The 143848-nt window shown below is 35.9% G+C and overlaps 12 protein-coding genes across 18 annotated transcripts in view; 8 read left to right on the top strand and 4 right to left on the bottom strand.

Moving 5' to 3' along the window:
• Positions 1–2097: 2097 nt before the first annotated feature.
• On the top strand, positions 2098–17709 carry LOC128866474 (synaptosomal-associated protein 25). The gene is made up of 8 exons (XM_054107250.1): positions 2098–2291; positions 6034–6133; positions 7055–7096; positions 8599–8647; positions 12407–12524; positions 12585–12713; positions 14405–14549; positions 17413–17709. Exons 2-8 carry the CDS (start codon positions 6035–6037, stop codon positions 17473–17475), a joined length of 645 nt encoding a protein of 214 aa, XP_053963225.1. The 5' UTR covers positions 2098–2291; position 6034; the 3' UTR covers positions 17476–17709.
• Positions 17710–19822: 2113 nt separating this feature from the next.
• On the top strand, positions 19823–32519 carry LOC128866471 (uncharacterized). The gene is made up of 10 exons (XM_054107236.1): positions 19823–20015; positions 20087–20213; positions 20277–20465; positions 20526–20664; positions 20730–20799; positions 23260–23453; positions 23521–23649; positions 28075–28229; positions 30518–30627; positions 32353–32519. The coding sequence occupies exons 1-10, from the start codon at positions 19877–19879 to the stop codon at positions 32406–32408; spliced, it is 1308 nt and encodes a 435-aa protein (XP_053963211.1). The 5' UTR covers positions 19823–19876; the 3' UTR covers positions 32409–32519.
• A 4126-nt stretch (positions 32520–36645) lies between these two features.
• On the bottom strand, positions 36646–47069 carry LOC128866460 (eukaryotic translation initiation factor 4B). The gene is made up of 5 exons (XM_054107227.1): positions 46961–47069; positions 41950–43086; positions 41831–41891; positions 38521–38632; positions 36646–36773 (listed from the first exon to the last, which is right to left on the bottom strand). Exons 1-5 carry the CDS (start codon positions 46971–46973, stop codon positions 36720–36722), a joined length of 1377 nt encoding a protein of 458 aa, XP_053963202.1. The 5' UTR covers positions 46974–47069; the 3' UTR covers positions 36646–36719.
• A 1917-nt stretch (positions 47070–48986) lies between these two features.
• LOC128866490 (pinin) lies at positions 48987–50218 on the top strand. 2 transcript variants are annotated; one of them, XM_054107291.1, is made up of 3 exons: positions 48987–49199; positions 49256–50028; positions 50086–50218. In XM_054107291.1, the coding sequence occupies exons 1-3, from the start codon at positions 49078–49080 to the stop codon at positions 50178–50180; spliced, it is 990 nt and encodes a 329-aa protein (XP_053963266.1). In that variant the 5' UTR covers positions 48987–49077; the 3' UTR covers positions 50181–50218. The 2 variants fall into 2 exon arrangements, with proteins under 2 accessions (XP_053963266.1, XP_053963275.1); XM_054107300.1 differs by having other exon boundaries at positions 49265–50028.
• A 3581-nt stretch (positions 50219–53799) lies between these two features.
• LOC128866503 (inositol polyphosphate-5-phosphatase A) lies at positions 53800–66074 on the top strand. The gene is made up of 10 exons (XM_054107311.1): positions 53800–54802; positions 56133–56310; positions 57136–57366; positions 57417–57584; positions 57645–57817; positions 57887–57974; positions 59717–59872; positions 61311–61556; positions 65582–65618; positions 65771–66074. Exons 2-10 carry the CDS (start codon positions 56209–56211, stop codon positions 66040–66042), a joined length of 1473 nt encoding a protein of 490 aa, XP_053963286.1. The 5' UTR covers positions 53800–54802; positions 56133–56208; the 3' UTR covers positions 66043–66074.
• Positions 66075–67402: 1328 nt separating this feature from the next.
• Positions 67403–71967, bottom strand: LOC128866515 (transmembrane emp24 domain-containing protein bai). Its single transcript, XM_054107323.1, has 5 exons — positions 71715–71967; positions 71529–71649; positions 71402–71472; positions 67693–67819; positions 67403–67633 (listed from the first exon to the last, which is right to left on the bottom strand). The coding sequence occupies exons 1-5, from the start codon at positions 71883–71885 to the stop codon at positions 67512–67514; spliced, it is 612 nt and encodes a 203-aa protein (XP_053963298.1). The 5' UTR covers positions 71886–71967; the 3' UTR covers positions 67403–67511.
• Positions 71968–76007: 4040 nt separating this feature from the next.
• Positions 76008–77745, top strand: LOC128866522 (survival of motor neuron-related-splicing factor 30). The gene is made up of 3 exons (XM_054107335.1): positions 76008–76191; positions 76244–76659; positions 77405–77745. Exons 1-3 carry the CDS (start codon positions 76150–76152, stop codon positions 77673–77675), a joined length of 729 nt encoding a protein of 242 aa, XP_053963310.1. The 5' UTR covers positions 76008–76149; the 3' UTR covers positions 77676–77745.
• A 6399-nt stretch (positions 77746–84144) lies between these two features.
• Positions 84145–103950, top strand: LOC128866530 (proton-associated sugar transporter A). Its single transcript, XM_054107345.1, has 8 exons — positions 84145–84849; positions 90485–90747; positions 95927–96199; positions 96256–96357; positions 96412–96623; positions 97529–97989; positions 101328–101502; positions 103645–103950. Exons 1-8 carry the CDS (start codon positions 84662–84664, stop codon positions 103873–103875), a joined length of 1905 nt encoding a protein of 634 aa, XP_053963320.1. The 5' UTR covers positions 84145–84661; the 3' UTR covers positions 103876–103950.
• Positions 103951–108294: 4344 nt separating this feature from the next.
• On the bottom strand, positions 108295–112059 carry LOC128866557 (calreticulin). The gene is made up of 4 exons (XM_054107388.1): positions 111861–112059; positions 111702–111806; positions 109209–109681; positions 108295–109148 (listed from the first exon to the last, which is right to left on the bottom strand). The coding sequence occupies exons 1-4, from the start codon at positions 111952–111954 to the stop codon at positions 108612–108614; spliced, it is 1209 nt and encodes a 402-aa protein (XP_053963363.1). The 5' UTR covers positions 111955–112059; the 3' UTR covers positions 108295–108611.
• A 1990-nt stretch (positions 112060–114049) lies between these two features.
• Positions 114050–120279, top strand: LOC128866572 (spermidine synthase). 4 transcript variants are annotated; one of them, XM_054107441.1, is made up of 2 exons: positions 114050–114247; positions 119442–120279. In XM_054107441.1, exons 1-2 carry the CDS (start codon positions 114111–114113, stop codon positions 120178–120180), a joined length of 876 nt encoding a protein of 291 aa, XP_053963416.1. In that variant the 5' UTR covers positions 114050–114110; the 3' UTR covers positions 120181–120279. The 4 variants fall into 4 exon arrangements, with proteins under 4 accessions (XP_053963416.1, XP_053963388.1, XP_053963396.1 ...); XM_054107413.1 differs by lacking the exon at positions 114050–114247 and adding an exon at positions 116305–116549; XM_054107421.1 differs by lacking the exon at positions 114050–114247 and adding an exon at positions 118970–119348.
• Positions 120280–122169: 1890 nt separating this feature from the next.
• The window catches only part of LOC128866539 (calcium/calmodulin-dependent protein kinase kinase 2), a 32840-nt gene continuing 11161 nt past the window's right edge, over positions 122170–143848 (top strand). The window contains exons 1-5 of one of the 3 annotated variants that reach the window (XM_054107367.1): positions 122170–122308; positions 123973–124071; positions 136258–136582; positions 142154–142508; positions 143784–143848. The exon at positions 143784–143848 is cut by the window's right edge and continues 123 nt beyond it. In XM_054107367.1, coding sequence (XP_053963342.1) covers positions 136328–136582; positions 142154–142508; positions 143784–143848 — 675 coding nt within the window. In that variant the 5' untranslated portion in view covers positions 122170–122308; positions 123973–124071; positions 136258–136327. Of the gene's footprint in view, positions 122309–123972; positions 124072–134462; positions 134546–136257; positions 136583–142153; positions 142509–143783 lie in introns of those variants that run through there. The other 2 variants (XM_054107358.1, XM_054107375.1) reach the window with 2 other exon arrangements.
• On the bottom strand, positions 132508–134480 carry LOC128866564 (uncharacterized). The gene is made up of 2 exons (XM_054107401.1): positions 134391–134480; positions 132508–134324 (listed from the first exon to the last, which is right to left on the bottom strand). The coding sequence occupies exon 2, from the start codon at positions 134115–134117 to the stop codon at positions 133005–133007; it is 1113 nt and encodes a 370-aa protein (XP_053963376.1). The 5' UTR covers positions 134118–134324; positions 134391–134480; the 3' UTR covers positions 132508–133004.

Here is a 143848-nt window from a genome sequence, read left to right on the forward strand (position 1 = left end):
TTCTAATGATTTCCCACAACGACCGGTCCTTGCAGTTAACCAAAATGAAGTAAGGGCGGCTTTTAAACACTTCATAAAACGATTTTATTAAAAACTGATTTAACTGGATATCGAAAACTTACCTCAAAAGTGGACCAATTCATTCGAAAATGAGAGAATATATATCCTCGGGAAATGATTTTTTTGTTTCAAAAGAAGATTTGTTTTTCGGTATTTTTCGTTTTAATAATAAACTTCTTACTAAATATATTCTTCTTTTAAGCTTTACGCGTTTTTGTCTTTTCTTAAATTTAACCCTCTCATGCTCGATGTTGCATATACGCAACATTGTGTTTCCGATTCTCTAACTCCCATTATTTTCTAGTTATTGTTTTGAATTTTCTTTTAAATTAGAGCTTACTGTGTTGAGAAAGCAAACATCAAGTTGTTTGGCAGTCAGCTGTACACGCTTTCAGTCCGTAGCAATATTTGTGAGCGAGAAGTTGAAAAATTGATTTTGCGAAAAAACGGTGTTGTAAAAAAGTGGAAAAAATTATTAAAATAATTATTTCATCCTGAAAGCAACATTACTACATAAATATAGAAAGGTAAGAGAGTATTTAGAAAAAAACCCTACATCAAAATATTATTTAGTTTGTCTGTAATAATTTTGTTATTTTCTTGTTGCGTATATGCAACATCAGTCTATTGTGGTAACTTTCGAAAAATATAATTTATTTCAGTATACACTTTCTAAGATGCGCCCAAAAGGTCTGACTCAAGCTGAGATTGAAAGATTTGCCAACTTTGATTGGGATGATTCGGCTGACGATGAAATTGAAGAAGAAGAAGATCAAAATATGGAGGAAATTATAGAGGAAACATTGAAAAATTTAGATAACAGAGCTGAAAATGTGGAAGTTGGTTTGATTGACCAAATTATTGGAAGCAAAGATGTTGAAGATTTGAATGAAAAAATGAAATCGTTGCACAGGAGGTAATGGAAAAAATTGAAAAAAGATTTCAATAGTTTGAAGTGGAGTAGTGCTGAGTTTATGGAATGTGAGACCACCTGGAGAAGTAAATTATGCAGCAATGCTGTGAAAAAAGAATATTTTAGTACTTTCTTTACGGATGAACTGTGGCTGAAAATATGTGAGAAAACGAATTTATATGCCATGCAATCAAAAGGAATACAATTGAAATACATAAATTCGAGTTTAGTAAACAGTTGGTTGTTGTACCGCAGAGACATTGCACATACAGACGGTAAATCAAAGTATATTCCGCTTATAAATTTTCAATTGGATGTTGCTGCCGAACTTTTGAACGCAAGTCAAACTACAGCTGTCGCCAAAAAGAGAGTTCGTCCGTCATCACTCCTTTTGACAATGAATTCACCAGCTGCTTCTACAGGATCTGAATCAAATCCCTATATTGAAAACCCACCAAAATCACTACGACTTGATGGTTATAATCATTGGCCGGAATGGGGAACAAGAGGCAGATGTAAAGTATGCACCACTGGGTTTCCAAGCTGTAAATGCAGCAAATGTAATGTGCACTTATGTTCCAATCCGCAAAAAAACTGTTTCGTGTCTTATCATACATAAAATATAAATTAACGGCATTTGTAAAAGAAATAAACTTGTTTTTAAATATTATATATACCACCATTGCCCAATGTTGCATATACGCAACATCCTGTAGCTCTTGAACCAGGACACCTAGGACCTTGAAATTTTGAACAGTTAATATTGATGTTAACCCTATCTTATATATCTACTCAACAAAATTTTAGCCCCGCCCATTCTAATTCGGGCATGAGAGGGTTAATAAAAAATTGTCAGTTTTTGACTCACATGCATCGTCGGCTACTAAACTTAGTAATAATTCCATTTTACTGCAGAGCGTGTTCTTAAATGCGCCAAATTTATTTGCAAAACGTCAGCAAATCTATCAATTGCAGGAATTGTCACATTGGCAGTGCTGCCAACACTGCAATTACTGCGTATTATAATGCGTTTCTGAATATACCCCCGGTTAGATTAAAATAAGTATAACCCATGATATTACTTTTGTCAGTAAGGTAATACTATGCTGTTGGTCAGTACGGTATCGTTAAAGTTCATTTGTATGCAAACGTTTATGTATGTGTGCATATTTTAGTAAGGGTTGATTTTATTTGTTTAGACAAGTCCATAATTTCTGTAAACGGAGTCTGTGACGTATAACAAATGCAAGTGATATAAATTTAACTAATAATAATATTAAAATCGTATATTCAATTGTTTTGGCACCAAATATTTAAGGTAATGAAGAGTTTGATAAATAAAATAAAATGAGTTTGAAAATGTATTACTTTATTGATTTTTCAAAGTACAACTAATGCTTCGGTGAAAACAATAATTATGTTTATTGTACATACAAGGCAATAGTGAGGATAATTTGGGATGTTTTAGTAGTATTAAGAACATTTATTATTATCTATTTCCCATTTTATGTTTCATTTGAGTGCCAGAAAAATTAAGTATTTCGTAAGAAAATTCTAAATTAAACGTCTCGTAATCTGCCTATGTATGTATAGACATTAATTTTTTTTATTCATTTGTATGTCTACCAAAATTAACCGTATACAAGAGGGTAAAAACTTTTTAAATTGGCTTTAGGTACAGCTTGAGCCATTTTTCCAAAAACTTTTAAATGATCACAGCTGTAATTTGAAAAAAACAAGTTTAAAAATCTTTTTAGAAATCGCCGCAATATTTTTTTATCCGTCTCAATAATGGAATGAATTTCTTTAGTATCGACTATTTTACATAATTAAAGAATTTTTCTTGGTTGTTTTTTGATATATCAACATTTTACGTGGAGTTAACTGTTCGCCGGCGTAAAAGATTAAATCGATTTATCTTTTAACTCTGAATATTTTTTTGTCTGACTTATACTATACTTATATTTTAACATCTCATACGAGCATCCGGCGTTGCTATACTTAGATAAATAAAGTAGAAACAACCAATTAGAGAAATATTATACAAAATTATTTTTATTATTATTATATTTATGCAGGCGGATGAACACCATTTTTAGCCTTCTCATTTTCTTCTTCTCATTGTCGGGAGCAAGCTATTGGCCACGGGAAAAAGATAGATTTTCCAAGTTCATTCAAAGCACATGTGAAGATAGTCCTTGGGATTTATTTATTGTAATTGCAAATGCAAACCGCGTTGGAAACTATTTATTATCGCCTGACGTCAAAATAAGTATTCAAAGAGAGAGAGGTTTTCGGTAAAAACAATCAGTCGTGATGTAATATTGTTTTAAGATATGCTCATTTCGGTCGGTAACGGAATTTTATTATTTCTTGCAAGAGACTTTGTTTCTTGTGGAATTTGCTCTCTTACATTTCATCTAAAGTGTACCAAATTAAGCCCAAGTTATCTAAAACTGGTGATGCTGGTGTCGTTGCTGCTGCTACTCAACCATCTGACATACGCTCTCCTGTTGTGTGCTCTTTAGACAATGATAAATCACTTTTTCTTTGCGCTACTCTTTGGCTGCTGATAATGCTCCTTCTCTTGTTAATACTTTGGCTGCTGTTTTATTTTCTCTTTTGCCTCGACTGATTTTACGTCGTCTTCGAACGCAGAACGCTTAAAATGAGCTTTTTCTTGACATAAATAAACTCGGAGCGCTGCTATTATCTGCCGAGGAGTGACCTGTATTGGAAAAAACGTTTTCTATCAATTTATGTTTCGTACATGTGCACTTCCGCTACGGCGGCCGCTATTAATATGATAATTATAGTTTTATGGATTTATATACTGAGAACCTTAAAGAAAACGCGGTTCAGCACTGCGAACTGGAAAATCGATTATGCTCCCTTCAATTCAGAATATTCCTCTTTACCCAATTCCCTAAAAAAAAAATTAGTATTTGTCCTATTTTGTTAAAATTTAGCATCTAGGCTCTTATCTCTTCGCTACACCTGCTAATATAGAACGAATTGATATTAAAAACCTCATGAATTTCATCAGCAGTACAAAAGCGGCTAACATCATCGTAAATTAGCCATCGTTCGGTCGTCTTCACTAAATACACATCCCTTACCCCCTCCTCCTCTTTCCTTTCTTCCCAGTGTTTTTATCTCCTTTACAAGGGTATCCCAAAGGACGAATTTTTGATTTTTGTCCAAGTGGGCAACCCTTACAACCTACCCTATTTTGCTGAATTTTATTTCCTTCTCTGGTTAAATATGTCGCAATTATGTATCAGTACAGGGCACGAAGTCAGTACATGTTTGGCGGTTTAATCTTCCCTCCTGCAGAAACTGAAAGTTCTATAGGAGTGCGACTTAGTGAGATAATAATTCACAATCCTCTGTTAAAATTCCTGTGATGATACTAAAATTATTCTTATTCAATACCATACAATCTTAAATTGAGTTAAAATTACCTACATAGATTGTTCCGGTAGATTTCCCCAAAATAATCTTCTTTATCTTTCCTTTACTTCCTAAATAAAAGGGGATAAGTTACCCTTTCCTGAGTCACAAAATGGCTTTGTGCCTATAAGCGAAGAGGCTGCCCCTTTTTGGGCTAAATTATCTGACATTTCGTTCTTTGTAATTCCTACGTGCACTAGAACCCATAGGCTACGCACCTGGTTATTCTGGCCTAAGATATTCAGTTTATCAAGGCATACAGCACCAGTTTTAGTGTAACTTGGAAAGAGTTGAGAGCCCTGATTACTGCCCAAATAATACATTTAATTTTTTGATGCGGAACAGAGCTCATATGGAGAAATCTACAGTTTTACGCTGCTCCCGAACGGTAGATGGTTTATTTATGAGGAGCTTTTTCATGACAGAAATACAATCGCTATTTAGAAAAAAAGGTTTATATCATTTGGTGTTTCATGCCTACAGTGGGTTTCCTTGTCCTCCATAACGGTAGCCACGCACCAATCAATTTGGCTACGGCGGTCTATGCCTAGGTATGGAAGAAATTTTTCGGGGTCCCCTGTGAACTAAAAGTACAAAGAATCGTTATGAAATTTTTCACAAAGAAATTCTTCGGTTGAATTATTTTTAAACTTTTGGGTCAAGAGTGAAGTTTCTTGACAAAATTGTTGGTAAAAGTAAATTGCAGATTGAAGACTCTGAAGATTGAAGGCTCGTGTTCCTCAAGTGTTGAAAGTCTCACAGATTTTTTTCAAGACTCCAGATGGCCAATCAAAAGTCATTATATCTCTGCAAGAAATCTAATAAGTTTCCGTTATTCAATAAATAAATATACTATATTCAAGTGAAACCCACAACTTTCAACTTGTAAGGTGTAGCAAAGAGGATTCGGTCCTAAAAGTCCTTAAAGATAGTTTTTTGTGTAAGTGTATAGGTATTACGGTAAACTCCTTGTGCTCGGGCTCACGGCGTAACACATGCACTCTCGCACGTTGTGTCGGACCAAGACTTGATATTTATTTATTTTTTCTATATCCACTTTCTATGCATTAATGGTATTAATTATATAAAATAGGTTATAATTGAATAACGGCAATTAAAAAAAATTTTAGAACTTAAATTTTATTTGTTAGAAATAGCTTTTATGACTTTATAAACAAAAATTAAATTAGTGTGTCGATTATAAAAAAATACTAATATAGGATCCAATAAAAGCAAGTATCAGGAGTAATAAAAAATAAAAATAGTAATCATGAATAGTGTTTTGTCAATGCAAACAAAACCTACTATAACTGCATGCTCGACGCAAATCAGACCGATAATAGTAATAAAAAAGTGCACGCCCACTCGGCACCAGACTCGCACCATACTAAACGACTTTAATAACAAAGTAAGAAGCTACTAAACAATGCAGGAAATTTATGAAAAAAAAAAAACATTAAATTATTGATTGTTATAGAATATGAAGGTTAATTACAATTAAAACTTTTAAAAGGAATGAGATTTATGGACTTAAAAAATATATATTTAAATGTGTAAGACAAAAAATCTTGATTTAAAATTTTGAATTTGTTCTTTTTTAATTTCAGTATGCCTTCTGTCGATACCCCAAATGAAGGGCTCGCTCCCCAGGTGCCTAAGACGGAATTGGAAGAATTACAAATAAAAGCGAATAGTGTAGCAGATGATGTAAGTCACCCCTTTTCATTTCTTAAATTCTGTATTTTGTATTTGTGTATTTGTATAATTGTGAATTTTATATTTTATTGCCAATACATTTGAGGTGCGCATATCTACTTTTTTCCAGTACAGCCCGAAAGCTAATCGGGCGCAGAATTAGGTCTGTTCATGAAGCAAATAGTTTGTAACAATTGTTAAAAATTATCACGTTTTGGTGTTCATGTACCCGAAAATCTTGCAAAGTAGCGGAGAGTGAGAGAGCAAAATTACACTTCATTTTGAGGAGAAGTTGCAAGTTTTTACTGGATAAATTTTTACTTGTAAGAATTGGCAATTGAGAAAAACCGCTGATCGCAAAGTAAAAAAAACAGAAATTAAAATTTGAGAATTCAAATTGCTAATGGAATGTTTTTCATCTCAATGAAATGGAATAAATTATTGTGGACAAAATGAAGTCATGTGATTCCGAAGCACGCTATTTTGCATTTTATTTGCTTTATTTTTTTAAATTTAATACGAGTAGTTCAAGTGAAAAAATGTTTAATTTTTGTGATTAATCAGCTGTTCGTAAAACTTGCAAATTGTTGCTGGTTTTGCGTTCACGCTCTTTTTTTGATATATTTCTCTTTGAGAGAAAATTCACGGAAATAAGTTAATGACAAGTTACTGGATAATTTTAACATGAACAGTCCTATTAGGTGAAACATCTATCAAAAAATTCAGGTCAGAGGTACGCCTCAGATGTGGAATAATTTTTTTGAAAATTCAATAATCCTTGCTTTGCCGATCATATAAAAACCGATGATAAAAACCCAAATATACTGCAGATAACTACAATTTGAAATAAAATAGTTATACTAATATTTGTGCAATTAGTTAGTATTTAGACATTATCTTTTTTAAAGTGTAATATATTTTTTACTATTTCAGTCACTTGAAAGCACACGTAGGATGCTTGCTCTCTGTGAAGAGGTAAGTACAATGCATCCTTATATACATAATTGTTTTTAATATTGAAGAAAACTACTGCTTCCATATAAATTTTTTATAGTATGTCTGTTTATAACTATTGACAAAAACTAAATAAAACTTTTTAATAAATGTGCAATTTCCAATGTTAACTAAAGAGCATTGGTTTTTTTTGTTGTTGTTGCGATAATCGAAGTAAATGATCCTGGACTTGTTAGTGGGCAAATTTATTGAAAATGTCAAGTGAAAAGAAGTTTTAATTTCCTTTTCACAGCTACAGCAACGCTTGTTGTCTCGTTCTCCATAAATAATCGGAACCCATTTATGTGTTCACTGGCGTTCGGTAGGGTTGCATTCTGCCCCCAATCCTTTTCCTGTCGGTGATTGAAGACGTTCTTAAAGCTTATTTCGCTAACGAAACTATTTAAAGTACACAGGGGTCATTTGTCTGTTGTTGTATAGGATGTGAGATCTAAAATAGATGACTTAGTCAATGCGAGAACAATTGCAAAAAACGGACCTTTAAGGCCCGTCATAGTAGGAAAGACAAAGCATTTAACCTGAATTACTCTTCATCAGATTCTTTAAGAGTGGATGCGCAGGTTTTTGAAAGCGTGAATAGATTTTTTGGGATGTACATATGATCGCCGCAGATGGAGGAAGTGAGACTGATGTTAAAAGTAGAGTTAACAAGGCCAAAGTGTCGTTCGGCACTCTAGCACCGCTCCGGTAAAATAACAACATAACTGCGCACAACAAACTACTAATTTTCAATGAATGCGTATAACGTGGGGGGCCACTGAAATGAGACGTCAAACGTTCATTAATCAATACCTGCGACGCATAATGCGAATTTTCCGGCCTCAAATTACTATATATTTTTTAACAACTTAGGAAAGCAAATCAATCCGATGCAGCGTCTGAAATATCCAGAAATAAATGACAATGGACTAGTTATACCCCGAGGAAGAGTGACGGCAACATCGTCCAACAGGCGCTGCGGTGGAACCCTTTCCAGCAGGCAGGACAAAATGTAGGCATATCATGGTGCCGTCGAACGGAGGTCTGGAATGAACTTAGAGCCCTTGCACAAAATCGTATTCGCTGGCGAAGAAAAGTTGCTAACGCCCTCTGTTCCAACTAGGAGTTAGAGGATCTTATATGTACAATATATATGGTATATATTCCCAGAAAAAAACCCGTTGCACACATAACGCTCCCTCAAAGGAATTTGAAAGTTAAATTTAGGTGGAATTGTTTGCTAAATGATATAAATTATTTCTATTCAGTATATTACCGACACTTTCCTTGTCGTCCTTTCATAAAATGCAAATATTTCGGTTTCTATACGGATTCGCTATAACAATAATTGACTATATTTACTTTGGCATCGGATTAATCATACGAAATAATAATTACATTCATTATACATTATTCAAATGTTATTTATATATTTTTTGCTACATTAATGTATCACAATTTTCTTTGTTTTTGCTGCTGACCAGAGCAAAGAGGCGGGCATTCGTACTCTGGTAGCCTTGGACGATCAGGGAGGTAAGCTCAATTATTTCCATTTTTTTAATTAAATCTGACTTTTTTGATTCAAACATAATTCCTTCTTCGTCGCTTTTCAATATTTTATTGAAATCTTTGATAAACTGAATGCCCCGGTCGGCAATATAATTCATTACGAATAAGACCCGTCAAAGCGTCCAACCTTCTTCATATTCGAATATTATTTCCCAAGCCGATGAGTTAAATTGCACAAACGATGCGATGAACTAAACGCATCAATAATAATTTAGAAACTGGTTCATGGAATTTTAGTCTCTAAACCAATTGCTTCTTTAGAAATAGTTTAACAGTTTGTTAAGAATACCTGTTAAAATTTTTAAATTTACTTGAGCATATTTAATAATACTCTTAATAAAACTTAAATCTTGAAAAGAGACAGTTACGTCATTCGTATATTTACACCAGAATTGGATATAAATTACTTTAACATCATCATTGATTTGAAACTTTGAGAACTGCCCTTAGCAAATATTGAATATTTGGGGACTATGAACGGAGACTAATTTGCGCTGTGTTAGCCGTTTTGTGCTGCCGTTGAAGTCCATCAGATTTTTGATATCAAGACCTGCTATGTCAGCAGGCGCAGAAAAAAAGTGAGAACCAAGATGCTTAAATCTTAGTCCCGCGAGAGCGCGGCAGCTAAGGAGCAGATGCTTAGATGATTCCATCTCATACTCCATACAGCTGACGCAAAAAGTACTCGAAGTACCGAGTCTCACGGCATGTATGCCCCGCGAAAAGTGCCCCGTAAGGATGTCCACAAAATTTGAGAGCTGAGATTTTGTCATCCTCAGAATATCCCTCGAACGCCTCCGATCCAAACGTGGCCAGAAGAATTTCGCGACCTTGCACGTTCGTGTACTTGCCCAGCGCTCGCTGAGTTGGTGCAAAGTCCATCCTTCCAGGAGTAGAGCGCAGGTTGTCAAGGGGTTCCCAATTCTCTCCTTTTCCGGGCACCCTACCTCACAGGTCCCTTGTCTGGTAAGCTCGTCGGCTTCGCAGTTTCCAGCAATGTCACTGTGACCAGATCAAATATTGTGACAACGATTGCATTTAAAACCAAAAGCAGCGCGCAAAATAATTTCATATATTTTTGACGGAAAGGCAGCTACATTAGTTTGCGATTAACTTTTTTTCAACAGAGTTGCAGCTCCCACGCTAGTGGCTATATTACTCGCGCAGTTGTATCAAAGGGCATACCTTGAGTTCGGTTCACAAGATTCCACGTAACCAATTCTTCATAAACAATATTACCTATGTATGCTTTCTCCAATTAAGTGTGCTATTTTTGGTGCGCCGAGGAACTTTATTGTAGCATTTTAAGGATTGCGCTATGGCCTTTTTTTTTCTTTTTTTTTTTTTTTTGACAACTAGGAAGTGCAGCACTCAGGCATTAATTAATCTTCGAAGAAATCTGAGTAGATATTGTGGTGCCAAGGAGCCAAGATGGTCGCTTCTTAACACATCAGTGCCAAAGACCTCAAACCTGATTCGAACGAAGGCGGGGGAGACGCACAGGAAGTGGTCCGCCGTCTCATCCTCCTCTTCACAAGCTGGGCAGAGTACATTGTCTGAGATGCCCAACCTTTCCATGTGTTTTGCCCACAGAAAGTGGGCCGTCATCAGTCCAACCAGCCGCCTGCACTCCCCTCTGCTTAATGACAGGAGGATTTGCGACAGTCGGTCGGACATGACTGATGTTACCAGTTTAGTCCATCTGCAGCCTCTCTCAGCCTGCCAAGCTCGCTTGTAGGTTGTAGTTACCCATCTGCTAACCGTGACTTTGATGCCCGCAAAAGGAAGTGGTTTCGTAAATGGCTGTGGTTTTGCCAGTCGCGCTGTCACAAAAGCGTGACAGAGGATGTGTTAAAGAATCTCCACATACACCTCGTTCCTGCAGCGACAAAACATCATTACAGGAACGACAGAAGTCATTAGAAGAAAACCTAATACGTTTTCCACGTTATCCCATTAGAAGACCGCTTTAGATAGATAAGGGACCTGTTCATACCTTCTAGGTCAGAACTATCTAGTTACCTCACAAGTATTCTCCGCGGTTCATCTACTAAAATAAGATGTGGTAAAATCTTTCCATCACAATGAGCTAGAAATGGACTAATTTTGTTTAATTGTATAAAAAATTAAATCATATCCTTAACGGAAATAAATCTGATATCTACTTACACAATTTTTCTGATGTCCAATAAAGTATCAAGACTATCAACGAAGTTTTTAAAAAAAATGATTATTAGACTCTGATTTTTTAGCTGGAATAGTTTTGCGAATATTTTTTCAAATGCCGTAAATACTCAATAATTTGTCTACACATTTGTGGTCCTCGCAAATTGGTATTCGTGATTGTTGTTAAAATATTTTTATTTATTAACAAAGTGCTAAATTAAAAAAGGAAACAAAAAAAAAGTTTTAGAGATAAAAAATATCACATACTATCTTCGATTCCAATAAAAAATAGCCAAAAACAAAATTTATGAGAAGTTCTCAAAGAGAAAAATCTGCGAAAAGGTGCAAGAACGATAAGTTTGCAAATTTTAGAAACTTTCATGGCCCGCAATTCAAAGAATGTTAAAAAAGGAGAATAAAAAAGTTATAATTTCGAATGTAATAAACCAGGATTGAATGGAAACCCTTTAAAGGGTTCCAATAATGGCCTTTAATTCAGCATCCGGAAACTTTAGTATTGAACTTAAGTTTTTGGAACCATTCATACTGTCCATTATTTGGTGGTCACTCAGAATTATTTTAGCAGGTCATTGCACAAGTATGTTCTTTACTATATAGAATCTTCAGCTTTCGCAAGTGTAAATTCGCCATCATCGTTAACACACAAAGAAGAACTTCTGAAATTTCAAAAATAGACTAAACCAGACATAAATAAACCAGTTTCAACCTATAACAGGCCTCTTCTATTCGCCATTTCCCCGCTCGCTATCTCAATACTCGATTAACTTGACGAAAAATTTACATGCGAAAGCAACAACAAAGTCATCGAGTAAGATTCGCCGCTAGCGAGTATGGCTATAGCTCATTAGACTGGTATAACTCACTGTCGTACAAACACATGTAATTTAAGGCAGCTCTATTCCAGCGTTGCCAATATATGTGCATTTATACCAATTGCTTCATCTATTCGCCAAAGAAGAGGCCTAATATTCAAAGAAGAGGCCTAATATTGGGAATGAAAATGAAAAAGACTTTATGCTAACGTTAGCCAAAACGTTGCTCTGATACTAACAAATCGACAAGGAATTAATTTTTACCACACAAAATCATGACAATTGAAAACATTAATATACAATTTGTTGAATGACTACCATTGAGGGCAAAAAAGTTGGCTAATAGCTGTTGCTTATTGACAATCAAACTTCCGAGTGCGTTTATGGCATGAAAAAGCTAGTCAGAAAACTGTTTTTCCTCCCATTTAGAGGATATCGATATCGACATGCAAACCACAAATTTTTGGCCGATTTCACCCATTTTAAATTGCAGATTTAGATACCTACAAGTTTTCAGCAATATACACTTTTTGCTCGAGATACCCGTTACGTGGGCGAGGGAACGAACAAAAGACTACCATTGTGTGTATAAGCTATAATACTGCTATGTATAAGTGCGCGCCACTTAACTGAGCATCCGTTTCGACTGATTGACTAGTTAAACTATTATAAGATGGTTGCTGAGAACTTAGAATCTAAAGACAACCTAATAAACTATTTTCAGAGCAATTGGACAGGATTGAAGAAGGAATGGATCAAATTAATGCCGACATGAGGGAAGCTGAAAAAAATTTAAGTGGAATGGAAAAATGTTGCGGAATTTGCGTGCTTCCTTGCAATAAGTACAAGCTTTATATATCGTTATTTATTTTATCTTAAAATCGTTTAATTCAAAAATGTAGAAGCCAATCCTTTAAAGAGGATGATGGAACTTGGAAAGGTAATGACGACGGTAAGGTTGTAAATAATCAGCCACAGAGGGTTATGGACGACAGAAATGGTATGATGGCACAGGCAGGGTACATAGGAAGGTAAGTAATGGACATGTGACTTATGGCTGGCACTAGTTGCTATTTGTCAGAGCAGATAATTAAGTATAAAGATATAGGCCTACAAAAGATTTCACATACAGTAGGTTCTGTTTTTATGCGGTAGATACGTTCCGCAAGAAACAGCATAAAAAAAAAAACAGAATAAAAAAAGCTACTAGTTCTATAGTAAAACTATGGATACGTTTCAAAAGTGCTAAAACCGCATAAATCTGAAATAATGTAATAAAATCGCATAAACAAAATATTGTATTTTTGAAAATTATATTTTTATTTAAGAAACGTCAGAATCGAAAAATAAATTTAAGTCAGAAATAGAATCAGACAATATCCACATGTTGCGCGTTCGTTTAGGATTTGGCGTAAAATCACTTTCGTCACTTGAGGAAATGTACACGTCTGATCTAGATAGTTATGCAGGCGGTTCCATACTTGTAGGGTTAGCATTTCTGATGTAATCTGTGATGAGTTTTTGCTTAGCTGGTTTAGAATCTTGTTTATATGTACAATTCCCGATAGGTCGACATGCATTTTGTAATTTAAAAAAAAACCGCACTATTTCAAAACCGCATAAAAACATAACCTACTGTATTTATCAAATTCATTAGTTGCGGGTAGGAAATAGCAGCTGATTTTTTTACTGGTATATTGCAAGAGGTTTATTAATTGGCTCTCAATAAAAAATAAGATCGGGAGTATACCTAATTGATTTCTTAGAGAATTTGAAAAAGTAATTAGAAAAATAGACATGTATTTTCAGAATCCATAAATGTAAATATCACGAAGTAAATTGTATTTGACGCCAAACTTAATGATGACACTCAAGCGTAGGACGGTCAGCTATCAGTTGGAGTTACAAGTTCTGACGATAATGAAGGCCGTGGAAGAGTGTGCTTTCTGTCCGCTCATTGCACACGAATTCACATACTCATTCAATCAGTCGTTGTTCAGACGGCAACGATTTGTTTCGTATATCACAAACACAATCTCAGCTTTTCTCAGCTTACATGAGCCAATCAGCTGATTCCTGTAAAACCACCGAGAGCCGGCTAACGGTCTGATGTTGATCACGCCTCTGCATTCTGTACATTGTGCTCCCCTATGACGTGGCAGTCGAAGTTACTCTCACAATTTTGCTTCGGATGACCAAATAGTAAACTAGCATCCTAGAATATATACGCGTCTGTACTACTTTCACACCGCTTTCTAACAAAAAACCTGCTCATGCTCCGGTAAAGATTTTCGTCAAATCCGCTTGACACTTAATGTTTTGAATGGTTGTTGTTGTTGTAGTAGTATAAACATTTCTCTTACAAGTACGGGGAATGCTGCTGGAGTGACGATCCTTGGCCGAATATAAAGCCGGGTCATTCCATTAACGTAGAATCGACTGAGAACGTGTGTTAAACGGTATCTGCTTCCACAGCACTTTTCAATAAAAGAAAAGCTTGATAGTGCAAATCTAGTTACAGCTTATAATCATGTTTGCAACATTGCTTCATTTTCAAAGTTGGCGGTCAAAAGTTTAAGTGGACCTTCGTGATGAGGGCGTTCACGCGAAAGATGAAAATTATCAACGTGTCTTTACTTTGCATACTAGTCATATAAAATAATTCTCCATAGTTAGACGAATATTAAATACTTGTTTCTTACGATATTGAATTATTTTCAAGGATAACGAATGATGCTCGTGAGGATGAAATGGAGGAAAATGTGGGTCAAGTAAACACGATGATTGGAAATCTCCGAAACATGGCGTTGGATATGGGATCCGAATTAGAGAACCAAAACAGACAAATCGACCGAATAAATAGAAAGGTATGTAAAAACAATTGCATTGTATGTATAGTATGTACAAGGTAGCGCAAAATTAATCATCAAATTGGAAAAGAGTGTAAGCGCCAATTAAGTATATACCTTCTGCTCAAATATGAACGAGACGTTATCAATAAAACGGTCCGCGGATGACATATGGCAAAAATAAATTTTTTGTTTTTTGGTAGGACTGTTATAAGCTTACATGGCAAATTTCAGCGTGATATGTCACATAGTTTGTTTTCTGTGCTGCTGTAAACAAGTCAAGCTCGAGTGTGTTCTTCGAATTTAACGATGGAAATTCAAGTTGAACAAAGAATTTGTTTTAAATTTTGTTATTCCAACAAAATTTCAACTTCAGACGTCTTAAAAATGTTGCAGACAACCTATGGGGACTCTGCTCTATCGCGTGCACGTGTTTTCCAGCGGTACAAATCGTTCCAAGAGGGCCGTACATCGGTTGAAAACTTGCTTCATGAACGTCGTCCAGCAACATCAGTAAACGACAAAAACATCGGAAAAGTAAAGGAAATTGTGCTTGAAAATCGCACAAATCGCAAAATCGGTTAACGCTGAATATTATTTAGACGTTTTAAAGCGTTTGCGCGAGAACATTCGTCTTAAAAGGAAGGAATTGTGGGACAACAAGACATGGTTCTTGCATCACGATAAAAATAAATATAAAAAATAAAAATAATTTTAATATCGTTCCGCCTGATATGGCTCCATGTGACTTTTTCCTGTTTCCCAAGCTCAAGTTGCCGCTTCGTGGAAAACATTTTGAGACAATTGAAGTCATAAAAGAGAATTCGAAGAACACACTCGAGCTTGACTTGTTTACAGTAGCACAGAAACAAACTATGTGACATATCACGCTGAAATTTGCCATGTAAGCTTATAACAGTCCTACCAAAAAACAAAAAAATTATTTTTGCCATGTGTCATCCGCGGACCGTTTTATTGATAACGTCTCGTTCATATTATATTTGAGCAGAAGGTATATATATTTATTTATTTTAAGAAAAAACAAATGTTTCTCCTGAATTTTGAATTAATGAATCACCACTTCCAAATTTTTTCTTCAGTCTCGACAATGCAACAATAAACCCTGATGTTTTTCTGGTAGCGAAGGAAACAAGTTCAGTTAGTTTTTCAACTTGGAAGTAGAGACAGAAATGAGGGATCTGAAAACTGCATCCGAAAAACTAACAATTTTTTGTATAGTGATTAGGACATTGTAGAGTATGATTGAACTGTAAACTGGCTAACAGTCGTGAAATTATTAGATTGGGGGAATAAGTTCGTATCGTTTTTGCCGAAGACTTTTATTTAAACAAAAAACAAGAATTATATCAATAAATAAATCAATTGTATATTCGCCGTTGCTGTTTACAACCTCTTCCCACTTCTCGACCAATTTGTTGAAGCCGTTCCGTCAAAACTCGCCTGGTCTGGTGTCAAAAAAATTGTTGACCCACTTTTTAAGGACCTCTATATTATCGAAGGTAACGCCCTTCATATGGTTTGATGGGGAGCGGAAAAGATGGTAATCGGTCGGTGCAAGGTCCGGAAAACACGGTAGATGTTGAACGACCTTCCATTCGAGCTCTTGGAGTGCGGCTTTGCCGACTTGTGCAACATGAGGTCTGGCGTTGGCGTGAAGGAGTATAGTTTGACCATGTCGATCAGGTATTTTCAGTCGAATAGTCTTATTCACGCGGTGTAGTTGTAGAGATCCTTGCTGGCCGTGCCATTCTTTTCGCGCATTTCCCAGTGCACCATGTCCTTCCAGTCCCACCAAACACATAATGATCTTCTTTGGATGAAGATCCGGCTTGACTCTCGGCTTTTGCGTATACCCTGGAGCCACCCACTCTTTTCTTTGCTTCTCATTGATGTATAGGCACCATTTCTCATCTCCCGTGACGATTCGGTACAAAAAGCGATGTTTATGATCGCGTGTTGCTCGATGACGGGCGAGATGTTGAGAAGCAATTCGAAGGCGACTTTCTTCGTTTTTTTCGTTGAGCTCGTAAGGCAGCCAGGCTCCGAATTTTTTGGTAAATCCCATTGAATGAAGGTGATTGAGAATCTCTTTATGATCTCAGTTCATTATATCAGCAAATTCACGATTGGTTGGGGACCGCTCTCCTTCAAAAGTGATTTGAGATGTTCTTCTTCGAATTCAGAAGGCTTTCCACTGCGGGACATGTCATCGACATCAAAGTCGCCATTTTGATCTTTGAAAACCATTTCCGTGCTGTACACTCGCCTATGACACCTTCTCCATACCGTCGCAAATGTTGCGGGCTGTTTCGGCAGCTTTTTGACCTCGATGCAAAGCAAAGAAGAGCAGTTGTCGAAAATGTTGATTTTTTCCTCCTGGGTATTCCATTTCTACACCACAAAACTAATAATAAGTGAAATAACTTAAAAATACAATTAACATAGTTTTGTAAAGCAGAAACAGTTATATCGAATGATTACTTACACTTTGTCAAACAGCAAACAAATCGTTGTAAAATTAAAGAAAATATAAAAAACGCTACAAACTTATTCCCCAACATATACTATAAATATTTACTTCAAACATAGCGTGGGAAAACAGCTTGTAGGGAAACAAGGAACTAATTATTGTACCTCAAATAGCGCAAAGAGCATTTTTAAGTCTTAAGTTTTAATCTTTTATTAAAACTCACATTATACCGCGCTATGCTAAGTATGCTTAACCAGTCCTTGCAGAACGCTCCAATCCTAAGTCAAATATTTTATTGAAAACGCTGCTCTTACTTTCTTTAGTTCAAACGAAATAATAAGCCTCATTTACAATGTTAATTTAATCGTATTATTATTATTATTTTTACAGGGAGAATCTAACGAAGCGAGAATAGCAGTGGCGAATCAACGTGCTCATCAATTACTTAAATAAATACTTTCCCATCTCCTATTTTTCTATATACATATAATACATATCATAAGTATCATTTGTATGTGTAGCCATTATGTCGCTTTAAAAGTGTAAAAAAAAATACCGTAGAAGGATATTAATATATTAAAAAATATATCCTTTGGTCATCTGAAAAATTTAAGTACTTTAAATATTATAAAAGAAAACATTTACTTATACGCATCAATACATAAGTGATTTAACAAGTTTTTCGTGTAATATTTACGCTTTAAATTATTAAATAAATATAATTGTTGAAGTTTATTCCTATATATCGTATTTTGCCTCACTTTTTTGTCCCAAATTTTCACAAGCCAGTGGTTTTCTAGAATTACTTAGAATATATGGAGGACATTGTTTTTCGCCACAAGTATTTTACTCAAAACTTGAAAAGAACATACATAATGGAACTACAGTCGAATAGCAAGAACAATTCTCAGCATCTCAAGTGGCCATTTCGCGGCTGGCTAGAGGAAGTAATATTTATGGCTCCTCGTACGGTGGAGTGTCCAGGTAGAAAGAAAACAATCTAGCTGGTAGATGACGATAACTATGCATTCTGGTAGTACTCTCAGCTACACAAAAAACTCTACTGTTCAGAAAAATTGAATTCAAGTATGTTAATACTTACTGTGTTTGCTCATGGCTGTGTTGTTGCTATGGTCTCGGAAACATATTTTCTTACAACGTGTAAGTATAAATTGATTAAAGGAAAACAAACCGAAAAAGTTAAAAGCATACTTAGAATAGACATATTAGTACAGGGTCCGGCACTCGAATTGCAAGCAATTAAAAACGCCATATATTTAGTTTGGAAAATTACTTTTATTCGATTCAAAGTAAAAAATGTGTGAAAATAATACACAATTAAGACTCAATTTACTTTTGCTCGATATGACCACCTTTTGCTTTGACTATGGCCTTGAGACGGTCCAGAAACGAATCGCAAGCTGCTCAAATGTGACTTGCAGGTATTTTGGCGCACTCGCGGACAATGGCTCCTTTTAGCGCCTCGAGACTGGTGAATCCTTTAGTTCGGACCTTGCTTTCCAAAATGGCTCAAAGAGAATAATCCATCGGATTCGCGTCTGGTGAATTTGAGGGCCATTATGTGGACGTTATGAAGTTTGGAACGTTGTGTTTTAGTCATTCTTGATTCACTTGAGCTTTGTGAGACGGTTCCGAGTCCGTACATGGTCTGCCACTAAAATAGTTGTCTGCCCACGGCTTCAAAGCAACCTTCAGAATACTTTCCCGATAATATTTCGCATTTACCTTGACGCCAAGCTCGATGAAAACGGATGGAGAGCGCCCATCTGCGGTTACAGCGGCCCAAACCATTACCTGTGGCGTGTGCTGCCTCCTGGTGGCCAACCGATGACTCAAATTTTCGTATGAACGGGGGTCAAATAAACCTTATCATTTTGGGAGTTAACGAATTGCTCAATGTGAAAATTTTTCTCGTCAGAAAACACAATGTTCGGAAACTGACCGCTTCCGGCCAAGCAAAGCAACTAAGTCTGACTTGCTGCTGCTTTAGTGTGAGATCATACGCCTTTTGGATCTTGTAAGGTTTGACTTTGAGATCACTTTTCAGTATGCGGCGCTTGCTACGGTTAGATATTTTCAGTTCTTTCGCCATTTGATTGGCACATCGTCGGGGATTTCGCTCAAGTCGCTTCTTCACTTTTTGAACCATTTCACGTGACGTTTCGCGATGCTACTAGTATCATTGTAACGAGTATTGGTCTGATAAACAAAAACTTGATTCACTTTAAGGTGCCCGCACTCACGAACAATCGCTGGTTGTGATTTTCCAGTTTGAAGCCTATTACTGATTTTCTTTTTTCGCGTTTACGCTCGGCAAAATGCTTTCGCGCGCTTATAAACAATATTCTGGCCTGTCATTTAGCCAACTAACAGACAGCTAATGTACGGGCATCAACTGCGCGAGCGGTCTGAAGTTGGTTACACTTCGAGTACCGGACGCTGTACGTCTACTGAGTTTCTTTTAAGTAGAGTAATTTTTCCTCGAGTTATCTCGCGTACGGACGGGCAGAAATGTCTAAATCGACTCTTCTCATCATTCTGAGCGTTTTGGTATACAAATATAATATTATTATATATGACTATTTCTATCTTGATTCCTTTATGCTACTAATATAACCGTTATGGGAACAAAATTATAATACCCTTGGTTACATTTGCGCGGGTATAAAATATGTTAGCTTCACTTCTGGAAAATGATTACAACTCGTACTCTTATTTCTTCAGCACCCAATATGAATTATCTATGAAATCGTCACTCATGTGTGCAAAGAATGTTGAAATTATCAGAGCAAGACAATTTTAGAGATACGTTAGTAATGTAACTAACAAAAAAATGTGCTTTGACAAACTGAGCCGGATTCTTATAGTGGTAGAGTATTTTAGATGTTTTATATCAAAGAAGTGTGAAGTCATGCGATATTCACTTTTAACTTATTTTTTAAGCCTTGTGTTTCTTGTAATTCGCTCAACACGTAAGGATGAAAATAAAATTATTGAAATTTTGACTTAAAAGAAAAACATTTCTAATTAAATGCTTTGTCAGAAATCGAAAGGCCACTGATTTTTAACCAGAAGTGTTGTAAAAGAATGACAATCAGAAGTGTTGCAGAACTGAATACTAAGAATATTTTGCAGAATAATAGTGCGATTGAAATCATGGAATATCACAGGTAATGTGGGACATTAACTTTATTCTAATTGTTTTTCTAGAATCTAGATGATTGAATTTTCAGGCGGATGGTTAACGAGTTTCTGGCATTTAAATATGTTGTTAGAAAAACTTTACATTTATATAAATACCGAACGGCTAATGAGTACATAACATCAAAGCAAATAAGCGACGAAAGAAATAAAACTAAATCTTCAGTTCAGCAATTAATCGATGACGTAGAATTGGAAAAATACAAATCTTGGTTAAAAAGGTAGTAGCAAGAGCGAAAAATCATAGCAATAAAATTCTCATATAAGCTTTCTTTAATAAGCAATTATAAGAACGACGAGCGCAGCGGGACATATCGACGTTTCTTGGATGAATTGGAATCCTTTTTTGATGAAAACCAACAAGAGTTAGACACTGTAAAAGTTACGGGTTATGCTCTTTCCCAGAATCCTTACAATTTCGTGAGTGGACATGAAAATCAATGTTGTATATAGTGGTTAATTTTATTATTGTATTCGACAATTAGAATAATACAGTTTATTCAGCTTCAAAGCTTGCCCCAAGGAATATCTTCATAAAACCGTTCGACAAAAAAGGTAAAATTTATTTTTCACAAACTTAGAAAAACATTAAAACACAGCCTATTTAAATGAGCAACATCAACTTGTTGCAAATCATGTTGAAAATTCCTTATAAGTGGGATTTGTTACTTTGAAGAAAAAATTAGGCATCAAAGAATTTTCAAAAAGACAAACTTTGTTATAAACAAAGCAAAATTACTCAAATTTTGCGGTGCCACACATTCTTTGGGGTAAATGGGTGTATCTCGATAATGGCTTAATAAAACACGCTCACATTTAGTTCACGTGTTGCTCTCCTCCTCGTTAAAAACCGACAGTTCAAATTAAATTTTACTTAAATGTGTACAGGTATAAAAAGTTCGCCGCGTCTCAAATTTAGCACTTCTTTACTTGTTTTCTGTCAGATTATATCCATCGATTGATTCCATATTCAATATTTTTTTCACAAGGGTTACTCCTTTCAGAAGGGCACAAAAGACCATGAGGTCGAAGTGCAAACCTTGAAGAAAATCTACTCCTTTCAGAAAATTTTAATCTTAGATTTAATTCCTTGAAGTAGGTGTATCCGTTAATAGTTTGAGCTTTTGTGCATTTCCAGCTTTCTTAAAAATGTAGAGCAAAATCCATTTTACCAGTTAATATAACTTTCGGCACTTTTGGACGCCCTTTATTTTCTTGCCCGTGAGAGCGCTTATTTGCTTGCTGGTTAAACTTCATTTTAAGTGTTCCAAAATAGTTATTTACTTGATTTTTAAGACGGAAGACGGACGATCTGCGGTATATGCCCATTGGGTTAGGACTGTATATACATACTCTATTTATATATACTATAGTATTATTATATGTTATTAAGTATAAATTTGCGCTTGCACTCTCCTCCTTCTCTTATTTGTGGCGTGCGTCTTGCTGTTTTTCCACAAATGGAGGGATCTACATTTTTATGTCGACTATGAACGGCAGATATTTTTATGAGGAGCTTTTCATGGCAAAAATATACTCGAAAGTTTGCCATTGCCTGGTGTTTCGTACCCGGGATTTCGAACCTATGCACTTTCGTATGGTAGTCCCCACCAGACGAGAGACGTGCGAGGAGAACAAAATAACGCACAATGGACGTCATTAAAATTTTGTTTCTTACAAAGGTTGGCTATTTGCCAACTGTGCCATATTGCTGGAACAATCATATACAATATTATTACCCCTATCTTAGAAGACTCAGTTCTACTAAAATGTACATCGGTCTTTTGTCTGCGTGAGTTTTTTTTTTCTAGTACGGCTATATTGTCTTTGAAGTTCAAAACGGTTGAGAAAGAGGGTAGTGTGGCAATAACAAAGTCCACTATTTTTTTCTTACCAGCAAACAGGGTTTAATTTTTGGTTTTGTAGGTCTAACAATGCAAAATTTAGATATTTTGAGAACATTAGAAAAACATTTACTAATACAGTCTGTGTCAGAAGCAAAGAGCCGGTTTTTTTCTTGTAACTTCAAAATATATTTCGTTTTGCTTTTGCTGCGTAATAGTCACACTCAAGGGCTATGACGCCAGTTAGGTTAGTGTCGTTCGAAACTTTCCCGTAAACGCAATCAAACAAAAATGAGTGGTAAATACGCGAAGCATTTTGAGGCGGTATTTTTATGCACGCATTCGAAAGGGCCGAAATTATCTTACGCCGCGGCTGCAAAAGTGATTAAAAAATTAAAAACATTTGTTGTGATGTGGAATCAGCAATATAAGGTGTACAAAAATGTTTATGATTTTTCGGAGCACGGCTTGAAGCGAGCACGGCAAAAAAGCGGGATAAAGTGATTGTCCAACTTTTTAAGCGGGACCCTTCTCCTGTGATCAGTTCTTGCTAAAAAGGGAATAGATGTGAGTATCAACACCATCCAACGTCGACTGAAGGAGGCGAACATATCCTACCGTCCCACATCATTAAAACCACTGCGCTCAGAAAAACACATTGAGAAACAAGAAAATGGCGTCACAGTATTGAACTGGCCTTCCCATTCCCCCAGACGCCAACCCCATTGAAAATGTGTGGGGAGCTATGAAAACGCATCTTGCCGGAAGGCCAATCCATGATTTAAAGCAACTCGTGCGTCAAGTTCGCAAAAGCTAGTCCTGTTTGTCGACGAGCTACGTAGAAAAGCTGGTTCAAAGTATGAAGAAGATGCCAGGCTATACTTGACAACGAAGAAGACTACTTGTATGTAAAAAATTGTAAATACATATCTTTTATACTTCATGAATAATCGCGGTTCCTTTTTTCTGGTACAGACTGTACGACCTTGATACCTTTTTATACATTTGGAGGGTATATCATTAGTTGAAACATTTGTTGATGCTCTCTATTAATGATTCTAAAATATTTGTGTTTTGATTTAGAAAGGTTTTTCCATAAAATCTCACCACCTAACAGACTTGCTGCAAACTTTGTGCACGATTTTTCCACCTGTCTGATATTTCTTTCTAGATTACGAAAGGAAATACAAAAAACTTGGAACGGTTTCACGTGGATCAATCCCTGCGTTCAAACCGACTCAAATCTTTGCGGAAGCTTCAAAAAGTGATATTGGTATCAAAGACATTACGGATATCGCACTAACAACATTATCCTTTCTTTCCTTTGGAGTTTTCATTTTACAAGTCTTAGCTTGCATAACTATTGTAATAGGGGAATATTGTTTTACATTAATCCATAAAACTTTAACTAAATTTATTAAACTTTACGCAGGGAAAACATGACACAAGCAATATAATCTTTACGCACTCAGCGACTCAAAGCACCATGATTGATGGAGATGAAATTGAAGAGATCCGTAGAATCAAGCGGTCATCTAAAAACATACCTGGCTCTAAAACAGTAAGAAAATTTGATATTTCAGAATAATAAAAATATTATCAGGGTAAGAAAAAAGTTCTGACTGTTTTTTCAACTGGTATAACAAGATAAAGCCCTCATTGTTGTCCAGTATGGGCTATGTTCAGAAACGCATTATAATGCGCAGTACTTGCAGCGCTGGCAGCACTGTCAATGTGACAATTCATGCAACTGATAGATTTGTTGAAAAATTGCAAATAGATTTGTTGCATTTATGAACGCGCTGTGCAGTAAAATGGAATTGTTACTAAGTTTGGTCATGGACGATGTATGTGAGGAAAAAACCGATAGTCTTTTATTAAATTTAAGAAAAAAAAAAACCGTGTAAAGCTTAAAAGAAGTACATATCTTGTCAAAAGTTTAATATCAAAACGGAAAATCCCCAAAAATAAGTCTTTTTTTTGGAAACAATAAAATCGTTTCCCGAGGATATATTTTATTCTCATTCTATCTAATATATTTTTAAATCTTTATTAACTTTTTTTACTTCATCTACGACCTTAGCTCAGAGCACGCTCTTTTTCCTCCTTCCCGACGTGAACTCGTTCTCCATGCTCAGTCGGACTCTGAGCAGTAATTTTATCTCCGATGTACTAAAGTAATCACTAAAACCAAGAAAAGTATAATAAAATAAAGTTTAAATATCGTATTTGTCATCAATTTTTGTATTAAAAGCTAAAATAAATAATTAAATACCCACTTTTCATCAGACATTGTACTAGCGTATTTATGTGTGAAAATTTTTGCTGCAAATAATGCACGACTTTTGATACAAAAATGACGTTTAAGAACGCGTTGCATTTGCAGTACTGCCATATTTGCATTTTTCAACGCACTGCTCACTCTGAAATGGTATGTTGCGCATTATAATGCATTGTTGAACATACCCATGTTTGATTCCAAAAATTTATTTACTTATTTATATTTGTTATATCCACATTTACTTAAATAGGAAGGGGATGAAGAAAAAGATAAGGCATTTTGTATGTTAAATATAATAAGGTGTCAAACAACATTACTAATACAAAAAATTATAATGCAAATATATGGAAAAACTTACATATTCCATATATGAACTCCTTTACATATTTTTATACAAGCGATAATCCTTTTAAAATAAGACTGTCTGTTCTACGAGTATTGTAACTGATGCTTCGGCGTAGGTAGGTGGTTGAAGTACCATTTTGGCATTCCCCAAGTAACACTAAAGCACCGTTTTGATACCATTTAGAGACCTCTAACAGGCAAATACCTACAGCCGGCCAGAGCTTTTGATGTAATGAAAAAGATTGGTGGGATTTAGGTTGGCGCATTGTCCCAGGCTGTCGAAGAAAGGAGCACCCAGTGACCTTAAACGTCTAGCTGCCAAACCCGGGCATTTACAGATAAAGTGCCCTAGAGTCTCCTTCTCCGAAAGGTCTACGCAGCTTCTGAAATGGAGGTTAGCTTTTCCGCATATGTGCCGATCGTCCAAGGATCGGTAAACACACCTACGAGTTTGGAAATTGAATGGCCTGGAGTTCCCAGGACTTTCTGGGTCATGCGTCTTTTCTACTGGAATCAAGGGTTTTCGAAATAGCCAATGAAGAAATGGAGTTCCATCTCTTCTGAGCTTTACTGAGAAATAAGTTGTGCAATTTCCCTTCAAGAACAGTCAGGGGGATGCCGATGGCCAAGTAGCAGGTCTCTGCAACCAATTCAGTCGACTCCTTCCTGGCAAGCTCATCACCAATTTCATTTCCCTCATTATTCCAATGTCCTGGAACCTAGATCAGAGAAATGTTACCTGCCACCCAAGAGATTTGATCTACTCCTTACTTCGGCGTATAGTGAGTGGCTGAAAACGTTTAACAAATGTTACGGCGATGAGAAATTGTTCTAATATGGCATTGCAGTCCCTCCTCGAATGAATATTTCTATACAAGCCGTAGTGTCAAAAGAGCTGCAACGGAGCTGACTAGCAATATTTCCGTTGATAAAAAGAATAGAAAATGATCCAGGCTTGGAAAAATTCTGGACGCTTAAGTCTAAGTTTGCTAAGAACTGCTCTGACGATCTTCAGTTTCTGGTTGCATACAATGCAATTATGCTGCACTATGTCCCGCGCATTAAAGAATCATTGGAAATGATGTCGGCGAAGAAGTGGCAAGAATTGGACTGGTTAGCGACTTTATGAGACCGGAAAAATTCCACTGCTTTAACTGGTTATCTTTTAGATTTGCAACTATTGGCCTAGTAAAACAGAGCAGTGTAAGCACTAGGGAAAAACAGACGACCTCAGGCGAATTCTGTTTTTTTGATAGTGAGGAAATTAAGTCTTTAGTTATATCAGACATTTCGTTGCTCAGTGGATACCTAGCATATGTCTTGCACTAAATGCACTTGGTAGGTCTATAAGGGCATTTTAGCTTTCATTCGAGAGGCTGAAAATCTTTTGAGCAATTAGGATTAAGGACGTATTGAAGGTGTAGAAGGAGCTTTTGAGATCGTAGGATGTTTTCGTTTTCTGTTACACCCTATTTCTATCTACAGTGAAATTCCTTATAACCGGACACTCACCGTCGCAGTGTTTTTGTCCGGCTATAGGAAATGTCCGCTTATAAGGGATGAAGTCACAAAATATATACAACACATATAAATTGTATTGTACATAGTTTATTTAGAAATTTTTGGAAGTAAAGAATATTTGCATACTTTAGTATTGCATATAAATACATATATGTACATATATCGATTAAGTACATTGTACAAGTCTTTACATTTCCATATTAGTGTTTTTAAACTAAGCTTCTATACAAAGTATTAAAATTTTGGATTAAACCTTGATCAAGGGGTTGGCTAACTGCCGTTGTATTTGGCGGCAAGAAAATAATTTTTATGTTGGTTAAGTTTAATTCCTTTGAGTGAGAAGCCGCTTTATCTAAAAACAAGATAATTTTTCGATTCTGGGCTTTCATTCTTCGATTGAACTGCTGCAGCCATTCACTCATTACTTCTCGAGTCATCCATGCTTTTTTATTAGACTTCCAATCCACTAGCAGTTTTGCGATTGGAACATGTTTAAAAGATCGAGGACGGGCTGCTTTACCTATAACCAAAAGCAGCTCCTTATCTCCAGCCATGTTAGCACAGAACAAAATTGTAAGTCTTTCCTTTGATAGTGTACCGCCCACGCATTTTTCGGATTTAAGAGCGAGGGTTTTGTCAGATAAGGCACGAAAAAAAAGCCCACTTTCGTCTGCGTTCTAAATGTCTTGGGGCTTGTAACCGGTCAACAGAGATGGCAGTTTTGTCCTAAACTGTTCGACACCATCCTGGTTTACATCTGCAGCTTCACCAGATGCGCATTTGAAAGCAACATTATTCTTTATTCGCCATTTGTTTAACCATCCATCTGAAGCATTAAAATTAGGTACACCCAGTTTGCCTGCAATTTCCATTGCCTTTGCTTCCAAAATGGGACCAGAAATCGGAATGTTTTGACTTCTAGCTTTAGCGAACCATTTAAAACACATCTTGTCTATTTCAGAGCCGCCTTCTTTAAGAAAGCTTCGCTTTTGATGAACATTAACTCCAGACTCCCATTTAGAACGAATTTTTTCTTTATTTTTATTGATTTCAGCAGCTAGTGTTTTGCCAATATTGAACCTTTCAAAGCAAAAGAAACGTGTACCTACCATTAAATTTTTGGGCTCACTGTACTTAACCTTTTTGCAATTCCACGTACTGATAATTTATCTTTTTCGAAAACATTAATAATTTCCATTTTTTTCTTTAATAGAAAGTACCTTCTTTTTCGGCGCCATATTATTACGAACTTTGAGCGCAACCATTCGCATGCAACTGACTTAACAAACTGAATGGAAAACTACTCTTAGTTTAAAACACAGGACTTGAATGCATACATGTTAAAAGGAGAATCACCTATTTCATTTTTATAATGAACAACAAAGCTTGCTGTGATATTTTTGAATTTTGTCCGTTTATGAGAAATTTCTTTTATGAAAATGGTTTGAAATACTTTGTCCGCGTCCGGTTATTAGAGTGTCCGTTTATTAGGATGATATTTGTATGAAAAAATGAATGAAAAACCTGTGTACCCAAAATTTGTCCGGTTATTGGAGCTGTCCGGTTATAAGGACTGTCCGTAATGGGGAATTTCACTGTATTTATCTGTATTTTATGTTATTCTGTTGGCTTCTTATTATCAACTTCGGCCCTACATTTGCAAAACTAAAAACATGCCTTGTAAATTTGCTTGAGCTATATATGTTATTTTGGTGATCGTAGGGATCAAACCGCCCGGCTGATAAATATAATATAATAGTACAAAATATAAATTTAGCCACATGATGTATCATGTTATATATAGTAGATATTTGTATTTTTTTGTTTTTTGAATTACAGCTGAATATTCTTGTTCGAAAGTCTTTGTGTGCGCATAAATTATTTTTCAATACAACTGGAATGAGTAAATCCTGTTATTACTACCGAATTTGCGAAAGCAGTGAACTTGCAAGAAAACAATCGTTGGATAATATATTTTGGATTCTAATTTGGAGGTAAGTTGTATATGAATGATATTGAATAAAAGGTGCATAGGTACACATAAAACAGAAAAATCGTTAAATTTCGAGAAGTTGTATAAGCGGCTTTTAGATCACAACCTGTTGCTTAGTGCTTTTGAAAGTAATTAAAATATTGTCGTCAGAGAGACATATCCTGACTTGAAGCCTACTACATACTAAATATACAATATATTACATGAATTATAAAATCCGTGGTCGTTCTAATGACAAAGTACAATACAAAAACTGTTGACAGGTTGTGGTGGCATGATGGAATCATTTATAAATACATGGCAAGTAAAACTGTGCAAATACAATTTTAATTAATGGTTGTATTTTTATAATTAATAAATTGTAGCAACTGTTCTTGCATACAAGCGACGGGAAAAGAAACTGTTACCAAAAAAAATTTAAATATGTAGAAAAATAAGGTAAAACTGATCAGCTTCAGTAGCGAAGGCTTTATTTATTCTTTAAAATATTTAATTTTTTAATATGCAATGGGATCCTTTTGTATCGATTGTATTCTCAAGATTACTTATTTTTGAAACCCCTAACATCGACGGGTGTGAAAGATTATGCCAGAAGGTTGATTACAGTCTTTTGCGAGGCCAAACTAAATCCTACAGTCGGTTGCGTGCCAATGATTTTTTTCGATTTCTTGATATCTGTACTCACTTAAGTTAAAGATATTGTATCAACCAAACTCGGTCAATCTGTAAATGGTATCGCACATGATCATTCAGTTTACTCATACAGTCGAGGCCTGCATAGCTTCTTGGCTATCCGAGCAGAAATACTTCATCTACCGCAAAATGGTTCCGTCACAGAAAAGATTCTAGCTCCATAGCTGGGTACACAATAATAACATCGGATGGGAATCTATCCCAAATACCAGATTGACACTCTGGTCAGTGAGGGAAGACGAACTGAAACCACAGGTTGGGTATCAACACCTACCCCTGGTCTATTTGGTGACAGAATATTAATAAGAGTTGACCTACCATCCCATTTTGCACTGTAACGAGATGACCCTCAAGCAAGAACATCGCATTCCTGGATGAGAAGCAGAGTGTAGTGATTCCAATACTAAAGGGTTTTCCAACAGCAGGTGTTATCTATCGCTATCGAGAGATGATTAACGATTTTTTATGGCCTGAATTGGATGGTATTGATCTGAACAACGTTTATTTTCAACAACACGGCGCTACGTGCCACACAAGCAACGAAACCATTGATCTTTTACGGGAAAAGTTTCCGGACCGTGTTATCTCTCGAAGAGGTGATCACAATTGGCCACCGAGATCTTGTGATTTAACACCTTGTGACTTTTTTCTTTGGGGCCACGTGAAAGAGAAGGTCTATGCCAACAGCCCAGGGTCGATTCAAGGCCTCAAAGATGGAATTCAAGAGGTTATCGAGGACATAGGGCAACCACTTTGCAATTCGGTTATGGAAAATTTCATAAAAAGGATATTGCCCTGTAATCGTGGTCGTGCTGGTCATTTGCCTCATGTTATTTTCCACTATTAACGGCATACCTTCCTCTTTATAATGAAATGAATTGCTAAATTTTACAGGATCTGTTTCTACATTTAATGTTAAGCATTTTTGCTCACGTTTTACAAAAAATAGTACTCGGCAAAGGGATTATTGTCCGTACATTTTCAAACTCAACTAAAAATTTTATCTAAATTGGTTCATTCAAACAAATTTATGTTTCCTCGATAGTTCTATCGAATTCTTTCTGCATCTGAATGGCAATTTTTTGGATTATCAACTTTTAAATAAGAATATAATAATACACTTATATTTTGTTAGCATATAAATATTTGTTGGTAAACGCTGGTGCTTTCCCCTAATTATTTGTTCGGTTTCAAAATTAAGAGCGTTTCTTTGCAATATTTTTTTAATCCATCAAAATTTAGAGAAAATTTCCATACCATATATCCGCTAAAAAGGTATTTTTCTTATTACAAAGCATTTGACAAATCCGTTGTGAGCTAAGCCCAGTTTTTATCAGCTCAACGTATAACTGGCTAAAAGAGGACATAATTTTTGTGCATCTTATTAAAAAGACGTGTACAAAATAATATATATAAATGGGTGACAGAAATTCGATGTCGTTCGCATAACTCATGAAATTTTTATCAGTCTTTGAATAAGGTATAAAGAAAGTCCCATTCAAGGATTTCAAAAAGCTATTTTCATACTGATAATGAAGCTCGTATATTCATATGTTTCTGTTTATATCTCATTTTATATTAAATTTTATTTTACAGTTCGGGAAGTAGCTGGATAAAAAGCTATAAACGAATGACATCGCGTGATGATGCTGGTGAACATATAATGGATTTGGAGATTTTAAGGGCTGTTATAATTGGCATATTAGGTAAGCATAAGTAAAGAATTGTACTTTTACATTTTACTACCTATGTTATTGGAGGCATCGTTTTCACCAAAAAGAAAATTTTACCTACAAAATTAGTTTGCGAAAACTATATTTCATCAAAGTAGAGAATGTAATGACGAGTACATTTACATACTGAAAACCAAATATTCCAAAACAACCTTCCATTATTTGCTCCAACATGTATGTAGACAAAGGTTATGAAAGTTTTTCTTGCAAATTGTGCGTCCTGAACACACCAAGTGGCAAGAATCTTGAAGTTTGACTATATTTTTACTGTCAAAATATAATGCCTAACTTGCAGTACTAGAGGCATCTGTGGGTTGGTGTGTGACTACCAGTAGGATTCGAAACCTCGAGCACGAAACACCCAATGATAGAAAAATGGAGCCATTGACAAACAGATATAAAATACCTGCTTTCAAGGCACCCTCACCAATTGAGGCGGGACTTATATATGCTACCGATGCTTTAGCATTTGATTTTATTGCTAGCAGTTTTTTTTATATTTAAAATAAAAGTATTTAGAAAACAGACGATTTCTTTTAAAATATTGAATGCGGTGTTCAAAAATAGTACGTATTTGTAATACGACTAATACAAATTTAACGTTACCACTGATTTTTTTTACCGGAAAAAACTATTATTTTGAGTATTTATTTGACAAAAAAAAAGAGGTTGTCTGTAAAGTCGGTTTACTGACGATAGTTTAACGTGACAACGTCATAAGAAAATACTGATGTAATGGTTGCAATTTTCAAAACAAAATTTTAATTTTATTTGTTTGATAGATATTTTGTATGGATATAGAGAAGGAGGTAAATGGAATCGCAATGGAATAGGCCAAGTTACATTTACACAAACGTGAAAAATTACGAAACATTTATCAAATTCATGCAAGATATGTTCAATTTCGATTGTGCATCAGACGTTAATAAGTCAACAACACTAAGAGGCACCATCATCGATTTGCCTTTTTCAAGACACTTTACACTCGAAACACTCCCTTTCATTTCCTAGTTCTTCTATCATCGTCCTATTCTCAACAGAGAAATGGTTCATTACCATGCACACAAGAAGAAGGCATATACAAATACAAATATGTGAATTTATATACATATGCGCATATACATGTACATACCTACATATTTATGTATGCTCACTCAAGTAGGAGAGCGCCAGATGTCGAACGTTGCCGAACGCGGGGCCTATTGTGCTCTTTGTCGTTCGTTCCGCGTTCTCGCTTGCAGTTCAAGCAAGGTAACGACCAATGAGCAAGGTAACGTCGATTGAGCAAGCTAACCGACGATTGAGCAAGGTAACGACACATTTTTTCGTGCGTGCAGCCGGCTAAATCGAATTATAAGACGTTATCACGTCAAAAAAAAAAATAAAATCCAATAAATTTGACCTACAACGCCATCTAATTAAAAAAGACCTAGAAATAAATTCCTAGTACTAAAAATCTTATATACGCATTTTCTAAGAACATTTTTTAAAGGCTCAACCTTATTAAGCAATAAGTAGAGTGCTAGGATTAATTTATAGTACGTATCTTTCTCATTTGACTGATTAAACTCGAAAAAAGTCCCTAACCTAGTATTAGTGACACCTCCAACTATCGTTTGAAGCCAACGAGTTTGATTTTGTCGCATAGTATTATATTTCGTTTTTACTTGTTTAAACTAATAAGTTTCTTTTTTCCAGGAAAGGATTCTTGTAAAAACTATTTCCAGAATGCGTGCTTGCGAGAAAGCAGATAGAACCAAATATTTCGAAAAGGAGAGTTTCTTGCAGAAGCTTAACTGTTATCTATTTTGGACTACTCATCACAGTATAACATACAAATGTATTTAAAAAAAAACCCATGTATTGTTTATGAATTAATAAATACACTCTTTGGAAATATTTCCTATGCTTACTCATGTAAAAGGTTCTCCAATTGCTAATTGCTACTTAAGACATTGCAAAGACGTTTTAATCTATACTAATATTATAAAGAGGAAAACTTTGAATGAACCCTAGAATGTGTTTGTACAATATGGATATCAAATTGAAGCTGTTGGTGAATGCTTTATTTATCTTGGCACCGCCGTTAAGGGCTAAGTAAGCAATTGAGTAGTCGAGCCCTCTCTCGCATGACCAAACTAACACTTTACAAGACGCTCATCATACCCGTGTTGCTTTATGGCGCAGAGGCATGGGTAGTGTCACAAAGCGATGCAGCCGCTCTTGGGGTGTTCGAGAGAAAAGTTCTTCGTAAGATCTTCGGTCCTGTGCGCGTTGGCGAAGACTACCGTTCAAGAATGAACCACGAGCTGTATGAGCTCTACGCCGACATTGACGTAGTTCAACGCATCGCCATCCAACGCCTGCGTTGGCTAGGGCATGTCGTGCGTATGGATGAAGAAGCTCCAGCAAAGAAGGTGTTCGAGGGCGAAGTCCAAGGGAGCCGACGAAGAGGAAGACCATTGCTCCGGTGGAAAGACCAGGTGGAGGAAACCCTATGCTCGCTTGGTATACAGAATTGGAGAAGGCGCGCGCGGAGCAGAGGCGCCTGGAGAGAGCTAGTGAGGTCGGCCGTAACTCGGTAACGGGTTGTTATGGCCACCTAAGAAGAAGAAGAATGCTTTAGTACAGAGTATTTTTCATGCCGCTCCGTGACTGGGGTCTCGAGATATAGGTCAAAACGTGGACCCGGGTAACCTTTGGTTGAGTATGTACAATATGGGTATCAAATGAAAGCTGTTGATAAGTGCTTTAATACGGGGTAATTTTCAACTTATTGATGACTAGGGTCTCGATATATATACCAAAACGTGGACCCGCCGTGTCTTTGCACCGAATTAAGGTACTTGACCACCTTATAAGTTTCAAAAAATTAAATTTTTTTTTTACATTTTTTCAATCCTTATACTTTTAAAAATCATCACCTGAAACTGTTTTTTTAAATTCGAATTCTAACAAAGTGAAATCAGTGAAAATGTGCAGGCGCATCCTGCACTCATTACTTGCTGACTCAGCGGAAAGAAAATAGCAAGTTTTAACTTTAAACGCGTTTTTCCAGAAATTACTTTTTTTCGAATGGCGGACACTTTATCTCCGAAACTGCTTAGCCGATTTTAATGATTTTGGTCTTGTTTTATTTGTTAAGATGTTTTGTATGCCAATTTACCACATTTTGCAAAAAAAAAGTTAATAAAGTATTGCTTTTTAAGCATAACATTGTGAAAAACAGGGGTGTTTTCTTAACTTTTTTTCAAACATCCGCCATTTTTTTATTATTTTTTTTTTTGTCAGTTTGTGGTAAATTCTCACGCAAGGAACCTTCCTTTTGAAAATTTTGTTTCTCTCTTTTGTTTTAGAATTACCATTTCTAAGATTAACTGTCCGCCGCAAGACATGATTTTCTTCAGGCCTCGACTTTGGCGCCTCCTGGATATATGTTAAAAAAAGAAATTTTAATAAATCAATTTTTTTTTGTATTATATAAGCTCTAAATAAAAATTAAAAAAAAAATTTATTTTAATATATTATACAGAACATGAAAAAAAAATTATTGAATATGTTGTACTTTTTAGCTTTCCAAGGTGGTCAAGTACCTTAAACCAAACTTACGCACATTGTTAAGTAAGTATTGAAAATGGGTTTCGTAAAGTTTGGTTGTAATTCGGAGCACTGGCAACGGGTACAGCGTTCTTTTGAACCAGCCATAATGTCGCTTACTTTTTTAACGCTTGGGGCGGAACTGAACTGTCAAATTGACAGTGTGAGTTACAATGTGTTAATATTTCTTTCTGATTTGGATGCCATAAGGAAAAAACGTAAGTGCAACATGTAAAAATTGTTTGTGAATTTTTTTGGAGTGGATTTTGGAACAGTGAATAATTTCTTACGAAATTTGAGAATTTAATGTGAAATCCGAATGAAATTATGTGTTCGTGGGAAAAAAAAATTTTTTTCGTTTTTTTTTTTTTTTGAAAAATATAAATGGATAATGGTTAAAAAAGCTCCAATGCTTAATAAAACATATAAATTGAAGCGAAAAATTCATGGATGGTCAGGAAAAAAGACGCTTGTTTCTTAGTTATTCATATGCGTTGATTTGAAATTTAAAAACAATCTTCTTTTTTCCTGATTTTCAATTTATATTTTATATTTACTCAAAAACAAATAGAAAAACAAAAAATATTGTTTATGCCAAAGCGCTTGAATAAAGAATAAAGAAATAAATAATATGAAAACCATATATTTTCTGTTCTAAACCATATCTATTCTATTTTAGTGTGCCCAGCGAAAGGGGCCGGGTTTGCTAGTATTTTATAAAGCTCATAGGCGGGCTAAATGGCATGGGTCTTGGGGTGATAATCGACAATTTCTATTACTCTAAAATGTCCTCGATTATAATTTAAATATGTTTTTCAATAAGAAATGTTGAAAGCATAACCACCATAAATAATTGCACGGAAAGAATTATGTAAAATACAAAATAACATACAATTTGTCAGTCAAAATCATCAAGCGCATATTTGGAGGTGCGCTACGAACTGTAGTCCAATAGATTCACATCTGGACCTCCAGATGGCCAATCTTTTGCGGATATGAACCCAGGAATATTGTTTTTAGCCACTGCTGGCTGGTTTTTGCATTATGAGCTGGAGCGGAATCTTGCTGGAAGATCTAAAGCTCTCCATTGAAGAGAGTACTGCTTAACTGCTTCACCACGCCTTCTAAGACATTCTTCTGGTACACTTTTGCCCTGGTCTGAACCACCTTTTCGCAGAAATAAAGAGATGTAATGACTTTACAAGGTACTCCCCACCAAAACGTTACAAATGCTAGATGGCGGCCACGCTGAACCCTTGGAACAAAATTTTTTGCGTCTTTAGAAGTTTTAGCATGAGTTTTTCAACAGTGAAAATTTTCTCATCTGTGAAAAGAATATGTATTTTCACGACCGCATGTTGACAGTTGAGCGACCGAAGACTTTGATGTGCAGATCATCTATAATTAGTCTTGACATGGATCTGGTCGATACATTCATTTCCCCCCCCGACATGATTTTCTGTTTTCTAAGGGGATTTCTGCGAATTCTTTCTCGAACGGCTTTTATGGTTGCACTGCTTCGAACCACGCAAGGATGACCACTTGTCTTTCTGTCTGTGACTTCAGACGTTTGGGGAAAACGATTGATCGCGCAGTAAACGAGCATCCTCGAAATATTAAGTTTTTTCAACAATTCGTAAATCCCACTTCCACTTTTACCACATTTTTGTAATGCAATCACTGCAGTTTTTCTGCGGTTTTTCTTAGCTCCCCATTCCAAAGTTAACGAGCGAAATTTGCCACGAAACTGAGTATAATTTATGAGTAGATAATGCATACGAACAACAAAAGCAAAATTAAAGGAACTTTTTTCTCCGAATTTGTCACAGAATTTATGGCAAGACTAAGTATATTATATGGTATACCTATAATAATACAAAATTTATATGTTTATATATAATTCGTACTTACACCTTCTACTGGTGTTTAGGAAAGCTTATCCTCGTATTTGTCGTGTGTGTCTTGATATTTTTCCACAAGTGGGGGGATCTACAGTTTTATGCCGCCTCTAACCGTCAGTTAGTTTTTATAAGCAGCTTTGTTACGGCATAAATACACTCAGAGGTGTGCCATTTCCTGCCAAAGAGCGACCGCTGTTAGAAAAAAGTTTTTCTATCATTTGGGGTTACGAGCCCGGGGTTTCGAACACGGTAAGCATGCACCAACCCATTGGGGTACGGCGGTCTGAAGCACCTTAAGGACGTAATATCATCCGTGTCAGCACCACTCTTTTTTAATGACTATATTTTTATATTTTTGGTATATAGTGTCCGTCAGCTTTGTATTTTAAATTTTTGTTACTCTGTTGTTTCATTTTATTCTAATTCCTCCACATTTGCATTTAAAGCAGCTGACCGAAGAAATGTCCTAGCTATTATAATAAAAGGAAGAGGATAAAGAAGTCCATACATAAATGCATTTTATTACTTTAAATTATAAAACATTTCAGATATATTATGTTTTAACGCTTAATCTGATGCTTCATCATCAAGGCCAGAATATTTGTTTGAAGTTTGTAAAACCTGCAATAAAGCAAAACAAAAGGAAATTAATATTTAATACAAGTAACCAATAATATTATTATACAAATAATTGGATTTTCAGAGCAGAGAAGTAAAAATTTTGTAAATAAAATAAACATTGAAATATTGTGCCAGCAAACATTTTGCTGCTGCAATATTCTCCTTCGTTTCTTAGTACACTTGAATGGAGTCACTTACCAAAAAACTAAAAAAAGAGCGAAAAAGAAAACAAAAACAAGTCAACTATTTTTATACTTTTGCTTGGGCTGGAATTATCCAAACTATCCAAGTAGTTTAATGGAATTTCAGACAAAGCAATTATGTTAAGAATTAAATCATTTTTGATTTCAAATTGTTGACCAATCCCATAAACCTTTCGAGTGAGCCGTCCCTATATATTTTCAATAATATTGAGGCCTTGCCAACGCTTAGCGAAAAGAAGAGGCCTTGTGTTGGTGGTATACGAAAAGCATCAACTCACACACCCCGCATTTACTTCGTTGTCGTCTGAACAACGACTGATTGGACGAGCGTAAGAATACGTGTGAAAGGAACGGACAGAATTTTACTGCCGCAACCACGGCAGCAGAAGTTACTCTCACAATTTTGCTTCTGATGCTTCCGTAATCTATCATTCTTGTTTACGAGTTATCTCGAATGAGATAGTTACACTGCGAATCAAAACTATGTACGACCTCTTAAAAGCAATAGCAACATTCGGAACGATTACGAGCGAACACACTTCGCTGACGTCGTCAGTTCGATTTATCGCGATCGTTCGTTGGTAGCGACTTATCTTCATGATCGATCGCTTGCAAACACTGTTTGCATTGGCTACTTCAAAGAAGCGAAAATGTATAACAACTGAATTGTCAACCACTAGGTGTTAAGAATCGGGATGAAATTTATTACTGCAAGAAATATGAGCTTAGCAAGCAACTTTTATTATCACAGCATTGAAGAACCACTTTGATAATGAATAGCAAAAAAATACGTACATAAGTATAGTATCTATGTATATAACTAAAAATTATAATAAGAAACATAAAAAAGTGTTTGGATTTACGCTTATTTTTATATTGCGAGAGGATAAAGTTTCAGTTCCAAATCAGTTGCATGATGAAAACTGTGACTACACTGAGACAGTCAGTTTAGTCGAATATAATTTCTGTTTGCCGGGGACTAGCGCTTCAGTGGAACGGGTATTTTCAAGCATCAACAAATCGTGGACAAAAGAGGCACAAATAAAAGTCGAAAACAGTACTTTTTGTGAAACGGAGTTTGACGTATTCCAGTGTAGAGTTGTATGACTTTTCTGTAAATAAGTCCAGAAATACTCCGCCAAATTACTACAAACGGCAATTATTTCATCAAAAATTATATTATCATGTTCTTTTTTCATTCCGATATTCCGTGGGTTTTTCTAAGGAAGCCGCCCAGCTCATGGCGACCGAACATTTTGAGGATAACGTTCTGTCTTTACCACCGTAATATTACGGTACCGTTTTTTAAGAAAATCATAGTTTAATTCTTTATTACAAACTTTTCCACTTATATAGTTATATTTTATTGTATAAACTGCTTAAATCATTGTGTGGAATATTGTTTTTGTCGCGTTACTATAAATATCTAGATACTCTGTACATTTTTAATTCGTATACAATTTTTTGACATTTCGAAATATGAAAAATATACTTTTTTATTACATGGTAATATATTTTATGGTCGACTTTTAGATACTACTTACCGGTGTAACATTTTCATATTTTGGAAATGTGCGCTCGTTTTTTGTGAATCGTTTAGCCCTATTTTCATCTTTTGGTTTTCCATCACTTGGAGGAAGGTTGTTTTTATCCGGACTACAATGATAAGAAAGTTTCACAATTATATAACATACTGAATCAATATCTTTCCCTTCCCGTCAACCAGGAAAACAGTTACTAATAGAAATAAAAATATATCTAAAATCGAAAATGACTATTAAATTAAAGGCGCCAATGGAAAAAATTCTCTGGCTGAACCCTCCTGCCCCCCTGGTAAATGAGTATCTACATTCTTGCTCCTCTCACCCCTGCTTCTGTTCTAACGACTATGTATCCAAACTTAGGGTTGATATGGGGCCCATGGATGTGGGGAGCAAGGCAGTGTGAGGCTTAGAAAGGACCGTATGCGAAGTAGGTATGTGTTCCTTCATCATTTTTATGATGCACGAAAAGATGCAGAACCTTGCTGCGGACATGGTCAAGAGGTGCCTGGCGGGTAGGCACAAAACGCTACCCCCGAAATAAAAACCCTTATGGGGAGTACGTGTCGGAAAACGTACGGCCGCGAACTTGTGACAAAAAAATAGAACTTACTTTTTATATTAGATATATGATTTGTTCAGCTGTTCTACGTAAAGAAAAACAATAGGGAACATTTTAACGCACAAACAGACAGGCCTGTTTGGTTCTTTTTTAAGAAAAGGTAAAAATATTCGGAACAGAGGGTATAACAGGATAAAATGTACAAGAAGAATATTTTCTATAAAATTCTACTATGTCTCTTTATATACCAAATTTCAAAATTCATTTTAAAAACCAGAAGTAAGTCAAAACGCAAAATGTGTACGTGTAACTTGCATATATTGATTTTTTTTTCGTTTGCGTGCAAGGAATAAATTGATAAAATTGTATAGCACCACCGAATTCTGGCGAACCTGCTACAAGAAATCAAAGTGAAAAATTATTCATGCCTAATATGATTACCGACGGATTTGTTGCGGTGGGAGTAAACTCGATAGTACGATTTCCGCAAATTCTAGGAAAAAGGGATCACTAAGTTCGAATTGCTACGCCTTAAATTCGAAATTCGAGCGGCATCACTAAGTTCATTCGTAAAGGCATTCCGCACATTTTTCAAAAAATTGGTTACGGCGTGTTTTGGCTGTCGAAGAATAATTTCAAAACAAAATTCAGGTATTACGAATGTACTGTACAGCCATTCGTGAACTTATTATAATCATTGTCAGCGGCGCGCTATTGATACCATTCAAACACAACATGGAATTTCAAAAGAAAGAGCGCAACGGCAGGTGTGGTGCCGTGTGATGTGTTTTCCGTACTTCTTAACGAAACATGAAATCATCTCTATCACTGAATCCATCGTAGTACGATTTCCGCAGATTCTAGGAAAAAGGGATCACTAAGTTCGAATGGCTACGCCTTAAATGCGAAATTCGAGCGGCATCACTAAGTTCATTCGTAAAGACATTTCGCACATTTTAAAAAAATTGGTTACGGCGTGTTTTGGTTGTCGGAGAATACAAAAACAAAATTCTGGTATTGCAGAAGCCTTGCCTTTTTTGTTATTTTATAATCAGTGAGCAAAATTTTATCATGTTATGTTTTCTTCTCCAACTAATGACTAAGGAATATTTTTTATTTTATTGTATTACATTTGCCATCACATTTATAAGGTACATAATTGTTATTTGCTTGTAAGTGCATATGTATGTATGTTTAGAATATTTATAATTAACCAGTATTCTATACAAATGTATGTACAGTTGCCCACAAAATAATAGGAGTGCCGACACGAAATTTTTTGTAATACCTGTAAGTGACGCCCCACCATAGCGGTACACCTATCAGGACGCCAATAATAAAATATGAATAAAAATTTTAATGCTGCGGTAATTATCCCAAAGCAAGATTACTAATTTTCTGAATCGCTTTTTATTGCCCATAATATTAGGAGTGTAAACGTTTTTTAATCAAAATACCATTTAACTTAAAATACATACACATAATTCGAAAAGTAAGTAGAGAGCAATTATTCTTTTCTTTATTGGGTTTTCCAGGTGAACAAAAATTTCTCGGTGGATGTCAGCAACACTTTCCTGTATTCGACAATCTAACGATCATCCTATCAATTTGCTTAATAGTCTTTCCATTTTTTTTTTCTGGGAACGTTTTCTGCTGTTTTATACTCAAAACAATATTTCAAAGCATTGAAAACCATAGTTTAGAAACGCTTAATTATGCTAAAATACAATACCAGTGTAGAATAATCCGGTAGTTACAAAACTATGGTAGTTTCTCAAAGAGGTGGGGTGTAATTTTTCGCTGTCGACATTATTGAATCGTTTCAACCAAAGTAAAGTGCTGTAGGAATACTCCAGATACTTTATTTTTTACTTACTTACCAGTTACAATATAAAATAGAAAAAAATTCACAAAATTCTGGACGAAGACCGGTCTTAAGCATATTTCTCACAAAAATATCATGTCTCCTATTAAAACGCAAAGAACAATGCTAGCCCTTCAAGAGAAATAGATAAAAGAAGGCATTTCAATGTAATTTATCATAGTAAATATATTCAAGCGCAAAAAGTACCGTTACGGCACTTTACTCGATAAAGCATGCGCATATGTGATTGCGAAGTATTTTTCAACGGTTATGTATAACCACTTATTGGAGTTCATTTAATTGTGTATTCTCTTCACTCGATTGGGCCATCGTTTCAACATGTTCCATAAAATTATTATTTTTTATTTTAATGCATTATTTAAAATCAGTTTTTTATTTATAACACTTATTTTATGATAAACCTATGTGAAACAAGGAACGGGCTGGTAATATATTATATTTGTAAATAAAATGCTGTCAAAAAAATATGAATATGATAAAAAATCGTAGGGGTACGAATTAATAGTGGATAGCGCGCGAAAAGTATCCTGCCGAGAGGTATAAGAACACGTATTCTCATTTACCGTTTTGTCTTATTTCTGGCGTTTCAAATTGAATTTTGAACTTTTGTCTATTAAGAGCCCATTCGCCAAAAAAAGAGGCAAAAGTAAAAGACATCTATTGAGGAGTTAAAGCGCTAAAATGTTGCACAAAAATGTTATCCCTCTCTTTTTACATAGACACGTCTGAATACATCATACATCTAAAATTAATTCATCACAAAGTTTCCCATGCCGATTTACCATAAGTATGTGTAAACGGTGAAAACGTATATTATATCCACCCAAAAAAATTGACATTCTTTTTTGAAGTAATAGATTACTTACTGTTCATTATAATCGCGGTTTTTGACTTGTTGGCTCTCAGCCCTATCGAATCGAGGGTTATCTGAAATTCAAAATACTTTAATTAAATTTTGAAATTATCTTAAAAGAATGCCACTTACCTTGTTTTTGGATATCTGATCTTTCTGGACTATGCTCCAATTGCGAGGAGTCGTTTTTTCTACGCCAGCTTGTTGTGTAATTCGTATTATCTTTATTTGTTTTCTCTAGTTGAATATCTCCAAACTTTTCATTTATAATACTTTGATCAAGTTCATGCTTAAGCTGCTGCTGGCGACGTGCTTCTGACAATCGTTCTTCAATTTCTAATTCGCGAGTTGCCGTATCTACAGGCTTTGCAGAACCAAAGACTTTTTGAGAAGGAACACCAGTTGGTTTAGCAAGTTTTTTATTTTCTACATTTTCTTCTTTGTCATGCTCCAATTCTTGGTTGACGATGGGTAGAGGTAGCGTGCGAGGTTTCAAATTAAGTTTGGGTCTTTCTAATTCTTGATCGTCTTTTCTTAAATTGTTTGAAGAGAATCCCTCGGTATCATCCCTTCTGGATTTTAAGCCATGATTTTGGTTTATGGGTGTTCGAGTCCCAGTCCTCCAAGAGCCAGTAGCCTTTTTATCATCTGACTCATATTTTCTCTCGCGACTAAAATTTCGATCGTAATTATCATTAGATTGGGTTGCGTTATTATCACGGCGCCAATTAGTTGAGTCTCTATTTTCGCCACCGTTGTTATACCCATCAAATCCACGCCTGTTTCCCCTTTGTCTAAAACCTTGATGTTCATTTTCATTGGATAATTCAATTCTAATTCTCCTGCCTTTAACGGACGGGTCAGGCAAACTTAAAGTGTTAATCAAATCATCGCGAGTTTCAAACTCTACATAGCCAAAACCTCGTACACGACCATTTTCACCTTCTTCACGCGGTAAACGCAGTGATACTATTGGAGTTGTTCCAAAAAATTCATTCAAATCCTCTTCCTTTGCATCAAATGGGAGGTTGGTTAAATATGCAATAAAGGGTGGACTATGTGGAACAGAATCGTCATCAAAAATACGATTAGCTCTGGGCGCGGTTGGTAGTTGGAAAACTAGTGGCATTGCATTCATTCCATCATCACTTTCTTCTCCCTCAAGATTTCTGACTTTTTTCGTTACTTGTGTAGTCCCAGCGGGTACATCCCCGTTTGCCAAAAAACATTGTAAAGATAGTACAGTTCCTTTTTTCTTTCCTTTTTTTCCTATGAAATATTATAATACACATTATTGAATTTGAAAAATTCTAAAAAACTTTATACATATGTATATGTATACATATCTAATGCAAAGACAAACTAATTTGATTTTATTAATCGAAAACATATAAAATAATATTGTAATAAAAAAGTATTAATTAAATAAAATTACCCTAATTCTAAAATCTAAAATCTTAGTCCAAACTGTTACATAATTTCATTGCCTTTCGAAGCATGCCGCCAGAAAGTATTCATTGAAGAATTGTAATCAGAGTCCGACCGAAGGTCAAATTATGGCCGAAGCCGCAACATTCAAGGGAAATATGTATGGTGTCGTAATAACAACAACGGACTATACAGGTTGATTTTGAAAAACATATCCCCAACGAAAGGAACATATAATCTTTAATTTGTCTATGGTCACTCATATATAATATTCCCTGTCAAGTGGAAAACAGAAACTGTGCCCACTACTGGAAGCTGGTGAATCAGTCGCCCGACATTTCTCCTTTCCCCAGTTGTGAAGATACTTGAAGGATTTCTACTCTCAATCTTTAAGAAACATCTGACCCCAGCCACACATCAACATGATTAAAGGGCACAGTACCTCCACAGCACCACATAACCATTTGTCATTTGCATTCGGTAATGACATTCATGACTTGTAAACAGGAAGTAACTTAGCACCTTCACCTTCGACGAATGAAGTTAAACTCCAACCGAAAGTATAAACCGATAGCACACTAATTCCAACTGCAACTCAAAGTTGCTGAAAATTATTATAATTTTACCACCATTTGTTGGGCTAGCCTACATCCCAAAAGGATGAAGAAGAGCTCAAAGGGTATTCATACCAAAGATAGGTAAAAGAAACTCAATAGCTAAGTCCTTCAGACTGATTAGACTTGCCTCCTTTGGATTGAAAGCAATGAAGAGCATTAACGATAAATAAATCAGATCAAGCACGAATAAAACTGCTCCATTCCAATAATAAAGTATACAGAGCAATAAGTTCTACACACTGCCATGCAGATCCAAAGTGCTTTTGACAGTGAAGAAACTATACTCTATGCCTTCCTTGATATGGAAGGTGCGTTCGACAACATCTCTCACTCGGGGTTGTTGTTGTAGCAGCATAAACATTCCCCATACTTAAATACGGGGAATGCTGCTGGAGTGATAGTCCTTGGCCGGATATAAATCTGGGTCGTTTCGTTAACGTAGAACCGACTGTCGTGGAAACGGGGTCACTCGGGGTCATGTAGGCCACTAGAGAGCAGGATTAGATACCCTGTTAGTCATCCAACTTCTAATTATTAAGGGATCCTATCTCCCCTCTTTCTTTCTGACTAACAACGACATCTGCTGTCAAGGATACGCGGATGATGTTGTAATCATAGCGCGAGGTAAAATCAAGAACATCTTTGCGATATAGGGCAAGAGCTTTTTGTACCTGACGAAGAGGTTGTTGTTGTAGCAGCATAAACATTCCCCGTATTTTTACGGGGAATGCTGCTGGAGTGACATTCCTTGGTCGGATATAAGACCGGGTTGTTCCGCTAACATAGAACCGACTGATGTCGAAACGCTAACGACGAGGCCTAGCATAACATATGGAGCGGTTGCGGGGGGGGAGTTGAGGGCCGCCCTATCGGCGACTAAACTTCAGCGCATGGTATATGTGGATCACCTGTCCAACAGCTGCATTAGAGCATTAATTTGCGAGCTAGCAGTGCTTCATATAGTTATTCAGCGGTCAGTCAGCGTTCCTAATTTAACATGACAAGGATATGTTTTGGCAAAGGTAAAGTGGTCCCACTCAAGAATATGGAATTGTTGTGCTTGTTCTTGCTGAGCTTATGCCTGCTCATCTTCTCATAAATAGTATCACAAAAGCTATAATTTTTGAGAAGAGGGTCAGAATTGAACTGGGCAGGGATGTTCCTCGCACCGGTATGCAGATGGCTCAAAGATAACGGACGGCATAGACGCAGGGATTTATAGCCCAAAACAAGGCGTGCCAATGGATCATTTTTCTAGAATTTTCTGTCTATATACATATATATATATTACACCCTTTTTCGGTGTTTGGCCGAGCTTCTCCTGCTATTTGTGCCGTGTGGCTTGATGTTGTTCATCTCCGTACACGAAACACCAAAATGAAAAAATTGTTCCTGCCTACATATATGCAGAAATCAAAATCACCAGTCCTTGAGCGCATAGAGAGACTCAATTTATTAAAATTGCACAAACGCATCAGGCTCATATGAATCCCACGACATATGAAAATACCTTGATTAAATCGGCTAATATATTCGCTAGAAAGGCTGCCCCCTCAATAGTAATAAAACCAGTGGCATTCCTTGCATTGGGAGAACATATCATCAAGAAAGAGCTTAAAAGTGAAGGGCTACGTCTAAGAGATATAAAGAGTGCACGATTTATACTATCACTCTTTGCGTTCCACCTAAAAATTAATAATTGGCGCGCTCACTTTTGCTATGTGCTTGGCCGAGGTCCTCCTCCTATGTGTGGCGTGCTTCTTGATGTTTTCCCACAAATGGATTGACCTACAGTTTTAAGCCGAATCCGTACAGCAGATGTTTTTTATGAAGAGCCTTTTCTTTGCAGAAATACACTCGGAGGTTTGCCATTGCCTGCCGAGGGGAAACCGCAATTAAAAAAAAAACTTTTCCTATCATTTTGATGTTTCATGCAAGGAGATTCGAACCAACGCACTCCCGAATGGTAGTTACGCACCACATTCGGCTACGGCGGTCACTCCACCTACTTTTATTCTTCCTTTTCTTTTAGTTTGTTTATTTTCTGCACTGGCGTCATAGACTTGGATGACGTAATTTTGTATTCTATCACTAACTTTTTACGGGCCCCTTCAACAACAAAAATATCTGCTGATGCTTCCAAGCACCTAAATAAATAAATAAGTGGAATCAAAACACTTTAAAAAATGTCCCCTGAAATATGAACAGGCTTCAATAAAGACACAATGTATATTGAATTTCATCATAAGAAGTTTTCATGAATTTCCTTTCTTATATCAAAGTGGCACGTACTGTGTTGAGAGTATGGTTGAGCTTATCCCCCAATTAGTGGTACGAGTCTTGATAATGTTCTAAAAATTTAGATGCATACAGTTTAGACAACTAGTTTCAACGGGTGATAAATAAACGAGCAGATTCTGTAATTCACTTCAAGTGTATTTCAATGCAATTGCCAGACCGTTTAAATAAGTCACTCAGAAGTGAATTACAGAACCTGCCCGAGTTTATATGAGATTTTTCATGGCAGAAAACCGCTTAGGATTGCTATTGTTTGCTGATATCCGACTGATATTAGAATTTTTCATGCCCACAATGACTATAAGCCACTCGGCTATGAGACCAACATAATACCTTAAACAACAGAATTTCCTTGGAGCAATCTAATTAATTTTTGCCATATCATTCAAAAATACTAAAACACAATGCCTAGAAGCCCATGGTTCGGCGCTCTAATTTTCCATGTTTAATAAAGTAATAATTTTGACGCATTCGGAAGCATTTGTAAAAACTCGCGACGGGATGAAAGCTTTTCAGGCTTCCTGCTGTGTTAATACTCAAAAAGCATTGCATTGAATTTACTTTACCAGTTTCCGTACACATATTTTCAGGTGTCCATTATTATTTACATATATACATACCTATACCTTGATCGTATTAATTCTTGTCATACATACTTCAATGCCACGAGGGCGAAATCTATAGAAACATATAATTTTTGTGAAACACCCCCGAATTTTTTTGAGCACCAATTACCATATAACATTGCTATTGCCACACATTTAACCATCAAAAAATTGATTATATCCGAAATAACTAACCTGCAGACGCCATCTTCGTTACTTTTACCTTTACTTAACAAATTGCACAAAATGTTTTAAACAACTACGAGATGCCAGTTTGATAATGATATATAAGTTCAACCAACTTCATTAAGCCCACTACTCTGTTTTGCAACGTTACGCACCGTGCCAACAGTGATGCCATTTAATTTTTTTCGCAAACTCAGAACTTCTTCATGACGCACAGAATACAGAATAACAAAAATTGGATGACACCACTACAGAACATAAAAATCCTTTGTGTGCAAATGCATATGTACAGCTTAATTCTATCGTTCCTAATTTTGCAGTTTGCTAGCGTTTATTCTTCCTATTTTTTTTGTTTGTCTATTTTCTGTACTAACATCACGGCCGTTGTTGCACAAGATTATGTCAGAAAACTGCAAGCTTCAACCATTTTACTACGTCTCTAATGCCATTTATTATTACTAAATACGTTTTTGTTATGAAATCATGTAACATTTCAATACCTTCTGTTTGAAAATATTGATATGCAAACTTGCAAACAGGTTCAGATTTCGTGATTTCGTAACCAGTTCTAGAATCCAAATTTACTTGAACATGATATCAGACAGATATATTTGTTAATATATATTTCTCTAAGTTAAGAGGTGAAACTAAAAGATATTCTAAGAGAACATTAGTGACAATAAAGGATGATACTGTTACGAATTTTCTTACGTTAAAATACAAACAAATCTTTCAAAATAAACCCCTGAGCTCGATCACTAGACTGTCAAATGAATGTCAAAAATTAATGGGAACACTTCTTCTTTTTCTTAATTGGCGCGATAACCGCATCAAATGGCAACACACTTGCTTTACTTTATTTTCTACACTATACTTTACATGTACACGTTACCTTAGAACTGAATCATTTTATTGCTTTTCGTTTTTTCCCTTACACGTTTAATTTACTATTGAATACTCTATACGCATGCACCTCTGCTTATATACATGAGCTTAACAACTGTCGTAATTTCTAGATCTGGCAGCTTGCATCTTTTGGCAAGTTCTGTTGTTATAGCAGCTAACTTAACCCCGTCTGTGCGATGCTGTCACCTGTCATCTTCGTCTAACTCATCTACCGGTAGACCCAGAGAGCGTGCTGTGTTTCGCTATCTGCCCTCGCCATCAAGACTAATTCATGGTTTTGTTTTGGCATCTCATTTGTTCGCTGTTGTTGCCAATCGGTTAACGAAACTTGACTGTTCCCAACAGTATTGTAACGAACGGAGAAACTTCCAGTATTGACTGGCAACAATAATGAGTGAATAATATACCAAAACAAAACTTTGAATTCGTCTTGACACTATATAGCGCAACAGAACAGGCCGGAAAATATGAGTTGCCAAATCTCGAAATTGCGATAGATATTAAGCACATGTATATAAATAGAGGACATGCGCATGGGGATTTAATCGTAAGTTAAATGGGCGACAATACACGAAAAGTAATAAAGCGATTCACTTAAGTGAGCAGGTTGCTTTGCCATTAATTTGTGACTTTTAGTCGACAATCCAGGGATCGATTTCAAAAGAATTATTGCGAAACGTTTTATTTGGGTAATAACGTTACAAATTCGTAACAGTAATTTTCAGGACCTTAGTTCCTCGTGGGACATAAATTAGTTTGGAGCTTCCCCTCTCTAGCTGCTCTAGCAAGTCGTTAAGCACAATTACCCAGAGTAGTGGAGAAGGAACACCGCCTTTCTGTCGCCTGGAGTTTGAATGTCTTGTTTCAATACTTAATCATTCTTATTTGTTTTCACGTTGATTGTTGATGAGTTCAAGCAGACGTGAATATTGCTAAAATATCCCTAAATAATCCCATTCTTCTATTTTCTTTGTTTTGACATCCTAAGTTAGAAAAATGTTGCTGTTGCTTAAATGCCACCACTTTGTATAGATTCGCCTTGCTGTAGATAATTAATTGACAGCTCACTTCACCTCCGTTACTTCTATTACGAGCGTGTGGTATCGATAGTTTTAATATACCGATTTATATCGACCACCTTCGTTCGAGTCTTTTTTCAGAAATCGAAAGTATATGTTTGGCTAAGTTAAGTAAATGTTTAATAATTAAATATAATTGATATGGACGCAGATTTCACTAAATCTTTTAATGAATTACAAAAAGAGCTCGATGAGACAAGGTCTGGTTTGGATGTTCTTAATGACAACATTCGGAGAATTGTGGGTCGGCCCAGAGATTTGGGGTAATATCGAATACAAATGATTTCGAAATATATATAATGATTTTAATTTGAATTAGAATTTACAGAAATGTTGATCAGGGCGTGTTAGACGAAGGTGGTATGAAATATGGAAATGGGTTGAAACAAAAACGAGTCCATGATGAAAGGTCTGTATTTAACCGTTTAACGATTCCTAATGAGGAAACGAAATCACGCTTAAGCTCACGAGTTATACGCGAACTACCAACACGCCAGGAAGTACTAGAAGCACAGGGATCTGATATGGAATCGAGGGCAAGAAATCGCAGAATGTTTGGTTCATTATTAGGAACTTTGCATAAGTTTTGTCAGGAAGAATCGCGTTTAAAACAAAAAGAAGACAAAAAAGCACAAATTGAAAAAAAGTTAGAAGAACAACAACTCCTCGAGCAAGAGACAATAAAAAAAGAGCGTGATTCCCTCTTAATGGACCGGAAGAATAAGCAAACAAAAATTAAAACTTTAGAATTAAAGTTAAATCGAGTAAAAGATTTTGCAACGTTTGAGAAATCTGTATCTAATCTGCGGCACTGTATTAGAACAAAGACAAAGCCCTTTATTTATTATAAGCCTTATAAGCTTAGCAAGAAAACTGAAAAGCTTGTGAGTATTACTCGGGATCTTTTGGCCACGGAAATGAAAGAACGAAAACTGGTTATTAACAATGAATTAAAAGGAATGGAGCTCGAGGATGAAAATGGTGCCCCTTCTACGAAAGAAGACTTAAAATCTGTTTGTGTTTGTAAAAATACACACGATCATAAGTCGACCAGACCAGTGGAGTGTGCAATCAGACCATGTGCAGTTCAAGGTAAAATTTGGGCCTGGATGACTTGAGTTGTTTAGTGTAATTAATTTTGTTTTGCAGGAGAAACAGAATTCAAAGAAAATAAATCAAGGACCTTGAACGAGCCAGCACTAAGTAGCAGTATAATAGTTGTAAAAAAAAAACTAGTAGGTTGACATATTTGTTAGAATAAAAAGTGAATATTTAAATTTCATGCCGTGTTACAATTTTCTTACATATTTGGCACGAAAAACAAAGCTGTAAATTCTAAAATGTACGATTATTTAATAGGCCTACTAGTTAAAAGTGAGCAAAGGATGCAACTAGTAGTCCCCTGCTTTTTATTGGTAAAGACGAAATGATTTTCTAATACATATGTCGGATGGAAAAACTTCTCGTAGCGATGCAACGATAGAATTTTTTTTTAATTTAAAAATTATTTCAAATATTTTTCCCCATAAGCTGCATCTCGACAGCAATAAGCCATGACGGACTACGTTCCCACGACAGTCGGTTCTACGTTAAAGGAACGATCCGGATTTATATCCGGCCAAGGACTGTCACTCCAGCAGCATTCCCCGTACATGCAAAGGAAATGTTTATGCAGCTACAGCAACAACAACACATACTACAGTCAGACTTTATTAGAGTTGTCTGAACTGCCGAAATTAAACAACTACTATTTATCAGTTGTGTTTCTACTCTAAGCAGTTCTTTTTTTGTTTTTGAAAATATTGAAGAAATAATGAAAGTATTTCTGATGAAACTGTTACAATATAAAACTCTCCCGATAATGGGAGAAACAGAGGTCAATAATTGAAGTTGCAGTACGCACGCCCCAGCCAAGAAGCCCGAGGGCAGGGATACACAAAAATACTGTTGCTTGACGAGTAGGCAAAAACTCAAAAAGTAAGTACGAAAGAATTGTCATTACAAAAAGTGTAACAGAAAAAAATATAATTTTTAGATGGAAAATTTAAAACTTAGAATTCTTAGAGACGTAAAAATCCAAATAGCAAACGAGATGCTAAAGCGATTTAAAAAATGAGTTTGTGTTGATATGTGTAAATATTACCTATGTTTTTACTTTCAAATATCAAAATGGGTTAAATTTACTTAATATAATGTATTTAATATAAAATTAAACAATTAACGCCTTATATTGATCCTATTCCTTCTGCTTCACCATCTATTATAGGTCTATTTCTTCAGATGTGGACTCTTGTCGATCTGCATTTAAAATATTATCAGGGTACTGTCCTGTGATATGTTGTCTAGAACACAGCTGTACTAATAATTTGTACGGCTTTCTCTGATGCAAACTCCGAGCAGAAAGCAAACTTCTGAACTTGCTTCTCGGTACTCCAATGGTTCCCTCAACGGAATTCCTTTTTTTTAGCATGAATTTTGTTGACTCATTTGTGGTGAGCCATCCTGTAAACTGAAGTAAAAAATAAATGAATAACATATACATATACAGATAGGCAAAATGTAAGTAAAACTTACAATCATCACATTTATACTGAGGTAGACTCCCTTTCAAGGGCCGTTGGTACAAAAATGCGTACCGTCAAGAAATCGTACTACTCCCGGAAATCCACTTTGAGCATAAACAGTAAACTTTGAATTTTGTATTTAGTACAGATATGTATGTATGTTGTTTGAAAATATTCTAAACTTCTTTAAGAACTATTAAGAATATTTGGGTCGGCATTGGCAGCTCCCGTCAGCGAAAAAACTAATGCGGCACATAATTTTATGATTGGAGGAAGAAGTGTCTCAAACATAAATATGTATATATGTATTAATACATATATATATAAACTTCACCGCCAATATATAAATAAATATGTACATCCTGCTATATTAAGTAATTGACCCTCTAACACCTTGACGAAAAATTCAGTTATCGCTACATTTAAATATAGTGAGAACACCATCATTTAGTTAATTTTTATTCGTCACACAAACATGCTACAAATTTTTATTAACAATATATTATACTTAAGTTATTGCTAATATTTAACGATTTTTGTTTTTTTTTTTTGTAAATACAGTGAAAATATATTACCATGTGTAAAGAAAAAGTGAAGTTTGGGCCCTAAGGGTTTTTACTTAAAGATACATCTTTGAAAATAGTATGAAGGGGTGGAGAGGAGCCAGTTTAAATTTTTTTCCGGACTGCCCCATCTATAGCAATTTCAATATTCTCCTGTTCATTATTTTCTTCACTGTCATTTTCAAGATCTGTTATCAATTCCATTCTTTTTCGCTTCTAGATCGAAGCCAGTGCAAATAGCAAAACTCAAAAACTTGGTTATAAAATTATTACTAGAACTTATCATTTCGATGTACTTTATAACAAAAATTCCTTAATTTTCTATAGTTATAACGGATATTGTCCTGTTTTTCTAGAATTATAAATTAAGTTGTTCTTCAAGTTAGAATTGAAACGGTTATTTAAAAATTTAATGTGTTTTTTTTTTTAATTCGAAACTGTTGTAAAATCGTTAAGGTGTCAAAAAGACACAACATGGTAGAAATACTAGGTACGTATATTTAAATCTAGCATCAGCTGAATGAAAATTATAAAGCTTAAGAAATTGAAAAGTTCTTGCATAAAAAGTCAGAACATAATCCAAAGAGTGTGATTACAGTCAGGGAATAATATTAAGATAAAATTTTAAATAAAATTATTTAATAGTGTTAAATAAATTTTCACACCATTAATTTACTTCTAATCGTATAAAAATTTTGCACTTATAATAAAAAGCTGAATCGAATTGCTAAAATTAACTATACCGGTACACGGTTGTCAGTAACTTAACGGTCGAAACCGAAATGTCTTGTAATTTATAATGCAAAAAAATTAGTTAAGTGGAGTGGCCACATTTACAACTTAACTTATAGTCTAGCCTTTAATGACAATAGGGGCAATATTTTTTCATAATGCTCGAAGCGTTGGGACATTGTTAATAGTTAATTGCCGCCTTGTTCAAAAAGTTCCCGGAATATATGCAGGAAATTCAAAATACAAGTTTATTCCTTAAAAGTGATATTATCGCCTTCAAAGTACTCCCCACCAACTGCAATGCACTTATGCCAGAGTTTAATCCAACTCTCGAAACATTTCTGTAATTCTATTTTCGATATAGCCATCAGAGCCGTCTTCAAGTTTTTCATTATTTATTTTCAGCTCTTAAAACACATTCCTGGTACTTATTTTTAACTCGGTCAAGCAGAATTAAAATTACAGGGAGGCATATCAGGTGAATTCGATGGTTGTTGAAAGGTGTTTGTTCCGTTCTTGGTCAAAAATTTACTGATAATGATGGAACTGTGCGAGGGTGTAAAATTCACGAGTTATTTTCCCACATACCCTTTCTTTTTTGGCGAATTGTCTGACCTTCAGGCAAAAATTCGTGGTGTACAATACCGTTGTAATCTATAAAACTGTGAACATCGCTTTCTTTTATGACTGAAAACTTCGTAGTTTTTTGGTCTTCGTTCATTCGGAGCTCTTCACTCACTCGCCTGATGTCCAGATTGAGTGTCGTACTCATAACCTCACGTCTCGTCTTCAGTTATGTTGCGTTTGATTAATATTTGGTCGGATTCAGCCTTGGAAATCATGTCTTTGGCGATATTAACGCAGGCCCTTTTTGCATGAAACTCAGAACCATTTGGACCAACTTTGCAGCAACACGCCAAATCATAAAGTATAATGCTCAGAACGGATCCATAAGCAATTTTTAAGTCCTCTGCCAGTTCTCTGATGGTTATTGATGTTTTAATAAGTTTTTGATAAAGACGACTGGCCACTACGTTCGTCATCCCCGATGGGCTCACGATCTCTTCTGAAGCGTTCATGCCATTCGCAAACGGCTGCTTTCTTAAGAGTATCATTAGCGAAATACTTTCCCAATATTTCTAAGGTCATCGCCCCATTGATTCCATTTTTAGCGTAAAATTTAATACAAACTCGTTGTTGCAAATTCAAATCCATTTTTAAAACTGTAAAAAATAGAAAACACGGAAGATGGTGGTCCATAGGGGTATCTGTTTTATGAATTGGGCCTACGCCACGTTAGAAAAAAGATGCCTGTATGATAACATTATCACCGCCATGCTATATATTTTTTGTGTACCATAAAGGGAATCTTGCTACTCGGTGAATGCCAACTTTGATTCATTACTGCACAAAATGTCTCCAAAAACTCATTGGTTTTGATGTGTGCTCTTTGAGGAACAAAAGTCAGGGTTTTTTGGATGCGCTATGCAGCCACGTATGTATGTATGTAAGTATTTTCATTCAGCCGTGAAACATATTAAAAAATCTGAATCAGGTAAATTAGTATCGTGGAAATAAGTTCTCTTATTTGTGCTCTAACCGATACTACTTGCATGTAAATGAGTTTTGCGAGGTAGGGAGGAATATATGAAATACCGACATGGGTACATGTTGCTACTTGGTAAATAACTTTTTTGAAAAATGTTAGTAATTAATAGTAATTGTTAGGGTGTGCTGTACTCGAAATATTTGGACACTTAGTATTTGGTTTAAAAGTATAGATGCGAAAAGTATTCGGTATTGAAGGAAACATATCGAGTATATAATCGTATGTACGTGTGTCGAATTGTCCCTAGCAGTGATGAATATTGTGCAATAATTTGATAGTTTCGTGTAGGGGCATTTTAGATAAACGATATCAAAATGCTATATATTTTTTAATTGGAAGTGATAGCTTATTTATTCTGGGAATACTTTGGTTGCGAAAGTTCGGACAAGCATTAGATGGTAATAATTTAAAGAAATTGAGAACCAGTAGTAATGCCACTGCTAATTGAAGTCGGGGCAATTCTGGCTTACATTTGAGTTTGCAAGAACTCTTGTACTTTTCAAATAGCCGAAAAGTATGCAATTCGGATAATAGCAAGGACCACTAACGAAGTGAAGAATTGATTTATATGCATTAAATTAATAAAGTTATGGGCATTACAAATGCAACGGGTAGGTGCATTTTGTACTTACATATGTATGTATGTCGTACGAGTATGTATAATAGATAACGCAAGATTGGGAAATTGTGTTTGTATATGTACATATGTACATACATTAGGCTGGTCCAAAAAAATCTGTTTCCTTGCTGCTTCCTTATTTGTTCATTGTCGCATTAATTCTTCTTTTTATTAAAAAGTAGATTTTCAACATTTCCCCAAACGTAAACATTAAGCATAATTTCGCCATATTGAAATTTATCGAAAAGAGATTTTTTTATAACATATTTCGGATATAATAATATGGTAAATGCAATTTACTTACCAAAATGGTAATTTGAAGTGTCTAACAAACAAATTTTAAAGTACGGTCTGTCTAAGCTATCAGCAGCCATTATTGATGAACGAAACAGAAGGTACATATGCGGATATCGTTGTTTTATACTGCAAAGTTTTGTATTTGTTTTAGAAGAAGAAGATGGACTCTCGAGATAACTTTGAGAAAAAAAGATGATGCATTTTCTAGTCTGATACCTGCGAAACAAACCAAAGAATATTATATTTAGGTCAACAAATGTATGAAGAGTATTTTTAGATTCACGTTTACATAAATAAAACAATAAACTTCATAATATATATGTAATACTTTTGTGAATAAAATAGGTAGTAAAACTCTAGCTCAACATTGCAATTCTGTTCACGAAATATCAGATAACTAGAGTGTTTTAATAAACCACCCTGTACCGTAACGCGGTCTTAAAAAGCTTTAGATATATACATATGTATATAATTGGCGCGTACACCCTTTTCGGGTATTTGGCAGAGCTCCTTCTCCTATTTGTGGCGTGCGTCTTGATGTTGTTCCACAAATTGAAGGGCCTGCAGTTTCAAGCCGATTCCGAACGGCAGATATTTTTCATGAGGAGCTGTTTCATGGCAGAAATCCACTCGGAGGCTTGCCATTGCCTGCCGAGGGGCGACCGCTATTAGAAACAACTTTTTCTTACCCACCCGTCTTCAAATATCCCATTCTTATAACAAAATAAACAAATTAGCATGGCATGTTAATAAGACCACACAAATCTTTTTGTTGACAGTTAAATCGTATCTAATATTTATTTTTATTACAGATATATAATACAAGAAAAAATACTGCGTGTATAAAATACTTAAATTACTCCCGAACATTTCTACAAGTGACTTAACATGGGGGAAAGGAAATCTTCTGTCGAATCGCCCAATATACAAGTCATCGACAAATCCAATATTCTCTTGGTCACAGCCAACGTTGGAACTCTCTTTGAAGATGTGAGTAAATACTACGCATTTGCAAACAGCGCCGCTATTGTGCATTTGAAATTATGGAATGTTCTAGGCCATTGAATAAATTTCATATTTCGTCAATGCAATCTTTCTGAAGGTCAAAACATTTTTCTAGTAATTTCCCAATTGTTTCTAATTTGCCAATATTTTCCTGTGACAAGCAAACGTACAAAACGTTGTTGTTGGTCCCGTGCAATCACCTTTAATAAATGCGCCTTGGTATGTGCTACATCTGTATTTTATTGCACGAATGTAAGTAACTTTAGCTTCACCGCTATATGAAATTCAAAAGTTCACGATCAAATGACACTCTCCAAGAACAGTTTGAAGTTTTCCTCAATTTTTTAATAAAATGGAATCAAACGTCTAGATTTCATTCGCATATATTCTGAGAATTTTACAGTATGAAGTCTAAAAGTTTTGTACAGATTATGAGACTCGCAGAATTTCTCTCTCTCTTCAATAAGAGGTGTAAATAAATCTAATTTTTTTTATGCTATCTCCCTGTGCATTTTTAACAAAATGATAATTTTTACTTGAATACAGCAACAACATTTATTCAGCGTCGTTTGAGTTTTTAATTTGCTTCACCTTCAAACTGAAATGGTGCTTTTACGCTTTTATCGCAGCTGCAACACAAACACGCCCCTAATGGGAATGTCCGAAACTTTAGATTTACTTATAAAGGATTTTTCAACTTGAAAATTCTTAAGATACATTTAAATTTTGAATGCAATGAGTAGAATTCGTATTTAAGTTCATACGATTAGGAAAATATTATATTGATCTTATATGCTTTACAATCCTTAGCCCTTAAGATTACTGCATCCTTGGCTTAAAGAGTTTATGCTGAAAATTAAGGAGTTACGCCCGCATTTCATGGCTCTCCATATGCAAGAAGTAGGCGGCAAAACTTATGAGAAAGCATCAAATTCAGTTAAAGAATTTGTCAAATTACTTTGTGAAGATGCTGCAATGCGAGATTTTTCGGCTGTCCAAATATACATGGATGAAAACTTTAATAGTTTAGAAAATTTTACGGTAAATATTTAGTTCGATTTTTAATGACTTTTATTCATAGCGTTTGTTAGGCTTTAGGAAGTTTGTATTTCGCTCACAAAAATTTAAGTAGTATTCGGATATGGAACTTCTCGAATGCCACATGGGAACAGCCTGCGGGGAAAAGTATTTACTTTGGCAATATAGAAAACATTTCTACAAAAGAGAAATCTAAATTTCCTCTCAAACTTTTTCCTGAGGTAAGTTAATACATCAACATATAAATCACATGTATTAAAATTGTTTACATGTTTTTTCAGTGTAAATGGTCGAGAAAAGGATTTATGAGAACACGTTGGGACATTAATGGCACCGTCGTAGAGTTCGTAAATATACACTTATTTCACGACGCATCAAATTTAAAGGCACGCGAGGAGTGCCCCTCTGTTTACTCCCAGAGGAGGAGACAAGCATTAATTCATACATTAGAAAGGTGACTATGAATATAATAATATTTTCAAAATAAAAATGCAATAGTTTATAAAAACGTTAATCCTTCTAGGTTCCTTACGGACAAGGTGAATGAGCCAGTACCATATTTTGTTTTCGGCGATTTCAACTTTAGATGCGATACTGAAGGTGTTACCAAGGTAGGTAATGTCGTTAGCTTTACCTGCTTGAATTTTTTATACCCGTGTGTACTGAGATAGATATAGACATATGTATGTATGTATTGTACATCAAAATGCTACTAACTGCACATAACATTGATACTGTTTTCCGTATTCTTCGAATTCCAGTCATTTAATTTTCTCATCCATTTAGTATTTTAAACATTTAGTTTAAGCTTACTCATTCTCCACTCTCAAATGCCCTTTGCAAATCGAACAAAATTGTGGCAATTTTCCTGAGATCCTGAGATCTGCTTTCCAACTAATTGATTAGTGTTTCACCGACTTAGTTAACATTTGATTTGAAGTTAAGCCGGACCTTTGGTAGATCCAAGCTTGACTTAGGTACATATATCTGGCTGATCTGAATAGATCTCACATAGACCACAAGGATCCATAGTGTTGCCGGTGCTGTTGGAGTCGTGTTAAACATAATTCGTGTTACATGACTTGGCGAGTTTTAATAAACAGTTTAAACTTTTGTCAGCAATATTCTTCAGAGATGAAAAGTATACCGCGAGAGATGAAAAGTATACACGCGTCCTTCTGGAACAATCCCATTTTAGCTGCGTGATATGGAGTGAGACAACGTCAGTACTCCAACCAATATTTTACATTCCTTCCTTGGGAGTGATAAAATAACGTTGGTTGTTTTCCGTAGCATGATTTTGTTAATCCTGTGCAAGGTCGAGACTTCCCATATAGACTGTGCTTCTAGAGTTAGCTCCTCGTTTAGTTCCATCTTCAAAACCGAGAGTGATATATGAGAGGGATATATGTATAATATGTTCAATGTACTGATCCTAGGTATATATGTTCAATGTACTCACCCTTAGCAAGCTCGTCAACTCTCACAATTCCCTTATTTCTTTGTGCCCTGGTACCCAGTAAATTGTGACTTGACTATTTTCGCAGAGCTCGTCCATTTTAGATCTACAGTGTTGCACGCGTTCCGAGCTAGTCATTAAGCCATTATTGCTTTAATAGCAGCTTGACTATCGATGAAGATGTTTATGCGAGTGTCGAGGGGTTTGGTTACAGGATAGATCTCAGCTTGAAATCTACTACAGTGATTAGGCCGCCGTAGCCGAATGGGTTGGTGCGTGACTGCCATTCGGAATTCAGAGAGAACGTAGATACGAGTCTCGGTTAAAGACCAAAAATGAAGAAAAAGTTTTTTCTAATAGTGGTCGCCCCTCGGCAGGCAATAGCAAACCTCCGAGTGTATTTCTGCCATGAAACAGCTCCTCATAAAAAATATCTGCCGTTCGGAGTCGGCTTGAAACTGTTGGTCCCTCCATTTGTGGAACAGCATCAAGACGCACACCACAAATAAGAGGAGGAACTCGGCCAAACACCCAAAAAGGGTCTCATATATATATACATATATATATGATTACGAAGTCTGAAGGACTTTTGAAGATCAAACTGCGTGCATAAGACATTCGCTTCAACTCCTTCTGTAATTTTAGATCCATCTGTAAAGAAATTGTAAGCGTGGTGATCGGATTTTAAACCCTTCTGCTAGTCATGCTGTTCTATTAACAACGCCAGGCCTCTTGCCAAAATTTACTTGTAAAATAACGTAGTCTTACCTTCCGATTATATATGTCTGGTCTGTTACATTGATCAAAAAGCCTTTGTGAGAATGGTCCAGTCATCCTCTGTCTTAGTTCAGAACTTTTGGCTGATCTAAAGATTTTATAATTTTATATTTTCAGGAATTGACTAAAAATCTTACGGAACATCGTGTATCAACCAGCAATGTAAATAGTGCTAAAATGTGCTACCGCGATGAAGACGGAGAAAACGTTTTAATTATCGGGAAGAAGGAATTTAATCACGTGAAGCATCAAAATAAATTTAAAGAAGAATGGGTAAAGTATAAATTTCAATATGAGCACAACCAGAATGCACCTATTTCTCTTTGCATGAGTTAAGACCGAAAATGATACATATCCTAAAATGATTAACTTAATTCAAACCAGGCCTCTACAAGGGGAAATCGTTAAGATGCATTTCTTAAATTTCCTTAAATATTCGTTGTATTATTTATGTACATTAATTTTTACCAGGGAACCGGTCTCAACTGCCTATTGCAGATTACCAAAGCCGATGTAGTCTTGTGTACTTGACTGCGGGCCTATAAATGAAGGCTTTGAATGAATTTGAGCACTTCTTCGGGCTTTTTCCATATTACCAATTTATTTGAGTGACCCCGCCTAGGTGAGTATGCCTTCGCGTTGCGGGAGCTGCATATTCACAAAATATGTGTTCAGGCGTTTCATCACCAAATTCGTAAAAATTACGACGCTTCTTTTTATTAGTCTTAGTTTCCTGATGTGATAACGAGGACTGCAATGTTCCGTTTAATTCTTAAGCCCTGTCTATCCAGGTTTAGGAGATCACTTCGCGCTCTTCCTGAAGGATGTATAAATTGGACTTTTCATCCATTCATCCAGTGCCCTGTGAATTCTGTGTCTTTTCAGTCGTTGATAACTCAGGATTCCTATTACGGGTGACGAGAACAGTGAAGCATTCCCGAACAAGTTCAGGTCCCATTATGTGAAACTTCAGTGCTGATAAGGTCAAAGAATATACATAGATTACCAGGTTTAGTCATCCGCTATGGATTTGCTAAAGTAGAGTAAGATTTTAGAGGTGTAACCAACATCAGACCGCTAACTAAATCTCACCAATTTTAAAGGAATCAGTTGATTGGCTGACATAACCGGGTCATAATAGCGGTTTGTTTACGAAAAAATTAAGATTGTGTTGGTGATATACGAAAAATCTCTACACGGTCTCCGCTCATTTTGATTCGTTGCTCTCTGAACAATAATTGATTGGACGAGTGTGTATATACGTATGAAATGAATCCCCGATGACCTGGCAGCCAAAGTTACTCGCCCAATTTTTCTTCGGATGGGCAAACCTTGTAATCTATTATCCTTGATATAAAGGAGACATTCTTTATATTCACTAATATCAAGTGTCTTCTACAAGGTTAACTAAAGTGATAAAAGAATAATATCCATCTCATAAGCTAAATTTCTGATTCTTTCAGAAACACGATTTGTTTCATAGGTTTTTAAAGTATGTACAGAAATTCACCTTTAAAAAAATGTGCTATCGACGACTCTAAAATATAATATTGTATATCAAATCGAATTCTTCTTTTTTAAAGCATCTTTTTAATCCAACCTTCACAATACTCTCTGATTGTTTTGTTTTAGTTTGGACACTCCAAAAATTAAATAATTTTCTTATTGTAACAAATAAAGATCCTTGAACGAATGTTAATGTTAATTTCAGTTAAAGAAATACGATGGAGATTGGGATATTTTTAGAGGTATATTATGCGAATACGACATTCCATTTCCACCATCGTATCCTTATAAGGAGGAACCACACTTGCCAACAGAATACATGATAACTCGCTGCCCTTCATGGTGTGATCGAATTTTAATGAGCCCTCAAATTCCAGAAACGATATTGGCTTCTAAAGAACATAATCCGTACAACGTTATTGGAGACAACGTTTGTATGGGCGACCATAAGGTAATTAAATTAACGAAATATGATATATAAAATTAACGAGCAAATTAGAAATGAACGAACAATTAGGCATTAACACGACGGATGCAGCGAACCTTCATAAGGAGCTTGGACTCGTTGCTTCTTTGGTGTCAGAAGAATCGCCTTTCTTTAAATATTATATAAGTATATTAGTTTTGGGAAAAATAAATCCATTAGTTTCTCGATATTTGCCCATAGCGATCAATATATCGCAAAGTATCGATCAAACAATTTAAAGTTTATGTTCGTTGTCAAGGTGACACTTCACACTAAAAAAATATTACCTCTTCAAAAGCTCCTAATGACTTAAACGTTTCCTTCTCTATTTTGAACAAAACATTTCATTCTGCCCTGAAATTAAGACGTTGGCTTTATTTTTGATACTCATTTTCTTTAAATTTTCACAATAATTTTATTATTTCTAAATCTCAATCAGTTTTAGGCTTCGTGCATCGTCACGGGTCGATTTTTTTAGGCCCTTAAACCCTAAAACCGGGAACCAAATTGTTATCATATTTTTCAAAAATAAAAAAGTAAAAGCCAAAAAAGTATCGTAGACAAAAATTGTCGATGTTCTTGAGGTGTCCAGGAGCACTCCTATAAAAATCCTGCATGGTTTTTATTTTTTCAACTTTTAAATTGTGACTATTATTTTTCCGGCAAAACTAAAAGGCTCAATTAAATAACAAGCAAAACCTTCATTTCAATTTAGCAATAGGTACTATTTTCATGACGAGTTTTTCAGGTGCGATCGAAATATTGATCCTCAAGAAATTTCCTATTGTAAAGTTGTTGTTGCCGCAGAAGGAGCTGTTTGGCTATTGAGAAGATGTGTGTGCAAAAATTGTATATCCTATCCTAAATCTGTAAAAATTCTTTATATAGTACTTTTGCTAGACATACTCGCCGGGAAGAAGTGTCGGGCTTCAGTAGAGTTCCAGTTTTTGTATTGTAGTAATGCACGTACTTGTCCCATTCTATTAGGCAGCTTTCGTGTACGAGTTTTTTGTTGAACTTGAGTAGAATTCAGAGAGAACGTAAGTTTGAATCTCGGTGAAACACCAAAATGAAGAAAAAGTTTTTTTCTGATAGCGGTCGCTCCGAATGTATTTCTTTCATGACAAAACACTGAATAGTTGAAATACAAGGTAAAGTCCAAAATAAACAAGACTGAGCTAAAATAGAAACAACAGGAGCTTAGTTCTGATAACTTCGAGTTTATTTATTCAAACTAGTCCCTTCTGGCCTCGATACACTGTTTTGAGCGATCTAAAACTTTTCGAAAGGGTGTTTCAGGTAATTTACCGGAATGTCCTTCAGGATGTCGGTACAATCCTTTTGGATGACCTCTACGGACACAAAACGTTTTCCTCTCATAGCCAATTTTCCAAATAGTTTTTGGTCCCACAGTCGGAAAATTCAGCCTGCACAACGAAACATCCGGTAACGGACAGAGGCTGATCGACTTCGCCGCGGCCCGAAACATGGTAGTCTGTAGTACCAGATTCCAGCATAAAAAGATACACCAAGCAACCTGGCTGTCTCCTGATCGAAAAACGCGAAACCAGATCGATCATGTTGTGATAGATGGAAGTCAACCAACTGATTGGATCTTATCAGTGTGGCTTTAGACCTGGAAAGTCTTCCATCGACCAAATATTTACAATACGCCAAATCTTGGAAAAGACCCACGAAAGGAGAATCGACACACACCATCTTTTCGTCGATTTCAAAGCTGCATTCGACAGTACGGAAAGGAGTTACTTGTATGCCGTGATTTCTGAATTTGGTATCCCCGAAAAACTAATATGGCTATGCAAGATGACATTACTCAGTATCAACAGCGTCATCAGAATTGGGAAGGCCCTTTCCGAGCCGTTTGATACTAAACGAGGCTTCAGACAGGGTGACTCGCTGTCGTGTGACTTCTTTAACCTGATGTTGGAGAGCATCGTACGAGCCGCAGAACTTAATCGCTCAGGCACAATATTTTATAAGAGCGTACAATTGTTGGCGTATGCCGATGATATCGATATCATCGGCCTTAATAACCGCGCTGTTAGTTCTGCCTTCTCCAAACTGGATAAAGAGGCAAAGCGAATGGGTTTGGTGGTGAACGAGGACAAAACGAAGTACCTCCTGTCTTCAAACAAACAGTCGGCGCACTCGCGTATCGGCACACACGTCACTGTAAACAGTTATAATTTCGAGGTTGTAAAAGACTTCGTTTATTTAGGAACCTGCATTAACACCGATAACAATGTCAGCCTTGAAATCCAACGTAGAATCTCTCTTGTCAACAAGTGCTACTTTGGACTAAGTAGGCAACTGAGTAGTAAAGTCCTCTCTCGACGAACAAAACTAACACTCTACAAGACTCTCATCATGCCCGTCCTAACGTATGGCGCAGAAGCTTGGACGATGACAACATCCGATGAAGCGACGCTTGGAGTGTTCGAGAGAAAGATTCTGCGTAAGATTTTTGGACCTTTGCACGTTGGCAACGGCGAATATCGCAGACGATGGAACGATGAGCTGTATGAGCTTTACGACGACATAGACATAGCGCAGCGAATAAAGATCCGGCGGCTACGCTGGCTGGGTCATGTCGTCCGAATGGATACAAACGCTCCGGCTTTGAAAGTGTTCGATGCGGTACCAGCTGGTGGTAGCAGAGGAAGAGGAAGGCCTCCTCTGCGTTGGAAAGATCAGGTGGAGAAGGACTTGGCTTCACTTGCTGTGTCCAATTGGCGCCGGTTAGCACGAGAAAGAAACGACTGGCGCGCTTTGTTAAACTCGGCCAAAATCGCGTAAGCGGTTATCGCGCCAATTAAGAAGAATAAGAAGAAGTCACAGGGAGCCATATCAAGCGAATACGATGAGTCATTGATGGTTAAAATGCGATTTTTAGTAAAAAAATCAGTCACAAGAGTGGATCGATGAGATGGTGCATTATCATGCCATAAGCGTCAGTTTCCTCCTTTGCGGTATTCAGAGCGAAATCGACGAATGCGATGTAACAAACGCTTCAAAACGCCAAGATAGAAAATTGCATTGACGGTTTGGCCCGTTGGCACGAACTCCTTGTGGACAATTCCCTAAGAATCGTTAAAACAAATGAGCATCGACTTGATTTTTGTTTTCTACAAACGCGAATTTTTTGGTGGTGCCTCGTCTGGGTCCTTCCGTTCGGCGCTTTGACGCTTAGTTTCAGGTTCCTGTTGGAAACACCACGATTCATCACCGTTCACAATGTTGTAAATGAAGTTCTCGTCATTTCTCGCCTCTATAATGAGGTCTTTCGAATGATGAATTCTGAGCAATTTTTGGTCCTCAGTTAAATTGTACGGAATGAAACGTGCACAGATCTTTCGTAAGCCCAAATGATCAATTAAAATGCGATAAATCGATATTTTGGAGATATTCAACATCGATTCCATGAGTTTGAACAATAATTTCGGTTAATTTTTGATAAATTTACGAACAATATCGGTGGAGTTTTCATTAAAAAGATGGCGCCATTAAAAAATGTTTATGACGCCAGTCTTGTTAATTTGGACTTCACCTTGTACATAAATATATGTAGCTTGCTCCAGACTTGATACCACAGATAAATTGTTCATTTATTCTCGAAATGGAAATGCCAAAATTATTGTTTATCCGCTTTTATTAAGATAACGAATTAATAAAAATTTATATTGTATATTTTTAATTGGCAGTTTTTAGTTTATTTATTGAGGTGTAGTACCGTATGCTGACGATTAATATATTATAAATTGGCAATAAATTTCTTAATCTATACAATCAAATACATTTAAATAAAATCACTTCGAAAATTTCCACATATCTCAATTTTCTCCCAAATGTTAACTCCCACCTTTATAAGTTCGTCGAATGAAGTTAGTTTTTTACCTGTTTTTATTTAATGCACCTTAATGAATATTTGTATTGTGATTTTTTAATATTAATATGTATTATTAATTTATATCTTATATCTTCTTTCACAGCCGGTGTACTTAAACGTCCAGTTAAAAACAAATCAAGGTATTTATAAATAAGCGTTTACCAAAACATGAAATAACAGTAATAAATCTATGAATTTATCCTGGAAAATATATGTATAACCTGACCATAACACCCATGTAGATATCATACATTCAATATTGGTAGAGATATTATTATTTATTCTTTTTTAGGTATTGTGAAACCACAAGCAAAAGTATTAGACTGTTTGCATCACATATCAAAGATGATACTTTCCAATGATTCAGATAACTCGGGAGAAGGATGCAAGATGGAGCCTAAGTCTCAATTTATAAGACTCAATCAAAAATTTGTCAGTGGAAATCGGGAATTTTTATATTCTGGAATGATTAAAAGTGACGCGAGCGATTGCATTAAAACAAAATGTTTGATAAAATCGGATGTTACTAATGTCTATATAATTTTAAAAGAAACGCAATTTTAATTAAATATAAATTATAAAGCTATATGACATATCTCAACCAAATATATGTATGTTTGAATTTAAGGGGTCAAGAGAATACGCCCTAGCATTTTGTTCAATCAGTTTTTTGGCGCTTATTGTGTGGAATACCAGGACGAAGCAATTCTAGTTGGTGGCACAACAGCAGCTGATTTTGCGATTTCGTGTTTTGAATGTCAGGAAAAAAAAACAAATTGCAAAAAAAATTACATGTAATGTTGTTGTTGTTGGTTGAGTACCTTCACTATTGGTTGTCAATGATGAAATATTCTCAATTTGAAGTGTACGAATAAGTTCAACGAATAAATTAAAATATCTTTCACTCACTGTCGGTTAATCAATTAAGGATTACAGGACGTTTATGATGAATGGCGCGAATTACGTCGCATCAAGTTCGCTAGTTTAAAATTAACTTATGACACTGGTATTGAGATATTTTGAAAACATATTTTTACGAAAAAAATGGCGATGGAGCTGCAGCGTTGCCTCTTTTGAAGCAAATGGTTTCAGCTGTCCTTCGCACTCAATCGCTACAGCAAGTCAAAGAAAGAATCAGTTTGAATAAAACAAAAAAAAATTGGAAATTCCAGCACTCTCTGGTGTTTTAAGAACATAAGATTTCTTTAAAAAATACCTCGATTGTACTTAATTTGATTGTGTAGAAATGTGATTGTATAGACAAGCAATTTACGAAACATAATGGAACTGAATTTTATTTAAAACAAATATGAATTAATTTTCCAGTTTATAAAGACTGTTTTTTATTAAGTTAAGTATAATTTATGTTGTTTATGTTATTTGAATTTGAATTTTTGATGATAAAAAAAAGTCGTAAATTGATAACGAGTGGATGCGATAGTTTTATTGTTGCAAAATATTTTCGAACTCATTTTGAAATACTCGAAAAACTTTTGCGGGCTGTCGGACAATTCTTGAAGTAATGTTTGGAATTCTCCTTATCTCCTTTTATGGAAAATAAGTTGTTAACATACCCTATTTTTCTTGTTATCAACAGTAACACAAACACAAAAAATTACACTTTATTGGCACGGCGTTAACGGCAAAAAAAAACTGCACTTAGAGGTATTTTCATAATTCGTGGTTTCAAAATTTAACACGCATCACTTCGTTTTTATTAGTTTGTTTAATTTAAAAGACACAATTATTTAAATCACAATATTACCAGGCCATTCACTGAATGTTTACAAATAAGTAGCTTGTCTTATTTTTGTTTGTTTATTTGAATTGATGATGCGCCCAGGAACTCATTTAAGTACTTGGCAGCACTGCCAATCAAGGCTATGTCCTTAACAGCATAATTTTGTTTATATAAATTGACAGATAAAAGTTAGGATTTCTTTTATTAGAAATAAGTTATTCAGATAATCGTGGAAGAAAATAACATTTCATCTAAATAAAATAACGCAATGAAAGCATAATTTCCATTTTAATTATTCGATAAGCTTTTTAGCTTTAAAATATCTGCGTAAATATAAAACCTGCCATGTAGCTAGACCCAGTAAGCAGCACATACTAAAGATACTGAAAAATAGTACCCGGCTATTTGTTTTCTCTGAAAAATATGACTTCAAGTTAGGTAAAAAGAAGCAATAACACAAATATTTTGCTTACCGTTTGTGTCTCTCATTTCCTCCTCCCTTTTGCGCATTAAAGCAAAATCTCGTACAATCGAGTCTGATAAATCTTCTAGACGCTTAAGCTCTACTTCCATCGGTTTAAGCTTTGCTGCTTCTTGAATCTAAAATATATTTAATTTTATAAGGTATTAGCGTTTGCTTACATCAAGAACGTGAGTAATTTTCTGCGATATAAGTACCTAAACAAAAGTTCGAGCAATAAAATATAGATAAACCTGGTAACCGATAATGCTGAGACATGGAGCTTACCATTTACAGGCAGAATTATGTACAGCCGATGGCGCGCAGTGCAATACGATGGAAAGTACAAGGGTAACCCTACGGCACAAACCTTACGAGAAAAATATACTACTCTTTTGTATAAAAGAAGCGAGAGCAAGATAATAAACAAAGGGTTTCGACGACTCAGGAATTACCATATTGTTATTATATTACCACTTCGACCTGAAAGATTTATTGGTCCCCTTTAAGGATTCAGAGTATTTATTCGAGCCCTATTCCCTCAATAAATTTTAGTATTAGTCCTATTTTATTGAGTTTTATTTCCTCGCCTGCTAAATAGGTTTACTCAGGTATTTGTATCGCTTAAACACCTGTGCTGGGCATCCCAGCACATGTTTTGCCGTTTCATCTTCCTTCCTACAATACTTTGTGATCTCTGACCGTCTTTGGAATAACTTACCCCAAAAATTAAGGGGGTATTCTAGTCTAGAAATTTGAAAAAATCGAAAAATTTTTTTTTCAAAATTTGATAGTTTAACTATTCAAAAATATCTCCCTAAAAGGATTTTTCAAAATTCGAATTATTTTCGAAGCTACAACTATTTTAGTGACGTGGCAGCTAAACTGGTTTGAGCGGACGGCGAACTTCAAACGTGTCTTTCTCGAAACTACTTCTTTCGATACGGTCGGCACGATATCTCAAGTTCTAATCAACCGATTTGCTTGAAATTTGTCATGAATATTCCTTAAATATATCTCTATCGTATGAAGCTCGAAAAACTGGAAATTTTAATATGTGTAAACAATTCGAGAAAGCTTAAAAATAAGAGAAAAATCGACCTCAATTTTTTGAGTAGCCGCCATTTTATGGAAAATTTTTTTTTCCCCGTTTTTTCTGGTTCATACGATAATGACATTCATATTAATTAAGAATTTGTATTTTTTTTTTTTTTCAGATGACCACAAGGGTAGAAATCGTGACGACGGGGACACTGCCTTTTTTTCCCCCCTTCCACTTCAAGGACGCATAACTCCATGAAAATTCATTTTTTTTTTTCAAATTTATTTTGTGTGCTCCTAATATATGAATAAATAAATGATAAAAAAATGTATCGTAAAAATATCACTAGGTTTTTTTTTATTCATCGTCAAAAAATGCTCCCCTTAAGGCCGGCGGGCCAATTAAAAGGTCAAAAAAATCGATTTTTTTTTTTCCTGAAATCAATAGCTTAGATATTCAAGAACATGAGACACAAATTTTCAGAGTTAAATTCCAAGTATTTGCATTATTGTTGTACTTTGAAGCGCGTTTTCTCGGCTTTTCATTTTCACGATTTTACCTAATTTATGTACACGATTGCAAAAAAACTAAACGAGCTATCCATTTCACTCAAAATGCGTTATCTTCAGTATTGTTTTCTCTTCTATGTGAACTAAAAAAAAACATCCAAAAACTTTTTTTAAGCGACTTTTTTACCCAGTGTTTTACGTGTTTCTCCCAATTTTCTTAGTTCACATCGAAGATAATTACATCAAAATTAATCATCTTTTTTTTTTTGTTTTCAGATGAAAATTGCAAGTTGTATCTTGTACAGAAGTTGGATACTTCAGTGGCAAGGCGCTCTGGGAATCTATTGATAACTCGGCTTACAATATATTGTTGGAGATTGTACAAATTTTTTTTTTTTAGTTTTAAAATATACATTAAACTATCCCCAAAACTTCATTTGGCTAATTGTTTTTTTTTCTCATCCTACAACGCTTCGCGAAAACTACTGAATTTAGGGCATCTAATTGGCCCGCCGGCCTTAAACGTATAAAAGAGAACTTGCGCTTCAAACATAAATTGTTTCGTTTCCTTGGCGAATATTTCTGAATGTACTCAAATGATTTCTCATTATTTGAATCTATTCAAATTAATACCGGCTCCTACTACTATTATTTTAATCTCTCTTTCCTTTTTAATACTTTCTCCAACCTCAACGTCTTTACCACTAGCTATAATTTTAATATTGTTGTTGTTGTTTGCTGTTAATTATTTTATCTACGACTTAATTATATAAACTATTCTTAAAGTCAATCATTGTAAACATAACCCATTGCTGTATGCTTGCCTATAATAAATAAATAAAACAAATAATTCCAATCTTTAAAATGGTTTAAGTTGTAGTGTTAATCTACTCATTAATTTTAAATGAGAGTAAAGAAGTTAACCTTCCTTGGCCATAAAATGGCTCTGAGCTAATAAATGGAGAGGACGCTCATTTCCTGACTAATTTATCTGCCAGTTCGTTTCATATGTAGAATCCATAGGATCCGTACCTGATTGTTCTGACCTGAGATATTCAACTTATCAAGACATTCCAGCACCTCCGGTCCGCAGACACCTAGAGTTATCAGTCAATTATGGATTTAGCATAAGTTCTACTAAAATATGATACTGAAGACAAACCGAGAAGAAATATTTGCCTTGTTCTCTATATCCTCATTTCTAAATCTATTTGTTACTTATATATTTCAATATTCATAGCATAAAATTATTTGTTTCGTATCCTACAAATAGCATCCATTTGCTTTCCTTGATATCGATTGGGTTCTTCGTTGCAATATAGGCGTGGTAACTTGCAGCTTTACAAATAATTTAAATATTGCAATACCTTCCCATCCTAATTTTCAACAAAAACATAACATTAAAGTTTTTACTGTTCACTAGACAGGGCTAGTTTACTGGGGCGGCAGCCCTTGGTCGGGAAAACCCCCAGTCATTCCGATAACGTAGAACCAGTTGCTATGGGAATGTTCTGGATATTGTAGTAGGTTAAACTCTTACTTATCCAGAATTGACCCCGACATACCAAACATATGTCCGGCATGTGAAGGCACCCCGAACGACACTAACCACCTTTTCACATTCCCTTTAAAACCTCATCTAACAGCCCTCCCTCTGGACCCAACCTGTCAAAACAGCATGTTTCCCGGGGCTACCTTTAGATCAGCCAGACGAACACGACCGGTGATATACCCTACACTGACGGGTCAAAAAAAGACAATTACCCGTTTATTATTTTATGGCGCGATTTTTTATTCCAAATTTTCAGAACAGATTAATGGAATATTTTCCATTAAAAAAGAGATGTCATCAGTTTTAAATCATATAAAGTTTTTATGGAATTAAAATAATTGAAATAAGTGCTTACCTTCATAAGAAATTGGCAACGTGGTTAACAAATTTACAAAATTCCTATACAAATAACTCGAAAATTATAAGCTGCCCACAGCTAAAAGTGGGCATATTTGAGGAGGCACTTCTGCTTTTCGGCATCACTTTTGCCTCTAAAATCGGTTGTCCTCATTTCAAAGCCAACCACAAAAAGCACCCGAGCCGTAAACTGAACAATTGTCTAATCTTTGTTTTCAATTTAGGTATCAAATATTATACTTATGTAGTTCTCTTTACTTACGCCTTCATAATTCCTAGTCTCCGCACCCTTTTTGGTAGTAAGGCTGACTTCCTGTTCAATGCCCCTTTGATCTGCAAATATATTTTTGATAAGCATATTGCATATTGCATATTGCATGTAATCTTACGTGGCGGAACTTTTGATATAAAGCAAATCTCATATGTATCGTACACCTCCGACATAAATGTAAACTTTCCTTTCGTTATATGTTCTCCCTTTGACAAAATGTGCCCCTTGGTGTCTCTAGCCTTTAACGTTAATATTTTCATTAGAATATACATTTTTATAGTTTTTCTACAACGGGTTGACTTACGATGTAATCAATTATTTGTCCGGGTACACTAGATACTTCATATTCCCCTTTAACCAATTGGTTTGCCTGGATGTCCTCCTTAAGACACTTTTGAAAATTAGGCTTAATATTGAACATAACACCTCTCACAAGGTGTATGAAGAAAAAAACTAAAATTAGTCGTAAAAACATGCCTATATAATTTTTTATTCAGGAAACTAACAGACCAACTGCTCTAGTTACGGTGAGTTGGCAGCACATATACAAACATCGATTACAAACATCGATTATTTCAACTTGAAACGATAAGCAAAGTATACACGCTCTAAATGTTGGTCCAACATGGGCATATTGCATGGTTGAACGAGATAAAATTACAACCATTGTACAGTTCACTAAGTAAAACTATTCTCAGCTGGTTGTCAACAAATGGCCACAGCTGAGGCTCTCGTGTGTAACATGGTTACATACAAAATTATTTAATTTTATATAAAATCAAAAAGCTTACCAAATGCCGTAAAAATTCAGATACTTCGCAATACCAAGCATTATTATAGCTAAGAAATATATTAAAAATATTTGTTATTGAATATGCTCAAGCAAAAAGACGAAGCCTGGGAAATGATAGCAACAAAACACACAAAAATATCACTAGTTAAACCTACGCATATTTACATACGAAATAATTCTACACTGTGTTATAAAATTTTTCTATGATACCTCAATAATCGAAATATTTTGGAAATTTTCAATGCAAGTTATTTCCCTGGTTAAAAAGTTGAAAATTCTGAAGATAATTTTTGAAATCTGTTGAATTTTCGTGAATGTGGAATTTTTGTGAATCACTTGAACATCGCCGAACTGCAAAAAATAAGGCATCTGAAATATATACCGAAAACCGTTCATTTTAAGTTAATGTCGAGATTTATATATATCGCGTGAATTTATATTAAAACAAGAGAGATAAGTAAAGGTAAATAGGGTAATAATATTAAGCTAATGAATTATACATTAATATTTTTTTTCCAGGAGGAAAAGTTCATAAAAAATAGTCAAAACTGAAAGAATTTAAATTTTGACCTGTATTATTTTAAATAACAAGCAGGCGCTTCTGAAATAGTATTACACTCTTTAGTAATACACCAAAAATCATAAGGAGTAAGATATATATATGTCAAATACTTTGTAAATCGAAAACGTGAATTTCATTTTACATGGCATTATAAATATATTTTACAATACGTTCACATATATGTAAGTAAATGATCTACTTTTTCGTGCTTAACTCCCAATCCGTAGTTAAAATCTCAAAGAGTAAGATATATATACATATATATTTCAATTAGTTTGTAAATGGGAAACCTGCATAAATCTATTTTACAATTCACATATAAGTAGATGATTTACTTATAGTGTTGATAAAGTATTCGATACACCGAGTATTTTCGAAAATATCGGGAAAGCCTAGGAATTGAGGTTTCGGGTATTAAAGTAGTCATTTAACTATGTCTACTATCGATAGTATTATTGAAATCCTAGTTTGGAGTCAGTTCGTATAAATTCCTGAAATGAAAAAAGAATTAACTCAAATTTTAATGGAGGGGTGCTATAGGAAAGAAAAAGACGTAGAAAGTAAATACATCAAATTGCAAGAATCTCAGATGATAAAACATAATATATTCATCGTTTCGGAATTACTTAATACTGGACTCAGCGCTGCAGCTTTGGGATTTTGCATTCAATTAATAGAGAGTGGTATTCACCCACAGGCTCTTGCAGAAGTCATTTACAAGATAAGGGAAAAGAGATATTGAAGGATTTTTTTTTACTGAAGCCACTTTTATCTGATTAAGAAAATAAATAATTATATGTTACAATCTTGAAATAAAGAAGTCTATATGTGGGAGGAGACGCTAAGGGCCAATTTGCACTAACGTTAAAGAAGGTGAAGGATTACTTATGTAAAACAAAAGTGTAAGTAATGATTACTCTGTACAGAATACCAAAGGCGGTGGTGAATTACACCAATATGTGAAGCAACATGTCGAGTTAATGGGTAACAAGATGAGGAATCGATTTAACTGTGTTGTGAACTAAGGATTTAGCGAAGGTAACTTGGGAAGCCTTTATAATCTGCAAAGAAAGAAAGTTTCTCCTAAATGCGAGCATACTGGGAGGTCCTTATAAGGTGTTATCAGATTGAATTATGTAGTGTATCGTATACAAAAACTGAAATTTGGACGGGGGAAGGAAAAGGTAGTTCAGCTATACAGATTGGACCCATTTAGATCGATGAACTTGGTATCTAATGGGGACACGAAAGGCAATAAAAACTAAGCGAATGAAATATTAAACAATATGAATTCGCTTTGACACCATATGAAGTGCACGCATACGGGATAATCAGCCTTAAGTTACATGTGTGAACGTAAAGCCATTAAGTGTTGAAATTAAATAAAAAGTTGTATTACCATTAGTTATGACTTTAATACAGTGATCGAACTAAGAGGAATTACGGAGAGACGTTTATTTGTATAAAAGCGCTATTAGTCAGGAAGAATTTTGCTTATTTAGGGAACATGTGAAGCAGGTTTATGTGACTTATAATTAAAATAAAATTTTACATTTTTAAACAATTGAATAATTTTTTCCAACACTTCAAAAAAAAAAAAAATTTAGTTGGCACTGATAAATAATGAATTTTTTTTGTTCGCTTTGTTTCCTTATGAATTTTTGAGGTCGTTAGCCAAACACAAATTTACTCAAAAGTGGTCGTAGTACCGCCCGTTTTATTAATTTTTGCGTGGTTCGTTTTTCGATGAATGTTTTGCCATGGCTTAATCGAGCCTTCTCATCTTTCTTAGTAAAAGTATATATAGTCTATATCTGTGTCGATTCCGTTATGTCAGTTGCACACAACTACCATGTGAACAAAATTAAGATGTTAAGATACCTTAAAAGACTGCAGGTAGGAACAAAATACTACATCAAGAGTACTTGTTCATATTGCATTAACTTAAATATTGGAAATTAAACGCTGCTACCCAGTTTTGGAGAATTTGATGCGAATACATTTCTAAACTAAATATGTGGCTTACAGCCAAAATGATACAGTTCAAAAAACAATACTTATAAATGTTGTAACGAATTTTCTTTACGTTAAAATTAAATAGATATATCGCAATAACTTCTCTGGGTTCGATCGCTGGATTGTCAAATAAAAGCCACATATTAGCAACACAACTTGCTTTACTTTATTGCATTACTTTCACCTTACGACTGAATAACTGTATTACTTTTCCTTCACTCGTTGAACATACCATTGACTACCCTAAGCGCATGCACCTCTGCTTATATACAACTGCTTAATATCTATCGTTACTTAATGTTGACATAAGTGATTTGGCTGCATTATTTTGGCTGTGAGCCACTTTATGTATGTTGTATTTTATGTTTATATTGGAATATTAAATATAAATTTTAAAGGTGAAAACTCTCATTTAGTTCTTTATGACTTTGTTTTAAAAATAGGGTGGCTAACTGTTGTTTTAACTTTTAAAAATAATATTTGATTTGCCTAAAGTACATTTTTGAATACACAAAAGTACAAAACAAGCAAACTTCGTTTACAATCCTGCAAATTACCATCAAAAATTGTGTTTTGGATTAAAAGTAGGCATCGAGGAGATGGTATTTTCAAACGAATTTTCCATGCACTAAATAAACAAAATCGTGACGTCGCGATTTTGACACCAAATTTGTTGTTAGTAAATGTTGCAAAGAAAGAGAACAAGAGAATTCAAAAATTGAGTCCGACTGTTGCAAAAATGTAATATATTCAGGGTTGAAAATTATCGAAATTTTATTATAAAATATAATTTTTATGACAAAGTACTGCGATTTATACTCAAGTGGGATTTAAAAACATTGCTGTTTATTAGATTAATAGATCTAAAAAATCTTGTGCATTTAGGATGCCCACCGTTCCCCCTACAAACTTTGTCGTTTAAGTCCGACGAAGTTGCCTCATCGGCTAACTCAACTTGATTTATCTTGGATTTCCTTGACATCGTGCAATGCACTTACAGAATTCACACATTTTGTTATTAATTCAAAACTTTTCGCACCGTTTCAGAAGCCGCTAGAAAAACCGAAAATTAAGTAGCCAAAACTCGTAGCTAGACAGATTTCTGCTGCGAAAATAGTCGGCAATTGTTTATGTTTGTTTGCTATATCATTTGGGAAAAACTGGTGAATGCAATCGTTCGTGTGTACCGGCATTAATATATTTCGATGACTCGATATATGTTTTACATCGATTATTTGGTTTGGTTAAACAATGGTAGCAGATTTAGCAAAAGTGTCTTTATAGCCGTAATTTTCTGTAGACAAGTATTTCTTTCAGCGATGCTATAAGGGACATTGATGAAGCAAATATTAGGAAAATAAATTCACAATGGCAGAAGATCTACAAAATTACAAACTGCAGTTACAGCAGGTAAGATTGCATTTGTTCCTTGTTTTCAGTTTATTGTAAACTATTATTAAAGGTTGAAGCGGGGTTACTGACGGATCCAGAAAATGAGGAATTGTTAAAACTGAAAGAAGGTTTATTAGAAGTAATTGAATTAACCAGAGATTTAATTCGAACACAATTCGAAGAGCAGAAAAAGTCGTCTTATATTGAACCTGCGTCCAGTGCCTCAATATCAGCATATTACGATGAAATTGAAGCAGCTCTTTTAGAGGCAGAAAAATTGGTGACTACTTCGCAGAACTGGAAAGTTGGAGACAAATGCCAAGCCAGATGGACCGAAGATGGCCGATACTACGACGCAATTATCGAAGATATAACTGCCGAAGGAGATGTTAGTGTAGTATTTGATGCCTATCAAAACCGAGCAACTACTACAATCAAAGAATTACGGGATTGCACCACACGAAAAGAAGTATTTCCTTCAGCGAAGTAAGTAAAAAAATTGTAAACTAATCACCATATTGACTACAGTGGTAGAGTGTAAGTGAAGAATACGCATTGTTTTGCTGGGAAAAAATCAAATAAAAGATTTGATAGATCTTTTTATGCTGATTACAACCGTACAACAATAATTATCAAGTTAACGGCCAAACGCGAATTGGCCCAGTTGGCCCCAGTATTAATATTTCAAAAACACAGGCTAATTTTTGTAGCACTTGTATTTGCTTTTACTAATTACTGATTATAAGTGATATCCAGGAATGATAGAGAAACTCAATTCGCCTTGGGTGATATCAGTATAACAGCAGATTAATTCGCCTTGGTACACAAAAGTCGAAAATATGTGTTTTGTTTACATAGTTTGTTTACATTATTAATGTGAAATAAAAGTGGGCACGGTTTAATAAATCTTAACACACTCGTAATTAAGAGTCCAAACTTTATTTTAAAACCAAATTCAAAATTTCTTTGCACTAATTTAGTAAAAAAAAACTCTGAGATACGATCGTTTTTGTTGTAAATTTCGTAATAAATTAATAACTTTAATTCTGATAAAAGCACTGTACAAGCAGATATTCTACTGCTACCATCTTTAGAGAAACACAATATATTGGCTTTGGGTTAAATATGCCTAAGTATGTTTTGTATTATAAACTTTAGATCTCACACTCTTAGATTAGAACCAGTGGTAATTTGCCTTATTTTATATAATTCTTAATTTCTTTTACCATAGACGTCATCACCCCAATCAAAAGGAATATTTGAAGAAAAGAAAACAAAAAAAGTTACTACGCTTCAAGGAATTAGAAGAAGAGCGAGAGTCCGACAAGAAAAAATGGCTAAGCTTCACGAATAAGAACTTAAAGAAGCCTGGAATGAAAGTAAGAAGTATATTTGCATCTCCTGATACTGTTTCGGGGCGTGTGGGTATCGGAACTTGTGGAGTTTCCGGGAAAGGCATGACTGAGTATACGGTCGGGGAGAAATACCGTAAGGGTTTTTAATTTTAAAAATATAATCTGTCAATAATATTATTGTGAAATAAAACTAATAAAATTCGGAGTAGTCCAAATACAGGTAGTTATTTTTATTATTCGTATCACTCAAGCGAATGGAAATCAGTCTCTTTGCGCTTGAATGCAAAAGCAGAGTGACAGTTTAATTCGAATGTTGGAGCGGTGACATTTTTTGTCCCTTGATTTTCTGGTAACTACGCTCGATAATTATGTTATCAGCTAACTCTGTCACTCCGGGTTTCCATTCGGCTCGTTAAACTAGCGGGGAGTATTTCAAGATCGATATCAATGCCATGCAAATAGTTTCAGCGCCATACGAAACAACGTGTCGTGGAAATTTTATTTGTCTCCATGAACGGTCTGCTTGGAGCGCTTCTGCTTCCGCGCCAGTGACTTCTTTGTGGGCATCAGTCCAAGGCTGCTTTTGTAATATCTCTATGAGGCTTTCGAAGTGTATGCTCAATCCATTTCCATACTCCAGAAATAAGTGTTGGAGGTCGTGAGAAAACACGCACAACACTGCGGAGACAGGGATTGATGAATGCTTGGAGAGTTTGTATGTATATCGCACATTGTCGCGTTTCATGTCTTGAATCCATATAGAACGACAGATTTCATGTTTAACTCAAAGACCCTTAGTTTCGTACGCTTATTTATATACGAAGATCTCCACACTTTGTCTAACATACCAAATATAGCGCGACTTTTCGCTATTCGATTGCGTGTGTCAGCTGCTGATCCGCCAGTTCTGTTGAGGATGCTTCTGAGTTGGCGTATCTGGAAGATAAGAAGGTATAATACTTGCACTTCATATTTTTCACCTGCTTGCATTGTTCCTGTACTTTCAGAGTTATGTTTCGTAAAAGGTTCTTTAGTAAAGGTTCTTCTATATCAAAAATGGAGAGATTGGATGAGAGCGCTAGTCTTCCACCGATCTTAAGGGTACTTCGAGAGCTTACACTTAATTTTAACGCTTAAATTTATGAAAATCAATGAAAAAGAAATTACTAAATGAAAGAAATAATGGAATGTAAACAAAAAGGCAATAAGACGACTTACCAGTCTGCGTTGCTAATCAGCCGAGAGTGGAGACTCCTTTTTGACAATCGAGTGCAAGATAGATTTCAAAGCTCTGTTTTTATACCAAGCATGTTGTGAACGCTGCAAATGCCCAGAAGGGATTCAACCCAATATACGCAGCTCAATTAGCCTTTCAAGACAATATTACGAGTGTGAGAAAGGCTTCTTGGTGGGCTCACCCAGCTGCTTTACGAGGTTTCGGATATGTTGGAAAATGGGCATTATGAAATATCTTGAGCGACTCCTCATTCATCGCTCACCCTCAATTTTATCTCTTAAGTAAATCTTTCTGGACACAGTGCAGACGAATCTTGTGGACCCGTTCCAGTAGGATCCTCTTTTAATAGTAAAAAGTAGCGTATTTGCTCTTTTTACAAGTAGCCATGTCGGCCGCCGTAGCCGAATGGGTTGGTGCGTGATTACCATTCGGAATTCACCGAGAGGTCGTTAGTTCGAATCTCGGTGAAGGCAAAATTAATAAAAACATTTTTCTAATAGCGGTCGCCCCTCGGCAGGCAATGGCAAACCTCCGAGTGTATTTCTGCCATGAAAAAGCTCCTCATAAAAATATCTGCCGTTCGGAGTCGGCTTGAAACTGTAGGCCCCTCCATTTGTGGAACAACATCAAGACGCACACCACAAATAGGAGGAGGAGCTCGGCCAAACACCTAACAGAAGTGTACGCGCCAATTATTTATTTATTTATGTCTTCAAATAGAACAAAATGATAATACCGGCCTTTTTGAATATGATCTGAATCGGGGCCTCCCTTGTCAGCTTAAAGAGTGCCAGCGCATCAGCGGGTTTAGTCTTCGTTTTTTCCTCGAGCTAATTGGTGCCAGTTGGACAAGCCATGGCTTCTTCCACCTCATATTGATACTTTTTTCAAATCAAAGTAATTCTCCCTAAGATATGAACTAGCCAGCAGATCTTTATTCGCTGCATTATGGCCATGTTGCAAGGATCCAAAAATTTTCCGCAGAATCTCTCTCGAACTCTCCAAGGGTCACCTCATCGGATATTGCCATCATCCACGCTTATGCGTCATACAATAGGGCGGGCATGACGAGAGAGTGATAAGCATGATTTTGGATCGTCGAGAGAGGACTTCATTTTTACATTACCCACTTAGTTCAGCGGCGGCCGCCATAGCCGAATGGGTTGGTGCGTGACTACCATTCGGAATTCAGAGAGAACGTAGATACGAGTCTCGGTTAAAGACCAGAAATGAAGAAAAAGTTTTTTCTAATAGTGGTCGCCCCTCGGCAGGCAATGGCAAACCTCCGAGTGTATTTCTGCCATGAAAAAGCTCCTCATAAAAATATCTGCCGTTCAGAATTGGCTTGAAACTGTAGGTCCCTCCATTTGTGGAACAACATCAAGACGCACGTCACAAATAGGAGGAGGAGCTAGGCCAAACACCCAAAAAGGGTGTACACGCCAACTATATATACATATATACATATATGTATATACTTAGTTCAGAGTAGCACACTACGTTGGATAACATTATTATCGGTGTTAATGCTAGTTCTAAGTTAAGGAAATCCCTTATAATAGGCAACATTACCGTGGGTGTCGAGTCGCTAAATGCTTGTTTAATTACGTACTATTACTTTGTCTTGTCCGCGTTCATCATCAGATGCACACACTACGCTTATTTATTCAGATTTGAAAACACTGAACTTACGGAGCGGTTGTTAAGTCTGATGATACCGAGATCATCAGCACACCAGGAAATACAAAAAAAAAATATTTACATACACATATATAAAAAAAATATATATATATATATACGTATGTATATATACACTCTTTGATAGCATCTGATTAAAGAAAACATACAATAGGAAGTTACTCTGTGGGGAGAAATGGGACGCACCGAATTTTTTCACGAGTCTTTTTCATGGCATGCCGTATTTTGAATATCTGGCCCATGGTTAATTTTTCAGGTTTGAAATTACACTGAGAAGGTCTAATCAGTTGGTTGATATCAGCCATTGCTTCAACCATTCGCTCAATAGGATCAGCTTTTTATGGATAGGGCAGAGCACACTTAAATACAAATTAACAGGCATGCGTTTATTCGACCATATTTTGCATGCGCTTTTCCAGCTCCTCGCTACCGTACGTGAATAGCTCAGCCAGTAGTCCATCGGCTCTCGTAGCCTTTTGTTTCTTAACTGCGTTATAACTATTTGCACTTCGTCATGGTTCGACAACGAAACGTTATTATTACGTAATCTCTTTATTGGATTCTACAATTTAAGCAAGCTATTTCATTTTTTCTTGCAGGAAATCATTCCGGTTTTGAAATTGTAAGCCGCCGAAATATCTGATAAAATTTGCCGGTGTATTTCCTATCGACCGGCATGCCAAGTTCTTTGCGGCCCGTACTTCCGTTTCTTGTTTCTTAATTCGGATAATAAGCCACTCTTCTTTTCTCAATACTTGGTATCAATCACACCTGGCTCGCGTTGTACTTCCTTAACGTACAATTTGTGTCCACATGTGAAACCATGGTGGTGTGAAACTAGGGTGTGGCCAAGATCAGACCGTTAACCAGCTCTCAGCGCTTTTGAAAGAGTCAGGTGATTGGACCCATGTGGCGTCCGGTCATGAACATGATTTTTTTACGTATAAAATGAGAATGTGTTTGTGATATATGAAAAAAAAAATCGGCACAGTCCTCACTCACGTTACTTCGTTGCCATCTAAACAACGACTGATTGGACGAGTGTGTGAATACGTGTAAAATGAGTGGGTAGAATTCTGTTGCCAAGTAGTTGGTGCCGAAGTTGCTCCTCATTTCATTTTTCGCCCTAGCGGATTGACCAACGAAACATACACTTTTATAAGGCTCTTAACATGTCCGTCCTATTTTATGGCGCAGAAGCTTGGACGCTGACAACATCAAGCGAGGCGGAAGATTTTTAGACCTTTGCACGTTAGCAACGGCCCACGATGGAACAATGAGCTGTATGGGCTTTGGGCTGACATAGACATAGCGCAGCGAATACACCGGCTACGTTGGCTGGATCATGTCGATCCGGTACCAGGTGGTGGCAGCAAAAGAAGTGGAAGACCTCCTCTGCTTTGGAAAGATCAGTTGGAGAAGGACTTGGCTTTACTTGGTGCTTTCAACTGGCGCCGGTTGGCACGAGAAAGAAACGACTAACGAGAAACGAAATGGCAGTTAAATTAGCCAGGAAAAGAGTGGCCTCTCCGTATATTGGCCCAGAGTGCTAAATCCCTTCATAAAAGGAAATTACATAGCGAACGAGTTGGCAACGAAGTGAACATATATCACACAGTCAATTCGGCCCGGTATGTGGGTATTCCTTTATCCTCGAACAAACTCTAGATAAGGTCCATCTACACCGAGCAGGCCAACACTAGATGGAGGACAGAGCTCACTTGCGTGGTAACTAGACCGGGTTGGCCTACAAGGAGTGAACATAGAAGTCATAAAGACAGACTGATCTTACTGTGGTTGGCTTTATCACCGGACACTCTACATTCTCATGTAGAGTGGCGAACATCGTAACCTAATCTAACCGAACGTCTCGTTTAAGAAACTATGTATTTTTATAACCTCAAACTGTTTGTTCGATATATCTATGCAACAATATGAGCCGAAATTTTAAGAGAAATATTTTTATTTTTGTACTATATTTCAAACCATTATACATTCGTTTTATGTAAAAGAGAGAGCTAATTAAATATCTAAATTTTTTTCTCGTAGTATTCCCTGAAGACTGTTGAATGTACTTACATATATTTCATGCCGTAAGGTTCTTGTGGTTTCCCTTTGATTCGTTTCCCCGTCAAAAAAGAAATGCAGCCGCAAGCTTTAAAAACGTTTCGGGGTAGGCAGCGTTTCTTGGTCTCCTTCACAATCTTCTCTTGTCAAACGATTGATTGTTTTTAAAATGTAGGCTGTTTGTGTTTTCAAAGTGAAAACGCCACGGCTTTAACTACTTGCATATTTTACAGGGCTAGAATTCGCATTCAACGTGTCGACACTTTGGGTGGGTATACAAAAATTCTGTTGATAAAAAAACTCTTTTGCAGAAGGCTTATAAGTGCGTATCATTAGGGTCGTCCGTTGTACTATACCTAACCCAATTTATACTTTGCTAATTTTTTGTAGTGTATAATTAAAAATCTACAATTATGTGTGGTATGTCATTCACAACATAGTTTTGATAGGTTAGGTTAGAATAGATCTCTCACAGACCACAAGGGTTCTTAGTATTATGAGTGTTGTTGGAGTCGTGGCGAGTTTTAATAAACAGCAATATCGATCAGAGATGAAAAGTATACCGATCCCAAGCAGTTGTAACGAGTTCAGGACAGTAGCAAAGAAGATGTTCTAACGTACCCCTTTCTTCTTTACATAGTTTTGATAACTGTAAAATAAATCCATTTTCATGATTGAAGGGACTTTACATCAAAGGACAAAATTTGCGAGTGGCTCAGAGCATATATTCTTTAGCTGCCAAAGATATAGTAAAGAACGAGAGTTTTTGGAAAACAAAATAACAGAACCAGTAACCAGAACCAGTGGGATTGTATTAAAGAATTGTCAGCGTTCGTACTCAATGATTTGAGACAAATGAATAAAAAGCTGAAGTTCTGTAGTATAATAGTCTACACTTTTCCTACGACGTAGTAACTTACGGTTGTGCCGTAGGACCATTCTCTGGATTGATTTATTTGGATGTAGGTAAACTGACGATACCGGACATAGAAACTTACCTTTCTATGGTATGGACAGAGACATGGTGGGTGGGGGAGTATTGTTATGACAGGGGTGGCTCTGTCATCGAATGACCTAAGCAGTGGGTGGTAACAAGCAGATGGTACTTTCGACGTATTGCATCAGGACAAAAACGGACGTTGAGTTTAGTGCTCAAACCACCTCCCGACGAATACTTAACGGTTGTACCGGGGTGATCGGTACTTTGACGGTAGGAGGTTTAGTTCGGGTTAAAGGCCCACACTAATGGGGTAAGGCTCTCGATGTTTCCTTCTCGTAAAAAAAAGTTTAAATGTTTAGCAAATACGACGATATCGCTATATAATCTGACACTATTTTTTTCCTTTGCTACAACCAATGTAATAAATTCATATCTTTTCGATATATAAAACATTTGTTTGGGAATTCGTTCAACCCTAATATTGTGTCCCATGTTGTCGTACTTATTGAAATAGCTTTGTAATTTAATTTAGAATTTTGTGTGTTAGAAAATGCGCTGGCGTGTGTGAGGATGTATTTGCATATACGAATAAAATTGAGCAATATACATACATAAGTAACTCGGTGGGTGGTAACTGTACAAATGAAAAAGAATATACCATTTTCCCCTTTCAATGACAAAGACCCTGTACAAAACATTAACGTTGTTAAAGATTTCAAAAGTTTGGGCGAAAATAAAGCTACATGTTTATTTGGAAACATTACAAGTCAGATGCATCTAAGACGGTTCTGCAATGCAAGTGTGTGCAAGTGTGATACACTGTGTTACTCGGGAATATAATTTCAATAATCAAAAATAACTAAGCGCATGCTTGTGAGCGATACATATGAAGTTACATATTTATATACATATATATACATATGACTAGAAATACATAAATATTTGTAAATGTTATTTAGTTGATCGGCAGGACCAATCCTACATTTATTTTTTCTTCCGTGCATTCTGGATAAAATAAAATATAATTTAAAAAATATAATATAGTGAAGATGTGATATGCTTAAAATGAAATCGAGTTGTGTAAAAAATAAAAAAAATACTTATTTGTAATAAATTTAAATTTCGCTGAAAGCTGTTGTTAAAACAGTATTTATAAAAAATATTGTACAGTTTGTATACACACAACTTTCAATGGAGAAATTGCATGAGTACCAAGGAATATCTGGCCGTCTGCATGATTGGCGCGATTCGCTAAAAGAGAGAATTTCAAAATTCAAGGAAGAAAATTCCATAAATATTTTTGAAGCCGCAAAAAATACCGCAACAGATCATTTAAAAGGGAATGCAAGCGCAGCTCAGGACTATTCGCATATATACAGGTAAATGTGAAAGAACAAAATGTGTGAATAAAGTTAATAAAAGATAAAAATAACAATACAAATACTAAAAAATGGTTATAATAAAATTAATATATTGAATAAACATATAATTAACGCCTACATCCTTTCTTGGATGTTTGGTGGAACTTTTCTTCCAATTTGTGAGGTGCTCCTTGATGTTGTTCCATAAATGGGGTCTACAGTTTTATATTGCCTCCGAATGGCGGAAATACACTTGAAGGTTTGCCATTGCCTGTTATTACAAAACGCGATTGTATCTACGGAATGATTGGCGTGTTAAATGCCTGAGAGATTTTAGTCAAATTCAACAGAGCCGCTCAGTACTTTCTTCCAAGTGATAACCGACGCCCTCCTCTTCACTAGATCTTTCTAGCACAAAGGAAGCCTTCGTACTCTTCTGCTACTACCAGCAGTACACTTTCAAGGTCACAGTGTTTGTAGGCATTCGTAAGATATGGACTAGTCAGCGGTTTCGCTGCACATGTCTATGCCACCGTACAGATACCTCATGGTTTCACCGTCTGCCATATTCGCCGTCGCCAACATGCAAAGGTGCAAAAATCTTTCTCTTGAACCCTTCCTGGGCCGCTTTCGTTATTATTCTCTTATTGCTGATGAGATCTGGTTGATGATGAATACTAAATACTCTTCAAAAACTAAATTTTACCCGGCATGCATTGCTACGCCTCATTAAACATTAAACAAAATTATTTTTATTAATTTTGTATGGTATCTCTATGAAAACGGATACAAATTATTTTTGGCCTTTCCATTTGGGACATAACTGAACAATTTATCTGGAGAATATATTTTAATAATTTCTGGTTTAAAAGCAATTTATGAGAAAATGAAAAACGTGGGGAGCATGAAAGAGAATTGAAGATGTAATCAGGTCTCGTAATCACAAATGCAAAAACGGAGAATGTGATGGTATTTTCAAACGAATTTTCTGCCGAATAAAATGTGAGGGAGCACTACACAAATCAGTAATCAACTTGCCTGCACTAAATCGCACGTGGCCGACGCCTCGGCACTTAGACTTAATATGATAGTATGGCGCTATGGCAAGACCGGTGGTTTGGCCACGTCGCTATTTTGCACACTCTGAATAGTCACAAACTAGTCACTAGACTATTATATTCTTTGACTCAACTTCGACAGACTCTTTAAGACGAGCATACCCTCAAGAAGAAAGTGGCAGACATCGAGGCCATAGAGAAAGGAGGGGAATTAAATTTCTATACAAACGGTTCCAAGCTAGACGATAAGGTTGGCTATGGAGTATTTTCGAAGGAATTAGGGCTTGAACTATCCGTTTCATAATCGAGAGGAGATGGAGCGGGAAACAGATTGGAGTTTTCAGTGACAGTCAAAGATTGTTCAAGAATGTAAGAAGAAGCTTAATTCTATTGCAAGACAGAACAGGCTTGTACTTATATGGATTCCAGGACACTCCGGTGTTCAAGGAAACGAAATTGCCGATGAATTGGCCAACCGTGGATCAGTGGTTCCCCTACAAGGGCCAGAGACAATAATCGGAATCAGTTCCGCGGGAATTATGAATTGGATTAGTGATTATGTATGCAATTTACATAAAGAGCGATGGTCCGGTCTAGAATGCTGCAGAACTGCAAAGTGTTTTGTGACAAGTCCGAACAGAGAACTATCAAACTTTCTACTAAAACTTGGAAGGAAAGACGTTCGGTTGATGGTCGGTATTATTACAGGACACAACCCATGGGGTCAGCATATGACCACCATAGGAATCAATGAAGACCCAATGTGCCTGTCTTACTTGGAGGAGGCGGATAGCACTGAGCACTTTGCTAGAGTAAGACTACGAGTTTTGGGATCCGATGTCGTGAGAATGAGTAATATTCGTTCTCTAAAACTGGAGGATATTTACAGATTTACCAAAGAATCTGGAAAATTCTCGCAGGACTAACTATCTCTGTCTCTGGCTCTATTCTTTCCTATCTCTTTCTCTGATACTTTTCTCCTTCCCTCCTTGACTATCTACCCTCTTTCCAGAGCTCTAAGTGTAGAGCCTGAGTGTTTTAGGAGGCACCAAATCTCTTGGTGTTCCTTGGCTCGACCAATTGAAATTTCAATTTCATATGTTTAACTATCAGACTACTGCAGCGTCTATTACGCAGAAGTTCTAGCTAAAAAAAGTGGCTATGTATCTAAATATACATTCACAGGAATGCCGGATAGCCCTCAATTATATTTGTGCCATATTCAAGGTCAGCCTTATTTGGATTCCGGAAAATAGAGACATTGAGGGAAATTCTAAATCCAGTGAGCTAGCCAGGAAAGGCACTACTCTTCAAGTGTTCAGTGATAGAAGTACCATTGGGATACCTATGGCCACGAGCAAATTAATAATTAAGAATAACATTATCCAAGAAGTCAATAGGCCACGGAGAGATTAAGGCACATGCGTAACAGCAAAGTGACTATGGTCGAAAATAAATAAAAAAAAGACAAGGGAACTGTTAAGCCTTTCAAGAATAGAAAATCTTGAAAGTCCTAGGTCTAGGTCCTTGAGACTAGGAGTTTTTTTACATGAATATTGTAGAAGTTTTAGAGATCAGGAAGAAACAGTGGTGCACTTCCTTTGCAATTGTCTAGCGTTAGCTAAAATTAGAGCAGGCTTTCTAAGTAAATATTTTTTCAATTCTCTTACGTAACTGTCTGGCCTGTGGATAGGACCAATCCTGCGCTTCATAAGAGCCACAAAATGGAGAGGATTTTACATTGGTAGCAATGAGAGGGTTCTTTTTTCGTGTTCACTCCTCTCGGGAGCATAGGGCCTCGACAAGACTCTTCCATCGTACTCGGTTCTGTGCTGTTGTTTTTGCACCGTGCAAAAGCAATGAGGAGGTTAGCAGGATACTAATATTAATAATATTCAATTTTTACTGAAAGAGTTTTATTTATTTTGTAGTTTAATAACAAAAGGGGTTAATTTTAATTTAATACATTTTTTGTTAGTTTTTTATTAAAATTGTTTGAAATTCTATAAATTGGGTTAGGTTAGGTAAAACTTATAGTTAAGCATGGACGGGTTCGGAGGAATTAATTAGTTAAGTGTTTGTTTCTATTGTGAATTTAAGGAGGCATTTTCATACTGCTGAGATATCTTCCAAACCATCAAACTGTGGTGCGCCCAGATATTTTAAGCGTATTTTGAATAACGTAGGGCTAACGCCTATTATAGTTCTACAATTTCTGAAATGTGAGACGCGTAGCACACATTTCTCGTTTCTTCTGCTTTACATATGCACATTTATCCAATTTGGACATGAAAGTATTTTTCATTCTAATCAGCAACAATGCTCTGAAAATAAATTATTTCTGTCAAAGCGAATTTATCGGCCTTAGAAATAATCAATTTCCTTTGAATATCTGAAAGCCAAAAGAAAATACAAATACATGTAAATTTTGTTTTTGTTATACTGCCTTCACCTTGAGTATATTGATTTTTTTCTATTAAATGCAATAAATGAAAGCATGACAAAATATCTCAACCATCTACTACTGCAAGTAAAGGGTTAAATGTTGGTATAGTAGAATAGTAGTTATTTTAAAATCAAAGCTCAAGCACGCAAATTTGGAGAACCCATCAATAATTTTAAGGCTATTCCATTGCACCCAATATGTCTTACTTTCTAACGCCATTTCGGGTTTTTTATAGCATTGGGTTCCCATTCATCATCGGGTTGCAACTGCATTAATCTGATGTCAACTGTCCCCTCGGACCTCTCGACATTGGAACAATGCCTGTACTCTATAGCACAAGGTCGCTGACATAGAGCTTCAGCATTTCCATGTTGTTCTCTTTTACGATGCTCGATCTCGAAGTCGTAACTTTGGAGTCTTGCGATCCATTGGATCCAATTTGTCCTTCCGGATGCTACAACTGGATTAACAATTTCAATGCTACGTGGCGAAAAAGGTGCTGAGATCATTCCACCCTGTCCTCCAGAAAGGACTTGAAAAAATCCCAAGGGTCACCACATGGGTACTTAACGCACAATGCCCGGTAAGTTTACTTACCGAATTCGAGAGCTGCGGCTTTGTTAACCTAAGAAATTCTCTCGAGCGCCCCCGGTCTACCCGTGTCCAGAAGGATTTCGTGACTTTCCACTTTTGCGCACTAGCGCAGCGCTCGCTGAGTTGGTGCGAAGTCTATCTTTCTAGAAGCACACCACAGATTCTTAAGGGAATCCCAATCTTCTCATTTTGCGATGAAACCATATCGAGGGTCCCCTGCCTAGCCAGCTCATCAGACCCTCTATGCCGCTGTGACCGGGAACCAAAATGAGCCTAATATCGAAGTATTCGGATGCCATCGAGAGAGAAGTGAGGTATTCCCCGACTAATTTTGAACGTGCAAACAACGAGCCCGAGCCACTAATTGCCGCTTAGCTGTCGGAGTAGATATATACATATTTTATAGTAATTACAGAAGTAAATAACCAATCCCCGGCTTCCTTACTTGATGCCATCTCCGATTGAAAAGCCTACAGTGGTCCAGAAGCCTAAATTTGAGCCTGATGGGGAGCCCCCACCAACTCTTCCATCCAACTTCCAGCCATCCGTAAACATGCTTGCCATGCCTTGCCTTCAAATGTTGCACACCGCCACTCCTCCCTTGAGGGAATATGAATGGTCCGCTCAGACTTAGCGAGGGTGTACAATGATCCAGCACCATGGGAATAAACTCAAAGTTTTTAAGAACATTAGAGTGCCCGTACCTTAAATCTAGCTTATGACCCGAACACCTCAATCTGATTCGGCGCGTGCAGCGGCAGTTTTTTCGGCAATGTCTACGAGTGCTACATTCAGCATAGCTTTGAGCGCTAGGGTAGGAGGAGTGGCAATGAGGGCAGACCTTTGGATCATCTCCTGCTTCTTAACTGATGTCATCCCTTCCAGCGAGTTCTATCAGACAATGACTCCGTACAACAAACGTCACTTTAGGGGAGAGGCCCCGTCTTTTGCCGATAGCGCCCCTACATCCATACAAAGCGACTGTTGCATCCCTAATTTTCTCCTCAATGTAGACTTCCACGTTAGCCCTCTGTCAAGTATAAGTTCGAGGCACTTCACCCTGTTAGAGAGCACCAACGGAGCGCCCACTATTGAGGGGAGAAAGACTCAAGTAAGTCCCCTTCGCTCTACTTGTATACATACATGTGCTTAATAACTATCATCATTTCTAGATTTGGCAACTCGTATTTTCTGGCGACTCCTGTCTCGCCTTTTTCTGTTTTGTATCTTTTATTATCTTTTAGTATCTCATCCGCTCAGTTTTTGTTGCCAGTAAATGCAAATGGAGGGACCTACAGTTTTAAGCCGACTCCGAACGGTAGATATTTTTTACGAGGAGCTTTTTCATTGCAGAAATACATTCGGAGGTTTGCCACAGGGGCGACAACTATTAAAAAACACTTTTTCTTCACATCATTCATTTCATTTACCATAAAGTAATTTCATTTTAACGGAGTAATTGCCTACCAGCATCTGCTGCTAAATACCCAAAAATATATAAATTTCGCTCTCAAAAAAATTTGGATTCTAATTTATTATTTTTTATTTTTAACAGGCATAAAACCCGTTTGGAATTGGTAAGAATATCTGCGGCCGTCATGGGAATTGAGTTTTCGTATGCTGCTGAAACAGCGTTCGTTTCACCAACTTTACTGAAAATTGGTATAGAACATCAACATATGACATTGGTTTGGGCATTATCACCTTTAGTAGGATTCTTTGCGTGCCCTCTCTTAGGCTCTATGAGCGATCGCTGCAAGCTGAATTTGGGTAGACGAAGACCATTCATAATTTTATTATCAATGGGGGTTATTATGGGTAAGTAAAGTAATTAATAAACACAGTGAACCTACGACATGGATAAGTTCGGCTAAAATGGATCCGAAAATTTATTCAGTGAGTTCTTAAATAATATTTGTGTTACCAATATTTCATTAAGTTCTTTTCACTCATTATTCACTTAAATTATTATGCCAACTTTAGCTTACCTAGAGCGAAAAAAGTTTTCATTACGAGCGACTAGCCTTAAGTAGGGGAAAGTGACGAAAAGCATACTCTCGATGCTCCACGCTCTTCAGCGCGGAAGAAACCGGCCTCCAAAAGGCAAAGATATCTGGCACCCCAAAGCTTTTAGCGAGGTGGTGAAGGCACACTTAACGAAGAATGGAAACATATCTCCATTCTCTCTCATATAATGGGTTTCTATGAGGTTTATAAGTGTATTCTTCTGAGATACCTTGGCTCGGAACCGGTTATTCGAGATACCGGCTGCGATAAAGATGGAATCAAGCACTACAAAAGGGTCATCTCCTCTGTGTGACAGTTAAGGCCTGGTTGCTGTACATAGGGCTGATATTTCTAGTAGGCTGCGAACCTAGGGGGCTTATCCACCTATGCAATGCAAGACTATTCGCCGATGAGTGAAGGATAGTTTGATTTGGCGAGGATAAAGAGAAGCAACTCGGGTGAACATGTTGAACCGATGGAGGTATATGGGCACCGCTCAGAGCAGACCTTCTCCTCCAGGCAACTTAATCTCGTCCATTGCATACTCTCAGAAAGCACTACAAGTGAACCTCAGATCCACCTCTCAGTGAATGTACTAGATAGAATGTGGCGCCCGAAAGCGACACATGCTCCGCCTACGTTGGCTTTGTCTACAGGTAGACTAACTCCTAGTGTCTAAACCCGAGGAAGCAGACTTTGATCCCACTGTTCCTGCTACAACTGAGGGCGAAATCCTGGGACCAATAGAAATTGACCTCCCTCTTTCTGAAACTGAGGCGGATTTTACAAATTAACTTGCATTACTCAAAGATAGCATTCGATCTTTTCTTCTGCGCCTAGGCAAATACGGTGGAGAAACTCGTTTTGTCTAAGAACCTTGAGTCATAAGAAACATCGTTTGCGAATTATATTCAGTCACCCTGTCACGTTATAGTAATAGGAGGAAAACTGACTGGACAAAATACAAAGCGTCACTGCCAGTTTCTTTTCATAAACGCACTTCTCTCGGTACGCTCAACCCATCGTTAAGAACTGATGAAGCGAACCATCCAACCGAAACATCTATGATATAGTACATATGTACAGAAAAACGTCCATTGCTCTATATGCGTGCAAAACGACTATAGGTAACAGAAGGGGCTTAAAACTGCGCATAGCATTGGCACTGGTCGTACACTTCGGTTCAAGGCCCATCCTCTTCTGAGGGAAAGACAGCTCAAGACGAAATAATAGGGTCGGCAGCGGGATTCACTCAGAAGTGCTGCAGTTGAACTTAAGCTGTGGCGACCTGACCAGTGTAGGTTTTTTAAAGCTGAGCGAAATTATGGTGTTACATTTTTATGGAACTGACTTTTTTATGCAACTTTGTCCTAAACCTTGGTAAAATATTATAGCTGAAATCCTTAAAGTTATAATTTTAGAAATTGACTGTTAATTTTATCGTATATGACAATGCAGCTTTTACTTGAGGTCTAACAATTTACAATTTGAAGCGGGTCGCTTTCTTTATGCAGTTAAATTGAAGAGTGATGCATTCACTAAGAGCAACCCTTCTTTTTTTAAGTATGCATTCGATCTTCCTATCGTAGAGCTCTCTGTAGAAATTCTTTCAGCTTAGATATCGTTAGAACTGCCTCACCTTGTATTTTTCCAGCATAGAAATATTTTACATATTGCGACTAATCATACACATTCGCGAAAAGTCTGGCAACAACACCAAAGGAATGAGGTACTAAAATAAAAAATGAATGTCAGACCATAAGACAGAAGTTACCAGAAAATACGAGTTGCACATTTAGAAACTAGTAAACAGTAAAGTCCTCTCTCAACGAACAAAACTGACACCTTATGAGACGTCCATTGGAGTGTTTGAGAGAAAGATTCTGCTGGTGATTTTTGGTCCTTTGCACGTTTCCGACGGCGAGTATCGCAGGCGATGAAACAGTGAGCTGTATGGGCTTTACGAAAACATGGACATAGTATAGCGAATAAAGATCCAGCCGCTTCGTTGGCTAGTTAATGTCGTTCTAATGGATACAAACGCTACGGTACTGAAAGTAATAAATGCGGTACCAGCTGATGGCTGCAAAGGAAGAGGAAAACCTCCTATGCGTAGAAAAGATCAGTTGGAGAAGGGCTTGGCTTTATTTACCATAGTGTATCCAACTGGCGGGTGTTAGAATGAGAAAGAAACTGGCGCGCTTATTCCTTGTAATTAAAGCGTTAGAGTTAAAAATTAAGGTTTAACCGAAGGTTTAAAACAATTGAGAGCCGAGATTTTTGAATCTCAGCCCAGTGAGAGCAGGGCAGCTGAGGAAAAGGTACTAAGATGATTCCAACTCATCCTCCTACATTCTAAACTGGCACCCACAAATTTGTAAAGCTGTAGCTTTGTTAGCTTTAAAATTTGCCTCGAACGCACCCGGTCTACCGTACCCAAACGCATCTCAGAACTTTGCTAGTTCGTGCACTAACCCAGCCCTCGTGAATTGACGTGAAACCCACTTTTACCAAAGTTTACCTCCTTGACAGTAATCACACAAAGCAATCAACAGTAATCACATAAAGCAATCAACTGCTTCTTTGATTGCGGCTACCTCCACCTCGTTCTTGTGTGCCATAAAATCTGGCCAAAGTTCTCCGGTATGGCCTTCTAGGTTCACCGTTATAATGTCTTCATTGCAAAAATAAAAAAAAAATGTTTTGAGTACCTTTCTGATGAGTTTGCAGGAGCTTGGTTTATCTGCACACCTACACACCATCAATAATTCACTTTTCGCCCAGATCTCCGGATTACTGTTAGTGCTTAGTCACAATTTCGTAATCGGGTCCACTTTTCTCAAGCGGCAAAGCTTTTCTGTCCTACGCCAGAACTCTCCCCTTCTCAGTCCTGTCGAACAGTGGCCTGCAGCTGAAGTCAGACCCCGTTAACGTCTTTTAGGACTGCCATCTCGAAGCCATAGATAATTACCCCTTTTGTTTCAGTGAACGGTCCGAGGTACTCTGTATTTAGAAGAATGAGCGTCTGCCGATTCCTCGGACCTCTTCACCACAACCACCTTCCCGGTGTGCGTGATAAATTTCGGGTTACACTAACGGTGAATTTCTTCCGTCTCCTTCCGAATAGGAGGTTCGGGCCAGGCATGCACACGCGGGCGCAGATGCAGATACATTATGATCACTTCCAGCTTGGCTCCCTTCCAGACCTCCCGCCTCAATGCCACTTCCGCCCTGCACATACAATCCAATCGATAATCGGCGCATGTGCCAAAGTGCCACTCGGCACTCACCACCTTCATGAAAACCGCACAGAAAGTGGACGTTACCTTCTTTCATTCCTCCCTGGGAATGGCACCATTGCGACAACCCTAAAGATATTGAAGCCTGCCCGCTTAGTGACTTCGCTGAATGATACAGTCCCTCATCAATTTTGAGTCCATTAATGAAGGAAGCTTTGCCTCTTAACACCCGATTTTTGCTGGGGTGGCCTCACACTCATCGTCTCTCCCTCACCTTCCTTTGCGTCGCTAAATACCCTCTGGCACACTCAAGCATCAGAGAATGCTTCTCTGAATAACATTCTGCCCGCCGTAGCGTTGGCCAAAACTAGAAAATGTGGTAAACACAATTTTAACAGAAAATGCAGGAAAATCTATAAAACGAAATTGCAAGAGATCCAGTATTGAAAAATTTTCCAGAGTTCTGCAAAAAGCTCTAGAATATATATGTAGACATGAAGCAATATCTTGCCCGAAAAAAATATATTACCGTTGCCAAAGATTATATAATGGTAGGCAATCAGATCGCGATAGCTAGAACCTACAAAAAGCTAATTCTAACGAATTTCAGAACGAACAAAAGCGATTGCTCATAGCTATCTATGTTGGCCCGCAATAGATAAAAACATAATACACTTTGTAAAAGATTGCACCAATGCTCATCTAGAGTAAAACTTACAATAAAAACAACGTTAAGACCATGGTCTACACCTGATGGACCATGACAATGCTTATACATCGACTACGCAGGGCCTTTCAGTGGGTATTATTTCTAAAATAGCCAGAAATAGTGATAAATAAGTCGATCTCTATTCCCCCAACCATCAATATTTAAAGGGAATTTTTTTCTAGGTACCGATTTCCAAATATACGCTACTCAACATGTTTGTTTAAGTCTATATTACCCAATGCCAAATGGTTAGGCGGAACGATTTGTTGATACACTTAATCTATCATCCTTGACGAGGTTTGCTATTTAACTATGGTGAAAAAGAAAATTGTGAGGGGAACTTTGGCTGCTATGTCACTTGGGAGATTCGGCAGCCGAATTCTGAACGATCATTTCACATGTATTCACACACTCGTCCAATCCATCGTTGTTCAGATGGCAACGAAGTGCCATTGGTTGATTTATTTCGTATAACACTAACACAAGCTAAATTTTTTTAAACACATATCAAGTGACGTCAGCCCATCTGCTGATTCTGAGAAATTCCCTCAGAGCCGAATAACGGTCTGCTAAATATCACCCTCTAAACATCTTTTTACCATGAAACCTTACAATCTATCATCCCTGCCAACACGGTAGCAAACGTAAATTGTGAATTTATTTTTCTTGATCCAAATTGGGTTTTTAAACTCTTAGCATATAAATGCCGAATGCTATTGCCGCAACTATTATCGGCGGCAAATAGAAATGTGCAGATTCTGCGTATTCCAACGATTTCCACGTATTCCAATGAAAGTCCACGTGCTTTTCATGAGCAAATATATATATGCACATATGTGGCCTGCTCTAAACTTGGCACTCCGGATAAATGTTCACTTATGCCCCAAACGGGCAAACCAAAGATGTTGTATAATATATCCGCCTTAAAAAACAAAAATAATTAAAGTAATTTTATTTGATAATATTGCAGTGACGGTATTTTAATACAGTACAGTTCTTACATCATTAGAATCTTGTCTTCTTTATTATAAATTTCAAACAGGACTTCTTTTAATACCTAATGGAGAAAATTTGGGATACTGGTTCGGTGATGACTATCAAGAACCATTCGATTCTGCTGTAAATACAACAAACGCAAACCTCAAAGTACATTCACTTCCAGTAACTGCTTCAGAAGATAAACAGAGCGTCTCAGCAAAAAATAAACATCCATGGGGAATTTTTTTTACTATATTGGGAACAGTTCTCCTTGACTTCGATGCGGACGCATGTCAAAGCCCTTCCCGAGCATATTTACTAGATATATGTCTTCCAGGTGACAAACAACTGCTTTTCGTATAATATTTACTATAACTTTAAGGCTTTTATTAGAGGATCATGTTAGAGGACTTTCTACTTTTACAATCATGGCTGGTTTAGGCGGCTTTATGGGATACTCAATGGGAGCCGTGGACTGGGATACAACAGTAATTGGTATTTATACTAATATAAGTTTTGTAGCATTTACATTTTTTTGTTTGGGTTTAGGGAAAAAACTTGGCGGCCACATAAAAACTGTTTTCACCTTGGTCACCTTCATTTTTGCTTTTTGCGTAACGTTGACTATAACGAGTTTTAAAGAAATTCCATTATGGGTTCTCACCAACACTAAATATGGGAAGCATCAAAAACTTGACGCAGATGATCCACTTATGGAAACATACGGCTCCATGAATCAAATAGCGGGTAGCAACGAGATGGTAAGAATAATCTATATATATGTGTATGTATAGTATTTACAAGTTTGTATACATCAGTAATGCTCAAAAATTTTTTATCTCGCAATTCAGTAACAACTTATAATGTTTAAGCAGCGAAGCTACATCATAGCTCAAAACAGTGTTTTTTTCACGGCGAATCTATTAAAGGTGGTATCGGTAAATCGGCTGATTTCTTTTTTTCTTTTGCCGCGTCCATGTGGCTATCAGCACCGAATGGAATGAAACAAGCCGAATTCATTCTTTGTATTATACTTTGACGTGACAATCAAACGAACAAAACATTGTTGTTGGTCTAGTGCAACCACCTTTAACGCGCCTTAGTTTCTTCGAGCTGTGATATAGCTTAAACTGCGCTATTTCGAACAGCCACAACACAGTTTCAATTTTTATTACGCGCGCACCTATGCGCAAGGTACTATAAGAATAATTTTGTTTACTTAACGGTTTTATTTAGCATAATAACGAAATCGAAATATGTATTTGTGAGCGTTATCTGGCTGTTTGTGGCCCAAACTACGAGTATCTGATCTAAATGGCAGATAGTTTTTCGGAAGAGCCTTTTCTCGCAGAAATACACTCGGAAGGGAAGGCAAACTTCCTGCCCAGAGGCAACCACTATTAAAAAAACAATCTCTATTGTTTGGTGGTTCATGACTGGGAATTCGAACCCGGGCTCTGCCGAATGGTAGTTATACACTAACCATTCGACTACGAAAGAAAAATCTATATTTGAATCAGGGGCTTCAACTTTGACAATGGTTGCAAATATTATACAATTGTGGTCATAGCTGCAATGAGTCATTGGTATATACACTTATATAAATATTTATTTACACTGTAATTTTGAGAAAACAGTATTTGTTTCTCATTTCATTTTGTCACAGCTTAACAGTTCAATGGAAAATGGGGACAAATTGGAACTTCAAGGACAGTCGAATGAAGCGAAAAGTTTTGAAGGGAATGACGAAAACCTTTTGGAGACAAATTTCGACCAAAATTATATGCCCACATCAAAGCCAGATCAAGACGGCATAACTGATGTACCTCTTCAGACAGTTGAAAATTTATCTAATTATTTATACTCGGTCATTTATATGCCACACTCATTGCGGATGGTCTGCTTAACCAACTTGTTCTGTTGGATGGCTCACGTCTGCTATTCGTTATACTTTACGGATTTTGTGGGTGAAGCAGTTTATATGGGCGATCCCAAAGCTCTTGAAGGCACATTATCCCAAATCAAATATGAAGAAGGTGTTCGGTTTGGCTGCTGGGGAATGGCAATGTATTCATTGTCATGTGCGTGTTACTCTCTAATAATCGAAAAATTGATTCAAAAGTTAAGGTAAGATTTTTCACATTTGTATTATTAATAGAGAGATAGAATTTTCTGACTTGTAGGCATAGTTTAGTACAAAAAAAAAAAGAAGAAATATATTGTTACAGAAAACAATTTCATAAAAAATATGTATATTAAAGGTAAAGTACGGTTTATATAATATTTTTATTATTCTGTCACTGATGGTAAATCATCATGGCAAGTACAGATAATACAAGTTTATGGACGTGGTGGCATTTCATAGTCGATTCTCCCAAGCTTAGAAGTGTAACTCGAGATGACCAGTTTGGTAAACAATCAGTCAACATACGTCAAGGATGATAGATTACCAGCTATTTCAGCTATGCTGAAAAACGAAATCGAGCGAGTAACTTCCGTTTCCACGCCATCTGGGATTCAGCAGCATAATTCTGCCCGCTCGTATCACACGTATTCACACAGTCGTCCAATCAGAGCTTGTTAATTTTTTTCGTATATCTGCAACACAGTCTCAGTTTTTACGTAAATAAAGCGCTGCCATGACACCGGTTACGTCAGCCAACTAGCTAATTTTTCAAATTCGCAGAGAGCCGATTAACAGTAATGGTTATTGCCTAAACCTTCTGAATTTTTTTTCAGCATGAACTTGTGAGGGTTAGAAGTGCTAGATTGGCTGAGAAAATCACGTTGTCTATTCGTTCTATTAAGTTCGCTGGAGAGTTCACGACAGTGAATTCGTCCCCATGCATAAGAACTAGGCATTTCGTTGCTCAGGAGGTCGATATTTATGACGATAGACAACGTCGTTTGATTGCTGTCTGAGCTTCGGAGAGTGAGAAAAAGAGAGCATGGAAAAAATTTTAGAGGTCTGGCCTGGTTAGACCGTTAATCGGCTTTCAGCGAATTTGAATGAATCACCTTATAGGCTAACGAAACAGGGAATGTGTTTACAAAAAAATTGAGCTTGCGTAGGTGATATATGAAAATATCAACATAGTCTCCGCTGATATTACTTCATTGCCGTCAGAAATTGGCTGGTAAATCTATTATCATTGCTATGTATTTGAGGGTAAGGTCACTAAACTTTTTCGTGGCAGGCCTATGTCAAAGTCATTAGTCAGGTCATTACTCCTATTTAGGCGGATGAAATAGCATCATTAAAAATTGATCTCATCGGATCTGTTCAGATTAAACCGGGGGCCTTTCATATAAAGAAAGAATTTCATTGATACCTCACACACAGCTTGTATATGGGTTTTTTTTAGTTTTTGTCAAACCGTTTGACGCTCGTGTGAAGAAAAATCTTTTTTTTTTTTTGTTTTTCTGGCAGCTATGCTGAAGTTTGATTGAGAAACCGTCATTTCTACTAGAATTCATAGCAACATTTACATATGTATGTAGATCGTATAGATTCGCAAACATATATAGTGTGTGTATATGTATAATATATATTCTTTATGTTATGTTATTCGGCTTTTATATTATGTTAGCCGAACGGGTTGGTGCGTTAAGCTATTAGGTAGCACCCAGGTTCGAAACCCCGAGCATGAAATACCAAATTACTTTAACTCGACTATGACTAAGAATTGAATTATTGAATAAGCGAAATGGAAAACATTAGCACGTAAAGAAATCGCTCAGGTCCATGCCTATAATGGCACTAGCCTGACTAACAGACAAATTGCCGAATGGTAGTCACGCACTAACCCATTCGACTACGGCAACCACTGAGTTTTAGTCTGATGTAATTTGATACCATTGTGCTTCTACTTGTTTCCCTAGTTCATGGAGGCATAGCCCATCTGTTTGGACGCCATAGAAAGTTACTTATGAGTAAATTTGGGCAATGGTGCCTTAAAAACTGTTCGAAACAGTATATCTCTGAATCACTATTTATTTCAACGTTTTCTGAAAAATGTTCCATTTACACAAATTTACCATTTACAGAGTAAATTGTACAGGGTGCGGCACTCGAAGTGTAACCACTTAAAAATACCATAAATTTAGTTTGGAAAATTACTTTTATGCAATTCAAAGTAAAAAGTGTGTGAAAATAATACAAAATTAAAAATCAACTTACTTTTTCTCCATATGACCACCTTTTGCCTTGACTATGGCCTTGAGACGGTCCAGAAACGAATCGCAAGTTGCCCGAATGTGACTTGCAGGTATTTTTAGTTCGGACCTTGTTCTCAAAAATGGCTCAAAGAGAATAATCCATCGGATTCGCGTCTGGTGAATTTGAGAACCATTGTGTGGACGTTATGAAGTTCGGAACGTACATAGTTTCTTAGCCATTCTTGGTTCACTCGAGCTTTGTGAAATGGTGCCATGTTAAAACGTCCATGGTCTGCCACCGAAATGTTTGTTTGCCCACGGCTTCACGATAATATTTCGTATTTACCTTGACACCAAGTTCGATGAAAACGATTGGAGAGCGCCCATCTGCGGTTACAGCGGCCCAAACCATTACCTTTGGCGGGTGCTGTCTCCTGGTGGCCAATCGAGGATTCAGATTCTCATATGAATGGTCGGTCAAATAATCCATATCGTTTTGGAAGTTTACGAATTGCTCAATTTCAAAAATTATCTCGCCTTTCGACCAAGCAAAGCAACTTCTTCGCTGTTTCAAGTCTGACGGATGATAGAGTCAGATATTTTCAGTTCTTTCGCCATTTGATTGGCACTTCGTCGGCAATTTCGCTAAAATCGTTTCTTTACTTTTTGAACCATTTCACGTGATGTTGCAGTCTTTTGATGACCACCTCCATGACGTTTTGCGATGCTACCAGTATCATTGCAACGAGTAATGGTGCGATAAACAAAAACTTTATTTACTTTGAGGTGCTCGAGCACACAAACAATCGCTGGTGGTAATTTTCCAGGCAAATACAATGCAACCAAACTATTACGTTTGAAATCCATTACTGATTTTCTTTTTTCGCGTTTACTCTCGGAAAAATGCTTCCGCGTGCTTTTAAACAATACCTATCATTTAGCCAACTAACAGACAGCTGATACCTGTGCATCTGTGACGCGAGCGGTCTGAAGTTGGTTACACTTTGAGTGCCGGATCCTGTATATTAAAAAGGACTAAATTCTGAACCAACACCAAGCACTTTGTGCAAACGGATAGTGACTACCATTATTATTACTGTTAATCAAACATAACCTTTAGCCTATAAACTAGCGAAACTGCTCTCAGGTAGCGTTGGGATCGATTGGGATAAAATAGCAAATTCAACTTAAACGAGAAAATTTAATTTAAAAATTAATGCATTTGAGAAAAGTATAAAAAATTGTTTTGCTCTACTGTGCATTTGATAATTCATAATAAAATCTTAAGTGTATTAATCTTATTTCAGTGCAAAAGTGGTGTATGTTGGCGGATTGTTATTCTATAGCGTCGGTATGACATTAATGGCTTTGACTCGAGCTAAAGCGAGCGTAATTATATTTAGTTGGACGGCGGGAGTCATGTACTCCACTTTATTTACTATGCCGTACCTTTTGGTTGCACATTATCACTCTATGGGTACCGTAAGTAAAATCATTATTCCCTCTAAATGTTTACATGCATTTATTTACATTTGTATACAATATTTAGACAAAGTTTAAACTATTTTTATTTTTCTGTACGTATTAATGCATGAGGTCATTCAATATGAAGTGTACAATTTATTTGCTCCGAAACAAAACTCTGTTGGTATAGTGAAAAAATATTCATTCCAAGATATAACCTTCATCCCAACTGGCGCACAGTGCCGCCTTAATGGGCAAAAATCGAAAAATTAATTATTTGCAATGTGAACGTATTTGGTATTTTTTATAAGGGTAAGCTATCAATGAAAAATAATTAAACCGAAGTTTCGATATAAAATAAATTATATGCCGCAAGAAAGCCACTAAAATTAACAAATTTAATACTAACAGTTTTAATCTGATCATGGCCAAGCGCAAGCTCTTCACGAAAGAAAAAAATCAAAAATACATTTTTTGAAGTTTGGAGTTGACAAATCGGCCCCCTTAGCAAGACAATGGGTTGTTAACTCTAGAAATTTTGAGTAAAAGTGGAGGAAAAATGTATTTGCATTTCGTTTTCAAAAGTGTGTGCTTATGGGCAAGAACTTGCTCGGGATGTCCAGGACTAACACGATATGGAATACATCCTAACGTACCGCTTAAATCAGGATGTCAAAAGCATTTTTTTGGACAATGCTGATCCCGGTACCTTTCAAATAGAGGTTGCGGAAGTTCTAACCACGCTGCTTTAAAAATACATATGTTCATTTAAGCAATATGTAATTAATCACAGGCCCCAAACGGCAGATGGTTTCTTATGAGGAGCTTTTTCATGTCAGAAATACAATCGGAGATTTGCCATTGCCATTGGCGCAGCTGGTGGTAAGATGAGAAACGACTGGCGGCCTTTGTTAAGCTCGGCGAAAATCGTCTCAATCAATAAGAAGAAGGCAGCCTATCATGAGACTAATTCCTTTTCCACGTTAATTCAGCAGTGAAAACTTTAATATTGAGCTTGATTAGCTAGATATTACCAACAGATTGTCAACATTTTACTGACAGACGGCGTGACGTTGGCATTGTTGTAAAAATTTTGTGGCAGAACGTGATCCCATTTTGTAAAAAATAACACTGCTGCAATCATTACAGCTCGAACAATCGCTATCTTTATGCTCAATTAACTTAATGAAACATTTGCATGCAAAAGCAACAACAAAGTTATCGAGCAAGATTCGCCGCTAGCGTGTATGGTTATAGCTCATTAGACTGGTATAACTCACATCTTACAAACACATATATTTTAAGGCAGCTCTATTCCCGCGTTGCCAATATATGTGCATTTATACCAGTTGCTTCATCTATTCGCCGCTTGCTAGCGCTTGGCGAAAAGAAGAGGCCTAATATTGGGAATGAAAATGAAAAAGACCTCATGCTAACGTTAGCCACAACGCTGCTCTGATACTAACAATCGACAACTTCCGAGTGCGTTTATGGCATGAAAAAGCTAGTCATAAAACTGTTTTTCCTCCCATTTAGAGGATATCGATATCGACATGCAAACCACAAATTTTTGGCCGATTTCACTGATTTTAAATTGCAGATTCAGATACCTACAAGTTTTCAGCAATATACACTTTTTGCTCGAGATACCCGTCACGTGGGTGAGGGGACGGATGGACAAAATACTACCATTGTGTGTATAAGCTATAATACTGATATGTATTAGTGCGCGCCTCTTAACTGAGCATCCGTTTCGTCTGGTTAACTAGTTAAACTCTTATAAGATGGTTGCTGGGAACTTCTTAGGATCTAAAGTAAACCCAATACACTATTTTCAGAGCAATTGGACAGGATTGAAGAAGGAATGGATCAAATTAATGCCGACATGAGGGAAGCTTAAAAAAATTTAAATTAATCTAACTCTTGGCGAGAAAAAGATGCCTGGTGTAAATGTGCAGCGAAGCAAAATTAATACAATTAGTAGCTTTTCTACACACTGTGAAACACTTCTCAGAACTAAGAATTTACTCATTGGTTCATCTCATGTTTATGTACTGTATTTAATATAAGAAGATATTTGCATATGTATAAAAATAAAATCAAGGATACTCTATTATTATACAAGTTTGTAAATTGTTGTCCTCTATATCCTTTTTTCAGTTTGAGCTTGACGGATCTGGTTCACCTAAATTGGATTCTATTGTTCGTGGCTTGGGTACAGATATAGCGGTTGTTAGCAGCATGGTCTTTCTTGCGCAGTTTATCCTATCAATATGTATGGGTACTATAGTTAGAATGTCCGGTACTACGACTGCAGTCGTCAGCACCGCAAGCTTTTTAAGTTTTTGTGGAGCAATAGCCGCAACCAAAATTATGTATTTAGATTTGTAATTACCTTCGAATGTATACTTTGTCCTCATTGTTCTTTATTGAAAACCCAATAAAAAAATCCAATAAACGCCAGAAAAAAAAACTATCTCATCTTAATCTCTTTATGGGTACAAATACTCAGTTACGGGCTGATTTAGGGTATATTCAGAAACGCATTATAAATGCGCAGTAATTGCAGCGCTGGCAACACTGCCAATGTGACAAGTGATGCAATTGATAGATTTGTTGACGATTTGCAAAAAGATTTGTTGCATTTATGAACGCGTTTTACACTAAAATGGAAGTATTATTGAGTTTAGTTGTTGACGATATATTTGAAGTAAAAAGTGATAGTTTTTTGCTAAATTTAAGAAAAAAAAGACGTGTAAAGCTAAAAAGATCACGAAAAATTCCCAAAAATAAATCTTTTTTTCCTAGTCGCTAATGCTTTTTAATTTATTGTAATTGTAATTCATTACTTTTCCAATTTTCAAAAAAAAAAAAATCGTTTTTTGAAACAATTAGAAAATTTTCGCTGCGCGATTTGCCCGTCTATTTTCAAATCTTTATTCACTGTTTTTATTTTTTCCGCCACCTTATTCCACAAAACACTCTTTTTCCTCCTCCCTGAAGCAAATTCACTTTCCATGCTCTGTCGGACTCTGAGAAGCAACTTTACTTCCGATGTACCTAGATAATCGCTAAAATCAAGAAAAATGTAATAAAATATTGTTTTATTAACGTATATTTAATATATCTTTGCATTAAAAGCTAAAAAAATTAGTTGTATACTCACTTTTCATCAGACATCATATTAGCGTAATCAGCGGCAGTATTAAAATTTTTCCTGCAAATAATGCGTGACGTTTGATACAAAAATGGCGTTTTGGAACGCGATGCATTTGCAGTACTGCCATATTTGCATTTCTGAACGCATTGTCAACACTGCAAAAGTACGATGCGCATTATAATGCGTTTCTGAATATACCCTAAATTAGGTTTTACTGCCTTAACTTCTGCAAAAATGTGAGTACAATAAAATATTACCATAATGATACTTCCAGTTCAGGGTTCCAGTAAGTATTTGTTGTTTGTTCAATACGAGTATCACGAACTTTTTACGGCAAGGCAAGCCTATTAAAAATGGTGGCACTAGACCAACTACGTTTTGCATATTAGAAATATAACCGCTATTCATTTTATTTTGTGCTGACATCCTAATGCCTAAGGCGAAAGAAAAAAAACTGCAGCTGGTCTACTGCAATCACCTTTAATAAATTTGCGAAAATAATTTCCATGAAAAATCCACGAGGATCCGTTTGTAAAGCCCAAGCTGCGAAGCAATACAATACACTTATAAACCGTTCTTTTTGAACTTAAATTACTTTATTATTTTGTTTGATACCTTTTATAACATTCTTTTCAAGTTTGGTTGAGTTATATGCGTGTACAATAAAATCCAAACAATCGCACGGTTTTTATTTTGAATTTTCTTCTGCGAAGCTTTTAATATATGTACATGCAGTCTTCCAGTGAACGTCTCTGCATACGAACTTCGATTTTATTTGAGGTGTCTGGCAACACTAACTTTAAGCTAAATTACACAACTTTACCAATAAATTATTATACTTAAAAACTCGAATGAGGCTGTCACAATGATCCTGCGCGACCGTTGCGGCAACGCATTTGAAATACAATAGATGTTCTTTTCGTAAAAGCAAATATCATATTTTGTTGTGTATAAACAGGTTTTTGTTGTTTGTTGGCTGTGAAATATTTAATATTAAGAAATTAATGCTTATTGAAGAGAAAGAGGGTTTAAACAGAATTTCTGGAAGTCGTAGACGGTGGGTGCGACATTAATTTCGGGATCAGGAGGAACACTCACATTTATCGAAAGGAAAAGGGGGATTTGAATTGACTCAATTAATTTAAATTCCATTTATTTTCTGCATTTCATTTTATATAATAAAATACACCATCGATATAAATTTGCGCGATACAAAATTGTTCTTCCCTAAACAGTTATCATTTTCGCCGCACTTGCCGTACGGTGGTGTTGGCAAATCAGCTGATTGGATTTTTTTTTTTCTTTCACCGTGCCCATGTGACTGTCAGCTTAGAATGAAACAAGGCGAAATCATTATTAGTTTTCTAGTTTCCCAATACTTTGCTTTGACAATCAAACGTACAGAACATTGTTGTTGGTCTAGTTCCATTCCCTTTATTGAATGCGCCTTGGTTGCGCCATTAAAAAACAGTTACTTTATTTTTCGCGATTTTGACAAGTCTGACGTCAACTCAGTTCGCAATACAAAACAAACAAAAGTAGGAAAAATTACGTGTTTGCGAAAATTCAGTGAATGGCTTGGTAGTTTTGTGATTTGTGAGATTTAAACTAATCAAACTAATGAAAACGAAGTGCCGTGTGTTAAATTGTAAAAGAACAAATTAATATAAAACTCCCAAATGCAGTTTGTTTGCTAAACACGCCGTAGCAAGTAAATATTTGTGCGTGTATAATTTCGTGTGTTTTTCGTTTCCACTGCATTCGACTATTCTTCTTCTTCACAAACAAGTAATTACCCTTCCTTTTGGTTGTTTATTCATCCTCTCTTACGACACGGTGAATTCGGATGGCATAATCTATTTCTCTGTCATTCTTGGTACAAACCAATTATGACGGGCTTATAAGCCACCGGAGGGTTTGGTTTTCAGTTTTTTTTTTTTCAAAGCGTGCGGCATTATACTGAATATTTTCCAAAAACGTGATTAGGTAAATTGTATTTATGGTATTTATTTTTGACTGATACAAAAAATGATAAGCAAACTCAGCTGATATGTTTTCTTCTGCCGGTTTTTGAAAGTGCCGAAAATGTTTTCTCTTCATTAATTTTCTTGCTTTTTCTTCTGTTTGGGAGAGAATTTTCGCTTACGTTTTTGACTCGGATTGATGGATGCTTATGGTTAATTTGGTTAGCGAACAGAACTAATATGTATAGGTCTCTTTTTGTCAAGCGTTGGCGAAAAGATGAAGCAACTGTTATGAATGCACATATATTGGCAACGCGGGAATAGAGGTGCCTTAAAATATATGTGTTTGTAAGATGTGAGTTATACCAATCTAATGAGCTATAACCATACACGCTAGCGGCGAATCTTACTCGATAACTTTGATGTTGCTTTCGCACGCAAATGTTTCGTTAAGTTAATCGAGCATAAAGATAGCGGGCGGGGAAATGGCGAATAGAAGACAGAACTCCTTCCAAATTTTTTGAACTACATTCACTTTGCATATTTGGGTGCGTTCACCGCACTCATAATTTACAGCAATATTTCTACCCTGCTACTTCTTTACTTTTCCTTTATTGGTGAAGACTTTTATATTGAGTTAGAGATAACGATCAGACTGAAAAATTTTACTGCGGCCTAATGCCGCTAAAATTCACTAGCGCCAATCTTACGTTAGTAGCTCATAATATAGTTAATATATTCGAAGACTCCAAGATTCCAAGGAAAGCTTATCAACAAAACATAGTGTCATTTAGAAATGATTTTGACCATGTAAGTGTTTGAGCTTATTCGAGTTGCAATCACAACCGCTGTGTTGCACGATTTTTTGAAGTACACAATCTAACACCGCAAGCTGAAATTTTTACTGGCTAATGAACTCGAATGGATACAAACGTTCCGGCTCTGAAAGTATTCGGTGCGGTACCAGCTGGTGGTAGTAGAGGAAGAGGAAGGCCTCCTCTGCGTTGGAAAGATCAGGTGGAGAAGGACTTGGCTTCACTTGGTGTGTCCAATTGGCGCCGGTTAGCACGAGAAAGAAACGACTGGCGCGCTTTGTTAAATTCGGCCAAAATCGCGTAAGCTGTTATCGCGCCAATTAAGAAGAAGAAGAATAAGCTCGAATTGGCCGATCTATAGTATCGATCGTTCTATTAGAAAAGACGAGCTCACTGTCTTAAATTCGAACCGCTTTCGTCGTGCAAATATTCTCCTCAGGAGTTCGCTTACAATAAAGTCATACAATACTCCCGATGTCTGTTAATATCATAAATCGTTTTCTAGGATTCACAAATCCTGTGGCGTGTTTCATGGTCGTCATAAGAAACTTTCGGTTTCTCAAACTCTGATATTATTGTAAATTTTGTTCTCTAAAAGTCGCCCCTGACGGTTCTACTGGCAAAATGTGCACTACAATATTTTTGCATTACGGCATCAACGTCAAAGTGGCGAATAGATCGACTGTGCAGTGCTTGCCTGTCAATCAACAAGCCCTTTTTATAGATTTTCTACACCTGGAGGGTCGTGGACTACCAAAACTTTTTTAATTTTTCGCGAACTTTTATTGGCCTTTTACAACTTTCACACAAATAATCAGTCACATATGTACATTCAACCAACCAAATAAAGTAAAAAAAAGACCATTTAGACTAATTTAATGTGTGATATAAACAAAATTTTAATTTATGACATTCTTAAAAATGATAGCAGGTGAGTGTGTGCTAATTAATGTGCCAGCACTGTTTATATCGCGCTCTTTTACTGGCGTTTTTTTTTTGGTTCTACGATTACAAAGTTACTGGTACTATATTATTTAAGTATTTAATCTAAAATGTATTTTCCATACTGGAAAATCTCTTCCTTGAAATACCAAATAATATGTACTAAGTCTTTTAGTTAATTTTTTGAATCTTACGTAGACATGTGTGAATATTTATTATTCTTACATACGAGCTAGTCCAAAAAATTTATAATTCATCATGATCATTTGCTTGCGCCTCATCGACTTCATCATCATCCTTTTCATCATCATCTTCTTTATCCGCATTCTTCTTAGCTTCCTCTTCATCTTTCTTCCGTTGCTCTTCATCCTGCTTTTCTTTCATCTTTTTCTCTCCTTCTTGAATTTCTTTTACCTTCGACGCCTTTTTAAAAGCCTCTTCGACATCATCAGTTATCAGTACATTGTCGAAAATTGTCCCCGACTTAACTTGCCATAAGTCAAAACCTAATATGCACAATTCTTTTCTCAAATACAAGTTTTCGTCTGGTTTATAGTCAGGATTATCAATTTCAGGATGCTCCCATGCTCCTTTATATCCTGGATTATCTAATTGCTTAGGCTGCCATTCGCCCTTATATTCTGGATTATCTACCATAGGGGGCTCCCATTCGCCATCCATTTCATCATCCCAATCTTCTGGTTTAGAAGCATCTGGGTCGGGGATGTATTCAGGTTTATCCCAATCGGCAGGCTTCTTATCGTCGGGATCTGGAATCGTAGCCTAAATTCAAATGGTAAAATTTAAAATTAAATAACTTTGAACTTAAAAATTTATACATACTCTGTCGTCCCAAGTTTCAGGCTTCTTAGCATTAGGATCCTTAATCTTCTTTGGCGGAAGGAATTCCCAATCATCCTCTAGATTGCCTGACTCAATTTTTTCGTTATCAATTAAAACTTCGTACGTGTTGTCAGGTTTCACAATAAGCGTATAGAAATGAGTATATACATCATCTTTACACCTCAGGTCCTTGCTAATTAGGAGGTTCTTTCCTTTGTAACTGAAAATGACGTGCACTTTTTTCGTTCCTGGACCGCAAATATCAGGTCCGAACATAATTTCATAAGGAGATTCGCCATGCATATCTGTTTGATCCAAAGAGCAGTCAAAAAGTTTTACATATCCTCCACCGCAGTCGATGTTTTGCTCGTGCTTTACAGAGAACTGTATGACTAAATTTTTGTTTTCGTTGCTGAAGGGTTCAAATTTTCTTGAAGCTGCATAGAATCGAGCATCCTGAGATGTTTGCAAGCCTAAAAAAGTATACATATATATTGTTATTGTATAAAAGTGACAACATTAACTACAATCATTCATGAATAAACCGGAGGAATGTGGGTGTGTCACCGCAAATTTTATTTGTAATACTTTTGAGTAATTTTGATTCGTTTATGAGGAAGGTTTGCTTATAAAGAAATCGGAGGCGGGACAAAACATGACACCCTATCTAAGAATATGATGCAATAATGAATGGCGAGAGGGAAAATTTGGTTTTACGATTAAAGGGGACGTTGAAACCAGTTTTTTCAGTAATAATTTAAATCATATGGGAATCAGTTACTCCTCAAATGTGTTCAAAGACGTCGTCTTGATTAATTTCGCCGTGTCTATTTGGATGACAGCGCCGTGTCATTCGCACTATCGTTGTAAGCTTCAAATGTATGTCGGCTGTTCAGCGCAGTTTTTTATTTTCTATTTTCTTCTGTGGTGACATTCCAATGTACAAAACATTGTTGTTGGTTTAGAGCCATAACCTTTCATGAATGCGCCTTGATCTACACCTAATAAAGAGAATCCCATTTTCCTTTTAATATACAACTTAATTTTGTTAACAACACTATTTGCATCGAACGTGTGAGCGACTTGGTCTCTTTACTCTCTCATCGTATAACGAAATTAAAAAATGCATTATAGAATAAATGAGGTAGTTCCATTTCATTGTAAACCATTTGACTTTTAATAATAAAATATTATGACTTCATCAAATTTTTGCTATCTGGCTCTCTAGTGCTCGGTTCTACGTTACCGGACTGACCTAGATTTATATCCGGCAAGGATTGTCACTCCAGCAGCATTCCCCGTACATGCATGAGGAAAGTTTATGCAACAACAACAGATGTTATTTCTTGTGTTTGTAAAAGTAAGCAAACGTTTATGAAACGCATTTATATGGTGAAATAATCAAACGGTGAAGTAATAAGGCAGCGACCGTTGTAACCGAAAAGTTGTGCGTGATCACCATTCGGTACTACCCTAGTTCGAAAGAAGGTGTGGGCACAACACACCAAAAAATTATATACACAAAAGTTTTCTTGTGGTAAGGGTCACCGTTTGGAGGAAACATAAAACTGTAGATCCGACCATTTGTGGAAAAACATCAAGATACGCGCTACAAATTTAAGGAAGTGCTCGGAACAACAACTAACATAAGGGCGTTCTATTGACAGTCGGTTCTACGCTACGGGAATGATTCGAATTTATATCCGACCAAAGAATGCCAACTGCAAAATGTTTATGCATATGTATATATGGTGTAATCATAATGCAACTGGATGACACGCTTTATACTACTACACTATTTATACTTATAATAAGGCAGCTTTCTCCGTGTATTTTCTGCCTTATATTTTACAATGTTGCTTTTAATCGTTGCACCACTTCTTTTGAGGCATTTACATATATTTAGAGGGTAATTTTGCCATCGTTAAAATATGACCACAGACAAAATACGGCGACTGAACGAACACTACTTGTCGAGAACTTTAATTTCAAATGAAAACTCTTGAAGCCTCAATGGAAATGTCTCTCATTCCACCCAAGCCTGGCTGCACATAACTTGTTTCAAAGTTTCACCGCCCCTCCCTTAATCTTGGGATCAAAACGTGTCAATTTGCACCAATACTGACTATATGTTACCAATTTTTCTCTTCAGTTTATAAACACACTTTTTTCCGTGTTTGAAGAATTTATGAAATTCAAGAAAATTCTTGCACCAGCAAGCCGGTAGGCAGATCTGGGCTAGTGCCAAGAATTTCTTTTATTCCTAAATCTCAATAGATGCATGTACAATTCGTGCAACTTAGATGAAAATTGCTGTTTCATCATAGTGCTAATATTGGTACTCTTCTTTTACGGTGGTTAAGAAAGAAAATGTGAGTAAAAGAATGTTTGAAGTCAGCCCGACAATAAAAAAAAAATATTAACTAACACGACTGCTATGTACCTAAGTATGTATGAACTGCCATTCAGTTCTGACCAATTATATTTGCTTACCTTTGTCAGCCTTTTTGTCATTATAGAAGTTACCAGAACTCCATACAAATTTGCCAAACTCCTTGCCTGGATGCTTGCTGTATACCCAAGAACTTTCCCATTTATCTGAAGAAATAATTCGTTAATTTAATTTATATACAAATATTCTTAATAATTTACCATCATCAAAATTGTCTTCCAAAAATATTTCAGCTTTTACAATTACAAATAAAAGCAATAAAACTGGTATTATTTTATTTAAACACGACATCATTTTGAATAAATATTAACAGAGTACTACACTACTCTACGTTACCGATGCGAAGGTAATTTCTCAAATAATTCCTAAGTATTTTTATATGCCGGCAATATTACACACTTCTCTGTTTTAAATGGAGCTTCAACCGTTGCTAAACAGAGATGGCAACGACAAGTCAAAGAAACCAGATGGTCAACGGCGATTGGCTACATATGAACCAATAAAAACACTACAACACAAAGTCTCATTTGTAACACACAAATCCCATTTAAAAAGTAATCGATATCAATGACATATAACTCTATTTACACTTAGTGTGAACACGAACATCCAGGTTCTGACTAATACTATGTTCCCACGCTACATAACTCGCTCCCCAGACGCAATATGCTTCCCTTCAAACTACGTAATTCGCCATGAAAAAATCAAAAACAAAAGCGGAGTACCTTATTTGTAAGTAAATCAGTCTCAATTACCTTGACAAGTATCAACAAAACGTGGTCTTCCCTAGCTGAATAATAACCAAAACAAGTTAAATCTTAATAATGGAAGCACAAAACGATATTATGAGAAAAGTCTGAGGTTGCTGAGTAAGCCACGATTTATGGAGGAGACCAGATTTTTTTTTCGAAAAACAGCAGTTGCACCTATTGTAGAAACTGCATATTCTAAGAAAAGTGAAGTTATCACGAACCTTTGAAAATTTAATATGGAAGGAAGTAAGTCCGTTGAAAAACGTATATGAATTTGTGAATATCTTATAAAATGTATTATTGCAAATATTTTAGCATCGAACTCAATTCTTCTGGAAAACAAACTGCCTGCACGCTGATGACCTTTCCTTTAAAAATAAATTTAAACAGATGAGCCTAATACTTTTCCATAAATTACACAAAATATTAAACAAAGTAAAATGTTTGTTTTTAAATTTTTTCTCCATCTTCGATATTCACAGCAAATAATAATAAAAAAGCAAAAACAAAATCAAGAACTAAAACTAGAATAAGAAATTTTGACAGCTTACATACGAATGCGCCGTTGAAAAACGTTAATTCATTAACTACTTAGAGAATAAATAAATAATCAAAAAAATAACATAATATCTTTGACTTGGGAAATTCACAATAACAAATATTTTTAATATATTTCTTAGCTATAATAATGCTTTTTATTGAGAAATAGGAGTATGTTGGTGCGTGACTACTATTCGGAATTCAGAGAGAACTTAGGTTTGAAACTCAGTGAAACACCAAAATAAAGAAAACAAGTTTCTAATAGCGGTCGCCTCTTGGAAGGCAATGACAAACATTCGAGTGTATTTCTACCATGAAAAAGCTCCTCATAAAGAAATCTGCGGTTCGGAGTCGGCTGGAGATTGAAGGTCCATCCATTTGTGGAACAACATCAAGACGTACGCCACAAATAGGAGGAGGAGCTCGGCCAAACACCCAAAAAGGGTGGACGCGCCAATTAAATATATATATTGAGAAATATCTTACGTAAGTTTTTAGACTTTTTGATCGATTTTCTATGAAACTTAATCATTCTCCCAATCCCGCAATGTTTTTCGTTGGTATAAAAGGAATTTGCAGTCCACCATCTGTAAAATATAAAATGATATAAAATAAATAAGTACAGTCGAGCGATTTAGTTTAAAATGTTGCCTAAATTCTTGGTCATTACACATTTCTATCACGGCTAAAAAGTTTTCCATTCTTACGCGCTCCTCATAGCTTTCTGAAGAGTTTATTGTACTTGAGGATGAATATATGTAGTATATCTTTCAGTAGTTTATCTTCCACTGGTGTTTGCCGATCCCGACGACGACAATTCACACAACAGATATGTTACACATATAAGCATAATAAAATAAATTTAACTACTATTACTTCAATTATAAAAAGGTTAATTTACTTCAAATAATTTCACTTCCATTATTTCTATTTTTATTTTTCGTTAAATTTTCCTCTCAAGTAGCTCAAGTGCTCAGCTCTGTTAACTCACCGCTCTCAATTTTTCCCGCTCTTGAGCTGAGTGCTAACGTCCGTAAGTCAATTTGCTTTCTTACATTTCGAAGTATTCTTAGTCGCTTAACCTTCTCCGTATAATCAACATTTTTGGCCAGTGAGCTCTGTACGAGAGAATACATATTGTAGCATTTTTAATCTTTTATGATGGAGGCAATTGCAAATGGTTGGTTTAGTGAACTGCAAAATGATTTGTGGCCAGGACAGGCGTTTTCCTTAAAAATAAATAAAATTATTCATGAGGAAAAATCTAAATATCAGGATATTAAAGTAATAGAAACGTAAGTACATTTTCAAATTCATTCAATTATATACTGTACCTAAATTTAACCGATCACCTAATGTGCTTGTGAATAATTGCATAAAAGCCAATTTTACTTTTAATTTGGAACTAAATATTCATATTTGTATATAAACGCCATAAACAGATTTAAAACTAAACGACTATTAAATTATTCCAAAGCAGCAGTGCCTTCAATTTATAAATTTTAGTTTTTTTATTGATGGATTATACGAATCTATAATTTCATCCACTTCTTTGACTAAATTTTTCGTATGATCGGGACACAAACTGGCTTTTCAAGAAGGTCCCATAAGTTTCACTGATGGTAGCTTAAAGGGGCAGAGAATGGAATAATTTGCATTCCCAAAGATTATTTGAAACATTTTTTTTACAATATTATACTGTAACTAATTTATCAAACAGTTTTAATAACAAATGTATGATAACATTTCGTATGAATCCGATCGAATGGCGAATCAATTTTGTTCGTGGTAATAGCAGCGAAAATAAACATTTCCAGTCAGAAACACTACGAATCAAACATTACTTAAAAATGTATGTACGTGAATTAAGGTTGAAACCATACTGCACTTGATTCTGGCTTCCCTTTGATAGGTTGCGTTGGGAGGAAGATATACAAATTAGGATTTTTTTTAATATTGTTTACTATATTTTTTTTCATTTCGTACTCATGCATAAGGTAGTGCTCACATAAGAAAGTCACTTCATCTGTTTACAATATTTGGAATAGTTTTCATGCTACATTTTTGTGTTAATTATTTATAGAAATATAGATCACTTAGCAACAAAATCCTAATAAATCAAAGTTCTTAACTTTGTGCAAAATAAACAATAGTTAAACAAATTTAAAAAAATTTTCATTGAAATGTCAACTTTTAAATGAGAATTTTTAGAAAACTTTTAGGTATGCAGTTTTATAGCTCATTCAATTTCAGTATAACGAAGTGCAAGTTTGAAATTGCTCAAAAATTGCGTCTATGTGTTTTTTTTTTAGTTAGAAATGATGCTCAGAATTTTCTTGCGAGCTTTTCGAAAAAGAAATTTCTGCATAACTTGAGCTCAAAGTCGTCCATGTCAATTAAAAACCACTGATACCGATATGCCAACCGAGTTTTATTATCTCAACTAACTATAAATTAATTTTTTTAATAACTGTATTACCGAATTGCATGTGAATTGGCTGAAGTTATTGGCATACAGAGGAACCGCAGGATTAGTCTAGTATACATATACTGTACATACATATGTACTTGCCAAATATTTAAATAATTTGAAAAACATTTTAAGAAAAACTGTTCGCTTAAATGAAAATTTGGTAGTCAAACATTTGAACTGATGGTGTATACCAGACATTTCTTATCAAGTTATAGACTCTGAACATCAATGAGTTGCCTACATTAGCATACACATATTTTCTTACTAAAATATCAATACATTAATGATTTTGGCAGTTGAGATGTTGTATTACTATACAGATAAGAAACTTTAGTCTTTAGAAAAGCTGTTCTTATCTGTATAATTACCACACTTGAGGGTCACATAGAATAAAGAAACAGTAGCCCCGTAGGCTCAGTGAGAGATAATATTGTAGCATTTTTAATCTTCTTTATGGCGGAGGCAATTGTAAACGGTTGGTTTAGTGAACTGTGGTGTATGCTTTAATGCTTTTCCTCAAATGGAGGAACCTATAGCTTTATGCTATCTCTGAAAGGTAGATGATTTAAAAAAAAGGAGGCACAAATACACTCAGAGGTATGCCATTGCTTGCCGAGAAACGACCGCAATTATAAAAAATCGTTCAAACGATCTTTGCGATAGTGATAGAAATGTTTTTTCTTTAAACTGTAACTCATTCATAAAAATAATTTTAATAAAAATCTTTTGAATGAATTTCGTCCGTTTTACGAGCAACGAAAATAAACATTTCACACCTCTAATGAGTGAGAATACACTGCGCTCAGCTGTATTAACTCATCGCTCTCAATTTCTCCCGCTCTTGAGCTGAGCGTTAACGTCCGTAAGTCAAGTTGCTTTCTAATATTTCAAACTATTCATAGTCGCTGAACTTTCTCCGTATAATCAACGTTTTCTGCCAGTGAGCTCTGAGCGAGATACTACATATTGTAGCATTTTTAATCTTTTATGATGGAGGCAATTGCAAATGGTTGGTTTAGTGAACTGCAAAATGATTTGTGGCCAGGACAGGCATTTTCTTTAAAAATAAATAAAATTATTCATGAGGAAAAATCTAAATATCAGGATATTAAAGTAATAGAAACGTAAGTACATTTTCATATTCATTCAATTATACACTATACCAAAATTTAACCGATCACTTAATGTGCTCGTGATTAATTGCATAAAAGTGAATTTTTGTTTCAGTTTTTAGTATTGCAATATTATTTAATATATGATTTTTGTGTATCGAAATCGACTGTATATTAATGTACATTAATTAAAAAGTGTTTAAGTTAAACAATGAACGGCTTTGATCGCCGTTGTCATGCGCACTATCGTACGTGAATATAACTCTCAGAGGCTTAGCACATTTTCGCACTAAAAAGTCAATTCCAATGCGGTGTAGACACATTTCCGGTCGACTTCTGTTTTTTAAATGTTAGATTCTTGAAACTTTCGTCTACATCCAAAGGCTGAATGTATGTACACTAGCATGCAAAAAAGCCACACTTTTGTTTCAGAGTAAATTTCCCATACGTAAAGGAATATATTAATTTAATATTTGTCAAGTGAACAAAAAATAATGACTAGAATTTTTCAGCAATTTTTTTAAAAATCCTACATCATTGGAAAGTGTCAGTAATTCAGTGCATACTTCTCATCCTAAATTGAACTGTTAGCTGTTCTAACGAGCATAGAGTGTGTAACGTCCTTTCTCAATTTTTATAAAATTCGTTACTATTTATATATTGCTAAATAGTTCCAAAACCACCACAAAATTATTCATTTTATATTAAAATAGAATAGAATTATAGAATTGATATAAATAAACAAATTCAAGTTTGGAAATAAACAATTTGGGCCATCAAAGGAACACGCACGGTTTAGCAGATGTGTTCCTAAATAGATGCACTGCTAGAAACCTCTAGTGGAATATTAGTTTAGGTAGTTTAAAACAGTGATGACCAAAGCCTATCTGAATTGAATTACAAAAACAATTTAGCAGATACAACGTAGCAGTCGTAACTACTGCCGTTGCTTCCGTCGTACCTGCTGCTATTGTCTTGCTTTTGTGTTACAAAATGACTACAGATATTGTTTAAGTCAAGCAGGAAGGAAACCAAATTGCAAAATTCCAAGTAATGTAGGTATTTGTTTTTAGTGCTTGACATAATGAATGAATTTGTCTTGGTTGTGCTATACAAAATTTTAGACTGTTTAATACCGTCGCGCCGAAGAAACCCACGACCGCTGCGTTTGCGCTTATGAATGTACTTACATATATTTTGTTTTTGTAGTCGCAAGCCTTAAAATTTTGGCTTTGGACGACATACTCATGGAAAGGCATAACGCGGGTGCCATGTGGCGGTTATAACACGTTTTTGTTTTTTTAATTATCTTTATTCATCAACGTAATTTCCATCAAAAGCAACGTAATCATTCCAGCGCTACTCTAACATTTCAATACCTCTGCTGCCTGAAAATAGGCCTCAATTTCAGCGGTAACCTCTTCATTCGAGAAAAATTTCTTCCCGGCGAGCATGTTTTTTAGGACTATGAACAGGCAGCAGTCGCTGGAAATCAAATCTGGCGGTGGATTTGGGAGCAATTCGAAGTTCAATTCATGTAGTTTTGCCATTATTTTGAATCATCAACACGTTCTTGTTCTTGGTCAACAGTGAGCAAACGTGGCACCCACTTTGAATAGAGGTTTTTCATAGTCAAATGCTCATGCAATATAAACCCAAAACGTATCTTTACGATGTCAACTAACTCACACAACTTCACTTTTCGATCATTGAATACAATTTTGCAGATTTTTTGTATGTTTTCTGGTGTTACCGCCTCATTTGGACGTCCATTGCAATGCGCATCGTCGGTGTCTGCACAATCATTTTGGAGTCAGCAAACCATCGTTTCATTGTTGTTTCTGATCAAACGGAGTCCCCATAACACTTTTCAAGCCATTGCTTCGCTTGAACGGTATATTTTTCTATCAAGAAGCAGTGTAAAATGAAAATACGAAATTCTTCTTGATCCATTGGTTTAAAAAAAAAAAAAATTACGTCACTCTTAGCAGAATAACTCATGAACTAATGAATAAAACATCTTGGCATTTTAACAGCTGTATTTGTAAGGTTAGTATCAAGGTAGATTTATTATAGGTGACAGCAACCACATATATGTAAAACCCTACCTGTATTTGTTGTTGCGTTTGGTCCAAGCATCACGTCAAAATCAGTAATCAAATGTAAACATACCAATACATACAAACAAAGCATATCATTTTGACGTAAGCCATATCTTCGGCGAAAAATTCAGCTGGGTGAATGATGAATGCTGTCACCCAAGGTGGATTTATTATAGGTGACAGCATTCACCCAGCTGAATTTTTCGCCGTAGGTATGGCTGACGTCAAAATGATATGCTTTGTTTGTATGTATTGGTATGTTTACATTTGATTACTGATTTTGACGTGATGCTTGGACCAAACGCAACAACAAATACATGTAGGGTTTTACTTATATGTGGTTGCTGTCACCTATAATAAATCCACCTTGGTTAGTATTAACTGGGGTATAGTGAGCAGAGGTACTTTGCTTTCAGCGCATTTGTTACAGTTCAGATACGAATAAAATAGTCATAGGCCCCCTATTTTCGCATCTGTTTACTATGAAGCGACTCCGTCTCAGCAGCTTTCTCTACCAGTCTACGACTTAGCGTGTTGGCGTTTTAATAATAAATATAATAATATATTACACAACTGTTTATTATTAAATATATACATATAGTATTATTAAACAGATACACACACAAAATACATGTTTCATGAAAAACAAAACCGTTACCGAAAAGTACAGGGGAGCACTTTTTTATTTAATTTTACACGCAATTGTAATGTAATATATTTATTAAAATTATGATATTAAGAACATCTTTGTTATACTTTTCTACACATTTAATGATAATTATTAATTAATTATTTCTTCCAGGTCCACGTATGGAACTTGCCTCGTTTTAGATGGAATAATTCAATGTACAACGCGTGATGAATTTTCCTACCAAGAAATGATATCATTTCTTCCATTGACTAGTCATCCGAATCCCAGGAAAGTGCTTATCGTTGGAGGAGGTGATGGCGGTGTTGCGCGAGAAGTAGCAAAACATCCTTTAGTCGAAGAAATTCATCAAGTTGAAATTGATGAAAGAGTAGTAGAGCTGTCAAAAAAATATTTGCCAAATATGGCTTGTGGATTTCAGAGCCCTAAACTTAAGCTTACTATTGGAGATGGTTTTGCATTTATGAAAACCCACGAGAATGAATTTGATGTAATAATAACGGACAGTTCAGATCCAGTTGGTCCTGCGGTATCGCTATTTCAAGAGAATTACTATCAACTCATGAAAAAGTCTCTGCGGCCAGGTGGTATTGTATGTTCTCAAGGAGGCACTTATTGGCTGGATTGTGAGCATGTGAAAAATACGGTGAATAGTTGCAAAAAGCATTTTCCAACTGTAGCTTATGCTCACACAACTGTTCCATCTTATCCATGTGGCCACATCGGCTTCGTTATTGGGTGTGCTGATTCTAATAGAGATTTAAAAACACCAATAAAAAAGTTTAGTAAGACCGAATTGGATGATATGAAATTAAAATATTATTCCAGTGATATACATTCCGCGGCATTTGCATTACCTCGATGGGTAGAAAAATCTTTTTTATCAATTTAATGGTTTTATTAATATAAATCCTGAGTTTTATATTGTATTTTTTAAAATAAATAAATATTGTGTGAAGAATTCCAATATCTATAGTCGCAGGTTTTGAAAAGCTTTGTTTGAAATATTTGGGAAACATAATATATGAATTTATTAAGAATAAAATCACATGAAATGTGTATTCATACTCATTCCCTTCTAAAAGTACGTTCACATATGCATTAACTACCAATGAATCCACAAAATTAATCTACCCGTTCACATATAGCATATTACCTGCAAAATTGGCAATCAGCTGTCAATACTGTTGTGAAAGGTTTTTCTTCATAGAAATTATTTTGGTGGAATTTTTCGGTGCTTTTGGTTTGTTTAATTATTATTAACGATATGGAGAAAAGACAAGGAGAAGGGATAGCTAATTTAATTGCGCGATTGGCTGCGTATAATAAACAGTTGGAGCAAATCCGTAAACGACGTTTACTGAGGTTTCAAAAAATTATGGCAGCAATACGCATCTGAAATTCGATATTACATTTTATAATAAGTTATAAGAGGACAATGCGTTTATGGACACACGCTTTTTTTCTGTTATAGGAATGCAAAGTTAATAATACCTAACAAACATTTTATTGGAATTATGTCTACAAACCTATTTTCTTTGCCGACATCCTTTTTATTCAGTTTTTACTTTGACGTAATGATCTATTATACAGGTTGTATGTCAAAAAGTGTGGTTATTATATAGGATTATTTTATAATCTCAGATTTTGGGAGAGAAATTTTGTATGGGGAATCTTGCCTTTTAAATACGGACTGGGAGTTAAGCACGAAAAAGTAGATCATCTACTTATATGTGAACGTATTATAAGATATTTTAATCTCTATCACTCGAAAATGAACACACTTACATTAACTCATACCTACAAAGTTACGCTGGTCGACATATGTATGTATACACAATATTTCACATCGTAGTTTATACTTGTTGCTACTTTATTGTTCTCCTCCATATAACATATATTAGACTAGAATAGAGCCTTTTAGTTATGAGCAGAAATCATTAATAATATTTTGGTGATTGCCAAATGAATTCTAATTCACGAATATGGAATAATTTATTCCTTTTCTAGTTAAAACTACTTAAAGTACGTTCACATATGCAGTAATTAGCAATAAATCCACAAAATCTACCCATTCACATATGGCAGCAATACGCATGCGAATTTCGAATTACATTTTATAATAAGTAATAAGAGGAAAAAGCGTTTATGGAAATAATATATAACTAGTCAATTTATACATATTTAATTAAATAGCAGTTAACAGTAAATTTGTACTGATTATTTTCTTTTTATTAAATTTTTGATGATATTTTTTGTAGTATTCAGTAAAAATCAGCATTATTAGTAAAACTTTTATTGATTATTGACAGTTCCTATTGACTGTAACAGTTTCTATTTGTGATGTGCAGAATAGGATCCAGTCGTTGATTCCATCAATTTCATCGTCAGGGGTCGCGGGCCTCGATTACAATACGCGATACAAAATAATATTTAGAAATACTCGCCAATGGCTAACCGCATGCAAGAAATAGGAATGCGATCAGCAACTGACTCAGCGGCGTTATGCTGTGTGGTCTGTGAGTTAATATCTTTAGCTTTATTTAGTTTCTGACCAAAGTTTTTATTATTTTATGGAATGCGACGCTTTTGCAACGTACCAAATTCGTTATCATATGTTTCGTTATCTCTTTGAACAGACGAGTTGCTCTTCTCTTTAAACAGAGTTCATAGGGTTGCATAGAGATTCTGACGCAAACATATTATTAATACTTAATTGGAAATTAATAAGATGAATTTTTGTATGGCAAATTGCATTACAGTTAAATTGCTGAATTATTCTTAATTGCTAATTATATGACTTAAATTGCCCTAAACTGCCTTCAAATGAAAATGATAAATTTTTGACTGATGAGTGTGTTTGCCAATGTGACTGCCACATAAATGAATGTTAAATAGTTTCGGTAGTTTACTGTTGACATCATTTGGAATTTTAATCTATGTAAATATTGATAATATATTGTATCATATGGTTAGGCGGTTAATAAGTGAGCGAAGTTATATGACTGGATGGTGTAAAAGTAAGTAAATTAAATAAGTGTGGGATTACACTCTAAAGACCGAGTTTTTGCTAAAATATTTACTGCAGAGAAGTTGTGGAATGATTTTGCCAGGAGCGAATGCAATCCTAGTTCCATTCCTTCAATAATTCGTGTACATGCAATAATCTAATAATTCTATTGGCTATCCATCTGTCTTTTAAAGTGTGTATGGAGTTGCTACTTGTGTTTATGAGAACTATGCAGAAGGTTTTTGTGACAATCAATGTGGATGTTAAAGATATAATTTGTGGTACTGAAATTAATACTCCATTTATTAAATTGTTAAATAATTTACATTACTTGTTTCTAAAGTTCTTCCACTATCAGTATCAAAGTTCAGTACATACAAGGTCCCCAGTGGTAGAATTAGGAAATAAAAGCTAAATTAAAAAGACTACTCATAAAAAAAAGACTAAATAAATATTGTATGTTACGTCAAATACACTACGTACTCCGTGCCATTCGCTGGAGAAGTAATATCGGGATGCCAATAACCTCGCGAACGATATTTTCTTTTAATGTTGAGGTTGTCGCCGAGAGAAAAGGGCTTAAGATCGTGTGACCTGTGTAGCCATGATATGTCACCGAAACGATTTATCTGTTTGTTAGGTCCTTATGCTGCTATAACATCTGTTTGTTAGGGAAGAAATCTCCCAGTATCGTTATGGATCTGGCCATATGTGCATTGGTTGGTTGGTTAGAGTGGTGATTCATCCAGAATCCAATTAGCGCTTCCGCACCATTTTGTTGCCCCACCTTCTAGGCTGTTGACGTGTAAGGCAGACAGAAATTTTTACGCAAATTATAGTCGTTATGCTCAAGGGCTTGCACGATTTGAATTTTGGTTAATATTTCATGCACAATAGTTTTCGAGAGTTCATCCTGATTCGTGACATTACGAGTTTTACGTCACCAACAACCCAACAATATCTTCAAAATAATTGTATTTATTTGATCGACTTTCACATTTTTTGGGTTAAGTAGAGATCGTTCCCACAACCAATTCTGATATCCATTATTGCTTTAAATTTTTGGAAATATGCAATTAGTTTTTCTACATTTATTGCCAAAGTACAGAGAATCAGTTCTTCTACATTTATTGCCAGAGGCATTTGACGACGTGGCACACCTTATTCATATCCAACAATTACTTTTGAAAATGATACCGTTTTGTCACGTTTCAATTGTGCACGCATATTTGTCACTAATTTCAATACTTGGTGCCATGCGCTAAGGAGAAAAATTTCAAATTCGCATGCCATTCATCTGCGGGTGTGTATCGCGGAAATGCCGCTAGTGTTTACACTTTTACACTTCAAGAGATCAACTGTTTACTACCTGACATTGTTTGTTGCTAGACCTAAAAGTAACCCCTACAACATAGGCCGTAAAACATCCCATACACTACATGTTACATGTTTCCAATGTTTCCAAGAGCTGTTTATTCAGAGAGTCTTCGTAAGTGAAATATTCACTACTTGCCATTGGTGACGTGATCGGCCAGTAAATACGATTTTTAGAAATACTTATCTGGACTGCAATGCGATCTATCGGAATTTCATTAGTTCTAAAGCATGCACTTCAATGCTAATAGGTATGTCCTCTGACTTTGAGCTCAATCATCACTTTTCCTTTACTTGTAGTGTGCTCGTTTTTCGCGTTACAAAACATAGGTTAAAATATCGTTAAAATCAAGTCGTAACGCTTTATTTAACCCTTCATCTGGACTGCAAATTTCTCAGGTAAGTCTTGTAAACATTTTTTATATCTTTCTATAAATACCAAAACTAGTAGTGTGTTTCGTATGGCTACAATGTCGAAGACTTAGTTAACACCATAGTACACTTTTATTATATTATATGTATAGAAGTTATGGACATAATGCAATAGAATTTGTAAGTAGATTCCTAATATATACAAGTAAATCAAAATATGTAGGATTTGTTCTTGGATATGCTCAATATTTTTTCTCCTCTTAATTGAAGCTTAATTAGGAAAGTAAAATATATTGGGTTGGGGAATAAGTTCATAGCGTTTTTATATTTTCTTTTATTTTACAACTATTTGTTTACTGTTTGGTAAAGGGTAAGTATTCATTCGATACAACTCTTTTTGCTCTACAAAACTATGTTAATTGTATTTTTGAGTTAATTAATTGCTTATTAGTTTTGAGGTTTAGAAATGGAATACTCAGAAGGCAAAAATCAACATTTTCGACAACTGCTCTTCTTTTCTTTTCATCAAGGCCAAAAAGCTGTCGAAGCAACCCACGACATTTGCGACGTGTACGGAGAAGGTGTCATAGGCGAGTTTGCAGCACGGAAATGATTTGCCAAGTTCAAAAATGGCGTCTATGACACGTCCCACAGCGAAAGGCCTCTTGAATTGATGGGAAACGGTCGCCAAACCAGTCGTGAATTGGCGGAAAAAATTACTTGCGATCAAAAAACTATTCTCAATCACCTTCATTCAATGGGATTTACTAAAAAATTGGGAGCCTGGCTGTCTCACGAGTCAACGAAAAAAAAAACAAAGAAAGTCGCCTTCAAGTTGCATCTCAGCATCTCGCCCGCCATCGAGCAACACGCGATCATAAACAACGCTTTTTGTACCGAATCGTCACGGGAGATGGGAAATGGTGCCTATACATCAATATGAAGCAAAGAAAAGAGTGGTTGGCTCCAGGAGATATGCCAAAACTGAGAGTCAAGCCGGGTCTTCATCCAAAGAAGGTCATGATATGTGTTTGGTGGGATTGGGAGGGCATGGTGCATTGGGAAATGCTCGGAAAGAATTCTACGATCAACAAGGAGTTCTACATTGCCCAGATACACCGCGTGAATGAGACTATTCGACTGAAAAGACCTGATCGACATGACCAAACCATACTCCTTTATTACAACGCCAGGCCCCATGTTGCACAAGTCGTCGAAGAGGTTGTAAACAGCGATGGCGAATATATATTATATTATATTTAATTAAGTTATTGACATAATTATTGTTTTTTGTTTAAATAAAAGCCTTCGGTAAAAACGCTACTAACTTATTCCCCAACCCATTATATTATATAAAGGGTCTTTCAAAAGTGATGCCTAGATGTCAGTAGCGAATAATTCCTTGACAGTACCTTTTTGTTATGTCATCTTTGACATTTACCAAATAGACAGATGTTCAATTTTACTCAATAGAAAAACGCGTTAAAAGTATTGAAACTATTGAAACTCGTGAAAATGCTAGATCTTTTTAGTGGAAATAATCGTCCGAATGAGTTGACAATTCATAGGTTGGTGAAAAAATTAAAAAAAACTGATTCTGTTGAAAAAAATATTACTATTATAACTGAAGTATCCGTTATCTAATTACGGGCAAAAATTACTCACCGAAACTTCCAAGCCAATAAGTTATCTAGGGGGATGTGGTGTGAGAACGCGTTACCACTGCGCCTTAGGGGCGAAGCAATAATTAAAATAAAAACATTGATAGAAAAGTGAAGTTTAAATGGAAATCCATCTTAGAAAACAAATTATATAATAAGAAAAAAAAATGTAATTTTTATGTAGCTCATCCCTGTTCAAACGGAGTGTTCCCGTAGCCGTCGTTTCATTTAATTCCTTGAAGCAATGCAGATGATGTGCTTGTTTGTATTTTTTTTTCCTAATCCATAATGTTTCGTAGTTTTCCCGTTCATCATGTTGTAATCAAAGAGTCATTTCGAATGCTGCATGGAATATGGCGTGCAGCTTTGTAGTTTAGTTTTAGATTAATAAAGCAAATTTTGGGTGACGAAAACGCAAAGTCTACCTGGGCCTCTGATTTTTTTTTTTTTTTAAACATTTTCCATGCATCTACCAATACAAATTCTAGTAAATTCGTTATAATAAGTGCAACTCGGAAAAAACTTAAAACGCTTTTATCGGATTTCAAATGAATGTAACATATTTTTGTGCAAATAAATACGATAACTGTGCGAAGAGGTGGGAATTTCAAAATTTTAAAATGGCAGTTCTGATTTTTCTGGGGTGAAGAGTCGCTACTCTGCATTTATCCGCATTTCTTGCCGCACCAATACGGCCACTGTTCATAGCATTGTCCAACAAATCGACCCCGCTTATATTGTAAGATTAGATCATATTGGGTATATCGACTTGTTAATGTTTAGTCTAGCTTTATTTTTAGTCGCTTTATTTTGCCAATCGGTGTATCAGACTAATCGCAACTAATGTGACAGGTAAATGGCCCACACGTTATTATTCCAATCGTAGCACGCGTCACAATAGCCTTTTGGTTTCTTGCTTCTAACGTTTCTTGGTAGAAGTATATTTGTTGAGGGAATAACTCATTTACTTTTTGCAATTTTGTTATTTATTTATTTAATCAACAAACAATATGCATGCGGACTATGAAAAATATATACAAAGTACATGAGATAACAAAATATACGGGAAAACCACATGACTCTCCTAAAAATGATTAACTTAGAATAAGAAAAATCAAAGTCAAAGAAAGAAGATAAGCGTTGAATTGAGATAGTGTTTTTCTTAAAAGTGCATTCAACCCATTAACAGTTTTTAATACCCACAAAAAACATTTCATTATGTGGGAGAGGCGGCCGCCGTAGCCGAATGGGTTGGTGCGTGACTACCATTCGGAATTCACAGAGAGAACATCGGTTCGAATCTCGGTGAAACACCAAAATTAAGAAAAAGATTTTTCTAATAGCGGTCGCCCCTTGGCAGGCAATGGCAAACCTCCGAGTGTATTTCTGCCACGAAAAAACTCCTCATAAAAATATCTGCCGTTCGGAGTCACATATATATATATGTGAGAGAACATTAAGACTAGTTTTCTTGCAATGATATCAAAGACAATACACATCGACAACAAAGTAGGTCTAGGCTCTAACGACGTAAGATTTATCAATAAATTGCGAGAACGAAACGACGTGATAGGGCCCACAAATTTTATCGAGCGCAAAGCGATACAATGTCTATTATCCAGATTGTAAGTAATCCACTTCAGAACCTTAGGATGAAAGCCGAAACCTTGAAGTTAAGCTATTAGTTTTTGATGAAATACCCTGTCAAAAGCCTTAGAAAAATCGATGTAAGTTGTATCAATTTGAAATCTCTTTTGAAAGGGTTTTAAACAGACTTCCGTGAAAGCAACTTAATTAGTTAACGTAGATCCATCCGGAATGAACCGATTTTGATTAGGAAATAAGAAATATTTAACTGCAAAGTATAGTGTAAACAGTTTTTAGGCGGTGGTAAGCCTGGAAATCGGCCTATAATTCTCAATATGATTTTTATTGGCACTTTTATGAAAAATTAATTACATTAGAATACTTTTTGTGGAACTTATTCTTCAAACTTCTTAGATGTTTGAGTTCTTCAGAGAACCATGAACACCTAACGATTTGTATCAAATAGAATTGACTTAAAAATATCGTAACAATTAGATATGTAAAAATTTCCAAAGACTTAAGACCAATCTAAAATTAAACAAATTATTCAATTCAACAAAATTATAAAAAGAGTAATTACAAGCCACCATTAGATTACATTGTAATTCTTAATTGCTTTCGAATGGTTTTTTCTTTGGATAAAATTTTACAACTGTACCCAGCGAAATATGCGGCCTTTTGCTCATAAATTGGTAAGTAATGATAAAATATTAGTTTGGGGAAAAATAAATCCATGGTTTTGCGTAAAATTTTTACACAAATGGTGTAAAACTGTTTTATGATCGATCTTTAGCTCCTGGGTGATGCTGCGACTACTAACATGCCGGTCAACTTCGATTATTTCTGTGATTTAGCTGTTACAGTATCGGGACCATAAACACGATTCACAATTTCAGCGGCCTGGCCTGCATTTTGGCATTTATTAAAGAAAAGCTGTGAAATGTACCTAATTTTATCTTTGCTGATTTCCACAACTGAATAGAACAAACAAAAAACAGCAACAAAAATTTTCTAGTGTGAAATGCCACCTTGACAACGAGCATAAACTTTTTTTACGAGATATCGATCATTACAGCCATCTACCGAGAAAATAATGGATTTCTTTTTCCCCAAACTAATATTCTAAATTGTATGAACCGAGTGTTAACCGGTGTAATTTTTTTCGACGCCTGTATTCAGCCGTTGGTTGTCACATGCGTAAAAATACTTTTTGATGCATGGAACGCCGAAAACTGGGTGGTTGCACGAATAGCTGCATTTTAAAGGAATAGGAGAGTATCCAGAGTCTAAACAAAACTGTAATGGTATGGCAAGTTTCATCGTAGTCAGCACAAAAAGCAAAAATAATGCAAAAAACGTCCAGATTAAAACTAAACTGCTTGCAAAAATTGTTTTAAACGTATCAAGTTACGCCCTACTTTGTAGAATGAACTTACCAGCCCAGCCGTATAATCCTGGGGCAAGTTAAATGAATATACTAAGTAAAGAAAGAATTTAAGATTTAAAAACTTATTGTTAGTCTCTAAGCAAACGGAAATATTCAATAATACAATTTGCTGTAATAGTTTATGCCTTATGGTATAGCATTCAATTTTTTACAAAAAATATCATTCATCATGTAGTTCAGTGTTCAGTTCAATTTAATTTGAATAAGTGTGTTTTGTTATATAATTCAAACGAGTCTTTATTATCCAATGTGCTTGACAAGTATTTCTCTGTACCCATTTCATATGTGATTGTTCAAACCCCGCAAGCTGAGCTCTCAGCTTTCTGGATGTTAGCTCTTGCATATTTTGACCTAAATTATCTCATTATTTTAGCAGTCGACTTTATTTACTGGATTGACCGGTGTTTTCCCCTGACCAAAATCTGTCGCCTTAGTAAGCTAACTCTGTTCCGTTCGGTGGCGCCCACCTCTCGTCTTTTGTCACTACAGCAACATTTTGCAGTATTTTGGATAGTTTCGAATACTTCAGATCACGAATGGAATTGGGCTCAACCCTTATTCAACTTTAAGTATATATTTGCTGGATTTGCCATAGAAGACTCCATCCGAAATCCACTTCGTTTAGATGTATCGAATGCAAATGATATTGTCGTCATAAAACCTTCTTAGGTTTTAAGACCCCATACTGACTTCGCTATCAGTCATAAGCTCCAACTGTGTGCAATCCGCCGGTGTCTACCTAAAGCACCAAAATGGAATATCCACTTTCCATCGGAGATCATTAGAGCAGCATAACAGCCCTTTTATTTCAAACTACAACATAACATGTACATACCCTTGTCAGCAGCATTCCGGTTGAATATCTTCAAATTGGTGCTCTTACTACTACAACACAACTAAAATAAAGAAAGTGGTATTAAATGGCGTGTGGATTGAAGATGAAAATGAGATAGCAAATGAGCTTAATAAATATTTTGTAGAAAGCATCATGACAATTCATAATAGTATCGAAAACATTGTAATGAATGAAGAGCGTGAAGTTTTGGACAGAAACATATTTGAATTTAGGAGGGTCACCACGGATGATATAATTAAAACTGTTTCGTCATTAAAAAATAAATATGGTGGTAAAAAAATGCTAACGGAAGGTGTAATAAAAGACTCTATGGAGTACTTGGGATATACATATGCCTGCCTAATCAATGAAAGCTTCTCTCTAGGTATTTTCCCGGAGTGCTGGAAAATCTCTGTAGTTGTTCCAGTGGAAAAGATTAGAGGAACAACAAAACCAGAAGAACTGCGTCCTATAAACACATTGCAATGTGATGAAAAAATAATTGAAACAATAGCCAAAGACCAACTGCTACAGTATCTTGATGACCATCAAATTATAATACAGGAACAATCTGGGTTTAGATCTAAGCACTCGTGTGAATCGGCAATAAACTTGGTAATTACAGAGTGGAAAGAAAATTTGTCAAAGAAGGAGATCACAATATCAGTTTTTTTAGACTTGAAAAGAGCTTTTGAAACCGTAGACAGAGACAATTTAATAAAGAAGCTACACAATGTTGGCGTACAAAACCAATCTTTAAATTGGTTTGAAAGTTATCTCAGCGGTAGAAGACAAAAAACGGTAATAGGAGATGCTGTCTCTTCAGAAATAGATGTTCCAATAGGATTGCAACAGGGCTCTGTGCTCGCACCAATATTATTCATAGTATACATCAATGATGTTATTAAATACCTAAAATTTTGTAAAATTCGTCTATTCGCGGATGATGCCTTATTAACTCTGAGTGCTCCAACAATGGAAGAAGCTATATCTAAAGTGCAAACAGATTTAAATATGATATACATATGGCTGTGCCATAACAAACTGAAAATTAACATCGATAAGACAAAATATATGCTGATGACAAGAAGAACAGTGGATCCAGACATTATAACGCTGAATATTGCAAATAATCCCTTGCAAAGAGTCGATAAAATAAAGTATTTGGGAATAATAATTGATGATAAGCTAAAATTCGATGAGCACTTGAAATATACAGAGGCGAAACTAGGTAAAAAGATAGGTATTATGTTCCGCTCATGTAAATTTATCAGCAAGAAATACAAAATTATGGTGTATAGATCAATGATTGAGCCTCACTTCATTTACTGTCCGACAATTCTATTTACGTTCACCGACACTCAAATCTCGAATCTACAAAAGAAACAAAATAAAGCGATGCGTTTTATTTTAAGAAAACGACACGACACGCCAATTCTAGAAATGCTCAGAGAATTGAATTGGCTCAGTGTGAAACAACTAGTGACATACTACACTTTGAAATTCATACATAATATAAAATTAGGCAATCTACCTGGATATCTAAGTAATAGAATGATATACAACAGTGAAATTCATAACTACCAAACAAGGAACAGAAATAATTTTCACGTCCCAATAGCTAGAAATGAATTGGACAGGAGGAGCTTATACTGTAGAGGAGTTAGAGCATATAATGAATTACCTGTACACTTAAAAAACTGTGAGAGTCCAGAAATATTTAAGAAACTTTTATATGAGTATTCTAAGCTTTCCATAGCATTTAGATAGTTATAAATATATAATTGAAATTTTTTAATTGAATAGTTTTAATGTAATTGTGCCAATATTATCTAGGTCTATAAGACCGTAATAAATAAATAAATAAATAAATAAATATTAAATGTGTAAATCGATTAGTAGTGGGTGAAGGCGAGCCACCTCCCAGACATGTCGAGAGGTCATCTCCTATAAATGAATACTAGCCAGATTGTTAGGATGATCGTTAGATTGCCAAAACAGGATCCTAGGAAAAATCAATAACGACAGTTGCGATTTGATTGGCACGATCGACTGGCACGGAAGAAGCCATTGGTACCAGCATCGCAACGACAGGCTGAATTGAGTTTGCCTTCGAGCCACATCAATGGCGCTATTTATAATATTACTTAACGATGAAACGCAAATAGAATTGGTCCAGATGGTAAGGAGTACATGCGGCGGCCAAGACGTGCAACATTGGACCCCAAGTTCGTCTCACCAATCATAAAGCACAGAGGAGGCTCAATAATGGTGTGGAGCTGCTTTTCGTGGAACGGTCTCGGGTCAATTCATCATATTGAAGGTCATAGACTGCGGTCAATTACGTTCAGATACTTCAAAATTTAATCTATCTTATGCAGAATGGAATTTGCCGGTAATTTGGAAATTTGAACAAGACAATGATCCGAAGCACACTTCTCGTGTGGCGAACAAGTTGTCCGAAGACAATTTGATCACTATTCTGGATTAGGCATATTCGAGTGCCGACTAAAATTCATTAGAAAAGCTTTGGAACGACGCCATAAATTCACTCAGTATGCGGAATATCACAAATTTGGATCAGTTATTTGAAAAGGCCAAGGCATCATGGAAACTCATTCATGTTGAACGTTGTAGAGGTTTTATAATGTCAATGCAAATGCGCTGTGCAGCAATAATAAAGCAAAAAGGATTTTCAACAAAATAATTATGTACACTTTTCCCTTTCGCCTGCATTTTTTTTGATTTGACTAATATTTTGCTTCGTTTTTAAGTATTTTCGAATTGTATAATATTAACTTTTGTACATGAAGTAAGCAAATTCATGTTTTTCTAAGATAAAAAACTGATAAAGATTAATTAAGTTAATTAATTAATTTTTAAATTTATAAAATTAAACCTAGTATGCAAAACATTTAAGTGATTTTGTTAATGTCATTGGTGTCTCACTGGGCTCGTTTTTTTTAAATAGTTTTTTTTTTAAATAAACAAGAAGTTACTTCTGTCCTAGGCGAATTTATTAAAGGTTGTGTTGGTAAATCATCTCATTTGTTCTTTTTTTCTTTCGCTGTGTCCATGTAGCTATCAGCATCGAATAAAACAAGGCGAATTATTTTTTTGTTTTCTACTTCGCCAATACCTTGCTGTGACAATCGAACGTACAAAACATTCTTGTTGATCTCGTGTCACCTTTAATAAATGCGTCTTGTTTCTGTCAATTTGTAGAATGGACCTACTTGAATGTCCAAAAAGAAGTTCGAAATGCAGCTCCTTCGTGCATTACTATATACATATTATATGTACATCATTCCTAATTTTCCGCAGCTGTAGTGGTATAGTCTCACAGCAATTGGGAATTGTACAGGTAGTTTGTTTGGTACCAATACGTGTTTGACTAGCTGAATAAATACTGTCTTTAGAAATACATTTTTCACCGGTATTTAATTGTACTTTTATTTATATTGAAACACATCTTAAGACTTGTAAGCATTTCATTTTCTGGAAATCCATAAGGTATACATTTCAGTTTTTGGTCATCAGATTCATTTTCACTTGAAGGTAAAAGTGTCTCACTGCGCCGTTTTCGTTTTATTTCCACTCGCCCTCGATTTACTGCTATGTCATAATATGTTTGTAAGTCTCTCAAAACTGTAAATAATTCTTCGAAATCTCTCTCAGCATTGCGCAAAAAACTACATTTAATAATATATCCGTCTAACGTAAAACAATTAAACAAACGTTGCATTTTGAATTCTAACTGGCGCATGACATGTTTAATAACTGTTTCTGTCATTGCATAAACATCGTACACCATCTCCAATCTCGAAGAAGTCGCACAATTATATATCTGGGTGGACCACTTCTGCAAAAATTCAAAATATTGGTTGTAACACCAATTATCATATTCCAAATCCCAGTATTGCAAAACGTATCGTTGAATATCTGCATAGCCATCAAATGTAGTTCTTATTATTTGAAGAGCATTGATAATATATTCCATTCCCTCATTGATTACTTCAAAAAACATTACGTTGAAAAACTCCATTTCCGCAAAATATGTAGTAAACTGTAACTTAATATGTGGAGGCAATATTCGGTGACCAGTAGGCACCCGCCTAAGTTTCAATAAAAAAGAAGCACTCTCATTTTTACTAACTTGTAAAAAATGTTCAGTTTTAAGTGAGAATTCTTCCACATAATGGGAAGCAGTTCTGAAGAATTCCATGTGGTCATTCAGTTTTTGCTGCGATCTTTCCAAGTTCACTTCACTTCTGCCTATTTTCAATATACTTGATATTGTGAGGTTTTTTTGAAGATTTTCCAAAAAGTTTCGTAATGTACTCTGCAATTTGATTTTGCTTATGTCAGCATCATATGCAGATTTGTAAAACAAAAACGAAATATTCTCGACATGATCTTTATTTAAATCGCCAGCAAAATAGAGCAATCGTCCCGTGGAATACTGACGAATTTTGCTAGACGTTGAAGTTTGGAAAATTTCAAGAATTGCAATAATAAAAACTAAAACTTTAAAGAGCCACATTTCCTTTTATTAAAAATACTTTATAATAACAATGCTACATAGATTTCAACACAAATGCTGTGCATTTCTTAAATGTTCTATATATGTATACTCCTTGTTATGAGTCTATATTTAGAAATCCATTATACCGGAAAACACTGTATTTTCAATGTTGCTTTCTTTTTGATTGCCCTTATAGCTGCCATCTTACATAAATCAGTAATTGCTCTAAAGTTACAGGGATAACAAATAACAATTCAAATGCATTTATTTAATTCCATTTCAGTAACTCACTGTTGCTGATTTTGCTGATATTGGCTAAATACATAGCCATGGATAACTATGATACAAGAAATGGCGAGTTGCCAGAAATAAGGCGCCAGAATAAATTGACGAGAATAATTCGTTTTTATGTTAATGTCGCGCTTTATTAAATTAAATATATTAAAGTTAGTGCAAGGTTAATATTTCATAAATTATTTTGTAATGATATATAATTATTAATATATTCATTTATTACTCATAATTTTTATTTTTCTTTAACTTATTCTGTTTATTGTTTTACAAATATGTTTTTCTTTCTCACTTTTTATGTGATATTTTAAAATTGCAATATTTCTATTTTTTGTTATGTCCAGTTTGTGTTTATTATTTTTGTCTCTCAAATTACATTTAAATATTAATTTTTGAATTTTTTCTTATTCTTGTATTTTATAATGATTGTGTTTAATTTTATTACAGGGACTCCTATCGTATATTGTATTTTTTTAATATTGTGCTTTAATATATTTTGTTTATACAATTTACAAGACTAAATACAATCACCATATGATGCATAAGTAAATTTTGGATTATGTCATATTCATGGTGAAAATATATTTTGTCAGAATCAGCTGATGGGCTGATGTCGCTTGGGATGTGCTTACAAAAAACTGAGATTGTGTTGGTGATATACGAAAAAAATCAACCAATGACACCTCGCTGTCGTCGGAAAAAATACTTAATGGGCGAGTGTGTGAATATGTGTGAAATGATCGTACACAATTCGGCTGGCGAATCACACCCGTTACGTGGTAGACAAAGTTCCCCTCACAATTTTCTTATCCTTGTAGTAGATTTTATTTAATGATGTGTTAATCTAAACAAATGTAAAAATAAGCGTTTTGAAATGAGTAGATGAAGCAACTGGCAGCACTGACACAACACTGTTTGCAAGCGCTTAATGAATGTTTATTAGATCGTGTTATACATGTGGGAGCTTTTGTTGATTCTACTCTTTATTTGTGATACTCGGGCTCTCCCAACACTTTTTTTGTTCTCGTTCTTCCTAATGTTGTTGAATATAGACTAAAAACTAACAATTTCAGAATTCGCAAAGTTGAAACAACAAAAATTTCACAGTATGGACACAGTCTAATGAAAATTGCCAAATATCAGAAAAGAAATTAATTGGCAAAACTGAAAATATTGACTTATAGCAGTTTAATGAGGTGTACCAAGGCGAATTTATTATAGGTGACAGCAACCACATATAAGTAAAACCCTACATGAATATGTTGTTGCGTTTGGTCCAAGCATCACGTCAAAATCAGTAATCAAATGTAAACATACGAATGTAAACATACCAATACATACAAACAAAGCGTATCATTTTGACGTAAGCCATACCTACGGCCAAAAATTCAGCTGGGTGAATGCTGTCACCTATAATAAATCCACCTTGGAGGTGTACCATACTCGCTAGCGGCGAATCTTGCTCGATAACTTTGTTGTTGCAAAATGCAAATTTTTCATCAAGTGAGCAAATCCCAAGCATAGTGAGAAGAGAAGTGGCGAATCAAAGGGTCCTATTTAAATTATGCATCGAAAAATTGGTGTTAATTATCACTAAGTTTTGTTTACAAAATAAAATGTCACATGCAAATATTTGCCATCTCTCTCTGTTTTTAGGGGTTCCGAAAATGTTAAAATGCAATGTTAGAAAACATAAAAGTATTTAATTGAATGTTGATAGCCGATACATTTAATTTGGATTACAAATAATTATAATCATTAAATTAATTCGTTTTCATAAGATATAATTAGAAATAATCAAAAACAATCAGGATTTTTTAGCAGAAAAATAATTTTTTTACTAAATGTATATTTCTTTTTATATTAGGTGCATTATATAAAGAACAAATGTGATAGGAATGCAACAGAATTAGTTACCGTAAACACTAAACCATAACATGGAGAAATCAACAGAAACCAATAATGAATCTTCAATACAACCTCTTAGCCATTTAATCACATCGAAACATCAGTGTCTTGAATCGCGTCCGGTATATACAAATACGTCGTATAGCCCGTATGTAAATCCATATTGTAGTCCTCGGAGTAATCGCAAGCGCCCCCCTTTACGAGAGTCTCGCCGCGTTTCTATAGAACAATCGGGCAGCTTTTTACAATTAAATCAATACAAGCTTATGGATCAAATTGGTCAGGTAAGTAGTAAGCAAATTTGACCGAATACTCTTTTCTGATAAATCACAAAATACTACATACCATAATTTGCATATGAAACAATGATTAAGAAATACTCAAGAAAATTTTTTAATAGCATTTGACTCTACACTATGTTAAATTATTTTACTCAGTTTTATTTTAAGTTACCACCTACCTAAAAAACTAAAAAGAACCCAATAGTACGAGTAACCTTTTGCCATTTAATTATAAAAAATATGAAATAAACAAAAAAAAAAACAAGTAATAGTGAAATCATGAAACATATTCAGGCGTAACAAGCGCAATAATTCCTTGCAGACAGCAAAAGAACGGAACAAATACTTCACTGTTGTTACTCCTAGTTTATCTCAACGATTGAACAATAGACAAACAACAGCAGCTACGAATTTCCTAACGGCCAATCACTCTCAAACGAACCTTTGCCCGTGCTCGCGGCTTTAACTGAAGGCACAATATATGAATCAAAGGGCCGGCAGTGCAGACGGTAATTGATCGGGTACGATTTCTTCTCTATGGGCGTAGTAACCCCCTAAGTGATTTTGTTAGAGTTTAACAAAGCGCGTCAGCCACCAATTAGAAATGCCTAATGAAGCCAAATCTTTATCCATTCATTTGGTCCTTCCACGCAGTAGAGGCCTTTTTTTCCTCTGCTACCCCTTTTGGGAATCGTATTAAATATTTTCAGAGCCGGAGCGGCTGTGCTCACGTTTACGTAAAGTTTACATATTCAATTGCGTACTCAGTCCAAAGTAGCACTTGTCTGCAAGAGAGATTCTCCGTTGGATTTCAAAGTTGATGTGGTTAGGGTTGTTGATGTTGACTCTCAAGTGAACGAAGTCATCTACTTTTCCAAATAACAACGATCAAGCCTTCTTAATAACTCAAATAATGAGGGACAAAAAAAGCAAATTTTATGCCAAGATTTGCTTTCCTAGGTGAAGAAAAAACCAAACAAAGGCATCTTCAAAGGAGGGTGCATTTAAAGTCGCTAACGCCAATCGCCCACACGGAAAAAAACTTTCCTGAAGTTGTAAATTGTGTACCTCATACCAATTAAAAGATCTAGGGGCTTAAGGGGTAACACCACTGTAGAAATTTCAAAAAATTTTTTTTTTTTTATAAGCTTAAAAAATTCTTTGAACCTTTTAAAATACAGAACAAAAAGTTTTATACGTTACCGAAGTTTATTTCATAAATATTTTAAGCTTTTAACCAAGCGTTAGTGACTGCTACCTAACGACTTCTCCAAATTTCCAAACTTTAAACGCGTTTTTCTCAAAACACGTTTTCTGAAATTGGCACGCAGCATAACTCAAACAATTTTAAATATTTTTAATCAGGTTTTTCACTACGTCTGTATAATAACCTTCTTAAGAGAAGAGCGTAGGGGATTTTCGATAGATTAATTTAAACGATTGTTATAATTATTTAAGTGCCGTTTTTTTAGTCCAAAATAGAGTTTTTTCCTTCAAATGCTTGCCAATTCCACAAAAATAAATATTTTTTAAATCCCCTACGTGTTTCTCTAGCTATTTTTATCTAGATTAAGAAAAAAAATGTTTCTTTGTTCCAGATTAAAATTTGCACCCTCTGTGCTGCGTGCCGCGGAGCTCCTTCAAGAGAAACCACATCACAAAAATGTCTCCAATGCCGCCATTTTGTAAAATTTTTCGATCAAACTTTGTAGTTTTGTATTTTAGTATATAAGTAATAACTTCCCAAATCAGAGTGATTGTTTTCCCTTTCCTTCTATACAAAAAAATTCTTTAAAAATCGTGTTTATTTTACGCGTGTACAGTGGTGTTACCCCTTAATAATGGTAATTAAAGTGATGTCTTCTTCTTGATTGACGCGATAGCCGCTTAAACGATTTTGGCCGAGTTTAAGAAAGAACGCCAGTCGTTTTTTCTCGTGCTAACCGCCTCTAGGTGGAAACAGCAAGTGAAACCAAGTCTTTCTCCATCTGATCTTTTCAACGCCTCATCAGATATTAGCATCGTCCAAACTTCTGGGCCATACGATAGGACGAGCATGATGAAGGCCTCACAAAGTATTAGTTTTGTTCGTCGAGAGAGGACTTTAGTCCTCAAATACCTATGTACTAAGTACAAAGTAGCACTTGCCGGCATGAGAGATTCTTCGTTGAGTTTCAAGGCTGGCATTATTATTAATGCTGGTTCCTAAATAAACAAAGGTTCCTACAACCTCGAAATCATAACTGTCAACAGTGACGTGGGCGTCGATACGCGAGTGCGCCGACTGTTTGTTTGATAACAGGAGGTACTTCGTTTTGTCTTCGTTCACCACCAGACTCATTCGCTTTGCCTCTTTTCCAGTTTGGAAAACGCAGAACTACCATAACAGCGCGGTTGTTAAGGCCGATGATGTCAATATCATCGGCATATGCCAAGAATTGTACGCTCTTTTAAAATATTGTACCTGAGCGATTAAGTTCTGCGGTTCGTACGATCCTTTCCAACATCAGGTTAAAGAAGTCACACGACAGCGAGTCACCCTGCCTGAAACCTTATTTGGTATCAAACGGCTAGTAAAGGTCCTTCGCAATTCTGACGACGCTGCTGGTATTGAGCAACGTCATTTTGCATAGCCGTATTAGTTTTTCGGGGATACCAAATTCATACATCGCGGCATATATGCAACTCCTTTTCGTACTGTCGAATACAGTTTTGAAATCAACAAAAATTGGTGTGTGTCAATTCTCCTTTCATGGGTCTTTTCCAAGACTTGGCGTATTGTAAATATATCTGTTCGGTGGTAGACGTTCCAGGGCTAAAGCTACACTGATAAGGTTTAATCAGTTGGTTGATGGTGAGTTTTAGCCTGTCACACAATACGCTCGCTAGGACACAGATAATTGGCACAGATTGCAGGATCATTCTTCTTATGAATTGGGCAAAACACTTTTAAATTCCAATCGGCAGGCATGCTTTCATTTGATCACATTTTGCACGGGAACTGATGCATGCACCTTACCAGACCCTCGCCGCCACGTTTGAGTAGCTCAGCCTGCAGTCTGTTGGCATCCCGGCTTTCTTGTTCTTTAGTCATGTAATCTCTATTCTCACCTCGACATGGTCGGGTAGCGGAACGACAGTTCCGTCAACAACGTTTGGGGTATCGGGATCTGCACATTCTCTGTGACATGCTCAGTTGTCATTATTTAACAAGTTTGAGAAGTGTTCCCTCCATAATTTAAGTACGCTCTGGATGTCAGTCAGCAGATCGCCGCCTTACAGGAAAACGCCCCGGTCTTGAAACCTTCTGTAAGCCGCCGAACTTTCTGGTAGAATTTTCTGGCGTTGTTCCTATTGGCCAGCATCACAAGCTCCTCGCACTCACGTATTTCGGCCTCTTGTTTCTTCTTTCGGATAATACATCTCTCTTCCTTTCTTAGCTTTCGGTAGCGATCCCACATGGCTCGCGTTGCGTCCGATCGCAGCGTGGCTCTATAGGCAGCATCTTTCCTTTCTGCGGCAGCATGACATTCCTCGTTGTACCAACTGTTTTTTCGGGCTCGCCGGAATCCGATTTCTTGTTCGGCAGCGGTACATAGAGAACTAGAAATGGCCGGTTTGTTGGGCAGTACTCTCTGAGAGCAGGAGTGAAAGTCGTGTGGCGAATCTTCTGGCTGTCTGTTGTGATTGCAGCTTTTCGATGTCGTACATTCTTTGCGTAGTTAGTTCTACGTTTTTTGCTGCATAGAGGCGTGTGCGCAATTTGGCCGTAACGAGGTAATAACCCGAGTCGATGTTGGGTCCTCGGATCGTACGTACATATAAAACACTAGAAGCGTGTCTTCCAATCGATCAACCTCTGTCCGTTACCAAATGTGCGAGATGTTGAAAAATCGTATTTTGTTGCGGATTATTGTGAGACACTCGTTCACTGGAGCTAACGACTGTACTTGGCGATGAAATCTCTCTCCCGCTATAAATCCAACACCGATTTTGCGCTCCTTTACTTGGCAGCTGTAGTAGACGTCGCAAGGTCCTATGGTTTCCTTGCCTTGCCCCGCCCATCGCATCTCTTGAATGACAGTGATGTCAGCCTTTGTTCTTACCAGGACATCAACCAGCTGGACAGACGCACATTTCTCAATAAAGGACCAGACATTCCAGGTGCATATATATATTTTGGGTGTTTGGCCGAGCTCCTCCTCCTATTTGTGGTGTACTGATATGGTAATCCTTAGTTCGTTCGCAGTGGTCGTCATCAGTATAGGCTGTTCTCATCCGAGGTTTTGTTCGTATTTTCATTGAGTGGTATTTTTACGTGGCGGGCCCCAAACCCAGCGCACAACCAGCTACGTTATATATATAATTGACACTTACATTCTTTTTGGATGTTTGGCCGAGCTCCTCCTCCTATTTGTGGTGTGCGTATTGATGTTCCACAAATGGAGGAACCTACAGCTTTAAGCGGACTCCGAACGGCTGGTCAGCAAACTTCAAATGTAAATAGAAATCAGTTGGTTGAGTTAACCGTACTGTTGTGGAAATGCTTAATATCTCAGAAATTTAGAAGCGGACATAACTGCAGTTAACTTGTTGACTGAAAAACGTTATTCGAATTCCTGTTAAAGTATTGTATATATTATATATATATATATTCGGCCGAGTTGATTTGTGGGGAGGCAAAAAAATCGCCCATTGCTCTGTGAAAATCATATTCTAGGGATCAAAATAAGAAACTTTGCCGAAGGAACCATACCTCTAAAACGAATTCTGATGTCCCCCAATTTGGGTCGAACTTTTTAGTTTCTTTTCTATAACTCACTTAAATTAATTTTTTCATTTACATATGTTCTGACTAAATAAATTTCTTAAGAGAAAAAATAGATATTATTATATATAAATAAATAATAAATATTATTATAAATAAATAAAAATAAAGAAAAAACATAGCCATTTATCTGATTTTTTCATGTAAAGGCCAAAAATGGTGATATTTTGAAATTGGGGGACATCAGAATTCGTTTTAGAGGTTTAGTCCTTCGGCAAAGTTTCTTATTTTGATCCCTAGAATACGATTTTCACAGAGCAATGAGCGATTTTTAAATCGACCCGCCCTAATATGTATATATTATATGTATATAATTGGCGCGTACACCCTTTTTGGGTGTTTGGCCGAGCTCCTCCTCCTATTTGTGGTGTGCGTCTTGATGTTGTTCCACAAATGGATGAACCTACAGTTTCAAGCCGACTCCGAGCGGCAGATATTTTTATGAGAAGCTTTTTCATGGCAGAAATACACTCGGAGGTTTGCCATTGCCTGCCGAGGGGCGACCGCTATTAGAAAAATGTTTATATTAATTTTCGTTCACCGAGATTCGAACCGACGTTCTCTCACTGAATTCCGAATGGTAGTTACGCACCAACCCATTCGGCCACGGCGGCCGCCACCTGTTAAAGTAATGTAGGAAAATCGAACATTTGTATGACATCTAAAGAGACTGTAAAATTTCTTACTATTGCAACCTTTTACTTGTACAATAATGAAACATATTGTGTGTTTATCATCTTTTACAGGGCTCCTATGGCTTAGTTAAATTAGCATACTCTGAAGAAGACTCCACCCATTACGCAATGAAAATTCTCTCTAAACGTCGATTGATACGGCAAGCTGGATTGACAAAACGTGGTCAACAAAAGCCCATTTCGCCATTGGAGAGAGTATATCGGGAAATTGCAGTGCTAAAGAAAATAGATCATCCAAACGTTGTAAAATTGATTGAGGTATTAGATGATCCAATGGAGGACTCGCTGTATATGGTTTTTGAACTAGTAAAGCAAGGATGTGTACTTAACATTCCAACAGATTCACCACTAGCTGAAGATAAAGCTCGAGATATTATTCGGGAAACGATTCTTGGTTTGGAGTACTGTAAGTTGCATACAACTTTCTTGAGTTATCAACCATATGCATTTATGTAAAACGTGCGGTGCTACATTTGTGTCGAATATCAGTTAAAATTTAAAAAATATACTCGTATTAGTAATGATTGAAAGCCACGATTATATGTTATGTGTACGTTATTTTTATATATTGTATAAAAACCTTATGTAATAGCGGAACTAGTACAACAGATCTACTAAAGAGACTGGCGCATGTATTTACAATATAAGTAGAATTGTAGCAATTATTACAGGGCACTGTCCACTAAAAATGGTCTTCCAACAGCACCTTCCAAAGCTTGTACGATAGCGAGAAAACTGTCCATAATTTCCAAGTTGCGTTTAAGGGTTTTTATTTATGAATTAGGCTTATGATGTATAGGGTTATTCAATAGGTGCGCTTCAACTTTTTTCCGATAGAGAGGGCGAACGACGCAATATTTTTTATTTTTCGCTTGTCATTTGTAAACTTCATACATTTTATCATGGAACGCTACACACTTGAGCAATGATTGCAAATCGTGCAAATTTTTTATGAAAATAATCGTTCTGTTGCTGCTACTTTAAGAGCATTACGGTCCATTTAACAAGCCATCCCGTTTTGGGGTTATATGAAGTCATTGGTCTACAGTAACAAGCCGGCGACGATTTGTGAGCTCAGAGCCAATATTGAACGCGAAATTGCTGGAATTTCGGCCGATTTATGCAAAAGAGTGGTCGAAAATTGGGTTCAACGATTGGACTTCGTAAAACGTGCACGCGGTGGTCATGCAAAAGAAATCGAATTTCATACTTAAATGTATATGTTCAAACTCGATAATAAAAAAAAATTAGTTAAAAAAGTCAAACCGTTTGTGTTTTATTCAAAAAAGTTCAAAAGTTGAAGCGCTCTTACTGAAAAACCCTACATTTGTGTGTGCGTTTAACAAAATTTAGCTTGTGTTAGTGATATACGATCATACTGTGTTGATTTTTTTCGTATATCACTAACACAAGCTAAATTTTGGTAAACATATGCCAAGGGACGAGGCAGACAAAGTTTCCCTCGCAATTGTCTTTTTCACCATAGTTAAAGAGCAAACCTTGTACGGTACACTAGGCAGGGCTAGTTTACTGGGGCGGCAGTCCGTGGTCGGGATAAACCCGACTCATTCCGGTAACGTAGAATCGGCTGCCAAAGCCATTTTTCTTTCTAGAATTTCCACACAAAAAAACGATAGTCGTAAAGAAATTTCAATGATTGTATCGCTTTTTATTTTTTCAGTACATTATCAGCATATTATTCATGGTGATTTGAAACCTGAGAATCTGCTACTCACTGAATTTGGG

Source organism: Anastrepha ludens, chromosome 2 (genome assembly GCF_028408465.1).
Source record: "Anastrepha ludens isolate Willacy chromosome 2, idAnaLude1.1, whole genome shotgun sequence".
NCBI classification, from domain to species: Eukaryota; Metazoa; Arthropoda; class Insecta; order Diptera; family Tephritidae; genus Anastrepha; species Anastrepha ludens.

Excerpts from the sequence above, each read along its gene's own strand:
- LOC128866474 (XM_054107250.1), top strand. The coding sequence starts at position 6,035 with ATGCCTTCTGTCGATACCCCAAATGAAGGGCTCGCTCCCCAGGTGCCT. Across the intron at positions 12,525-12,584 it reads TGCGTGCTTCCTTGCAATAA|AAGCCAATCCTTTAAAGAGG; the intron begins GTACAAGCTTTA and ends TCAAAAATGTAG. Across the intron at positions 14,550-17,412 it reads TCGACCGAATAAATAGAAAG|GGAGAATCTAACGAAGCGAG; the intron begins GTATGTAAAAAC and ends TTATTTTTACAG.
- LOC128866471 (XM_054107236.1), top strand. The coding sequence starts at position 19,877 with ATGTGCTTTGACAAACTGAGCCGGATTCTTATAGTGGTAGAGTATTTT. Across the intron at positions 20,466-20,525 it reads TACAAATCTTGGTTAAAAAG|CAATTATAAGAACGACGAGC; the intron begins GTAGTAGCAAGA and ends TTCTTTAATAAG. Across the intron at positions 30,628-32,352 it reads TGTTATAATTGGCATATTAG|GAAAGGATTCTTGTAAAAAC; the intron begins GTAAGCATAAGT and ends TCTTTTTTCCAG.
- LOC128866460 (XM_054107227.1), bottom strand. Across the intron at positions 41,892-41,949 it reads ATCAGATATCCAAAAACAAG|ATAACCCTCGATTCGATAGG; the intron begins GTAAGTGGCATT and ends TTTGAATTTCAG. Across the intron at positions 36,774-38,520 it reads AATATGAAAATGTTACACCG|GTTTTACAAACTTCAAACAA; the intron begins GTAAGTAGTATC and ends GCTTTATTGCAG.
- LOC128866490 (XM_054107291.1), top strand. The coding sequence starts at position 49,078 with ATGGACGCAGATTTCACTAAATCTTTTAATGAATTACAAAAAGAGCTC. Across the intron at positions 49,200-49,255 it reads GGTCGGCCCAGAGATTTGGG|AATTTACAGAAATGTTGATC; the intron begins GTAATATCGAAT and ends AATTTGAATTAG. Across the intron at positions 50,029-50,085 it reads CAGACCATGTGCAGTTCAAG|GAGAAACAGAATTCAAAGAA; the intron begins GTAAAATTTGGG and ends TTTGTTTTGCAG.
- LOC128866503 (XM_054107311.1), top strand. The coding sequence starts at position 56,209 with ATGGGGGAAAGGAAATCTTCTGTCGAATCGCCCAATATACAAGTCATC. Across the intron at positions 57,818-57,886 it reads TTAATTCATACATTAGAAAG|GTTCCTTACGGACAAGGTGA; the intron begins GTGACTATGAAT and ends TAATCCTTCTAG. Across the intron at positions 59,873-61,310 it reads ATAAATTTAAAGAAGAATGG|TTAAAGAAATACGATGGAGA; the intron begins GTAAAGTATAAA and ends TGTTAATTTCAG.
- LOC128866515 (XM_054107323.1), bottom strand. The coding sequence starts at position 71,885 with ATGTTTTTACGACTAATTTTAGTTTTTTTCTTCATACACCTTGTGAGA. Across the intron at positions 71,473-71,528 it reads TATATCAAAAGTTCCGCCAC|ATCAAAGGGGCATTGAACAG; the intron begins GTAAGATTACAT and ends ATATATTTGCAG. Across the intron at positions 67,634-67,692 it reads GGAAATGAGAGACACAAACG|AGAAAACAAATAGCCGGGTA; the intron begins GTAAGCAAAATA and ends CATATTTTTCAG.
- LOC128866522 (XM_054107335.1), top strand. The coding sequence starts at position 76,150 with ATGGCAGAAGATCTACAAAATTACAAACTGCAGTTACAGCAG. Across the intron at positions 76,192-76,243 it reads ACAAACTGCAGTTACAGCAG|GTTGAAGCGGGGTTACTGAC; the intron begins GTAAGATTGCAT and ends CTATTATTAAAG. Across the intron at positions 76,660-77,404 it reads GAAGTATTTCCTTCAGCGAA|ACGTCATCACCCCAATCAAA; the intron begins GTAAGTAAAAAA and ends CTTTTACCATAG.
- LOC128866530 (XM_054107345.1), top strand. The coding sequence starts at position 84,662 with ATGGAGAAATTGCATGAGTACCAAGGAATATCTGGCCGTCTGCATGAT. Across the intron at positions 84,850-90,484 it reads GACTATTCGCATATATACAG|GCATAAAACCCGTTTGGAAT; the intron begins GTAAATGTGAAA and ends TATTTTTAACAG. Across the intron at positions 96,624-97,528 it reads TAGCGGGTAGCAACGAGATG|CTTAACAGTTCAATGGAAAA; the intron begins GTAAGAATAATC and ends ATTTTGTCACAG.
- LOC128866557 (XM_054107388.1), bottom strand. The coding sequence starts at position 111,954 with ATGATGTCGTGTTTAAATAAAATAATACCAGTTTTATTGCTTTTATTT. Across the intron at positions 111,807-111,860 it reads GGAAGACAATTTTGATGATG|ATAAATGGGAAAGTTCTTGG; the intron begins GTAAATTATTAA and ends TTATTTCTTCAG. Across the intron at positions 109,149-109,208 it reads CTGAAACTTGGGACGACAGA|GCTACGATTCCAGATCCCGA; the intron begins GTATGTATAAAT and ends ATTTGAATTTAG.
- LOC128866572 (XM_054107441.1), top strand. The coding sequence starts at position 114,111 with ATGATGGAGGCAATTGCAAATGGTTGGTTTAGTGAACTGCAAAATGAT. Across the intron at positions 114,248-119,441 it reads GATATTAAAGTAATAGAAAC|GTCCACGTATGGAACTTGCC; the intron begins GTAAGTACATTT and ends TATTTCTTCCAG.
- LOC128866564 (XM_054107401.1), bottom strand. The coding sequence starts at position 134,117 with ATGTGGCTCTTTAAAGTTTTAGTTTTTATTATTGCAATTCTTGAAATT.